This window comes from Myodes glareolus, chromosome 11 (assembly GCF_982192425.1).
Source record: "Myodes glareolus chromosome 11, mMyoGla1.1, whole genome shotgun sequence".
NCBI lineage: Eukaryota > Metazoa > Chordata > Mammalia > Rodentia > Cricetidae > Myodes > Myodes glareolus.
In genome coordinates this window covers 9108721-9252899 of record NC_142036.1, presented here as the reverse complement: position 1 = coordinate 9252899, position 144179 = coordinate 9108721, and the positions used below count along the sequence as shown (strand labels likewise).

Here is a 144179-nt window from a genome sequence, read left to right as displayed (position 1 = left end):
CTGTTTATGCTTGCAATTGTGGTTGATGATCATTATTCATATTTTTCATTTCAAGAACTCCTTCATTTTACATTCACTTGAATGCACATGAATAGCACAGACACTGAGAGCAACAGTTAAAAAATGGGACCTCCAAAAACTGAGAAGATTCTTTAAAGCAAAGGACATGTTCAACAGACAAAAGAGCAAACTATAGAATGGGAAAAAATCTTTACCAACCCCACAGTGGACAGAAGACTGAAAAAGAAGTTTGAGATCAAAAGAACAAATATTCCAATAAAACTTTGGGTACAGACCTAAACAAAGAACTTACAACAAACGGATCTCAAATAGTTCAAAGTCATTTAAGGAAATGTTAAACATCCTTAGCCATCAGAGAAAGAAAAAATCAAAAAAAAAACCCAACTCTATGATTCCCTCCTACATCTGTAAAAATGATCAAGAACAAAAACACTGATGACAGAATCTGCTGAACAGAATGTGGTAAAGGGAACACTCCTCTATTCCTGGTGGGAGCGCAAACTTGTATAACTTCTTTTCCAAAGAACAGTATAGTGATTGTTCAGAAATATAGGAAACAATATACCTCAACACCCAACAATACCGCTTTTGCTTATATACCCAAATGATGCACAATAATAACAAAAGGACATGTGGTCAACTATGTACATTGTAGCATTATTTGAAATAGCCAGAACCTGGAAAAGAGCTACCTGCCACTTAAGTGAAGAATAGATAAAGAAAATATGTTGCACATTTTGGTAAAAATTAACAAGATCTTGAAATTTGCATACACATGAATGGATCAGGAAAAAAATCATATTGAGTAACATAACCCAGACACAGAAAGACAAATATATTATATTCTTAGTCATACACGGCTTATATATATATATATATATATATATATATATATATATATATATATATAAAACAAAAAAAACAACTCATAGTTCAGTAATCCAGAAAACCTAGACAACAAAGAAAACCCTATATGAGATATTGATGCGGGAGAATTGTCTGTATTCTGTCAATCATATTTTAATAAAACGCTGATTGGCCAGGCAGGCAGTATAGGTGGGAAAACCAGACAGGAAGTAGAGGTGATGCAATGAGAACAGGAGAATTCTGGGAAGCAAGGAGGTTCCTCTGCCATTCCTGTGCAGACCACGGAAGAAGCAACATGTAAGCTGTCACACTGAGAAAGGTAATGAGCCCATGTGGCTAACGTAGATAAGAATAATGGGGTAACATAAGTTATAAGAGCTAATAAGTAGCCTGACCTAATGAGCCAATCAGTTTATAACCTTATGGAGTCTTGTGCGTGATTTTTCCTTGGGACTTGCTGGCTTGTTGGGGTACTGGGTGGGACAGAAACCCCAACAAGCCAGCCCTCATACTACATATGGCGCCAACGTGTGGACAACTGTATCCACATAAAGCTTGAGACAGCTTGGGAAGTAATTCTAGAACAAAATAACAGCATTGCATGGTTTCTTGGTGGCAGCAATTTCTCGGGTCTGTTCTGCTTGCTAGAGGCAAGCAAATGCTCTCATCTAAGAGAGGCTTCCTAACTCAGCTTTAGCTGCAAAACTTTGTAGCTCCTTTAAGAGGTCCTGCCGCGAAACACTTAAATGGTATTGATGAAAAGCTGAACGCATGCTTTTCGGTTTTCAGTCGTAGCAGGAAAAACGCTGCGCTGTTTTAAAATGCCGGCTTTCTGGGCTGTCCTGCCAGGGCAATCTCTGACTCTTTCAGGCAGGCAGTCCGACTGAGTGTGGTCTGTGAGCAGAATGCTGCAGCTTGCTTGCTAGCAAGGACCTTGAAACGCCATAGAGTTGTGGCAGTAAACATAGCTCTGGCTGGTACCTCAGCCACGAGGATTTAGCCGTCAAAGCCACTGCTCTCCATATTGCTTAGTAAATTAAAGGCTCATGTGGTCAGAAAAAGAGAGATATACAGTAAAGAGAGATTCAAAGAGGAAGAAAACCTCTAAATATTTTACAGTGTGTTAAAAATATATGCAGGCTAAAAGTTAGTTCTTAATGTAAAAAAAGGAAAGAGAGTAGTTGTGTGTGGTGGTACACACCTTAAATCCCAATGCCTGTGAGGCAGAGGCATATTGACCTCTGTGACTTCAAGGGACAGAGGTAGAGATTGACCTCTGTGACTTCAAGGTGTGGTAGCACACGCCTTTAATCCCAATGCCTGGGAGGCAGAGACAGATCTCTGTGAGTTCAAGGTGTGGTAGCATACACCTTTAATCCCAGCACTGGGGAGGCAGAGACAGGAGGATCTCTGTGAGTTCAAAGACAGCCTGGTCTACAGTGTTATTCCAGGACAAAGATATACAAAGATCCTGTCTCAAAAAGTAAAAGTAAAAATAAAAGAAATAGAGGTTAAAATAAAGCCACATAAAGATGGAAAATGCACAGAGAATCTTCATACTGTATGCTATTATGCTCTCTTTAAATTGTTTGATTGCTGAGGAAGGAGCAATAACTGCTAAAAGACTTTTGTTTATAAATGCTGCTGAACTAACCCAAGATAGGAATTTTGAAAATACCTTGGCTTCAAAACTGAAGTCAAAAGGTATGTTACTTTGGAGAAGAGATTTTGCTTTTGTTTCCACAGAAAACGAGAGACTCTGGATTTATTCAGAGTTAAGAATAATCACCTTTGACCAAGGGAGGCCACCTGAAAAATCTCCGATAGGAACAGATGGCCCAGATGTCTGAGTTCTACATCCAGAACAGATTCAAGACTACTGCCTGAGATGATCGAGACTCACAGGATACTCCAGTCATGACTTGATTATAACTCTAAATTTTCTTTAGGTTCCCATAAGATCATCAGCGCCCCCAACCAGCAGGAAGTAGCCTGAAATACTACGCCCACATTCCCAACAAATGGACTATGGGTATTTTCCTTTGTTAAAAAAAAAAAAAAAGGAGGGAAATGATGCGGGAGAATTGTCTGTATTCTGTCAATCATATTTTAATAAAACGCTGATTGGCCAGGCAGGCAGTATAGGTGGGAAAACCAGACAGGAAGTAGAGGTGATGCAATGAGAACAGGAGAATTCTGGGAAGCAAGGAGGTTCCTCTGCCACTCCTGCGCAGATTACTGAAGAAGCAACATGTAAGCTGCCCCCGCTGGAAAAGGTACTGAGCCATTATGGCTAACATAGATAATGATAATGGATTAATATAAGTTACAAGGACTAATAAGAAGCCTGACCCAATGGGCCAATCAGTTTATAACCTTATGGAGTCCTGTGTGTGATTTTCTTTGTTGCTTGCCGGCTGTTGGGGTACTGGGAGGGACAGAAACCCCAACAAGCTGGCCCTCATATTACAAGATATGCATGGATTTACATAGGAAGGAGAAAAAAGACATTATCTTCTGAATAAATTGGGAGTATGCATGTCATTGGAAAGGATAGATGGGGAGGGGGAGGAAGGAATTGGAGTAGAGAAAAATATATAACTCAATAGCAACAATAAAAAGATATGTATGTTGGAAGATAACATATAAAGTAAACCATCAGGCTAGAGAGGTGGATTAGAAGAAAAGAGCACTGGTTGCTTTTTTAGAGACCTTCAGCTCAATTTCTAACAACCACATGGTACCCTCTTCTGACCTGCAGGAAGAACACTCTACAGTAAAAAAAAAGTTACAATGGTTAGCTATAATCTTTTTAGAACCATTCCAGAGCAAGGTAAAAGGTCTAATAAATTATAAAGAGCACAAATTCAACAGTTGTCTTAAACTGCTAAACAAAGCAAAAGTAAAAACCATTTGGAAAACATAAAATTATCCTTGGTCCTATTTGCCTAATCCTAAAAGGATGTCTCACTTGTCACTCAACTTATTATCCTTTGAATAAACAAATTGGGAAAGAATCATTAATTTTATTTCATTACTAAGGTAAGGACTATAAGCTAATTACACAACTTAAAAGTAGTGTGGAAATAAAAAAATCCATAATGAATAGTAAGTTTTTGAATTATGTAAAAACTGTGAAAGAATTCTATGTTTTGAAAACGTCTCTGTAAAAATGTTCATCATAAATGGAACTATGAATTATTTTAGTCTTCTTAGTATTACTTAGTATAACACAAATGGACTTTTATCAAAAATAAGGAAATTCTTTTGTAAAATGGCCCAAATTTTGCAAAAAATAAACATTCTTACATTTTTAAAGTAATGGCTTTATATTATACAAACAAATTTTAAATATGAGAATTACATTGCTGTAATATCTTTTTTAAGTCTCATAGTCTCAGTTTAGATTAAAACTGAAATGTATTTTACAAAGAAACCCAAAGGTGTCATCTAGTGTAGAAGTTTATAATCTTAAAATGTTGCATAACAAGTTGCAAAGAAATATGTCTAAATGCAATGCACACATGTAAAGAAAGTGTGTCTTTTTTAATATCTTCTGTTCTTGTCTCCTTGAATTTGCTATTGGCAAATAGAATTTTACACCCACTTTCAGTTTCTCATAGCTCAGCCGTTCTGTGAAGTTGCCCCTATTCAATGTAGAGACTTCTGTGTTTGATTCAGCATTATAAATCCTAGACAACTTTCATGAGAAATTAGTGTATTTCTCCTGCATCCTGTCTGCTTCTCTGGCCTTGTACACCCACTCTTTGCCCCAAGCAATCTTGCATGAAGGTTTGTGTCTGGGCTCACACTGAAGGCCCTTCACTGTGTTTCTTGTACAGTAGTAAGTAGCAGTGTCCTCGGCTCTCAGGCTGTTCATTTGAAGGTAGAGGGTGTTTTTGGAATCATCTCTGGAGATGGTGAAGCGGCCCTTCACAGACGCACTGTACTCTGTTGTGTAACTATTAGCTTTGTTTCTAATAACGGCAACCCACTCCAGTCCCTTTCCTGGAGCCTGGCGGACCCAGTCCATGTAATAATCACTGAAGGTGAATCCAGAGGCTGCACAGGAGAGTTTCAGGGAACCACCAGGCTTCACCAAGCCTCCTCCAGATTCCACAAGATGCACCTCACACTGGATACCTTCAATAATAGAGAATTCAAGTGAGGAAAATGTAACATACACCCGTCATCCCTCTTACTCATGCCCTCTTCTTGCTCATGCTCCCACACACTCAGCGTATCTTCTTCCCATATATTACCTTTTAAAAGATTTACAAGGAAAATGCAGTTTAGCCACAACTTCATGATGAGAGGTCTGTGTTCAGTGTTGAACTCAGGACTGGGCTCCCCTGCAAGAGTGACAGAGTCAGGACTGGGCTGGTTTTCATGAGGAGAGGGAAGCACAATTTGCATTTCTTCCTTCCTGCTTAATAGTCAGCTCTAGGATTGAAACAATAGAGGGTGCAGTTTTAGTTCATAACACTAAAATTTCTATATGAGTTAGATATCAGTAACGGTGTTACAATGTTTTATTTTATCTTTTGCAGTTGTGTTAACTCTTTAAATTTTATGATTTAACCATGTCTAAAACTCTAATTCACTGATATAATAAAATATTATTTTGAATATTTTTAAAGAATTGATATAAAGATGAATTACTGTTGAATAGAATTATTAAAATCTAAAATCTTCTTTAAAATCTTAGCTCACTAGTGTAGCATGCACAAATTGCTAGACTTGATCCTCTCTCCTGACAAACATGCATTGAAGAAATATGCCTGCTCTCCAGAATTACCCTTTGGTATGTGACAAAGCATACTAAAATCCCGTTATACCCTTGTTTGACTATTTTAACATTTTGGTATTATGTATTTATCATACTTCTGAATAAAATTACCTTTAATTTTCAGATCCTTTAAGAGGCAACTTTTCCACATCTGGGACAATCAACAAGTCTCCTGTCTGGACTTCAAGCTACATACAGATGCCCTTCCATTTATCTTCACTCCTTGAATATATGACATTCTATGGTGTTTGGTCAATAATTAACAGAATGAGGAATCTTGAAATCATGACATACTACATTAGCAGAGAATGTTTGAATCATAATTTTCACGTGTTGAATTTATTTTCTTTGAAAGAAACCAACTTCATGTGACTTTTGTATGCTATGGATTGTGGCACTACTCTTTCTATTGTTTTCCCAGGATAGCAAATAAGGTTCAAAGAAATAACTACAGGTCTGTATCCATTTTGCTTTGGAAACTTCAGTGAAAAACATGACAAATCCATAGTGTGTCTGGCTTGTTTTCTGCATTTAATGGCAAAACATGTTAAGTAGAGAAAAACAAGAACAAAAAATGACCCTGCTGTCCACTTCCTGTACCTGTTCCTTGGATTTCTGCAATTAGTGAGGCATGAATAAAATGTGGTAACTTTCATAGCCTTTCAATAGTTTTACTAGTAGTGGTATAATAGAATACATTGTTTTATTTCTAATTTTTAAGAACTTCTCTATTGAGTTCTACAATTTCTGTACCAATGTACAGACACTATAAATGTTAATTTCTTGTAACTTCACCACTATTTTATATTTATTTTCTTGATGAAAAACATTCTGCTTTGAGTGAAATAAATTAAAGACACACATGGTATTTTTTTGCTCTCTGATGTCTACAGATATTGAACATTGTTATATATATATCATTCATATTTCATAATCAGAGAATCATCTGTGATTAATTGTTCTATATGTTGATTTTTTATTTGTTTTTTATTGGTTAACGCTTTGGTTTATTATATATTCTAGCTACTAATGTCCATCAAACATACATATGACAAATATTTTCCCCTGTTTTCTAGCAAACACTTAAAAACTTTCAATACTTTAAGAGAATTTCTAGGCTGCACCAAGTCTGCCCTGGACGCCAATAGCTGCACCTCACACTGGACACCTGAAAACAGCAAACTCTGTCATTAAACTGTCACAAATGTGTACTGTCACTCTCGCTCACATCCATTCGTACACTGAGTATCCCTCCTTACCTGTAGATTACTCTTTAAAAGAGTAACGAGGAATACCCAGCTCAATCTCAGCTCCATGTAGGATGTTCTATGTTCAGTAATGTCCACTGAACAGGAGGACTTATGAGTGCAGAGCTTGGTGTATCATTTTCACCATCTTCATCAATAACAACAAAATGAGGAGTTGAATGAAATTAAGAAGAAATTAAAGTTATAAGAAGATTAAAATAAGTTTAAAAATTGTTGAATATAAAACTAAAATAATTATGAAAATTAAAATATTAATAATTTAAAAACCCATGGAATGACAAAATTAGAATGGGTCATGTAAAAATACTAAGAATCATAACTGGAATATAATGTCATGCTATTGTGTCACTCAGTAAAGACAAGTAGAAAATATTAAAGTGTATATGAGTAGATTATGGGAATATATGAGGACAGCATGAAGAGATGTAAGTATTCTTTGGATTAGTGGAGTTAGACAAGGCAAAATGTATGATAGCGAAGGCATAAATAATATGTTCAGTATGAACATAGACAAAATGTCCTAATCATCTATAAAAAGATGCCTATCTAGGCTACAGTGGACTACAGGTAGGACACAAAACTGGAAGAGGAAAGACCTAACCATGATATATTACAGCTAGGATATTAAAATCACAAAATAAGTAAAGGGCATTGAAAGTTACAGGAGAGGTCAACTCACTTTAAAGGCATGTTTATCAGAATAATGCCTAAAAAGTTGATTGAAACTCTCAAGCCAGAAAGTCCTGAAAAAAATGTATACCATGTTTTTACAAACACAACTCTCAGTCCTCACATTTCTATATAATAAAGAATATGTCAAAATTAACAGAAAAAAAATTTCCAAAATAAAATGGTTTTAATAAAAAGTTAAAATCACTAATTTAGTTCCTCAGAGATTAATGAAAAATCACAGGAAATAAGTAAATTATTACAGAATTCCTAATCCAGAGTTCCAAGAAAATATCATAAACAACAAATGTCAGGAAATAGTTACTCCTACCAGTAATATCTCTTAGTACTCATGGTCTCAGTGTCACAATAAAATGATTTATACAACAGATTGGATTAGAAAACAGAACCATTCTTGTTGCTGCCTCTGAGAAACAGGCCTCACGATCATGCCACAGCACCTCAGGTTAAAGTTGTAAACAGGAACTCCAAGCCAAAAGAGCTAAGAAGCAAACAAATGAGCTATTTTAGTATATGACATAAATAATGCTAAACCAAAATAGTTAGAAGAGATGAAAATTTCTTCAAACACACTAAAGAAAATATTCAGCGAAAGAGTAATACAATTTAATTATATATGCAGCAAAAGGTGCACCAAATTTTTTAAAAAGATATACTATTAGTTCTAAAAGCATAGATTATTACCAACGTTGTTACTGTTATCAAATGATGTGTAACACAAAGATGTCCACCAAGAATTCCACCAAAACACTAAAGAAAAGTTGTCCATTATGCTGCCTATATTTGCTGTCAACTTGAAGCAGGATAGCATCATTTTGAAAGAGTAAATCTCAACTGAGAAAATAGTATAACCATACTACCTGTGGGCAAATTCAGTGGCAAATTCAGTGTGTGTGTGTGTGTGTGTGTGTGTGTGTGTGTGTGTGTGTGTTTTATTTATTTATTACTTTAAAATATACCAATCCAAATTCCCCCTCCGTCCCCTCCTCCCATGCTATCCACACAGACTTCCACTCCACTCCCCTCTAATCTTAAGAGAGAGTAAGGAACTTTTCCTTGTGGAAGCTCCAAGGCCCTCCCCACTACATCTGGGCTGATCAAGGCATACATCTAAAAAGAATAGGATCCCAAAAATCCAGTACATGCAGTAGAGAAAAATCCCAGTGCCTTTTTCAGTGCCTTCTCAGTCTGCCCCAACTGTCAACCACATTCAGAGGGACTAGTTCCATCCTATGCTTGTTCATTTCCAGTTCTTTTGAGAGTTTTCCTGTTGATGATTAATGTAGGTGTGCCCATTTCATCAGGTGGTGCTATTGATGGGTTCGGAGTACTGGAAGTCATTAAAGCAAGCTCCATAAGTTATGCAACAACAAAATATAACAAAGATACAAAAAACATTACACCACATTATAGAATTTTTCCCCTTGAGGGTTTCTTTAGAATGAATGGATTCCTGTCCTCTCTGTATTTGATATCTGGAGTTCTCTTACTTGGTGAGGCGTGAGCTCCACCTGATGGTCAGTACTCCCACTACAGCAGCAGTAATGTGTTGGGACACTTCTGTCACTCTAGAATCTGGCTTCTGACTGGAGTGGCAAAGTTTAAGGGGAATTTCCTCGTGTATCTTCACTTTTCTCGTAGACTGTCCTACACATGAAAATGTGATCATTTAAAATGGCTTTTTCTTTTCAGAACAGCTATAGAAAATTGATGCAAACCTGTACATACTTTAACTACAAGTTTTAGATCCCTGTTTTAGGTATGGGACAGACTGACAGGAGAACATCTTCACATAAAATCTAGTAAATCAAAGTTTAAAGCACATTCATGTACATATCTACAATTTGAATCCATATAAATAATTGTCAAAAGCAGTAAAATATGTTCTTCATATTTATGATTATCATAACTGATCCTAACTTCAGTACAAGTAGCCTCTCTTCAAATAACCCAGTGAATATGGTGAAGAACTCAGTCAGAACCAAAAAGCAGATGCCTGAGGTGATGAGTGAAGAGGCTTCTACAAGTCCGATGCTATGAGATTCAGGATGAGACGGGAGAGATCATAAAAGAGGGTGGGAACAAGAATAAAAAATATCTATCTGAGTCCCAGGCCAAGGTAGCAGCAAGAGTCCGTGGTAGAAGGTGTTACTGGATATTGTCTACTTATACAAATGAATGGAGATGGAATAGAAAGGAAGATTGAGGGGTTGCAAGGGAAAAAGTTAATCTGGCTCTCCATTTAAAAGAAGTTTTTGATGAATTCAGGCATCCCATGTAATAGAACAGAAATTAGCTTTCGATAATTTGTGTTTCATTTTCATCAAAACAAAATTTGATATTACAGTTTCAAAGACATGCTCTTCCTATACACCTTTCCCACCCTTTACCTATGCCTGATGACCCACTGGTACAAGCACCTCCTTTACCTATGCATGCTAACTTATGAACTACTTTCCTCTTTTACCTATACATGATAATCACACACCACCTTTACCTATGTATGCTTCTACACTCATACACACTTCCATAACTCTGACCAACTTACACCCTGCCTCAAATCCAGCCTTGAAAGTTTTACCAGGCTCACCTGTCCTTATCTAGGGGGCATATAACAACAGAGGATCAACATATATTTCTAGAAAAGAAAGCACAGATAGTAATCATTCCATTTCTGTATTTGTTGACAATATGAATAAAATAAATTAAAAAGATAACTAAGTGGAAGAGGATTAATACAGCTAATGAATCTCGAAAGTACATTTATGGCTCATTAATGGCACTGTTATCATTGGAGGATTTGTGCAGTTATTGAATGTCATCTTTAAAAATGCCCTTTTTAGCACAGGGCTCTGGCAATAAAACTAATATTTTCTTGAGGACACTGCTCAAGCAGGAAGTGAGAATCAAAATAATATATATGGATGACCAACCAATGCCACTGACCAACATTGTGAGCACAATCTACATAAGAGAAGAAAGAGATGATGGTAAAACTTAGTTTTTAAAGAGTTGGTGCTATATGTGTAGACAGAAAGTAGGAAGTTCACAGCAAGTCCTCAAACGGAAGCTGAGAATCATCTCATTCTGATTTTCCACAGTGTTTTTCAGAGAACCATTCAGTCAATGTACAGGGTAAAAGGGACATGTGCTTCCATACCTAAGTTTTTACTCCTCCTTTCTTCAATACATATTTGAAATCTATGCTCTGAGCTCTTCTGGAGAAGGGATCTCCTTCAGAATACTGAGGGAAAGCAACGAAATAGGTGTTTTTACCTTTAAGGAGGACATAGCAGTGGGTACTGAGTGGTTCAATGATTTAAGAATCATAAGTGTCTCAAGGGGCAGGGCAGTGATCATGTCCTGTAATAGTGTTTTGAGGAAATTTGTCTTATGTTTTAGTCTACTAAGATTTCTAAGCATGTCTTCACAGCATTGGTAGTGTAATGAGTAGAACAATTTCCTTTCAGCCTGTTTAATATTTGTATATAGGATGACTACTTATTTTTATAGTTAAACTTGCATCCACCACGTTGCTGAAGGTAGTTATCAGATGTGGTAGTTCCCTTGTGGAACTTATGTATCATATGATCTGTGAATTATAATGCTTTGACATTTTCTCTTTTAAATTTGCATTGTCTTAATATCCTTTGATTTTTACTATAGCTAGAACTTTTAGTAAATATTGAATAGATAGAGTGGACATCCTTGTCTTGTTCCTTATTTTAGTGGAATTATTTTATTTTTCTTTCCATTTAATTTGATGTTGGCTGTAGGCTCACTGTATATTGATTTTATTATGTTTTGGTATGTTGTATTCCTGATCTTTCCAAGTCATTTAACATGAATGGGTGTTGCAATTTTCAAAGGTTTTATCAGTATATAATGAGATGATCATGTGACTTTTTCATTCAGTTTGTTTCTAGTTGTGGATTGCATTGATAGATTATCATGTGTAGAACCAAACCTGCACAAACCTGAAGTGGTGAAGCTCACTTCAATACGGTTGATGATATTTTTGATGTATTCTTAGATTCAACTTTCCAGTATTTCTACATCAATGTTTTTGGTCTGTAGTGCTCTTTCTTTGCTGATTCCTTGTGTGATTTGGGTGTCAGAATGACTGAAGTCTCATAAAAAGAATTTGACAGCATTTCTTCTGTTTCTATTGTTTAGAATAGTTTGAAAAGTATTGGTAGAACAATACTAAAATTCATATGGAAAAAGAGAAACACAGAAAAACTAAAACAGTTCTATGTAATAAAGGAAAATCCAAAGGTATCATGATTCCTGATTTAATGCTCAACTGCAGAGCTTCAGTAATATAAGCAATGTGATATTGACATAAAAATATACAAGTGGATTAATGGATTTGAATCGAAGACCCTGATTTGAATTCACACAACCATGCACACTTGAGTTTTACAATAAAACCAAGAGTATACAATGGAAAAACAACAAGATATCTTCAACAAATGGTGCAGGCATAACTGGATGTTAGCATGGGGAAGAATGCAGAATCTTTCATTTACATCACTTTGCACAAAGCTCATGCTCAACTGAATCAGAGACCTGAATATAAATCCAGTTACATTGAACCTTAAAGAGAAGAAAGTGACAAAGAGGTTTGTTCACATTAGCACAGGAGAAAACTTCCTGAATAGAACCTGAGTCCAACAGAAAATGAGACCAAAAATTAATAAATGGGACCTCATGAAACTGAAAGGCTTCCATAAGGTAAAGGAAACTATCAATAAAACACAATGACAGTATACTGAATGGTGAACAATCTTTACCATTCTTCCATCTGACAGAGGACTGATCTCCAAAATGTATAAATAACTCAAGAAAGTAGACATCAAAATATCAAATAATATAATTTAAAAATAAGGCACATGTCTAAAAAGAGAATTCTCATCAGAAGACTCTCAAATCACAGAGACACACTTAAAGAAGTTTTCAAAGTTCTTAATGATCAGGGAAATTCCAATCAAAACAACTCAAAGAGATCATCTTAAACCAGCTAGAATGGCTAAGATTAAAAAAAAAACACTCTAATGACAATTAATAGTGGAGAGGTTGTGGAGCAATTGACATACTCCTTCACTGCAGGTGGGAATGTAAACTTGTACAGTCACTTTGGAAATCAATAAGGAAGTTTCCTCAGAAAACTAGGAATAAATCTACCTTAAAATCCACCCATATAACTCTTGGGCATATGCCCAAAATTTGCTCAATAATTCCACAAGAACACTTGCTCAACTATGTTTATAGCAACATTACTCATAATAGACACAACCTGGGAACAACCAAGATGCCCATCACCCAAAAAATGAAAAAAAGAAAATCTGGTACATTTACACAACAGAGTATTTCTCAGCTGGTTAAAACAATGTTATCAAGAAATTTGAAGGCAATGGGATAGAACTGGAAAAGAGTTCTGAGTGTGTAACCAAGACCCAGGAAAACAGACACGCTATGTCCTCACTCATAAATAAATATTGGCTATAAAGTAATGGATAACCATGCTATAATCCACAGCCCCAGAGAGGCTAAGAAACAAGCAGGTTTCAAAGGGTGATGGTTATGCATGGATTTTACTGGGAAGGGGATCAAGAAGAGATCTCCTTTTTGGATTGGAGATGATGAGATTGGAACTGGAGATTTGTTATAGTGTAAATGGAGGGGTAGAGTAATGAAAGAAATGTCTTGAGGATCATATTTTGGGTAAAGTAAAAATCTGATCTAAAGAAAAACCCCTGAATATACAAGAATGACACAAGTTAAGACTCCTAGAAATAGTGGATATGCAGCATGAATTGTTCATTACATATAAACAGTCTGGTAACTACCTTAACTGTCTTCAGAGAACCTTATGGAAAGAAACGTATCCAGTGACTTAAAAAAAATTCAAAGATTCACAGTCAAGCACCATGCAGTGTTTGAAGAATCCTGTTTAGGTGAGGGAAGTATTGTATGATTCAGGGGTTCATGGTCATCAAAAGACAACCCACAGAAACAATTCACCTGGGATCATAGGAGTTCACAGACTCTGTACTGACAGCTAGAGAGACTGCATGGGACAGACCTAAGTCCCCTGTATTTGTGTGACTGTTGTGTAGCTTGATCTTCTTGTGAGACACCTAGTGGTGGGAATAGGGCCTGCCCTTAAAGCTTTTGCTGGCTTGCAGGAACCTCTTTCTTGTTCTGCATTGCCTTATCCAGCCATAATACAAAGGGAAGAGCTTAGTCTTCCTTTAGCCTAATATACCATGCTTTGTTGACAGCCATGGGAGGTTTACTCTTTCTGAACAGGAAGAGAGGATGCTGACACCCATGGGAGCTTTGCTCCTTTCTGAACAGGAACAGAGGAGGAGAGGAATGGAAAAAGTGAGGGAAAAGGGGGGAGAGAATGGGAGGAAATGAGGGAGGGGAAACTGCAGTTGGAATGTAAAATGAATGAATATATTTAATTAATGAGAAAATTTTTACTGCCTTTACTTTATTGCCTGTAAAAGATATGTGAAAACAAAACCATAAAGCAAAGAAATAATGTGCCTAGGAGACTGCTGAAATTTTGATGGAAGAAGCAATTCTCAGCTAATAGGAAGTGGTTGGTCCCTTTTCACTGTACATGTTTCTGGAATGAGACCCAGGACTGGGTGAGCACTCATTGTCTACTGCCACAGAGGCACTCTGTCCCCTAGAGGAAAGTTTGTTTGTTTGAACTCATAGTGAAGATCCATCACTGCGCTTCTTACACAGTAATACACAGCTGTGTCTTCAGTGGTCACAGAGCTCAGGCTCAGGGAAAACTGATTCTCCGATGTGTCTACTGTCATAGTTATTCAGCTCTTGAGAGAGAGGTTGTCCCTTGTGTGTCTATCACTATAAATTCTAACCATTCAAACCAGCCCTTTCTCTGGATGCTGACGAATCCAGTTACCTTTAATGGAGTCACCAGTGAAAATACAGATGAGGAACAGTGACAGAGAGGACTTCAGCAGACCGGGCCCTGACTCCTGCACCGTGGACAGGACACCTTTGAACAAAGAACAACAGTAACTTTGGTGCTCAGAATCAGCAGACCATTGTTTTCTACTGGGTACCTATAGAACTCACAGCTGGAAACCATCAGTAGGAAAACAAAGACCTAAAAGTATTTTGTGTTCCAAGGAATAAATTCAATGCCTCCCAGAAAATATTCTCCTGGATGAAGAAGACTCGGAATTTAAGCAGATGCTTAGCTTCTGGTAACAGCACTTTGAATTTGGATATAGAATATTTCTACAAATAATTGTATGGAGCAAGTAGGAGGTCCCACATTTACAACCCATGATAAAAGGCTGCAAATTAGTGACAGAGAGCACAGCTCTCTCTTATTCAGTTAGTCTCAAAGGCTCTTGATATGCAAGGTGGAATGTGCATAGTGCAGAGCCAGAGAGGTCATGTACACACACAATGAATGAATGAATGAATGAATGAATGAGTAATAGATGAATAAATAAATGTCAATAAATGTTGAATTTTACCCTTCAAACAAGTTGCTCCAGACTGGCCACTGTGTAACCGTATTTGAAGAACCTATTGAACTGCTCATGTTATTATGCCTCCTGGAAAATAGCAGGAAATTGAGCAGCAAGTCTGAGTGTACAGTACAGGGATACACAAAGCCACTTCTGTTCATGACATAACCAATTAAAAGGCTGGTGTCATCACATACCATTATCCCAGAGTCCTCCCTACTACACTAAATATCTATAAACAGTTTTCTGTAGTGTTATTTCCCCTGTTACTACATGTTTCTATCCTTTACAGTGCAGCCAGTCTGTAAATAGAGGAGAGAAAGCACCTGTGTGTGTAGACCTAATCTGATCATGAGAAGTAGAGACTGAAATGGTCATCAGCATAATTCAGGGAAATAAAGTACTCATGTGGGATATCCTCAAAAATTAAATAAAATAAAGAGAATGAATTGGTTTTCTGGTTAAAGCAGAAGAGGATGAGGGAGGGAAGAGGGGTGTAGGAGGAAGTGGAAGAGGGAGATGATAATGAATACAAGGATTACTCTGAGGAGGATTAGGAGGAGAAAGGTCAAAGGAGAATATGAGGAAGTGAAGAAGGAGGGAAAAGGCAATAACACATTAAGTACAACTCCAAATCCTAAGAGATCACTGTGGAAGGGAGTGGGGAAAGATTATAAGATACAGAGAAAAAGGGAAATCACCGTGAGAATATGTATCTAATGAATGCCAGGAACTACACACATAAGGTCTCATGAGCATAAATGCATAACTAGAAGATGAACAATGTTTAAAACTTCATAGACAAATTTTTGCACTTCATCAATGTGGAAATTTGATCCAATATATTTTTTCTTCTGGACATTATTATATACATTATTTGTTGGTAGAAATTATCAGGACAATAAATATTAGCCAAACATGATCTCAAACATTCTAAACTATTTTCATGCACTACTGAATGCCCTTAAGTGAAAGTGTGTAGCCCAGCTGTAGTACAGTGTAGCCACCTATCTCACAGTAAGGTACATCACATACACAATCACAGTAGTTACAGATGGTATAAAACATGCTCACCAAAATTCAAGGTTGTGAATACATCTAAAGGTGAAGAATATGTCCAATTAGTGTTGAACCATTTGATATCAAAGGCTGACAGTTTTAAACAACTTCAGTTACAAATACATTTTTATGGAAAAATATTATTGTGAAATCTGATTGTGCTCCATGGGTAGAAACAGAGAAATGTGATGTCATAAAACCATAATATTGCATGATCAGAGTGAGAAAAGATGTTTAAATTTCTATTCCTGAGTTCAGTAGAAAGAGGAGAACGAAGGAAGTAGAAAACCTTACAGTTTATTTTTTTAAATTAGTATCAGTTTTAAGAATTTCATACAAAAACACTGCAATAGCATTATTTCTGTTGCTGCTCCCATTCCCAAATTTATTGTCTTCTGAAAATCATTATTGTTATTCAGGTGGTGGTGGCACACACTTTTAGTACCAGAAGTTGGGAGGCAGAGACAGGCAGGTTTTTGTGAGTTTGAGGCCAGCCTGTTGTATAAGAGCCAGTTCCAGGACAAACTCCAAAGCTACAAAGAGAAACTTTGTCTCAAAAAATATTGTCATATGTCTATAAATATGCTCATGTATATAAAACCTATTGATTCCATTTAGCTTTGCTAATGTTTGTGTATGTGCAAGACTGAACACTTGAGATGGGGCAACCTAAGTGAAGTTCATTCATGAAGGCAAATAATTCTCCAATCTGAGTGGAAGATAGTAATTCACTGATACTGGAGATGTTGTTAGCTTATACATGGCTAACATTATAAGAAAATGTTACAAGAAAATAAGAACATTTCTCTTAACATTTTCACAACAAATGGCATTATCTCTTTAAAAAACATATTTATAGTGACTAGTACAGCAATGAATATGACTGAGTAAGTGTCTGTGAAATAGGATATAGGTGACGTTTGTGCAAATGAAAAGTAATGTTACAGCAGACTCATATAGTAGGTATACTGTATGCTTTTTGAGGATTCTCCACACTAATTTTTAGAGTGGTTACACTAGCTTGTAATCTCACCAAGAGTGTATGAGTGCTTTCCATTCCCCAATCCTCAGAAACATTTGTTTTCAGATGTTTTCATTATCTGTCATTGTGACTGGGGTAAGATCAAATATCAGTGCCATCATTTCAATCACAAGTATTCTGAAACTGAGTTCCACCACTTAATGTGTTTTGAGTGCTCCCTGATGGTCATGTGTCCATTGCAGGAAGGTTTGTCTTTTATGCACTGGAGGCCCCTCCCAAATATTTTGTTACAATGAGTCAGCACTGGGGATTTTTTTATGTGTTGATTGATGACGGGAAAATGTAAATATAATCTGGGTTAATGGGTCACAGACCTTTCAATTCTTTCTCTGTTTCCAGAAGTATCTCTAGCACTGCTCTAGCCAAAGAAAGTCAGTGAAAGTCTGTACTGTGTATTGGGTAACATACTCTATATAGTTCATGATCATCTTCAGAAACTGATCCTGGAGCTCAGACTTACATCTAGCAAGTGAGATGCTCTGAGTCTTCTTTAGATGTTAGTGCAGCTTCTATTTGAATAGAAACTTCACAGAAGAAAAGACATTTTTAAGTATTCAGGTATTTTGGAGTGGCAGATCAGACACAAAAGATTGTTTCCCTTCATGTCCCTGAACTCCTGCCCTGTAGTGACAATGAATTTAATGTTTTCTGTGATTCCCCAACTGTCCTTACCATACTGTAGGAAGTTTTGAATCAGAGTTCATAGAAACATCCATACTTTGTGTTTCTTACACAGTTATGCATGGGTATATGCTCAGATCATGGGTTGTTTCTTACAGGTATGTCTGTTCTTCAAACTGTGTATTGTTCCTTCATGAAATCTTTGTAGTTTGTAAAGCCACTAGTGTAAAATACTCCAATATATTCCATGCCATTCCCATAAACATCATGAACTCAATTCCTATCATGGATAGTTAAGGTGTGTCCAGAAGACACACAAGGAAGCCTCAATGACACTTTGGGCTTAATCAAACCCACCCCAGACCCCAACTGCTACAGTCCATAGTGGACATCCAACAATACAGAGAAACCATGTGAGTAAACTGCCATGCATTCCCAATGTTCCTCTAACTTATGTCTGTCTATTTATATAATTACCATCACTTCTTCATAAATTGCCTTTCAGGAGAACAACAAGGAAAAGTCAGCTGAGCGCCAGCTTCACGTTGAGAGTTCTGTGTTCAGTGCTGACCACACATACATAACACTGTATCCAAACACAGAAGAATATACCTTCTTCTCTGCAGCTTATGAAACCTTCTCCAAAATTGACCATACACTTGGTAACAAAGCAAACCTTCACAGACACAAAAAATTTGAGAAACCCTCTTATTTTATTAGATCACCATGGCTTGAAATTAGAATTTAAAAGCATCACAAATTTTGAAAGCCCCAAAACACAGGGAAATCAAACAGCACTTTATTGAACCATCCCTGTAAAAAGACGTAATAAAGAAAGAAATTGAAGACTTAGAATTCAATAAAATGAAGGTATTAGGTACCTAAACCTATGGGACACTATGAAGGCAGTGCTAAGAGGTAAGTACATAACACTAAATTCCTACATAAAGAAAGTGGAGAAAGTTTACACCAGTGACTTAACATCACACCTGAAAGCTCTAAACAAAAGAAGCAGACTCACCAAGGGATAGAAGACAGGAAATAATTAAATTGAGGGCTGAAATCAATAAAATAGTTACAAAGATAACAATGCAAAGAATCAATGAAACAAAGACCTGATTCTTTGATTAAATCAACAAGATAGACAAAACTCTACCCAATTAATCAAAATGGTGAGAGAGAACACCCAAACTAACAAAATCAGTAACGAAAATGGAGACTGAGGAACTCCAGAGAATCACCAGGTGGTACTACTAAATCCTGTTATCCACAACATTGGAAAAAGTAAAAGAAATGAAAAATTTTCTGAATAGTTACCATATACCAAAATTAAATCAAGACCAGGAGAACAGTTTTAAAAGACCTATAACATGCAAGGAAATAGAAGTTGTCATCAAAGGTCTCTCAATCAAAAAAGTCCCAGAACTGGATGATTTCAGTGCAGATTTCAAGCATAAATTCAATGAGCTAATACCTATAGTCCTCGAATTGTTCCACATAATAGAAACAGAAGGAAAATTGCCAAACATTTTTCATGATACCAAAATCGCACAAAGGCTCAACCAAGAAAGAAAATTTCAGACTAGTGTCACTCATGAACTTAGATACAAAAATATTCAATGAAATACTGGCAAACCAAATCCAAGAACACATCAAAAAATTATTACCATAATCAAGCCAGCTTCATTTCAGAAATTCAGGGATGGTTCAATATAAAACATCTATAAATATAATCCACCATATAAATAAACTGAAAAAAAATGATCATTTCATTAGAAGCTAAGAAAGTATTCAATCAAATCCAACACCCCTTCATGATAAAGGTCTTGGAGAGATCAGGTATAAAAGAAACATATTTGAACACAATAAAAGCAATATACAGCAAGTCAACAACCAATATCAAACTAAGTGGAGAGAAACTGAAAGTGATCTCATTAAAAGTAGTATCAAGACAAGGCTGTCTACTCTCTCCATATCTATTGAACATAGTTCTTGAAGTTCTGGCAAGAGCAATGAGACAATAAAAGAAGACCAAGTTGGGTTGTCTTGGAAAGGAAGAAATCAAGCTTTCATTATTTGCAAATGATATGATAGTATACATAAGTGGCCCAAACATTCTACTAGAGAACTTTTACAGCTGGTAAATACCTTCAGTAATACGGCAGGATACAAAATCAACTCAAAAAATTCAGTAACACTCGTATATACAAATCATAAAGAAACTGAGAATAAAATCAGAGAAACATCACCTTTTACAACAACCACAAATAACATAAAATATCTTGGAGTAACACAAATCAAAGTTTTGAAAGACCTGTTCAATGAGAACTTCAAGTCTTTGAAAAAGGAAGTAGAAAAAGATGCCAGAAAATGGAATGATCTCTCATGTTCTTGAATAGGTAGGATTAACACGATAAAAATGGCATTCTTACCTAAAGCAATCTATAGATTAAATCCAATCCCCATCTCAAAACAATTCTTCAGGAACTTGAAAGAACAATAATCAACTCCATATAGTAAATCAAAAAACCCAGGATATTTAAAACGATTCTGTAAAATAAAGGAAATTCTAGAGCAATCAAAATCCCTGACTTCAGACTCTATTATGTAGCTATAATAATGAAAACAGCCACCCACTGAGACTGGGTGACTGATCTAATGGGATCTCACCAAAGACAGCTGTACTGGGACTGAACAAGCATGTGATCAAACCGGACTTTCTGAATGTGGCTGACAATGGGGGGCTGACTGAGAAACCAATGAAAATGGCAATAGGATGTGATTCTACTGCATGCACTGGCTTTTTGGGACCCTATTCTGTTTGGATGCACACCTTCCTAGACCTGGATGGAGGGGGGAGGGGATTCGACTTCCCACAGGGCAGGGTACTCTGACTTTTCTTAGGAATGGAGAGGAAGCAGGGAGGGGGAGTGGGAGGGAAATAGGAGGAGGTGGAAATTTTTAATTAAAAATATCAAAAAAGAGAAAGATCCCCCCAAAAAAGAATATGGGAATCATTTTCAAAGTGAGAGAAGCAGTTTGACAGATGGCTACATAGTTAAGCTGCCTCACTGCCTGCGCTTACAGAGGACCTGGGTTTGGTTGCCAGCATCCACATCGGGGGCCCACAGACACGTGTAACTCCAGCACCCAGATATCTAATGCCCTCTTTTGACTTCCATGGGCACAGAGAATCAAAAGAAGATTAAAGAAATAGAAATCAGTATATGTAAGAAAAATGGATAGAAGCATAATTATTCAACCTAAAGCGATATTTGAAAGGGTCAGTTATACTATTATGATGAAGGGAGGTAAACCAAAGTCGACTATGACTCTTTTTTTTCTTTCTTTTTTAGTAAAGGTAAAATAGAAGAGAAAAGGTTATGGAGATCAAAACCTTAACAAAACTAGAAATATTTTACCTATTCCATACTACGTCAACATTAAATAACCTACATACCTAAAAAATAATGAAAACAGCTTGGTATTTGTATAAAAACACAGAAGATGAACAATGGAATTGAATCAAAGACCTAGGCATTAATCCACATTCTATAAATACCTATTTTTTTTACAAAGAAGCTAAAATTACATAATGGAAAAAGTAAGTGTCTTCAACAAATGGTGTTGGCATAACTGGATATTATCAAGAAGACTGAAAATATATCCATGGATATCCCCATGTTAAAAAAAAAACCTCGAATCCAAATAGATTAAGATTGCAATATAATTATGAACATACTGAACCTGGTAGAAGATAAAGAAGCCTTCAATGCATGGACACAGAACACCAATTCCTAAATTACTCTCACTGAGAGCAACTATTATTACATGGGACCTTCTGAAACTGTGAAGCTCCTGCAAAGGCCATGGTAAACAAGACAACACTGTAACCTGCAGAATGAGAAAAGATCTTCAACAACCCCACATCAGACATAAGACTGACCACCAAATTATAAAAGGAACTCAAGAAACTTGACATCAAAACAACATTTAATCCAGCAAAAATGAATACAGACCTAAACAGAGACCTCTCAACAGGTGACTCTCAAATGACTGAAGGACACTTAATGAAACACTAAACATTTTTAGCCATCAGAAAAATGAATATAAAAACAATTATGAGATTCTATCTTATTCCTATCAGAATGGTTAAAATAAAAAACACTGGTAAAAACTTATACTGGAGAGGATGTGTTGTACAGGGAACACTCCTCCATTGCTGATGAGAATGCAAACTGGTACAAACATGTTGGTAATCAGTATCATGGTGTCTCAGAAAATTGGCAATGAATTTATCTCAGGACTCAGAAATATCACTCTTGGGCATATGCCCAAAAGATGCTCAAACATACTACAAGCACATTTGTTCAACTATGTTCATAGTTGCATTATTTGTAATAGTCAGAACCTGGAAACAACCTAGATGCCACTCAACCAAAGAGCAAATAAAGAAAATATGACCCATTTAAACATTAGTGTACTACTGAACAGAAAAAATGGCATATTGAAATTTGCATGCTAATGGATGGAACTAGAAAAAAATGTCCTGAGTTATGTAACCCAGACCCAGAAAAATGAACATGGTATGTGCTCACTTATATGTGGATACTAGATGTAAAGCACAGGATATTGAGTCTGTAGTTAATAATACTAGAGAAGCCAAGTAACAATGTGAACCCTAAGAAAAACACACATAGATCCACCTGGTATGGGAAAATAGAGAAGATCAACTGACAAAATTGGGAGTGTGGGTGTGGGGGAAGTAGGGAGGGCATAAGTGGAAAACAAGGGGAGAGGGGATGGGGAAGGAGAACTTCAGGGAACAGGAAAGTCAAGAAGGAGGAAGGATAGAGAAGAGAGCCAGGAAAGTGATATTTTGATAGACGGAGCCATTATGGTAATTACAAGAAAACTGGCAATAAAGGCATCCCCAGGAATCCAAAAGGCTGACCCCAGCTAAGACACTAAGCAGTAGAGGAGTGGGTTCCCAACCTGCTCCCTCCCTAGAAGATGGCACTTCAATACTGATTAGGAATAAAACCCAACATAAAGGCCTTCGAACCTAATTTTATGAGAATGAATTTGTCAGGTCCTTGGTTTCCTATCAAGGAATTCATTCTACTATAAGGTGAACTGTCCGTATGCTGACTGGTAGGAACTTTGAATTGTGTCATTTCTGTTTTTCTAGCATTCCCATGAGAATTACACATTCTAGAAAATAACAGAAACTATCTCTCATGTCAACTCAATTCCTGGGCTTATATATGGTTAACTGAGAGGAAAAAACATGGGATAGAGTCAGGAAACACCCTTGATGGGCACTCTGCCCATCACAGTGTTGGATAAGTGTATGTAGGCTTGGGAGAGTGAGGAAAAATAGCATAGAACATCATAAAGAGGGGCTGGAGAGATGGCTTAGAGGTTAAGAGCATTGCTGCTCTTCCAAATGTCCTGAGTTCAATTCCCAGCAACCACATGGTGACTCACAACCATCTGTAACGGGGTCTGGTGCCCTCTTCTGTCCTGCATGTATACACACAGGCAGAATATTGTATACATAATAAAAAAATAAATATTTTTTTAAAAAAAGAAAATCATAAAGGGAAGTAAATTATTTTTAAAAATAAAACTAAGTCTTTTAAGGACTGAGTACAGATAGTTATAGACTAAAGGAGTAAAGATAGTAAAATAAATATTAAAAAGTAAAAGAGTTAAAATAAGCTACATACAGATGAAATATGCACATAGAGTCTGGATTATGTATATTATTGTTTTTTTCTTTGAATATTATTGTCTGTGGAGGAACTAAGTACAGAAAGACATTTCTTTGCATTGACTGCCAAGATAAATGAGTGTGTATATTGTAAAGGTATCTTGACTTCAGAATTTTAGTCTAAGAATATATTGCTTTGGAAAAGAGGTTCTTGTTTTGTATCCACAGGGGGAAAAAAACCTTTCTAATTTTTTCAGACTAATGTAGTTTGATAAACCAAAACACCCTGAAAGGTTGCCTTGAAGAGCCCTTAAAAAATTACTTCACCTAATAAAAAGCATAAAGCAGTTTGGAAAGAACTACACTGAAATTCCCAAATATTGTTTATAAATGTTCCCTTACATTTAACAGGGGATATTCTATAGAGATTCTCATTGGTATGACTTTTGATTTGCTGAGAAAAATTTAAGCTCAATTTTTAATATGCATATTTATGATCTTTATTAAGGGATTGAGTTTGTGTAGCTCAATTAAAAATGTAAGATGTACTCATGAAATATAAGTTAATGCACAATCATCTATAGTAATCAAGCTTCTAGTCATATTAGTTAGATTTTTCTATATGGACAGATATGTATTTCAGATGGATAGGTAATCTTCAAATCATTCAGAATATGGCATTTAAAGTGTTTTAATAACATAGATATTTTCATGACAATGAGACTCATCTGCTCCTGGCAGCACCAATCTACTTCAAGAGGAAGATGGGTACCAAAAAGGTTCCAGATGGACATTGTGAAGAATTTGGGTAAGAAATTGCTCTTGCCTGTACTGCTTCATGGTATTCTGTAAAACTGGACGTGCAGGGCCCAAAGAAAAATGATTGATGAACTTGCATATAGGTGAGATGGTCCTTCTGGGTTTCTGATACATGAAGGTATCTGCCAGATATTTTGCAGAAATAGAAAAAAATGACAAACTGCAAATATAGGCAGAAGAGTCTTTGAAATTTCCTGCTTTGTCAAAAAGTCTGTTGCATAATATGGCTGAATATGGATGCCCAAATGGTACAGAAAATCTTTGGGTGACTATCCAGGCAGTGAAATGTCTCTGTCAATTCTAGACTTTTGTAAGCTGCTTACAATGTACTTCCTGTTTACTTAGATAATATTATAAGCTTCTGGATTCTTTGATGGAGTTGAAGAAAAGATTGTTGTGCTTATAATTTTCCTTAGTTATGATCAAAATAAAGTAAATATAAATATTGTAACAGTAATTCTTAATTATTAATCCTGTAATAGCTGTTTTCTTATATGCAATTTTATTCTGTTAAAGTTAAAAACTTCAGTTTTATTTAAACAATAAAGGGGAGGTGATGGGGGATTCACTTCTTTATGCTGTGATTACCATTAGAGAATAATGAAACTGTTTTGTACTTATAGCAGGGCAGAACTTAGTTAGGTGGGGCAAACTAATCTGATTCCTGGAAGAAAGGAGGCAGAGTCTGAAATAATCCATGTAACACTGCCAGAGGTGGAGGAAACTTTACTCAGTAAACAACACTTACATGGTGGTAGATTAATAGAAATGGGTTAAATTAAGATGTAAGAGTTAGCCAATAAGAAGCTAGAATTAATGGGCCAAGCAGTGATTTAATTAGTACAGTTTCTGTTTGGTAATTTAGGTTCTGGAAGGCCAGCATGAAGAAACAGTGATTACAACACTACAACATATAAAAGCACATGGATAGGAATTGAAACCATGGGGAATGAGAATGAGGCCAATAGGAATTGTAAAAGGAGAAAAGAGTGCAATGTAAGGTGAATATGTTTGCAATTCTTTCAATTTAAAGTATTAGCGACAATGCCAAAGTGAGCAGATATCTTAAAGGCTATTGACTGAAGAGTTTCCACAGCACCTCCTCCATTTATCTAAATAATAGAGTTCTAGGCCTAATACAAAACTATATGCAATATAAACAAATATCAAGTATAAAAAATAGAATTACAACCAGCATAAACAATATCAAGTCAGAAACACATGGAAAATGTTTCAATAATTATCCTATACAAATAAGTGTAAGTCTTAAAATAGAAATGATTTGTCTTAGATATAAGAGGAAAATAACAACTATTTAATCTTTAACCCCAACCTGAGAAGGGAAATATTACTTGAGTAAACAAGAAGTGCTTCGAGAGACTTCCAATTTGTTCAATAAATAACAGTGATAACTGGCTACCTGGGAAAATACTCATTTGCAATGTTGAAGCAATCAATTTCAGCTAAGGCCTAGAGTAACTCACAGTTCATTTTCACAGGCAGAAAGATTTTCATCTTACCCTGTCTTGGCAATGTTTCGCAGTGTTTTTTCTTGTATAATGCATGTCCAGTCCAGACACCATGAATTTTTTAGTGGTTGAGGTATGGGCAGTTCTTTACCAAAAGAACTTTTGTCAAGAAGAAAACAAATTCCTGTGGAGTATATTTGGAACAAAACATTCTCTCAGGAATAGATCGGGGCTTCCAGAGGCAATCATGTTTTAAATCACCAGAACCCTAAGTCATTTAATTGCCATATTCTACAGTACTTTGAAATGGTTGAAGATTATCTATCTATGTAGAATACAGTCTCTAAATATTTAAAGAACCTGATTAGACTAAGCATAAGTGTCACAAACATGTATGACTATTGACATATAATTCTTAATACCTTTATTTCTTAAAGAGTCAGGCCTTGCCAGGCAATGGTGTCACACACCTTTAATCCTAGCACTAGAGAGGCAGAGACAGGTGGATCTCTGTGAGTTCAAGGCCAACCTGGTTTACAAGAACTAGTTCCAGGGCAGTTTCCAAAGCTACAAAGAAACCCCATCTCAAAAAAACAAAAAAAAAGAAAAGAAAAAAGACTCATATTTGAATATTAAATCATCTTTAAACAACTATAAGGAAAATAAGAACAATTCCCTCAAAATGTAAACAGTATATAAGTATCTTGATTGGACATAGCAAAGAAAATTGCCATATGATAAATATATCCTAAAATTATAACAATATACAAAATGTCTTAAGCAGAGGTAGAAGCATACATGCATACAATATGACAAAATAATTTTACATAGATATACAAATATTATGAACAGAAATAGGAGCAATTTAAATGTGTATCAGTATTTAAGAGTTTATATCAATGTAAACTGTCTATAAATAATAGCTCATAAATATTCATTCTATGATTCACTATTATTAGTAGTATGAGTAATCTCACAATAATCTACCTATCATACCATCCAATTACCTTTTTTTTCAAAGAGATCTTTGAGCCTACATAATTTCCAGCCCAACCCCAACCCAATACCTCTTATAATAAATCTGTAATTTATGTCCCTTAATGCTGAAGACAATCTTTGTTTGGAGAGGGAACGTCATCTTCTAGAATAAGAATTGCCTCTAGCAGACATGCAGGTAAACTTCTTTCCATGGGATCCTGTAAAACTAAAATGATGTTTACAATTCAAGACTACTGTCTGGTATAATTGCAAATAGTCTCTGAGTGGTAAGTAGGGTTTTTCTGTAGTTCTTATTTGAAGTTTTGTCCAGAATGTTATAAGAAAGTGCACCATTTCAAGTAACAAAGTTGGAATCATTTTGAGCATTTTGTATCCAAAATCAATCTTAAAGTAGCTCTATCAGCATCATAACATCATAGCAGCCAGGTGGAATCACTGTTACAGAGGCCATTTTCTTCCTATAAACTTCAAAAATTAGTGCAGGAAAATTGATTGTTCATTGTGAAAAACTTAAACACTATTCATATAGACATCAATTCAATAAAGCTATGTTAGAAACATAAGTATGTATGGAAAAAAATAAAATCTTTCCTAAATACTTTCTTCTTTCTGTCCCATACCAGAAGGCTTCTGATATGGGACAAAAACTCTGAATTATTTTTTTAATAACACACTTAGATTTTTTTTTAAAGATTTATTTATTTATTATGTATACAACATTCTGCCTCCATGTATGCCCACATGCCAGAAGAGGGCACCAGATCTCATTACAGATGGTTGTGAGCCACCATGTGGTTGCTGGGAATTGAACTCAGGACCTCTGGAAGAGCAGTGAGTGCTCTTAACCACTGAGCCACCTCTCCAGCCCAACACACTTAGATTTAAAGAAGCATAACCATTGTCCAACTTTAAAAACAGCTTTAATTTTTTAAATTAAATATATATATATATATATATATATATATATATATATATATATATATATATATATATATATATTCTTCTACTGAAGAAACAAGAGCTAAACCCCTTCTCCAATGATAACTCCTGGTTTCCATTGGGAAGTCAACAAGTCTTTAAAATACAGTGACATATTTAATTCAAACTTTTTTCTAATACTCAATGTCTCTCTTCTGCTGCTGTTCCTTTCTCATTAGTGGTAAGAAAATTCAAGGTAATAAAAAATGTGCAATCTATTTTTGGGGTATTTTCCATTCTTTTCTATTTGTTTAACATATCCTTTGTAGACAAACTTGACATTTCTATAAATGCCTCACCTGTAGAAGAGTTTGATATATCTTTAATATGCTTTATATTATAGTAAATAAAAAATTCATTTTCTTAGAGACATATGGTGGAACATTTTCTGTTTTTATTTGTTCAGGTATAACCATGATGGTCATACTTCTAATAAATGCATGATCATTAAATCAGCCTTTTCTGAGCTCTATACAGATGCCCAATGAAAACCAAGGATAAGTTTCAATGCTGTGGTGTACGCATTTTATTTTATTTTATTTTTTTCAGCAAATTTTTATTATTTATTAAAGATTTCCACCTCCTCCAATTTCCCTCCCCCTCTTCCCACCCCTTCCTCTTTCTCTCCAGTCCAAAGAGCAGTCAGGGTTCCCTGCCCTGTGAGAAGTCCAAGGTCCTCCCCACTCCATCCAGGTCTAGGAAAGTGTAGGGAAATTCTGGAAGGTAATGCACTAGAATGCAGTTAAAATTTGTATCTACCCAATTCACATGTATCTTGTCCAATTTCTTTTCAATCAGAGTTAATTCATTCTCAGCCTCAGCTGTTAATTTCTTTGAACTGTTTAAGAATTTGTCAACATCTAATATTTTGTTTCAACCTGTTATTAGATCAGGTGTTATCCCAACAGAAAGTCACACAATGGGCATGTCTTCTAGCAATCTTTTAAAGTCATTAGTAGTCTAAAATTGATCTCTCCTAATTTAAACTTTTTGCAATCCAATTTTTTGTAAAGCTGTTGTATAATATCTTGTTTGTAATTTTTCAGGAGAAATTTGTAATCCCCATTTGGGCAATACATTCTTTACTTCTTCACACAATCTGTCTAGGGTATCTGCATTTGAATTAGGTAGCAAAATGTCATCCACGTAATGGTAAATTACAGATTTAGAAAATTGGTTATATATTATTTCAAATTGTCAACTTACAAAGTGTTGACACAGGGTGGGGTGATTAAGCACTCTCTATGGGATGATGGTCCATTGGATATCTCCTAGTAGGTGGAGAGTTATTATAAGTAGGCACTGTGAAGGCAAATTTTTCCCCATCCTTTTTTGTAACGCTCTAGTGAAGAAATGGTCTTTTAAATTTACAAGAGGTCATCCTACAGGCAGTAGGGAAAGCAAAGGAATTCAGGATTGTAGAGGGACCATGGGTTGGATTACCTTGTTGAGAGATCTTAGATATGTCACCATTCTCCAATTTCCATATTTCTTTTTAACAACAAATTACAAGAGAATTCCAAAGACTGGTTAATACATCAATGAGGTGAGCATCTACTTGCTCCTGTACCAGATGCTCTAAAATCTGCAGCTTCTCTTCTGTTAATGTCCACTGCTTATCCTATATTGATTTCTAAGTTAACCACTTTAAAGATATTTTTGTTGGTACCTGTGAAGGTTTCCTAGTTGTTTTGTGTTCTTCTACAGCCTTAATGGATGATGATCCTTTTTCATACTACCTGATAATATCTGTCCCATCAGGTGATGACCCCATAAATTCCCTGCAATATTTGCCACATATGGCCTCAGCCTTCACCTCTGTCCTTCTGGCCCTATTCATTTAACCCATTTCATGCTTTTCTTCACCTGAGATAGGGTTTTGATCCCTAGAAATTGGACATATGATTCTTGAAGAAGCAAACTTGAATGACAAAATTCTGAGATAATTGTAGTCACATGTGCACCCATGTTCAGTAATCCCTCCATTATAATGTTATTATATGCACTCATAGCTTTGGTCTTTGATTATTTATAGAAGTCTGTAAAAATACACATTTCTTATTTCCTATTGAAATTTTTGATTCATCCTTCATCTTTATTACATCATCCAGAACAGTTTAATTTTTGCAAAAGGCAGTAGATATTTTTGTTTTCCTGGGAAGACATATCTTTCACAGTGACTGTGAATGACTGGACCACGTTTGACTTGTGGTCCTATGAGAGGACCCCCAGGGAGTTTCTTGATAGTATCAAGTTCCATTGTTTGTGTTTTGTTGATTTACAATCATTGGTCCAAAGTTGGCCTTTGAAACATCTTCTACATAACCCAAAAGTTTGAGAACTTACTTCTATTTTTGTAATTTCCAAAGGAGACCTTATGTCTAGGAACATGTTTCTTAAAATCCCTTCTCAAATATCCTTTTCTACCACAATTAAAACATTTGGCATTTTGATATCTCCTCATATCTTTGGAAATTGTTTCTCCTACCCAAGCCTTAGTATTATAGTCAAATAACTCAACTTTCATTGTATGCAAAATTCATTCATCCATAGGTACTGATCTAACCTTTACAGTCCCAAGAATCATTTTGTATTCTAAGCTGCCATTTTCAAAAGCCAGAGATTCAATAAATACTCATCTAGCTTCTGGGTCTATTTCTCCTATTTGTACAGCCTTTGTTAATCTTTATAAGAAATCACTAAAGTGTTCTCTTTGACCTTGTTTAACCCTAGTATATTTTTCAATTCATTTTCTTCGTTCTTAAATACTATCAGAAGGCTGCTGTGTCTCAGAGAGATAAGATTTGTCCCTCGTAAACAGTTTGATTCTATAGGTCAGCATAAGTGCCCTCACCAAGAATTTGACCTTTGGACACCTCAAATCCATTTGCTTTTCCCTGTTGTTCTAAAATTTTTGCCTCTTCTAGCTAATAGCATTTCCACAACAGTTGTACCACATCTTCCAGAACTGCTGAAACTAATTGAAGCCAATCTTTTGAGGTAACCTTCTTGCTAGAAGCACAAGTCTTTCCCCTCTCCCAAACAAATGGTGAATGCATGCCATAAGATACTCCTGCTTGCTTAATTTTTTTAGATCATTTATGCCTATAAGTATTAATCTACATTCTTTGGATCCTTTTGGACATTTAGAACTTGATGTGTTTTTCAGAGATAATTACAGGATAGAAAGCTAAAACATTAGGTATCTTGTCATCTCTGACAGGACTGGTGAAATTAAATCCTGTCCTTGTACATTCTATTCCTGCTAATCAGCCCCATTAATTTCCTCAATCATTTCAAATCATTTTATTACTATCATTTGTAATCCCCGAGTATTTTAACCTGTATATATTTTTAGTGATTTCATTGAGGCACCTAGCCTCTGGTCCTCATTAGACACACTTGATTCCAACGTATGAAGTTTTTCGTTTAAAGATAACATATCATCCTTGAGCATTTTTTGGATAGTGTGCAAATTGCCTTCCTGGAGACATATTCTATCTGCTAATTATCATAACTTTCTGATTTTGATTGTCAAATTCAAAAGTATGAACTTTTTCAGATAATTCTCAGCACAATTTGACAGATTAATTTTTGTCTATCAAATTAATGCTATCCTTTTTAATGACCTTATTTATTTCAGCTGACTTTTGGTTTTCATTAGTATTAATCCTGTTAGCTAGCTGAAGACTATATTACTTCCAAAAGTTCCTCATTTTTGGCTCTGTTTTCAAACCATTTTCTGAAGGCGTAAGTCACAGACAATCCCACACCAGTTTGGAATTATGATTAATAGAATGGTTATTTATTCAAAGGGGGAAAAACTTACAGATTACCGTCCCAGACAACAGCCCCTCCGCGCGAACAGGAAAGGAGTCCAGGGGCCGGAAACGGAGCCGGAAGACAAAGAAAAAGTGGAGGACAGCCGCTGCTTTTTTTTAAAGGGAGAGACCACGCCCCAATGGGCTGGTAACTCAGCGGCGATTGGCTGAAGGAGCTGAAGGAACTCCCACAGCATCTCCCCCTTTTGTTTAAGTAAGAGAGTTCTAAGCCTACTATGCAATTATATACAATAAGTACAAACCTACGAAATTATATACAATAAATACAAATATCCTATTCTAACTAGCTTAAGTCTTGTATAACAAATAACTTGGCCAAGTCATGAAAGGAAAGTAACTACATTTATATAATCTTCAATCCCATCGAAGATCTGAGAAGGGAAATAATGTTATCTGAGTAATTAGGAAGTGCAATCAAACAACTTCCAGAACATGTAACAAATCGCAGAGACAACTGGCTACCTGGACAAACACCCAAAGTCACATTTGCAGCGTTGAAGCAACCAACTTTGGCTAAGGCCTGATGTAACTGACATACCATTTTCAAAGGCAAGAAACTTCAAAACTATCTTACCCTGTCTTGGCAGGATATGACAGTCTTGTTTTATCCATTTACGGATATTCTGTAACTCTGTCAGTAGTTGAGGTATGAGCATTTCTTTACCCAAAGGCCAGTTCTGCCAAGAAGAAAGGCTCCAGGTGGAGTGTCTTTGGTGCTCAACATTCTCTCGGGCATAGATCAGTGTTGCCAGGAGTGATTGTGTCTCCCTATCATAGAACTCTGAATTAGATTAAAGGCCATTTTCTACAGCTCTTTGAAGAGGTTGAAGATTATCTATCTATACTGAATATAATCTCTATATATCTAAAGAACCTGATTAGTCTAATTATAAATGACAAACTTAGATGACTGTTGATCTATATAATTCTCAATATCTATCTAACTTAAAGACTGAGATAATAAACAAGTGTGCAATAAATGAGGACAATGAGACCTCCAAATATAAACAATGTGCAAGTATACATTGCAATATGGTAAATATATATCAATACATAAACAATATATAAGTATCTTAATCAGAGGTAGAAGTGTACAATGCAATATGGTAAATATACATATATCAATACAATATATATATACAAATACATAAAAATGTTTTAAACAGAGGTAGAAGCATGAAGCATGCATGCATAAAATAGTCAACATAATTTAACTTTGTATCAATATATAAGAATCGATACCAATATGTTTGTCTAAAAGCAATAACTCACAAGTACAAATCTATTTATCCCATAATCCAATTATCCCTCTTTTTTTTTTTTTAAGATTCCTGTGCTTATAAAATTCCTCCCCCAACCCTCAACCGTATACTAATTATAACCAACCCCTAAATGATGTCCCTAAACCCAAGGACAAACTTTATTGGGAGAGGGGACGTCGTTCTCTAGAATTACTTCCAGCTGTCATGGGGGCGACGTTCTTTCTGGGGGATCCTGTGAAAGTAAAATGATGGTTAAATTTCAAGATCAATGTCTTTTAAAATTGCAAATAGTCTCTGAGTATTTTGTGGAGGTCTGGCCAGAATGTTGTACAAGATGTGCACCATTTCAGCACGTTGGAACCGTCTTCTGCAGCTGGTACCCAAAACAGGTCTTGTAGTAGTGCTATCAGTATCATGACGTCTTATCAACCAGGTGGAGTTGTTGTTATGGGGCCCCATCTTCTTCCTGGAAACTTCAAATGTCACTGTAGGAAAAACTCATTGTTCATTGTGGAAAACTTAAACATTAATTATATAGACATATACATGAATACCTATATTCAATGAGAGACATGATAGATATATTTAATGAAGGTATGATAGATATGAAGAAAAGTAAAGATGTTTTCTAAACTCATATTTCTTTCTGTCCCATATCATGGCTCTTGACATGAGACAGAAACTCCAGAAACTCTGGGTTTTTCTTTAAACAACAGGCTTGAAATTAGAGAGGGACTGAGCCAGAGTCCAACTCTAAAACCAGCTCTATAAATTTAGAAATATGATTTAGTATATGGTACTTACAGAACCTATTCAGTTTTCTTGATAGTCCCTATTGGGCCGTTATTTTCCATCTGTCAGTATTCAAATATCCAGGGTCCCTTGAACTTTTCAAAGATCAGTGTTTTCCTGTGGAGATAAGAACAGAACCCTGCCCCCATTCTATATGCTTTTCTTACCACCTGTATGGTTATCATCATTGTAGATGCTGTCATTTCTCCTTTCCAAGAGGTTTCTCCTCTTCAAATCGAACCTTTATTAATTTTGATGGTATCCACAATTTTTCATCTCCTGTGGAAACAAGAGCAAAACCCCTTCCCCAACGTAGCACATCTCCTGGCTTCCATTGAGAGGTCAGCACGTCTTTGAAATAAACAGGTTGGTTTAGTTCAGAAGTTTTTTCCATTATCCAATGCCTCTCTGCTGCTGTTGTTCCTTTCTCATTAGCATTAAGAAAATTCAAGGTTAATAAAGCATTATGCAATCTATTTCTGGGGGTATCTTTCGTCCCTTTCTGTTTGTTTAGCATATCCTTTATAGTACGATTTGATCTTTCTATAACTGCCTGACCTGTAGGATTATTTGGTATACCTGTAACGTGTTTTATATTATAATAAGCAAAGAAGCGTTTCATTTTCTTAGATACATATGCTGGACCATTGTCTGTCTTTATTTGTGCAGGTATACCCATGATGGCCATAACTTCCAATAAATGTGTGATTACCGAATCAGCCTTTTCTGAGCTCAGGGCAGTTGCCCATTGAAAACCTGAATACGTGTCTATGGTGTGGTGTACATATTTTAATTTACCAAATTCCATAAAGTGGAACACATCCATCTGCCAGATTTCATTCCTTTGAGTACCCTTTGGGTTACTCCCTGCAGGCAACGGTGTTTGATTATAGAAAGAACAAGTAGGACATCTCTTTATAATGTCCTTAGCTTGTTGCCATGTAATGGAAAACTCTTTCTTTAAGCCTTTACTATTGACATGATGTTTTTTATGAAATTCTGAGGCCTGCAGAACGCTTCCAATCAATAATTGGTCAATTTCAGCGTTACCTTGTGCTAGAGGCCCAGGCAGACCGGTATGGGACCGGATGTGTGTTATGTACATTGGACAAAGCCTATTCCTAATTATGTCCTGTACCTCGATAAACAATGAAGTCAACTCTGTGTCATCTGGTATGAATTCAGCGGTTTCAATATGCAAGATAACTCTTTCTGCATATTGTGAATCTGAAACTATATTAAGAGGTTCTTTAAAATCCCTTAGCACCATAAGAATGGCATATAATTCTGCCTTGTGGACAGAATTATAAGGGCTTTGTTCCACCTTACTCAATTCTTCCGATTTATAACCTGCTTTCCCTGATTTATTTGCATCGGTATAAAATGTCCGAGCTCCAGTTATTGGAGCATCAAGTACAATTCTAGGAAGAATCCAAGAAGTTCTCTTTATGAGGTTAAGTCTATCACTTTTGGGATAGTTGCTGCTAATTTCTCCCAAAAAATTAGCACAAGCTCTTTGCCATGGTTCATTATCTTCCCATAACTTTCTTATTTCCTCAGTAGTAAAAGGCACTATAATTTCTGCTGGGTCTATACCTGCTAGTTGACGAAGTCTCAGTTTACCTTTTATAATTAATTCTGAAACCTTTTCTACATAAGTTTTTAATTTTTTACTTGGTTTATGAGGTATAAATATCCACTCTAAAATAATATCTTCCCTCTGCATTAAAATCCCTGTAGGAGAAATTCTGGAAGGCAGTATGACTAGGATGGAACTAAGATTCGGGTTGACCCTATCCACATGTGCCTCCTGTAATTTTTCCTCAATCATTGTCAGTTCCTTTTCTGCTTCAACTGTCAATTTTCTGGGACTATTCAAATCCTTATCACCATCTAAGGTTTTGTTTAAATGAACTATTAGATCAGGTGTTATCCCAACAGCTGGTCGTAGACTGGAAATATCTCCTAACAATCTTTGGAAGTCATTAAGAGTCCGTAACCGGTCTCTCCTAATTTGTGCCTTTTGTGTTCGAATTTTCTCTAACCCTATTCTGTAGCCTAGGTAATTAATAGAATCTCCTCTTTGAATCTTTTCAGGGGCAATTTGTAATCCCCACCTAGGCAAAGCTTTCTTTACTTCTTCAAACATACTTTCCAAAATATCTTTATTTGAATCAGATAATAAAATGTCATCCATGTAATGATAAATTATGGACTTGGGAAATTGCTTACGAATTATTTCCAGTGGCTTATTAACAAAATATTGACACAATGTGGGACTATTGAGCATCCCCTGTGGGAGGACAGTCCATTGATATCTCCTAGTAGGCTGAGAATTATTATAAGTAGGCACTGTGAAGGCAAATTTTTCTCTATCCTTTTTTTGCAAAGGTATAGTGAAAAAACAATCTTTCAAATCAATAACTATAAGAGGCCATCCTCTTGGTAATAGAGAAGGCAAAGGAATTCCAGATTGTAGCGGACCCATAGGCTGAATTACCTTGTTGACAGCTCTTAGATCTGTCACCATTCTCCATTTACCAGATTTCTTTTTTACAACAAACACAGGAGAATTCCAAGGGCTGGTTGATTCTTCAATATGGTTAGCATCTAGTTGCTCTTGTACCAGCTGTTCCAAAGCCTGTAACTTATCTTCAGCTAGAGGCCACTGCTTGATCCATATTGGCTTCTCAGTTAGCCATTTTAAAGGTAGGGCTGTTGGTACCTCTAAAGGTTTGCTATTGGCTGTGTGTTCTTGTACAGCCTGAATGGCTGGTGACCTTTTTCCATAATACCTCATTATATCCTTCCCAGAATTGTGAGTTCCTGGAACTACAGGAATGTTAATCTGGGTATTCCATTGCTGTAGCAGGTCACGGCCCCATAAATTTATTGCAATATTTGCTATATATGGCCTTAATCTTCCTATTTGCCCTTCAGGCCCTATGCATTCCACCCATCTTGTGCTTTGTTTTACACGAGATAGGGTTCCAATTCCCAGGAACTGAACATCTACCTCATGAAGAGGCCAATTCGGATGCCAGGATTCTGGAGTAATTATACTTACATCCGCACCTGTGTCTAATAAGCCTTCAATAAAAATGCCATTTATACAGACTCTTAGCTTTGGTCTTTGATCGTTAATATACGTTTGCCAAAATATACGTTTACTCTGTCCTCCTGAATTTTTTGACTCATTCTCCACATGTAATTCATCGTTTAGACCAGTATTACTTTTTACGGCAGACATTGGAGTTTTTAATTTTCTTGGTGAGACACATTTTCGACTGTAACTGGGAATGACTGGGCCACTTTTGGCTTGGGGGCCTGCGAGAGGCCCCTCAAGGAGTTTCCCGATGGTATCGGGTTGCCTTGTCTGTCTGTTGTTGACCTGCATTCGTTGGACCAATGTCGGCCTTTACCGCATCTTCTGCATATACCTGAAGGCTGAGATCTCCTACTTTTGTCATTCCCAGAGGAGATATTATTCCTAGGATTTCTTTGCCTACAATCCCTTTTCAGATGTCCTAATTTACCACAATTAAAACACCTGGTAGTTTGATGTCTCCTCATAGCTTTGGAAATCGCTTCTCCTACCCAGGATTCATCGTTATAGCTAAACATCTCAACATTCATTGTATGCTGTATCCATTCTTCCATTGGTGCTGATCTAGATCTTAAAGGCCCAATTATCTTTTTACATTCAGTATTTGCATTTTCAAAAGCTAGAGATTCAAGAAGTATTCGTCTAGCTTCTGGGTCTGTTACCCCTATGTCCAGAGTCTTAATTAATCTTTGCACAAAGTCAGTAAAGGGTTCTCTCTGTCCCTGCCTAACCCTGGTATATGATTCGACCCTTTTTGCTGGATCTTGTATTCTATTCAAAGCATTCAAGGCTGCTTTGTGACATAAGGACAGCACTTCTTCATCATAAAGAGCTTGGACCTGTGGATCAGCATATGCTCCTACACCAAGAATTTGATCTTGGGAAACCTCCACACCTTTTGCTCTTCCTTGCTGTTCCATATGTTTGGATTCTTCTCTGAAATAAATTCCAAACATCAAGGAAGGCCCATCATCTAAAACTGCAGACACTAGCTGAGAGAAATCATGGGGGGTAGCTCTGACATTAGAAGCCCAAGTCCTTATCATTTCCTTAACAAATGCAGAGTGCAAGCCAAAGTTAACGACAGCTTGCTTAATTTCTTTTAAATCATTCATTGCTATTGGTGTCCATCTAGCTTCTTTAACTCCCTTTGAGCCTTTGGAAGTTAACCCTTTGTCAGAATAAATTACAGGGTATGTTGTTAGGACCCTGGGTAAGCCAGTTCTAACAGCTGGTGGTGGCATTGTATCCTGTCCTTGTGCCTTCTTACTCTGTTCACCAGCTCCAATAGTTTCTTCAATCATTTCTAATCTTTTTATCATTGTATCCCTTAAATCCTGAATCTCCTGACCTACCCGTGTTTCTAGTAATTTCACTAAGGTATCAGTTTTTTGGTTCCCATTCTGGAGGTTCATTCTATCTGTTACCTTATCAAAACTTTGTGGTAACATCTGAACGTCAAATTCAACAGCCTGTACCCTTTCAGGTAACTTCCTAGTACCCTTGGACATGGAGTCAATTTTGTCTATCATAGTATCCACTTGTTCAGATAACCCCTGATTTTCAATAATTTTAATCCTTTCAACTAGTTGTTCAATATTAGTCCGTAAAAATCGTATCTTTCTTAATGATAAAATATTGAAAAGAAAACTGAAACCTAGTAACAAGTAAATTAATATATTCCCATAGTCATATAAACCTTGCATGACATAATCCATTGTATTAATAAAGAAAACAGTAAAATTGGCGCTGGAAACAAAAACTGCCATATTACCTCTTGTCTAGTTGGTGGCGCTGTTGCCAAGTTGCGACTAGAACCACTGCAAAGGTGACTTAAACAGGTCCTGTTTCAGTGTCTGCCTTAGTATTTGTTAAAAACTAGGAAATATAAGTTGCTCAAGAAAGAAAGTTTAATTAAATCAATTCCATACACGGAACCAGAAACCCAGAATCCAGGGGTAGAAAAGAGCAACCCGGAATCCGCGTATGCCTCCACGTGACCGAGTCGTTCTGATTCACGCCACTAAAGCGCCGCACTTACAAGGGAAATTTGAAAACAACTCAGAAAAGAGCAAACCAGGCAGGCAGAGACTGTCCCGAGCCTGTGGAGCTTGGGAGGCATGGGGTTTAACTGAACTGCTGGCTCCACACACAGGGCACAGGCCGCAGCTGAGGGAGGTCTCGTGACTAGCCGAGCTGGTAGCAAGCAGTTGAGTGGGGGGGGAAGGGGGGGTTCTACAACCAAACGTGGGGCGCCAGATGAAGGCGTAAGTCACAGACAATCCCACACCAGTTTGGAATTATGATTAATAGAATGGTTATTTATTCAAAGGGGGAAAAACTTACAGATTACCGTCCCAGACAACAGCCCCTCCGCGCGAACAGGAAAGGAGTCCAGGGGCCGGAAACGGAGTCGGAAGACAAAGAAAAAGTGGAGGACAGCCGCTGCTTTTTTTAAAGGGAGAGACCACGCCCCAATGGGCTGGTAACTCAGCGGCGATTGGCTGAAGGAGCTGAAGGAACTCCCACAGCAATTTTCTTAAGAATATTATATAAAAAACAAAGTCCCAAAATCAAATAAATGAATATATCTGAAAAACCATATAAGTCATTTAGTATAACATCCATAGTATAATCATAAAAGTTATTAAATTTCTGGATGTGATATTGCCTGCAATTAAATAACTTTCAAATTTATTGTTTTTTTGTTAATCAAATAAACTAACCTTCATTATGAGATTTCAATAAATTGTTGTATGTGTATCTTTATTGGCCAGCAGGTGTTGTGGTTATAGCCACATGTCAGAGAGACATGATCATCATCAGCAGAACAATCCTACTCTCAGTTCCATGTTGGCACCTTCTTAAATTCTGTCAAACATGCTTTTCTTGATAAATTAAGAACAATTAAATTGATTCCTTACGTGGAGAGAGTGTTTGGTGGCAAGAATATGAAGGAACCCTGAAATCACAAGCCAGAAACTCCACATGTCACTGCACTGCAAGGAAATTGGCAGTAATGGGAGGAAGCATGCGCATGCTGGGGAAGTTTCCAAGATGTTACGTGGAAGGCCCACCAAGGGGTAGCTCTACTCCGGTGGGGTTTTTGCAAAACATGGCTTATTAGGTAAAATTGATCCAGGTGGTGGGGGGAAGCAGACTGTCTGGGCTATGGATGTGATGTCAGGGTTCATTTGGGGGCACCAGATGTTAATGCATACTATAAAGTAGTCATACACTGTAAAATCCCAGGTAGCTTACCCCTGAAATAATGGAAACTGTATTCTTTTAAACTCTGCCTGTCCCATTAGTTTCAGCCTCTCACAATTGTGAGAATCAAAGCAAGATTCTCACATCTTGCTTTAACCCATATTTAGTAATCTGTGTAGCACCATGAAGTGGTGACTTACCAGGAAAGATCCTAACCTGCATCTGTCTCGGAGAGGAGAGTCATGGTGACTGCCTCACTGCCTGCTTCCTCCCAACATTCTGTTTTGTCTACTCCATCCACCTATGTTCTGATCTATCAGGCCAAGCAGTTTCCTTATTAATTAACCAATGGAAGCAACAGAAATACAGAAGACTCTCCTACATCAACACCCTAGCTCAGAACTGAGTATAATAGAGTTCTTTACTTAGAGGTAGACCTGCAGATCACAGTCCTCTGCATGAGTAGGAAACAGAAAGTGAATCCAGCAACTGAGAGAGAAAGTGTGCACACAAGCTTTACAAGAAATGCCTGTAAGTAACAAGCTTTCACTAGTCTCTGGAGGGGTCAGGATCTTTCTTGCTATTCTCAGTCCCTCCATGATCTCACAAGTCACTAAACACAATGTGACTTTTTCACATATGTGACTTAAGCTACACTGATTGCAAAGCACATCAAGTAGAGCTTAGATTCAAACATGTCAAATATTTTTCGACTGTAAATGAGGATATTTCTAACTTTTCATCCTAAGTAAAGAGTTACTCAATGATGAATGTACACAGCTAATTAATGATCTTCCATAATGTCCAAACAATCATGTAAGAAAGTATGTAGATGTTAAACAATATGTTTTTTGAATTGAAGTTTTTATCACACAAATGCTGTTCAGGAAAAATGTGTTTTTGCACTGATAATGAGGCAATGAAGGGAAAGAAAGAAGTTATTTCTCCTTTGCTCACAGTTATTGTTAGTGGAGCACTATTGGATAGATAACACCTAGGACAGGACTTTTCTAAAGCAAGATTTAGTTGTTGGCAGGTAATTATTATGAAGAGGAATAGCATGGCTCACAGGGACCTAGGCACTGCTCTTAGAGTTCTCTGCTCAGCAGGAGACCCACCTGTCAACAGCCAAAAAGTGACCCAAGATGGTGTAACAGAACATGGTAAGTCCTTTGTCTACAGAATATCAATATTTTGACTTAGCAGATATATTCCTAGGTTACTTATGTCTTTTTTTTAAAAATTTTCTAAGAGTCTATGAAAAGAGGTAGAAGAAAGAGTCAGACAAACTGGGACAGACTATTTCCCAAAGACTCTCTCCAAATTCCCACAGGAGTGATTGCCTAAATCTCAGCTGAGTTTGATATGTCTCCTGTCAATATTGAGAACAAAGGTCAGAGTTTGTTCTAGATGATCAAACTATAGTAAGATTGATGATGGAGTTGATGATGAAAAGTATACATTAAGCATCAGAAAATGGATCAGGTTTGTTAATGAGGTGCACAGTTCTCTCAAAAAGCAGAAATATTTGAGACCTTCTAGAGTGATCAGATCATACAGTGTGCATGCTCCTACCTCCCTGGATCCTACAAACTGCTTCAATCAAAATACCTTAGGCTTTGCCCTGAATCTCATGAGAGATAAGCCTCACCAATACTTCTAACTTTCACTAACATTTTATCCAAGTCATCTCAAGAGTCATATCTACAATCAGAGGCAGAGGTGATTCTTAACATTTAGTTCACTTAGGTCATAATTGTGTGTGGTTGTGTGTTTCTCTCTCTGTGTGTGTGTGTTTGTGTGCGCATGTGTGTCTCTGTGTGTATATTAATTGAGAAAAAACAAGGCTCTATTTTTGCAGACCATCCAGACCACAAGTGCAAAGAACATCGTGAGAATTAGAGTACCAGCTGAGACTGAGCAACCAGAAATAACACTCAATTACATCTGCACTTGTTACTGCAATGTGCTTGTTTTCCATGTGCACTCTGAATTCCCTGCTGGTTCAGAGCACTCCTGCAGGGAGGTATGTGTCAGGGTTCATACTGAAGTCTTTTCACTGTTTATTTAAGACAGTAATAAATGACTGTTTCGTCCACTCTTAAACTGCTCATTTGCAGATAGACACTGTCTTTATAATCGTCTCTTGAGATGGTGAATCTACCTTTCACAGACTCTAAATAATATATTTCAAAATTACTAGCTTTGGTTTTAATTCTAGCAACCCATTCCAGTTCCCTTTATGGAGATAACTTGCAATTCCACCCAGGAAGTGGTTTTCCTACAGAGTGTTTTAGTCTAGGGTATAAGCCTGACTTGTTTTGTTAAAGTAACAGAAGGAGGGAGAACATGAAAAAGGAAATCAGGACGGCGAGGGGTGCGTTCACCCTCTGATTCAAGGGGACTGATCGAATGAGAGCTCACCAAAGCCAGCTGGACTGGGACTGAACAAACATGTGATCAAACCAGAGTCTCTGAATGTGGGTAACATGGGGGCTGTCTGAGATGCCATTGATAATGGCACTGGGACTTTTTTCTTCTGCATGTACTGGCTTTTTGGTATCCTAGACTGTTTGGATGCTCACCTTCCTAGACCTGGAGGGAGGGTGGAGAAACTTGAACTTCCCACAGTGCAGGAAGCCCTGAATGCTCTTAGGACTGGAGAGGGAGGAAGAGATGGAATGGGGGGAGTGGGAGGGTATTGGGAGGAGGGGAGGAAATGGAAATTTTTATAAATTAATAAAAATAAAAAAGAGAATTCATGATAGTGTTGACATTTTATAATGCTCAGAGAACAGCTGGAGGACTCTGGGTCTTGGAGGACAAGAAATATCTTTCTACCCTTGCCTGGTGCAAGAGGCACTTTCTGATTAACTTATTATCTGCTGAATAAGGCACAGCGGATACTGAAGGAAAATGAACTGTGAGAATAATCTCCAAGAAGGAAGAAATAATCAACTCTCAACATGAGGGTGCTCATATATGTGTGTATATGAATAAAATTAGGATTTTTAGTCACAGTGTCTTGTTTACCTAATTTGTTGTCTTTGGTCTGAGATTGTAAAATCTTTAAACCAGAGAATTTCAAAAGTTGTTCTTGTTATTGCCATTTTAAAGAAGTTAGTCAGATTGTAGCCATGCTATCAATGGCAGAGTTATTTGTTTCTGACATTTTTCTTTCATATATCCCAAGTTTGTGTTCTCATAAATATAAAACAAAACAAACCAAAAACATAAAAGCATACTCAGACAGAAATATTTGGATTTATTAATGTCAATGACAGAGCTGAGAACCAAAGGAAGTCCCCAGTAGTCTGTGATGCGACTAAGAGAAAAAGTGTGTATGTGTGTGTGTCTGTGTGTGTGTGTGTGTGTGTGTGTGTGTGTGTGTGTCTGTGTGTGTCCACATGATAGGGATATTATACACCATACATTTATATCAAGTCAATGTCAACCAATATCAATATTGATATGTGACAGAGACAATTCAATTTCAGGAAACGGGGATGAGTACTCTGGGCTCCTGATGACCTGGATAGTCCTCTTACATTCTCAGTTTAGAACTCCAGTGCTCTGCCCCAACTGTTATCTGAGTGAAAGCCTGAAGTATCTAAAAACACACCATGAGGACTACACAGAAAGATATTCAGTTCCATTCCTTACTCTAAATCAATGCTAAGTTTGATTACCAAATGGCAAATATAATTCAATAGATTAATTTGTAAATAAATAAAATTAGATTTATGAGGAAAGATAATATGACTCCCCACAAATCTATGGTTACAATTTCCAACAAAATAGCTGATGTTTTATTAGGCACATTGACCTAGATTTTGAGAGGAGCTTCTGTTTGGCCTGATAGTGTTGATCTGTATTTTACTGTGCAAATTCAAAGAATAATTTATTACATGTTACACAAGCAAAGCTTCCAGTATTTTAGACTTAAAGGATATTTATACCATAATATATTGGCTCAGATTGTCTTTTTTCTCTATTAAAGAAGCATGTAAATAGATGTGGTCACTGATAAAAACCAAGGCAAGGTATGGTGTACAGCAGGAGAATCCTGAATCCGCATCCCTTCAAACTCAGGTGTTGTTTTGAATTGTTGACAAACACTCTAAAAGACTGAAGAGATGGCTGACAAATATACACTCAGAATAATTTCTGAGAATGTATACAGGGTAAAATTCTGTGTCATTCCAAGCCCAGGACAACTTTCTGATGCTCCAGAGTTTCAGGCAAGCTCAGTATATGGTTACAACACTGTGTCTTTCAAAGTAAAAGACCACATTCTTCAAATGTCAGGCTGCTGGTCTCTAGATGGCCACTGCTGGAAGACGTGTCTGCAGTCATTACAACCTTATCTTGGAATTTCCATGCAGAATAAGTGTACTATTTCTAGAGTAAATATATCCAATCCACTCCAGGCCGTGACCTGGTTTATCCTTCACCCAGCTCATATAATAGTCAATGCAGCTGTATCCAGAAGCCTTCAAGGACCTCTTCCCTGTTGAACCAGTACTAATCAGCTCATCCCCAGAGTGCAGTTCAGTGAACACCTGTGGAGAGAAAGGTAGTGCATATGTCACTGTCACCACGGTGTATGGCCTCTCTTCAATTCTGGTACGTGAGAACCTCTTAGCTGTATCTGCTGCCAGTAACAAGGAGATGATCTAGTTTCATTCACAGTGAGAACCTTGTGTTCTCAGTGACTTTGGGGAGGGCATGTATCATATGCTGTTGTTTGGTGTAGACATCCCTGTATTTACCACCATGAACTTACAACATTTACGTATTAATGAGGCAGGTTCTTTTGTCAATGGGGACCTAATTGAGATGGAGAAGACAGAGGTAGAGCAGAATACTGTAGTCCAAATTCTAATATTTTCTGAAGACCTAGCCATTCTTGAGACTTGTGCATACCTGATGGATATAGCATCAAGTCATAATCACGCCATTTAAAAATGGAATCCCAACCTGAGATATTTGGTCCTATTGGTGACAAAATTGTGCCACAGGTGATGGTAATAATTGTGACAGGAATTATCAAATACTCCTAAATTAAGAGCATTTGTAATCTTGTTTCATGTACAAGCAATTAATACTTCATTCTCCGGCATGTTGCCAAAGGTGTGTGTGTGCTTCATCCTTTTCTCTTTGTCTATTTGTTTACTTTTTGTAGAGTTAAAGAAGGGTTGTGAAGTTGAATGATAAGGAGGTAGGAAAGATCAGGGAGGAATTGGGCAGTGAAACTGTGATCTGAAAAAATTGTACAAGAATATGTTTCAGTCAGGCAGTGGTGCTGCACACATTTAATCCCAACACTCAAGATGCAGAGACAGGACAATCTCTGTGATTTCAAGGCCACCCTCACCTACAAGAGCTAGTTCAAGGGCAAGCACCAAAACTACACAAAGAAATCCTGTCTTTGAAGAAAAAAAAACAAGGTTTTTTCAAATATCATAAATAAATAAGTATTAATAAAACAAACAAGAAAATAAAAATATGTGCAATATTTAACAATGAATTTTAACTGTTTTAAATGTGGAGAGTTTACATATCAAATGCAATAGTTAAGCCTTTTAAAGACATCCACAGAGGATACTTCCTGTATCCATAACTTATTTTTGTTCTGCTGATTTTTGGCTCCACCGTGACCCCTGCTGGTATTGAGATTCCTTGCAAGTTGTTATATTTTGGCTTATAATCAAGTTTAACTGTGTACCTTGAGCTATAACTTATGCAAGCTAACTCAGGGTTTACAGAGGTCAGTTGCAGTGATAAAAGGCTCATGTTTTTCTTGAGATACTGAATAGATGAGCCAGAGCTTGATTCTAAGTTCTGTCTCTATTATCATTTATATTCCTCTCAACACAGGGTCTTTCCTGGTATCAGGTGGATACAGCCCTTTTTAAACCCACTGGTACTACAGAGTCACTACCAATTATTATGGCTTGCTAAATCATTCTACATAAGAAAATTAATCATCCAGTTTGTAATATACCCATCATGTTTGGCAGAGAACTATGAAGCTGACCTTGTCTAGCTATCTTGAGAGGCATTTTACCTTAGAGGCTATGGCTCCTGATGCATTATGTGCCTTCCAGTTCCTGATAAAACAGGGCACTTCCTCAGGCAGTGAAGCATTCAAGACACATCTTTTTCTCTATGTGTCAACGTCTAGAGTGTCTGGGGTCCCTGGGAAAGAGTGTCAAACAAACCAGGACACAGGGGATGCAGTGCAGAAAACAGCATTTGCAACTGCATGCTGCATGTTTATTAAGTAATCCTTTTATACGCTTTGGAAACAATTGCTTCAGTCAACAGTTTAAAGAGGAACTATAGATCATGAGTCAACCAAGGACTTATTTAGATTATGCACACAATGCAGCTTAAGGTAGCAAGGGTGGTCTGAGGGTTTGCAAGGCATCCTAGCCTATTGTAAACAAGGGTCTCCAGAGACATTAGCTCACTGTCCCAATCTATTCTAAGACTTCCTTCAGTGAGCAGAACAGCTGCTTCAAGCTGAGACTGCGGCCTCACCTCAGGGCAGCCACTTCTGCAAACCACAGGGTATGTGACACTTGCTCTCAGAAGTAAAAGTCAGAGGACTTGTTACTCTGAAATGTCCCATAGCATTCCATGGAACTTCTCTTAGATTCCAATGCAGTATTCAACACCTCCCCTGTCACGGGTGGCATGATCCCTGCATTTTATAACACACTCTCCAAATCTCCACATCTATGCTCCTTCAAAGTCTACAAAGCACCTATAGAAGCTCTAAACCACAATTGTTCTTAGCCATTAATAATTTAAACACGTATAACTTGCAAACTTCAGTATATCCTGGCAATTACCATTGTAATTATCCTGGAAAGTACCCTTGTATTCTGTTTCTGATAAGAATACAAAAAGTCAGATTGCTGAAAATCCAACTTCTCCTCAACATGTGAGAAAAAAAATGTTTTTCTCATTTAGAATTTCCTGAGATTTCTAAATGAACTAATTTCCATCACCAGCGCTTAGTATTACAAAGATTGGTCAAAAAAATTTTAACATTTATCCTTATGTTAATTACATTGGATACAAAGTAGAAAATTGATCTCCTAGATAATTCATAGGGAAATAATGATATGTTTATTAGAAATTAAATGAATAGTAATTGTCATAAAGTATGACATAACAAAAGGTCTCTAGATGATTACTTGAGCAGGAAGGGGAAACCACATGTTCTAACATTTAACCAGCAATAGACATGTTTGTCAGGAAGCACCTGGATCAGTCCTCAGCCTCCTATGATATAAGTCATGACTACTAGTTCTAAGCAGCCTTAGGGTTTCTTAATTGTCTCTTTTGTTCCTGTGTTTCTCTGCAGGCAGCTTTATGTGTGAGTTCACACTGAAGTATCCTTCCCATTTTTTTGGCACAGTAATAAAAGGCATGTTGTTCAGATTTTAAACAATTCATTATTATATATATTCTAATTGATACTAACTCTGGATTTGAGGTTCCAATTTAAAACTTTGTGTTCATAAAGTGGCTGTATAACACCAGCATGTTCTTATCCTAGATTAGATGCTATTAGACCCAGTTAAAATGATAGTTTTTTTCTTTGAAGAGAATCTACAAAGAGTACATTTGAAGGATAGGACCTATGAGCATTTTATTAAGACAAACCAGACTCCTATAGTTATCTATACCTAGTACAGAGCAACTGAAAACTGTGAACCTAACAAGTTACACATACTTTCAGCCACATGTCCAGTTCCCTTTCCTCAAACCCAATGACACTCACTTCATTGAACAGACACCAGGCAGAGAAGCAGTACCAGGACATACAATCTTTGATGGAAACTCCTTTGAGAAAGAGATTTGTACTCATCTGTCAAGGCTGATACTCAGAGAGGGTTGTTTTAAATAAGGGAGCCTTTATAGGAGATAAGGGAAGAACAGAGATCACAACAAGCCCCTGCCCCTAGTGGTTTCGACTGAGTTTCCTAGAGTAGCTAGAGGCACAGAACTCACAGATATTTGTGTCATCCCAACCTTGTTTACCTACTCTTAGACAAATGAGCAATGATATAAGTAATACCATCCAGACATTTATCTGTGAAATAGAAGTTAGCCTCCTCTTTGTTCATTCCCCAAGCTGTGGACCCTGATGATCTGAATTGAAAGATAATCCTTCTCTTTAGAGCAACACTGAGGCAAGTCTGGGATTTCTGTTTCTGTTTATGCCACATATAATACAAAATTTATCTTTAGATACAATACCAAAGAAATATTGCTGGGAGAAATAGTTTCAATAAAAAACAACATATAACAGTCTTAACATGATCTATACCAAAAAGTCATTTAAATTTCTGCTTACACAAATTCGGTAGCCAGAGCTCAGAGATTTATTCTTAAGTCAGGCCCATAAATATAGCCAAAACAGTGATGGGTGTCAGAGCAAAAATAACCAAATCATTTCTGTCTCAGCTCCATGCTTGCAAGAACACTTAAATACAATGACTATATACAATATATACAGGCAACAAAATTATTTTTTGTCAAGTCCATTTGATTTGACAAATTAAAATACTCCACACCTATGCTATTTTTATGGGTTCTAAATTTTATAACTAACTTTCTTTCTACCACAACTTATATTACCCTCCAAATCTATCTTTTGATTTCTCTCAACATTATACACTTTACATTACTTTAGTGAATTTCTTTTCTTGGTCTTGTAAATAAGGGAGATATAACTATGACTATCTACTCTTCAACTACCTCAAAGACTTGAGAAGGTATTTCCTAAAGTAATCTTGTTTAGAATAAATGAGCAAGCAGGAGGTGTATGCAAGAGACTTCCAAAATATGTGAGGAATGACTGAAACAGTTGGCTATCTGTACAGTGAAACAAACTTCTACTGCAAAGTTGGGAAATCAATCTATGGTCTGCAAGCCTACCTTATTCTATAGACTTTTCCATGGAGAATGATATTCTGAAGAGCTAACTCTCCATGTCTTGATAATGTTTGACAGTCACTTTCTTTTCTGCACTTGTCCAGTTAGGAAAGGATACAGGCACCAGTCAAACCAAAGACATTTTCTTGCCCAGCAGGAAACTTTTTCAACAAAGAAAGTAAACTCCACGTGGAGTTTCTTAGATGCCCATTATCTTCTCTGAAGTAGATACGTGCTGCATACATGTATCACTGTCATAAAAGGAAGATCCTATTTAGTTAAAACATCTTAAATGTCATATTCTGTTGATCTCTGAAGTGTTGAAAACATACCTAGTGTGACTACAAGTTTGAATATATTAGGTGACTAACTCCTAAAATGCACTACCTTATTATTCTAAGCAGTTGGTAATAATAATTTTTAAGGACTAGAAAATTTTAACATTGTTATATGATCTACAAAATTATAATACTTTGGACAAGTGTAGAAATGTATGTACAACATGTTCTTACAAAATAGATCTCAATATACAAAATTAGTATAAAATATACAAAATCCAATTCAATGCAAATCATTTATAACTAGTATATACCATTTTAATACTAAAATAAATATTCTACCTTTTTATCTTATCACATCTATATCCTTCCTTTTTTCTTTTCTTTTCTTTTCTTTTCTTTTCAGAGTAGCATCCCTAAAGAGTAGCAAATATCAATGATCTATTCAATGAACAAAAGCCACCCAAACCATCTTTTCAGAATATGGTCATGGTATTCCTAAATTTACTTCTTGCTGTCTGGAATTGATGTAATCTTTAGAGAACTCTGAAAAGAAAACAATGATTATTTGTCAAGTGCTGGGAGAGGTACCTATATCAGTTTTTTATTTGTTCTATGGAAAATGGGCAAGATCAGGGCTTGTCTAAATTTTTGGATAGAGTAGTCTGTTCCTCTGTATCATCTGAGCTAGGGATTTCAAAATTATTCTGAGCAGTTTGTAGTCCAAAGATAATTCTTTTGTGGTGTTTTCAGTTTAGTGGTGTTATTATAGTGCTGAAGGAGTTGTCATTGCAGAAACTCATTCTCTTTATGACTTCAAAAGTTGCTGTTAGGCATCATCATGGTTCACTGCAAAAAAAATGATAGAGAATTAAACCTGAAATCATGTACAGTAAAGAAGATGAAAACTTTTTCTAGAACTGGTTGCAACATTATATGACCAATAATATCATTCATATATATATATAACAAATTTTATACCTTAAGAAAAGCTTTGTAGCATGTGATCAAGCCGAATTCTTTGACTGTGGCTCATGGTGAAGGCTGACTGAGGAGCCAAGGACAATGGTTCTGGGCTTTGATTCTACTGCATGGACGGGCTTTGTTGGGGCCTTGTCTGTTTGTGTGCTCACCTTTCTGGACCTGGGGGGAACGGGGAGGACCTTGGACTTCCCATAGGGTAGGAAACCCTGACTGCTCCTAGGCCTGGAGAAGGAGTGGGAGGAGGAGTAGGGGGAGGGGAAAGGAGGGGGGGAGAAAAGTGGGAGGAGAGGGGGAGGTAGAAATTTTTAATAAAAATATCATAAAAAAATAAAGTGAAAAAAACCAAAAGATTATAGAAAAAAGCAGCAGTAAAATAGTCCTTAAATTTCTGTGTTTTCTTCTGTTCAATACCAGATTCTGACATGATTCAAAGATTTTTTTTTTGATTCAAAGATTTTAAATTTCACTTTAATGAGAATCACTGGGTTTAGAGTAGGTGATAGCCATACACCAACTCCAGAGGCTATATTAATCTTCAATTGTAATGGAAATACAAAATGACCATTTGTATTATGTCTGTAGAGAACAGCAGAAACAAGCATTTGGAATATTTATTAAAGTTTACTATGTTGCAAATATGGTATACCATTAGGCCAATGTAGTCTTTCCCTTAAGACTTTTTTTATGGGTAATTAGTTTTTTTTTGTATATTTTAGAGATCAGACCTTTGTCTGATGAGGGGTTGGTGAAGATCTTCTCCCAATCAGTAGGTTGCCTTTTTGTCTTAATGACAGTGTTCTTTGCTTTACAGAAGCTTCTCAGTATCAGGAGATCCCATTTATTCATTGTAGCACTAATTGTCAGTGCTACAGGGGTTCCATGTAAAAAGTGGTCTCCTGTGCCCATGTGTTGTAGCCATGCTGAAAGAGGCTGTTTGTCTGTATGGTGATTTTGTGTTTCCTTAGACCTGCTGGGGCTTCCCTTCCAGGGGTCACCTCAGAGGTCACCTGTCATCTGCTTAGCAACATCTTTTCTTGTTTACCCCAAGGGCAGAATTTTGGGAAGACTGCGATGCAATCACCAACTTTACAACTCCAACATAGAAAGTATGTTATATACTTAGACAAAGCTAGCATTCTTTAGTTAAATTGGTCTTGAGGCATTTATCACCTGGAAGGTTTTAAAAACAAAGATCCTTAAAAGGTGTTGACTATATGAAGATATATATACATATATATATATGTGTATGTATATACACATATGTATATATATATATATATATATATGTGTATGTATATACACATACACTTTTTGTTAGAAGGGGACATGAGTCATCATGCTTGAATCTATCCCAGTCTGTTGACTGAGGTGACTCTCCTACCCGGTCCTACAGCCATTCAGCCCCAAAGAAATACAGAGATATCTACATTAGTTATAAATTGACTGGCCCATTAGCTAAAGATTGTTGTTAACAAATTCTGACATCTTAAATTGGCCCATTATTCTTGTCTATGTTAGCCATGTGACTTGGTACCGTTTTTGGTGAGGCAGTCACATCTTCTTTCCTCTGTGTCTGCATCATGACTGCTGACTGCAGAATTCTCTTTCCACAATTCTCCTGTTCTCATTGACCCACCTCTACATCCTGCCTGGTTGCTCCACCTATTCTTCCTACCTGGTTATTGGCCAATCAGCATTTTTATTAAAAATAATACAAGTGACAGGATAAAAAAAACATTGTCCCACAGCAATTCCCCCTTTAAAAAACCCTCAATCTAATAAGTTTTGTTTAGCTTTTCTCCTTACCATTCTCCATAACAATCTCCAAGAAGAGCTAAAACCTGTACTCCTCAAAGTGTTCCACATAATAGAAACAGAAGGAAGATTGCCAAACTCTTTATATGAGGCTACAGTTACCCAGATATTAAAACCACACAAAGTCACAAACAAAAAAAGAGAATTATAGACCAATTTTTATCATGAACATAGTAGCACATTTACTCAATAAAATACTGGCAAATTGAATCCAAGAAAACATCAAAAAAAAAGTATCCACCTTGTTCAAGTTGTCTTAATCCTAGAGATGGCAATGTTGTTTCAACTTCCAAAAAAATGTAACATATCCTAACAAATAAACTAAAAAATATAATCATACCAGTAGATTCTGAAAAACCTTTCAACAAAATCCAATATACCTTCATATTGAAGGTCTTGGAGAGATCATAGGTACAAAGAACATATATAAACATAATAAAAAGCAATATACAGCAAGCAAACAGACAACAGAAAATTAAAAAGAAAGAAATTAAAAGTGATTCCACTAAAACCAGGAACATGACAAGGCTGTCCACTCTCTCCATATCTCTTCCACATATTTCTTGAAATATTGGCTACAGCAATAAGGCAAAAAATAAGATCAAGTGGATTCAAATTGGAAAGGAAGAAGTCAAACTTTTGTTATTTGCAGATGATATATTATTATAATAAGTGACCCCGAAATCCCTACCAGGGAACACATGCAGCTGATAAATACTTTCAATAATATGGCAGGAAACAAGATCAACTCAAAAAATTCAGCATCTCTTCTACATATAAATGATAAAGGTGCTGAGAAAAAAATCAGAGGAACATCACCTGTCACGATAGCCACAAAAATCATAAAATATCTTTGGGAAACATTAAACAAAGAAATGAAAAACATTGACAAGAAGTTTAACTCTTTGAAAAAAGAAATTGAAGACAATCCACGAAAATGGAAAGATCTCCCATGGTCTTGGATGTGGAGGATTAACATAATAAAAATGGATAAAATAAAAAATACCAATGATGGCTTATGCTGGAGAAGATGTGGATTAAGGGGAATACCCATCCATTTCAGGTGGAATGCAAACTTGTACAAGCACTTTGGAAATCAGTATACTTGTTTCTCAGAAAATTTGGTTAAACCTACCTCAGCATCCAACAATACCACTCTTGGGCATTTACCCAAAAGATAATCATATTACAAAACATATGTTCAACTATGTTCATGGAAACATTATTTGTAGTAGCCAGAACTTGGAAATATCCTAAATGCCATTCAACTAAAGAATGGATAAAGAAAATGTGGCACATATACACATTAGAGTACTCAATGGAAAAAAATAAAAAAAACCACAATGACTTCTTGAAATTTGAATGCAAATGGATGGAACTAGAAAACACCATCCTGAGTGAGATAACACAGTCTCAAAAGTATGCATATGGTGTGTCTTCACTTATAAGTGGATTTTAGCTATAAACAAAAGATATTGAGCCTATAGTTCATGATCTTTGAAAAGCTAAGTAGCAAGGTAAACCCTAATTAAAACATATATAAATCTACCTGGAATGTCAAAATACATAAGACTGCCAGACAAAATTTGGAGCATGGGGAAGGGGAGAGAAAGTAGTGTGGAAGGAGAAGAGGAGGAGAGAGGGGAGGATTGAGGAGCACTTTAGGGATTGGGATATTCAAGAAAGAGGAAGGACAGATATGAGATCAAGGCAAAAGATATGTTGATTGAGGGAGTCATTATGGAGCTAGCAAGAAATCTTAATCTAGAGAAATTTCCGGGGATATACAGGGTGATCCCTGCTAAGAACCTAAGCAATTGAGAACTTGGGAACTGATCTGACTTTGCCCTGTATCCAAACTTATTAATATCTTAAATATTAGCATAGAAGTTTCATTCAGCAACTGTTGGAAACAGACTGTGGCTTGCGTTGGAGCACAGGGCTTAGCTCCTAAAGTCCATTTGAAAAGTGGGAGGAGTGAGAATATGAGCGAAGATGTCAAGACCATGATGGGTACACCCAAAAAAATAGTCTACCTGAGCTAATGAGAGTTCACCAACATCAGTCAGACTGGGAAGGAACAATCATAGGACCAAACAAGTTCCTCTGAAGGTGGTTGACTGTAGCATGTCTGGGACAGACTGAGGGGCTATTGGCAGTGGCAACAAGATTTAACCCTACTGCTTGTAGTGGCTTTTGGGGACCTATTATCTTTGGATGGGTACCTTGCTCAGCATATATAGTTTTGGGATTGCCTTTGACCTTCCCCAAATCAACGTACCTTACCTTCTCTAAGGAGAGAGGATGGGGATTGGGATAGGGGGTACATGGAAGGGATGTGAGGAGTGGAGGGAATGGGAACTTGGATTGCTATGTATAATGAAATCAGATAGTTTTTTTTTTCTTTTAAAAAAGGAAAAAATATATGCTTACATTAAGTTAAATTTAAAAAATGTGTCTGAGGTAATGGCTCATTTGTACAGTATTAGTGTAGGAGTTCCTTCTGTTTGTATGTTGCTTCCATTCAGAGAGGTGAGTGGGTGCTATCCAGGGCAGACTGTCTCGGATGAGAGCACAGCTTCCCTCAGCTCCAGCCGCAGGGTCTTCTGTGTTTCACTGGACCCTGCCCTACCCCCATGATCGCCTTTTTTTTCTCCAGTGTCCTTGGACTGCCATCTATCTCTGCTTCAGTGCTGAGGTGTTCCATCTAGAGGGACAGGAACAGATTCTGCTCCTGCACTGAAGAGATCCACTCAGAGAGTCAGTCACAGCAAAGACTGAAACAAGACACCAAGACACTCCCGGCTCCATTTGAAGGAAGAGGTGGGCCGGCACCAATGCAAGAATTCCTCCAACAACCTGAAAGGCAGCATGACATCACCAGAATCCAGGGATCACGAAACTAGAATAATTGAGCACCCTACTCCAGAAGAAATAGAAGAAATCGACTCTAAAGGAAACTATATAAAAATAATAGAGGAACTTAAACAGGAGGTGAAAAACTGCCATAAAGAAATGGAGATAGCAAAGAAAAAAGTAGATGAAATGAATAAATCTCTCAAAGATACACAAGAAAAAGCAATCAAACAGGTAAGGGAAACAGTTCAAGACTTGAAAAATGAAATGGAGGTAATGATGAAAACACAAACCGAGGGAAGGCTGGATATGGAAAATCTGGGTAAATGAATAGCAACTGCAGAGAAAAGTATCACCAACAGAATACAAGAGATAGAAGAAAGTATCTCAAACACTGAAGATACTGTAGAGGAAATAAACTCACTGACTAAAGAACAAAACAAATCCAGCAAATTCTTAACAGAAAACATCCAGGAAATCTGGGACACCGTGAAAAGGCCAAACCTAAGAATAATAGGAGTAGAAGAAGGAGAAGATGTACAGTTCAAAGACGCAGAAAATATATTCACCAAAATTATTGAAGAAAACTTTCCCAATCTAAAGGAGGATATTCCTATGAAGGTACATGAAGCATACAGATCACCAAATAGACTGTATCAAAAAAAATCCCCTCGCCATATAATAATCAAAACACAAATCATACAGAATGAAGAACAAATATTAAGAGCTGCAAGGGAAAAAAGTCAAGTAACATATAAAGGTAATTACACTGATTTCTCAATGGAAACCATGAAAGCCAGAAGGTCTTGGATAGATGTGCTGCAAAAACTAAGAGACCAAGGATGCAAGCGCAGATTACTATACCCAGCAAAGCTTGCATTTACCATTGATGGAGAAAAAAAGATATTCCAGGACAAAAACATATTTAAACAATACATAGCCATTAACCCACCCTTACAGAAAATACTAGAAGGAAAATCACAAATCAAGGAAGCCAACAACACCCATAATAACCCAAGCATCTGACAATCTTCCACCAGCACAACTCAAAAAAGGGAAATACACAAACACTAGAAGCAGGAAAAATAACCGGAGTCAACAACCACTGGTCATTAATATCGCTTAATATCAATGGACTCAACTCACCTATAAAAAGGCACAGGTTAAGAGAATGGATGCGAAATCAGGATCCAACATTCTGCTGCCTACAAGAAACACACCTCAAGCACAAATACAGACACTACCTCAGAGTAAAGGGTTGGGAAATGGTTTTCCAATCAAATGGACCAAAGAAATAAGTGGGTGTGGCTATACTAATATCTAACAAAATAGATTTGAAACTAAAATCAATCAGAAGAGATGGAGATGGACACTTTATACTCATATCAGGAACAATCCATCAGGAGGAAGTCTCAATCCTGAATATCTATGCCCCTAACATAAAGGCACCCACTTATGTAAAAGAAACACTTCTAGGACTCAGAACAGACATCAAATCCCACACTCTACTAGTGGGTGATTTCAACTCTCCTCTCACACCAATGGACCAGTCAACCAGAGAGAAACTTAACAGAGAAATAAGATAACAGATCTAATGAACCAAATGGAACTAACAAATATCTATAGAACATTCCAACCAAACAGAAAAGAATATACCTTCTTCTCAGCATCCCATGGAACCTTCTCAAAAATTGATCACATAATTGGTAACAAAGTAAATATCTATAGATAAAAGAAATTGTAGTAATCACCTGTGTACTATCAGATCACCATGGAATAAAGTTATGATTCAACAACAGTTCTAACTTCAGAAAACATACAAACTCATGAAAAGTGAACAGTCAACTACTGAACCATCCGTGGGACAAGGAAGAAATAAAGAGAGAAATAAAAGTTTTCCTTGAATTCAATGAAAATAAAGACACAACATACCCAAACCTGTGGGACACTATGGAAGCAGTGCTAAGAGTAGAGTCCATAGCACTAAATGTTCAAATAAAGAAAATGGAGAAAGCACACATTAGAGACTTAACAGCACACCTGAAAGCTCTAGAGAAAAAAAGAAACAGACTCACCCAGGAGGAATAGAAGACTGGAAATAATCAAACTGAGGGCTGAAATCAACAAAACTGAAACACAGAAAACAATCCAAAGAATCAATAAAGAAAAAGCTGGTTCCTGGAGAAAATCAACAAGATTGACAAACCCCTATCCAAACTGATCAAATGGCAGAGAAAGAAAACGCAAATTAACGAGACCAGAAATGAAAAGGGGGACATAACCACAGACAAAGAGGAAATTCAGAGAATCATTAGATCTTACTACAAAAGTCTGTATGCCACAAAATTGGAAAATGTGGAAGAAATGGACCCTTTTAGATTAATACAATATACCAAAATTAAGTCAAGACCAGGTGTGCAGTTAAAATAGACCTACAAGTCGCGAGGAAATAGAAGCTGTCATCAGAAACCTCCCTACCGAAAAAAGCCATGGCCCAGATGGTTCCAATGCAGAATTCTATCAGAACTTCCAAGTAGAGTTAATACCTATACTCCTTAATGTGTTTCACAAAATAGAAACAGAAGAGTCATATCCTAACTCCTTTTAAGAAGCTACAGTCACCCTGATAACAAAAACACTCAAAGACTTAACCAAAAAAGAGAATTACAGACCAATCCCACTCATGAACATTGATGCAAAAATTCTCAAAAATACTGGCAAACATAATCCCAGAACACATAAAAAAATTATACATTATGATAAAGTAGACTTCATCCCAGAGAGGCAGGACTGGTTCAACATATGAAAATCTATCAACATAATCCATCATATAAATAAACTGAAGGAAAAAAAACATATGATCATTTCACTAGATGCTAAAAAAGTATTTGACAAAATTCAACACCCCTTTGGAGAGAATAGGGATACAAGGTTCATTACTAAACCTAAAGGCAATATACAGCAAGCCGACAACTTACATTAAATTAAATGGAGAGAAACTCAAATCCATTCCACTAAAATCCGGGAATAAGACAAGGCTGTCCACTCTCTCCATGCTTCTTTAATGTAGTGCTTGACGTTCTAGCAATAGCAATAAGACAGCATAAAGAGATCAAGGGGATTCGAATTGGAAAGGAAGAAGTCAAAATTTAATTATTTGCAGATGATATGATAGTGTACATAAGAGATCCCAAAAACTCTATCAGAGAACTCCTACATTTAGTACTGTGGCAGGATACAAGATCAACTCCAAAAAATCGGTAGCCCTCCTATACACAAAGAACAAAGATACAGAGTGGGAAATCAGAGAAAAATCACCTTTCATGATAGCCACAAATAGCATAAAGTATCTTGGGGTAGCTCTAACCAAGGAAGGGAAAGATCTATTTGACAAGAAATTTAAGGTTTTAAAGAAATAAATTGAAGAGGATACCAGAAAATGGAAGAATCTCCCATGCTCTTGGATTGGGAGGATCAACATAGTTAAAAAGGCAATTCTACCAAAAGCAATCTATAGATTCAATGCTATTCCCGTCAAAATCATAGCAAAATTCTTCACAGAACTTGAGAGAACATTAATCTACTTTATATGGAAAAACAAAAAACCCAGGACAGCCAAAACAATCTTATAAAATAAAAGTACTTCCGGAGGCATTACCATCCCTGATTTCAAACTCTATCACAGAGCTACAGTAATGAAAACTGCTTGGTTCTGGCACAAAAACAGAGATGTTGACCAATGGAATCAAATCAAAGACCGAGATCTTAATCCACAAACCTATGAACACCTGATTTTTGACAAAGCTAAAACTATACAATGGAAGACAGAAAGCATCTTTAACAAATGATGCTGGCAGAATGGAGCAAAAGATTCCTTGTGAGGATGGAAAAGAGTTGCATTTCCAAAGGAAGAGCCAGTCATTGCAGTCACCATCTATTATATCACAGTTGTTTTAAATCCTTATTTTGTAGAGTATAGTAGACACTTGTGTGTCTAGGAGATTTAAAGAATGGCTATCCTTTTGACTGGACGCCTTCCTCTTGCTACATAAATATAAGCTGTGTATCTTGCTAAATAAATATGAAGCTGGGTATCATAAAGTGCAGGTGACATAGAAGAGCAGTTGGGGCTACCTGATGACATTTGAGAAGCCTGAAATGGGTGAATCTCTCGCTGCTGTTCTAAAGACAGATTCAGGCAGTACATAGAGATATGCCTGAAATTCCTCCTATCTTCCCCTTACATAGTAAAAAGAATTCATATTCCAGGAGCCAAAAAGCATTGTCAAGATTGTCTAACCATGAATGTTTGATAGCCAATTGAATCAAAATGTTTTCACCATTATTTTAAAATGCCCTTCACCTAAAACCTAATTTTCAGGTTATGTTTTTTCCTCTCCTTTCATTAAAAAAATGAAGACCCCAAAGAAGGTGGCTTGCTATGTGAAATTATTAAATAAAACTAATTTAAAGGAAAAAACAACAAAAACAACAAAAAAACCAAATGGTGCTTACATAACTGGATGTCAACCAGTAGAAGAATGAAAATAGAACCATATCTATTACCATGCACAAAACTCAAGTCCAAATGGATTAAAGACCTCAATATAAATGTGACCACAGTGAACCTGATAGAAATGGAAGTGGGAAGTAGTCTACAAGACATAAGCACAGGAGACCACTTCCTAGGTAGAACCCTAGTAGCACAGACAATAAGAGCAACAATGAATAAATGGGACCTCCTAAAACTGAGAAGCTTCTGTAAAGCAAAGGACACTGTCATTAAGACAAAAAGGCAACCTACTGATTGGGAGAAGATCTTCACCAACCCCACATCAGACAAAGGTCTGATCTCTAAAATATACAAAGAACTCAAGAAACTAGACACTAAACACTTCTTTCAAATAATGCTAAAATATCACTTGGCAAAGTTCAACATACTTTCATGAAAGACATTCTGAAGAATTTAAGAATGGATCTAAAATAAAGGGCTCATAGAAAAACTCTGTAGACAAATTATATTAAATGGTGAGTAAACTTTTTCTTTAATATCAGGACTACAACAAGAATATTCAGTCTCTCTTTCCCCACTTGGCATAGTGTTTATAGTTTTAACTATAGTATTTTGGCAAGAAAAGGATGTATAATGGACCAAAATATGAAGGAATTTAGTCAAATTATCCCAATTTGAAGATGACATGATAACTGATATAATAGAAAACTCTTGTACTTAAGGAATACAGTAAGTTTCACGATACAAGTACTAATACACAAACAAATGTAAATTAAAATGCTAAGATAAAATGACCCATACATTCCTATGTTATTTAATCTATAGTAATGAACTCCAATGGAAATGACATAAGATAATTTCCAGCAAAAAAGAATTACTATAACTATGTTTATTAAACTCAAAAAAACATATGAATATTTCTCAAGACAACATCATGAAAAACAGTAGCATCAAAAAGCTAAGTGGAATGAGAAAAAAATCCAAGCTGTAAAAATTGCAAAAATTTGATGAAGAAAACAAATTCAATTGACGTTGAAAATAAAATTATAATAATCCAAAAACCAAAAAGACATGAAGTGGAATAGTTCACCAATAGAATGAATCAAGTAAAAACAAATAAGAGTCAAGACTAGAATATATTGCAAATGTAAAGAGCCATTTTGTAATAGACAAAAAGAAAAATTTAAATGTTCATTAACAGTACTTGGTAATGGTTTGGGATAGTATAAACAGACCAAGGCAAACTTTTGAAAATGGGCAGAAGTCATGGAGGAAAATAATACAGCAAATATTAAAAGAATATTTTCGATAAAACAAAGAAAAATTCCCCAAATATTGAAAGAGATACCTCTAGTCCCTGACAAACATCACACTGGCAACCTATCAAAGACCCATGGGCGGCAGACTGAAACACTGATCTTGGGAAACTGAAACAAAAATAAAATAGGCAGGAATATTATTTTCTAGACCACACCTTGTTGACTGAGATTTCTTTCTGTCCTGCCTGATTCCCACATTTGTTAAGTCCCAAGAAATCACACAGAGGTCTACATTAAATATGAACTGAGTGGCCCATTAGCTCAGTATTGCTATTAACTTTTATAACTTAAATTAGCCCATTATTCTTGTCTATGTTAGCCACATGGCTAGGTACCTTTTTCAGTGCGGCAGTCACATCTTGCTTCTTCTGTGTCTTTGCTGGGACTGCAGAGGAATTGGTTTCCTCCTACCCAGAATTATCCTGTTCTAATTGATGGGCCTCTACTTCCTGTCTGATTGCCCCACCTATAATTCCTGCCTGGCTTCTGGCAAATCAGATTTTATTTAAAATATAACTGACAGAATGTAGACAAAGGTCCCACAACATTTCACCCTGAAAAAAAAGAAAAAGAAAAACAAAACAAAACAAACAAACAAACAAACACCAAGAACATCCATAGTCCACTTTTTGGGTATTGTGGGCATAGCTTTACAGAATACATCCTGCTGATTGAGGACTCTAATAATCTTATGGGGACCTAAAGAAAATTTAGAATTATGATCAAGTCCTGACTGGAGTATCCTGCGAGGCTTGATCATCTCAGGCAGCAACTTAAATCTGTTTTGAATGTAGAACTCAGACATCTGGGTCATCTGTTTCTACCAGAGATCTTTCGGGTGGTCTTCCTTGGTCAAACCTGATTTTTCTTATCTCATAATGAATCCACAGCTTCTCATTTCCTGTGGAAACAAAAGCAAAACCTCTTCTCCAAAGTAATGTATCTTTTGACTTCAATTTTAAAGTCAAGGTATTTTCAAAATACCAATCTTGGTTTAATTCATCAGCATCTATAAACAAATACCTTTTAGCAGCTGTTTTTCCTTCCTCGGCATTCAAGCAATTCAAAGAGGGCATAATAACACACAGCATCCAGACTCTTTATGTATTTTTCATCTTTATGTGGCTTTCTTTTTTATTTTTTTATTTGTTTGTTTATAAAAATTTCCACTTCCTCCCCTCCATCCCATACCCTCCCATTCCCCCCACTCCCTTTTCTCTCCTCCCCAATCCCTCTCCTCCTCCCTCTCCAGTCCAAAGAGCAGTCAGGGTTTCCTGCCCTGTGGGAAGTTCAAGTTCCTCCCCTTTCACTCCAGGCATGGAAAGGTGAGCATTCAAACAGACTAGGATCACAAACAGCCAGTACATGCAGACTAAACAAGACCCAGTGCCATTGTCAATGGCTTCTCAGTCAGCCCCCATGTCAGCCACATTCAGAGAATCCGGTTTGATCACATGCTCGTTCAGTCCCAGTCCAGCTGGCCTTGGTGAACTCTCATTCGATCAGTCCCTTTGTATCAGTGGGTGAACACACTTCTCGCGGTCCTGATTTCCTTTTTCATGTTCTTCCTCCTTCTGCTCCTCATTTGGACCTTGCGGGGCTCAGTCCGGTGCTCCAACGTGGGTCTCCGTCTGTATCGCCATCCATCGTCAGATGAAGGTTCCCTCTGGTCCTGCCTATCTTGCTCACGTTTTCCCTCCTTCTGCTTCTCATTTGGATCTAGGGAGTTAAGTCCAGTGTTCCAATATGTGTCTCTGTCTCTAACTCCATCCATCGCCAGATGAAGGTTCTATGGTGATATGCAAAATATTCATCAGCATGGATATGGGCCAAGGCCGGTTCAGGCATCCTCTCCCCTGCTGCCCAGGGAAGAATCTGGGGACCTCTCCTTGGGCCTGAGAACCCCTCCAGAAACAAGCCTCTTTCCAACCCTAAAATGGCTCCTTATTTGAGATATATACTTGCCTGCTCCCATATCCACCCTTCCTCCCCCCTTCTCATTTCCCAACGCCATTCCCAATCCTCCCCTTCTCCCTTCTCTATAACCATCTCTCCTTACTTCCACCCCCCACCGCTGTGCACCCAAGTTTGCCTGGCAATCTTGACTACTTCCTTTATCCAGGAGGATAACTATATGATTTTCTTCAGGTTCACCTTCTTATTTAGCTTCTCTAGGATCACGAATTATAGGCTCAAAGACCTTTAACTATGGATAGAATCCACTTATGAGTGAGAACATACCATAGTCCTCTTTTTAGCTCTGGGTTACCTCACTCAGTAAAGCGTTTTCTATGTCCATCCATTTGCATGCGAAATTCAAGATATCATTGTTTTTTACTGCTGAGTAAAACTCTAATGTGTATATGTTCCACACCTTTCTTAACCATTCTTCTATTGAGGGGCACCTAGGTTGTTTCCATGTTCTGGCTATTACAAATAGCGCAGCTATGACCATAGTTGAACAAATGCTTTTGTAGTATGATTGGGCATCACTTGGGTATATTCACCATTTCCAATTGCCAAAAGTAACACAAAATATCTTGGGGTAACACTAAACAAAAAAAAAAGAATGACCTTTTTGACAAGAACTTTGATCTTTTTAGAAAGAGTTTGCAGAAGATATTAGAAAATGGGACTATCTCCCATGCTCTTAGATAGGTAGGATTAACATAGCAAAAATGACAATATTACCAAAAACTATTTACAGATTCAACATAATGTCAACAAAAACATCAGCAAAATTCATTATAGAACTCAAATGACAATACTCAACTTGATATGGAAAAGCAAAATAACAAGAATAACCACAACAGTCTTACAAAAGGAATGTCTGGAAGCAGCACCATCCCTGACATCAAGCTCTACTATAAAGCTATAGTAATGAAAACATCTTGGAAATGGCACAGAAACAGACAGGTGGATCAATATAATCATATCAAATATACTGATATCATTCCATGCAACTATGAACACCTGATTTTTGACAAAAAGCAAAAATTATGACATCAAAAGAAGAAAGCATCTTTAACAAATGGTTCTGCATAACTGGATGTTGACATGTAGAATAATGCAAGCAGATCCAAATCTGTTGCCATACATAAAACTCCAGTACAAATGTATCAAAGACCTAAACATAAAATCACCCAAACTGAACCTCACATAAGAGAAATTGGGGAGTACTATTGAATGCATTGGCACAAGAGACCACTTCCTAAATAGAACTTGAGAAGCACAATTACTAAGAATAACTGAAATGTCGATCATCCTTAGTCATCAGAAAAATACAAATCAAAACATCTCTGAGATATCATCTTACACCTGTCAGAATGACTAAGAACAAACAACTTCTGACAGCTTATTTAGGAGAGGATGTGAAACAAAGGGTACACTCCTCCGTTGCTGGTGAGAATTTACTCTTGTACGACTAGAAATGAAATGAGTATGGTGGGTTCTCAAAAAAATGCATATGAATTTTCCTTAAAACCCAGCGATATCACTTGGCTTATAGTCAAATGATGAATATTCACACCATAAGGACATTTGCTATGAATGACTATGTTCATAACAGCATTTTTCATAGTAGACAAAACCTGGAAATAAGCTAGATGTCTCTCAAATGAAGAATGGATAAGAAAAATGTGGTATATTTATACAATGGATTACTATTCAGTGGTAAGAAAAACCAATTACATCTTGAAATTTTCTGACATACGGATTGGCTTAGAAAATACAATCCTGAGTTAGGTAATCCAGACCAAGAAAAAGAAGTATAATGTATGCTGATTCATAAGTAGATAATATACATAAAACAAAGCACAATCAGCCTACAGACCACAATCACAGGAACCTAGTTTCTTGAGTTCTTTATTTATTTTGGAGATCAGTTCTGTGTCTCAGGTGGGGTAGATGAAGACTTTTTCCATTCAGTTGCCTGCCATTTTTATTATTGACTATATGTTTTGCCTTACAGAAACTTCTCAGTTTCAGGAGGTTCCATTTTTTAATTGTTGCTCTCAGTGGCTTTGCTACTAGTGTTGCACTTAGAAAGTTGTTTTCTGTGACCACACACTCAATGCTACTTCCCACTTTCTCTTCCATGAGCTTCATTGTTATGGGATTTTTGTTGAGGTCTTCCACCCATTTGAACATAAGTTTTGTGCATGGGTTATAATTACCTCATTACTGAAGTTCTTATTTTTTCAATTGTAAAGGGAGACTGTTGCTGAAAACCACACAAGGTAAACCTGCAGACAAGAAGTGACCATGATATTCTCAATCATATTTAATATAACTTCAATATTAACCCTACATAGAATGATCAGGGAAAGTCCTGAAGTGGGAACAGGAAGAGAGTAAGATCTAGAGGACTAGGATGCTACTGTGAGATGGTATCTTCTAGACAGGACAGGATAATACGAATATGAAATCTTGAAAATATTGATACCTAAATTTGAGGTCCATAGTATAGCAGGAAACCTTTTAGGTGTTCCGCCATAAATGAAGATCTGCAGATAATCAATGCTAATCATCTTTAAGAACAAGTTCCCTGATGAATTACTGAATCTAAACAGAAGTTGTGTGACACACACACACACACACACACATATATATATATATATGTATATGTATATATAAACACATATATAAACACACTTATATGTATGTTTACATATGTACATCAGAGCTCAATATGTTACAGAGTGGGGAGAGAGAGAGACAGAGACTGTGACTAAGACAAAGATAATGGAGTGACTTGTAAATTTTAAACATAGTTGAAAATGTTACTAGAGGTAATAAGAGTCGAATATGGCCAGAATTTGACTGGAGAATTGATTGTACTGTACTCAATTTAAAAAAATTCTCAAAAAAATATTTTAATTGAAAAATTTGAAAAGCAACACTGAAGTCTCCTTGCACACATAAATCCTTGATTAGCGTTTTTGTTCAGCGTGATAACTGCATGGAAGGACCTAGGAATCCCAGTCTGTGCTCCTCTGCCACAGCTACAGGATCAGTACTGGGCTGCTTTGAATGAGCACAGGAGGCCATGATTACATTTCTTGCTGCAGTTTAATAAGTTCTTCACTGAAAGCATTAGAGATTTGAATGATAAATGAAAACTGACTAGTAGAAAAAGAATTAAAGATTATCTATTATTTATTTTATATTTGTGATGTAATCCAATGTCTTAAATCATTGTGTTTGACACCACTCTGCCTTATTTGTTTCACAGAAGTCATTATAATGCAATGTTGATAATTTTAGAAGGATTAGCAAAATTATGTAATTTGAATTCATTTCTATTATTGTAGAAACAATTTTCAATGTTAGAGCTTAGCATTTAGCCTGTAAAGTGACTGGTGTGATACCCAGTATTGAAAAACAACTATTATGCAAATTCAATATATTACTATTTTTATAAATAAAAGTTGAACTTTTCAAAAATTGAACTTTTCAATTATATTTATTGCTAGTCTGGTGAAGGCTGTATTAGATGTATTACTTCTTTATATCACGTTACTAGTTTTAAACATTTTTGATCATGTCTGTCAGCTGCAAATGTTTAAGGCTAATCTACAGCTTCTACTCTAGGGATGTTCTCTGATGTCCTTCCATCTCTCCATCTCTGTGCCTAAGTAGGACATTAAACTCTACACTAATTGGGGGTAAGACTCAGCAGAAACAGCCTGCTTTCTCCAAGAGACAAGATTGATAGGTTCTAGTTTTCCAATAGAAGAATTCATTCTAGTATTATTAGTGATTGAGAAGGACTACAAAGTAGATTATTTATATTATTATAACATCCCCTAGACAGTGACATATATTCTAGGAACTAACTGAACCTCACCCTGTCAGATCTTCTGTATTTCTAAGCAAGGGTTTTTCCTGCCATAGGAGATGGTCTCCTGGGTCTTTTATGTGGTTAACTGAGAGGAATAAACTCTGACTAGAGTCAGGAAACACCTTGACTGGCCTCTTTATGCCTGCTCTTCATGCTTTGCATAACTAATTTTCTTTACTTTTTGCTGTTTCAATGTAAAAATATTTAGCAATGTTAGTGATCACTAAAACTTTATATCATTTTTAAAATCATAGTATTCAAAAGCAGACTGAGTCCCTTTCTGTTTGCTTTGACAGAGCAGTCTCCAATTATTTAAGCTCACTCCCATTTAGGGACATCTCAGATATGTTTGTAGACATATTTGTTCTCTAAGCAATCCTATGTCAATTAGGAAGATTGTTCTAGGCATCTTGTGTGACAGTGATGCATCAGTACAACCATAATTTGGGATTCTTTGGATAATGGAAGTTATAGCTCTCCTTAAGAAATCCAGCATATCCCTACAGAAGTCAGTCCTATGAATTTGGCATGAGTCCAGCCTATTCAAATCTAAGAACAACCCAGCATCTATGAAAATCTCAGGCTTTATATTGATTTTTCTCCAAAAATCATAGATAAGGCAACCATATTTCCTTTCTAATCTAACCCTGTTTAAATTTTGAAAAAGAGAGCTCATTATCATGTTGACACTTTATGTTGAACAGACAAGAATGGAAGGTACTATGCCTTATAGGACAAACAACTTCTGTCCACTTTTACCCGGCTCAAGACATACTATTGAGTATGATGTAATCTGCTGGAAAAGGTCTAGAGGATAATGAAGAATGATAATGAACTAGAGAAAATTTCCTGGAGGAAATTAAATGTACTAATAAGAAAATGGATGTTCCAATCAACTCTCAACTTGTGGGTATTCATATATGCGAAAAGAATCAGGACAGAGGGGAAACAAATAAGGTTTTCTATTCATAGGGTATAGGTTATACAACTTGTTGACTTTGATCTGAGTTAAAAAAATGTTTAAATCAGAGATTCCTACTTTGTTGTTCTTGTTAATGTTGTATTAATCAAAATAGCCTGATTATAACTATGCTATAAATGATAGAATTATTTATGTTTGTATGGTCAAGGTAAATATTCATTCTCCCAATTTAAAAAGAAATCATTCATAAACAGAAATGATTGGATTAAAACATCTCAAAAATTCTAGAAGGCAAAGAATCAAGAGACATCCTAAGTGGTCCTTGCTTCTTCTAAGAAGACAAAAACTGTGTGGGGGAAGTTTTTTGTGCCCCATATACTGATGACAATCAGTTGCAATCACTGTCAATCTAGAACTTGTGTCAAAAATAATACATTTTCCGGAAACAGGGGAATGATTATGCAGGGTGCCTGATGACATGAGCAAGCCTTTTACATGCACAGTTTGGAATCTCAGTGCTCTGGCCCCCAATGTTATTTGAGCAGGAGCCCAAAGTAGCAAATTCCATACCTTGAGTATTTCAGGGGTTGACATTCAGCTCCATTCCTAACACTAATACAATAATAAATTTGATTGCACTACCAAAAAACTATTCAATTAGATTTACCTATAACTAAATGCACAAAATTAAATTTATGATGATAGGTAAAGTGATTACCCACAAATATATGGGGTCAACACCCCACAAATTATTTGGTTTGGTAATAAGTACATTAAACTGAATTTGTAAAGGGATCATGTTTGCTCTGATATTGTTGACTAGTATTTTGCTCTCCAAATTCATATAATAGTTTATTCCCAGCTACATTATTTAAAGTTCCTTTCTCTTAGATTTGAAAGATATTTATATAATATTATATTGACATTGCTTGTCTTTTTTTGTTCATTAAGGAATCATGTCAATGGAGCTGGTCACTGATAAAGATCAATCTAGTCAATGTATAGTGTATTGTAGGGGACATTTTGGATCAGTATCACTTAATTCTCAGAAAAGTTAACAAAGGCCCTATAGGACTGTGAGGATGAGAGAAAGGCACAGTCAGAATGATTAGTTCTGAACAAGTTGCCAGGCTAATATGTTCTGTCATCTCCACCATGGGGCAAATTTCTGCTCCTTCAGGGTTTCTGACACACTCAGGATGTGGTTGCAACACTGTGTCCTTGTCTCACACAGTAATAGAGTGCAGAGTCCTCAGATGTCAGACTGCTGAGCTCCATGTAGGCGGTGCTGGAGGACTGGTCTACATTCAGTGTGGCCTTGCCCTGAAACTTCTGATTATAGTAAGTACTACCACTTCCAGCACCAATCCATCCAATCCACTCCATGTTGTGCCCAGGTCTCTGCTTAATCCAATGCATATAGTAGCTGGTGAAGGAGAAACCTGAAGCTTTGCAGGACATCTTCACTGAGGTGCCAGGCTTAACTAGCTCAGCCCCAGACTGCTGCAGTTGTTCCTGTGAGTGGATACCTGTAGAGAGAAAAGAAGAGTGGGTGCATCTGTCAGGAGAGTGCATTGTCCATCCTCATGTCTGGAACTTGGTAGTCTCTTACCTGTAGCTGCTGCCACCAGGAAGAGGAGGTTCCAGCTCCATCCCATAATGAGGATCTTGTGTACTCAGTGACTGTGGAGAGGACACTGATCATATGTTGTTGTTAGGTGTGGACATCCAAGTATTATTAGTCACCATAGATTCACATGATTTGTATATTCATGAAGCAGGGTCTTTCATTAAAAAGAACTAGTGCAACTGGAAAAGAAGGAAGTAGAGGACAACTGTATCAAACAACAGAATTCTGTAGTCAAAATTTTATCCTTTCTGAGGAAGCAGTCTTTCCTGACACATGTACAGACCCTGTAGAAACATTAAGGTCTTATGACTCAATTTAAAACTAAAATCACAACCTGAGACATTTGGTTCTCTTGGTGACAAAATTGGGTGGCAATATTCAGTAATAATTGCACCTGAAAATTTCAGAAATACAAATCAAGAGAACTTAAAATCTTTTTTCATATATAAGCAATTAATATTTGCTTATACAGCAGGTTGCAGCTGTGTGTTTCATGTATGCATGCATGGTTTATCATTTTGTTTGTCATCTACTTGTTTTATTTCTATAGAGATAAATAAATTTGTGTAGTTGAGTGGTAAGGAGGTAGGAGCAATCAGGTAGGAATTGGGCATTAAAACTCTGATTTGAAAGTATTGTATGAAAACAAATTTCAAATATCAAATGTAAATAAATCTTAATAATACAAGCCAAAAATTAGAAATATGTGCAATATTTATCATAGAATCGTTACTGTGTTTGAAAACTGGAGATCTCAAATATTATTTGCTATTGTTGTAGTAACCGTAATAGACTTTTAAAAGGAGTCCACAGAGAATATGGAAACCACTCCTCTCCTCATCTCATTTTGTCATTCTGACTTTTGGCTTCATTGTGACCCAACTTAGTAGGCATCATAAAGGTGCGGGTTGGGGCAGTAGGGAGTGTGGAAGGGGAAGGCAAGGGGAGAAGGGAAGGGGGGATTAAAACTTAAGGGGATGGGATAGTCAATATGAAGTACAGAGATAAATGAGAGCAAGGAAAAGGATATCTTGATTGAGGGAGCCATTAGGGGGTTGCAAGAAGTCTGGAACTAGTGAAATTTCCAGGAATCCACAAGGATCACCCTAGTTAAGATTCTAAGCAATAGAGGAGAGGGTGCCTGAAGTACCTTGCCCTGTAAACATATTGATGAATATCTTAATTGTCACCATAGAAACTTCTGGTAACTGATGGAAAGAGAATAAGATACTTGCATCAGAGCACCAGAGTAAACTCCCAAAGTCCAGTTGAAGAGTGGGAGAAGTGAGAATATGTGTGAAAAGGTCAAGACCATGATGGGTTCACCCACAGAAACAGTATACTTGAGCTAGTGGAAGCTCACCAACTCCAGCAAGACAGCGAAGAAAACAGCAGAGGTCCTAACTAGTCCCTTTGAATTAGTAAGACAGTTGGAAGGCTAGGGAAAACTGTGGGGCTACTGGCAGTAGCACCAGTATTCATTCCTACTGCTTGTACTGGATTTTCTGTAATCTGTTCTCTTTGGGCGGATACTTTGCTCAGTCTATATTCAGTAGGGAGAGCCTTTGATCTTCCCGAAAGCATTGTGCCTTACCCTCTTTGAGGAGTGAATGGGGTTTGGGGTGGAGGTAGGTGGAGGGAATGGGAAGAGGGGAAGGTGTGGGAACTGAGATTAGTATGTAAAATGAAGAACAATATATTGTTTTCTTTTTAAAAAATAATATAAAATCATTAAAAAAATCCTTAGCCATCAGGGAAATGCAAATCAAAATGACTCTGAGATACCACAAAGGCTAAGATCAAAAACAATTATGATATTTTTTGCTGTTTAGTATGTACAGTAGTGGGAACACTCGTCCATTGATGATGGGAATGGAAACTTATAAAGCCAGTTTGGAAATCAGTACAATGGTTTCTCAGAAAATTCAGAATCATTTTACCTCAAGACCCAGCAGTATAACTCTTTGTCATATATCCAAAGGAAATAGACCTTTAACACAAAGGACATTTGCTTAACTATGTTCATAGCAGAATTATAGGTACTAGCCAGAACCTGAAAACAACATGAATACATCTCAACTCTGTTGCAAAAAGGAGCAGAAACTGTATTCATTTAAACACTGCCTGGCCCGTTAGTTCTAACCTCTTATTGGCTAACTCTCACATCTTGACTAACCCATATCTAATAATCTGTATGCCATCACGAGGTTGTGGATTACCGGCATGAATCTAGGCAGCGTCCGTCTCAGGAATGGGAATCATGGCATCTGCCTGACTCTGCTTCTTTCTCCCAGCATTCTCTTCTGTGTACTCCACCCAACAATGTTCTTACCTGTCAGGTCAAGCAGTTTCTTTATTAATTAACCAATGAAAGCAACACATAGAAAGAAGACCCACCTACATCACAACTGGATATTGATATTTATTGGATAAAGAAAATGTGGTACATTTACACAATGGAGTACTACTAAGAGATAAAACAAAATAAAACAAAACAAAAAACAATGATATCTTGAAATTTGCAGACAAATGGATGAAACTAGAAAAAACCATCTTTACAGCAGTATTTCAGACACAAAAGTACAAACAAGGTATGTACTCACTACTCTGTAAATATTAAATGTAATGCAAAAGATAACCAGTCTATAATCCACAGTCACAGAAATGATAGGTATCTAGGAGAACTCTAAGAGATGCATATACGAATACCCCTATGAAGGAGAAATTGATAAGAACTCCTGAGAAAGTTAGGAGCTTTGGGTTGGGGGAGAAGGGAATGGAGATGATGAACATGGGGTAACAGGATGGCCAAGATAGTGGAAAGACAGACGGAGAGGCATGCAGAAAAAGATAAATCTTGATTATGGAAGCAATTATGGGACTAGCAACAAACAGGCCACTAGGGAAATTCCCTGAAATCCACAAGGATGACTCCAGAACAGACCCTAAGCTACAATGGTGAGGATACCTGAGGTGGCCTTCCCATGTAATCTGATTGAAGTTTCCTTAATTATCATCATAGGTACTTCATCCAGTAAATGATGGAAGCAGATGCAGAGATCCACAACTAACAGTGGGCCAAACTCCCAGAGTCCGAAAAGAAGGATTAGAGGAGCAATAATCTGAGAAAGGTGTCAAGACCGTGATAGGGTAATCCCAGAAATAGCTGAACTGAGCTAGTTGAAACTGACTGAATCCAGACTGACAGCAAGAAACGTGCATAGGCCCAAACTAGGCCCTCGTAAAGTGGGTGACAGTTTTGTAGTTGGGTAAGTCTGTGGGGCCACTGGCAGTGAGACCAGGATTTAAACCCAGAACTTGAAATGACTTTTTCGAGCCCATTCTCTTTGGCAGGATACATTACTCAGCTTAGGTATGAGGGGAAAGCCTTGGTCCTGCCTCAAAGTAATGTACCAAACTTTGTTAACTCCACATTTGAAGCCTCACCCTCTATAATGAGTTAATGCGGGTAGGGTGGGTGGAAGTTGTTGGAAGTGGGGATAGTGGAGGGAGAGGGTACTGGGATTGGTTTGTAAAAGGAGAAAAGATTTTTTTCAAAAACTGAAAAAGAAACACTTTTAAAACATTATAAAGAAATGAAATAAAACCAATATCAGACGATTTCCCTCCCACTCTGGGCTTTGAACCAATCAGTTTACTGCACATTTTTACAAGAATAGAAGTGACCCAGAAACATCTGCATCATGAGAAAGAACCCACTATATGGGGTCCAAATTCCTGAAAACTGCACTGATGGTGTTTGCTGAGTTATTCCTTCTACAGGCTCTTGCAACTTTTAGAATAATGGCAGCCTTACAGGATGATCTGCAGGTTGCTGTTATATAAGGAGTTATGTTGACTTCCCCCATGCACTTATATAATGTTAAATTAATGAAACTCATTTACACATTTCGTGTAGGCAGATAAGGTGATGGAGTATTGGCTGAGAGTTCTACATCTTGAATGGAACAGGAAGTTGACAGAGGCATGGAGAAGTATCCTCAGTATAGGGAACCTGGAAGCCTGAACCCACAAATGACAGAATTCCTCCCAAAATAACATACCTACTCAAAAAGTCACAACTCCTATGAGATTATGGAGTCAATTATATTCAAACAAGCACAGTTATCTAAGTCTTAGACTTTTTATATAAAATTAAAAAAATGCTTATCTCTTTCAGTGTATCAACTTGTGTTCAAATTTTACATGCCAAATGGACTCCAGATAAGTACTGTAAATAAACAACCTGCTTCACACCTGATTATTTGCCCTAATCTTCAGATTATGATATGTCTCCTTCTCACACTCTCTCTCTCATTCTCTGCCTCCCCTGGTCTTGAGTTTTCCACTCCCTCAATTACCAGGTACATGGGTCTAAATGTTCAAATTTTCATCCACATAAAGAATTCCCTAAGCATCTTATTTTACTTTTTCTCCCTAGTTTATTTGTTGTAACATATTGAAAATCAAATGCTGATTGCTCCATCAAATAGCTTCCAGGGTTCTCTCACAATTTGCATTCTTGGACCAGTATAAATTTGCTCATCCAAGTTCTTGCCTTATAAATTGCTCCAATTGAAGTCCACATGTCGCTACTCCTAGAATTTTTCTGAGATGCTGGTCAGGTAATGAGTAGCCTGCTATTTCTGGCCTAACCAGCATTCCAGTTTCCGTTGTCCCCACCAAACATGAGTGAGGCTGTGTCATCAGGAAGTAGTCATAGACAAGTTTTCACATTGCTCCTTGTCATTTATTTATTATTAACATAAGGCTGGAATCCTAGCTTTCAAACCTGAGAAAAGAGGCTGAGGAGCATATTTAAAATACCAAAGCAGAGTGTGGACACCAGATTCTTTCTGCATCCTTCAGTTCCTACCACTTACAGGATGTTTGTGGCTGGCGTTTCCTTCCACCTACCTTAAATATTTCATCCTTGGAGCTCTGCTTCTCTCTCCCAGCTGCTCTTCTGTGTATAATCCAGATATTTTAGTCACATGGGCCTTTTATCTCCCCCTTGGTTCTCTTGACTGTTTTACTTGGTTCCCTCTCTCCCGTATCTTATCCCTCCATTCACTCCTTACATTTTTCAGGGTTATATTCTCTCTGGATTCTCCCAGACACCTTGTCTCTGGTTATGCTCTCCCACATATGTATAATAAAATTTCTCCTCTACCATACTTGGTACCACTCATGTTTCTTTAGTTTTCTATATTTTTTTTCATTCAATATCAATCTTATCCACATCACTCAGAATTTCATATAGCCTACGCCTCAGCTGAACTTCAAGTAAGTGTCTCATATCTGATTAGAACAAAGGTCAGAAATTAGATAAACATAAAACAATGGAAGATATGATGATGAAAGTTCTATTTTAAGTAAATGAATGAGGTAAAAATACAAATACAAAATACATTTGTTCCTGGTGTGCAAAGATTTCAGAGAAAACAGAAGATTTGAGACCTGTGATGGTATATGGGACCCTAAGGGTTGTGTATCCTCCCTTGTGGTTACCAAGATCCCAACATTGTCCTAATCATAATACCACTGAGTCCTTGAATCTGAGGAGGGAAACCTTCTCCAATACCATAGACCTTACACAGCATTTGATCCTAGTTTATTTACCATAGTCACTTCTGTTATCAAAGGTGATTTTTTACAAGTAATTTATGTTAGACTTTGTGGTATATATACTTTAAATTGTGACAAAACAGGACTTTGTTATCACAGATTTCACAGAAGATAAATACAGAAAGCATTATGTGAAATCAGTAGATGGATCACATAAAGGAGCACTGAATTCTGTCTGCACCTGTTCCTGCACTGTCTCATGTGTGTTTTGTGCCCCCTGCTGGTTCTGGGCATTGCTGCAGGGAGGTTTGTGTCAGGGTTCACACTGAAATCTTCTCACTGTGTTTCTACTACAGTAATAAATGGCGGTGTCTTCAATTCTTAAGCTGTTCATTTGCAGGTACAGGATGCTTTTTGAATCATCTCTTGAGATGGTGAATCTGCCTTTCACAGACTCTGCATAGCTTGTTTCATAATTATCAGGTTTGTGTTTAATTCTACCAACCCACTCTAGGCCCTTCCCTGGTGCCTGGCGGACCCAGTACATCCAGTAGTCACTGAATGTGAATCCAGAGGCTGCACAGGAGAGTTTTAGAGATCCTCCAGGCTGTACCAAGTCTCCCCCATTCTCCACCAGCTGCACATCACACTGGACACCTGCAAACACAGAGAATCTTGTCAGAAAACTACAGTAAATGTTCATTGTCACTCTCACTTATATTTTCCCACATACTTAGGATCTCTCTTTATCTATACATTACCTTCGAAAAGAGCAAAAAGGAAAATCCATCTCAGCTTCAAGTCCATCTTAGATATTATGTGTTCAGGGCTGACCTCAAAATGGGAGGATTTTTGAGTGCAGACCTGGGTGCCTCTGTCAGATCTGTGGAGTCATGGCTAGTTTTCATGAGCAGAAGAGAAAATTATTTGCATATCTTCATGATATATGAGGAACTGAGTTATATCCAACTTAGAGGAGACAGTTTTTGGTACAGATGTCTCAAATAAAATAACCACAGAACTACCATTTATAGGATCAAATTATCACTTATTGTCTTAGCGATATAGCTCAGTTGGAAGAGGATGTTTTTCATGACTGAAACTCCTATGTTCATCCCCATTCCTGAATGATAGACAAGCCATTGTTTTAGGAAAATCATAGGTTTGGGTTGATAATTGTCTATATAAAATTATTTATTGAGTAAAAAGAAAATAAAAGAAAAAAAGAATATTTGCTTTGTATGAGTGTATGGCTTTGTATTTTAATATAAGTTATCAGGCTTACTTTATTATTCATTATATTTGCAAAATCCTTAACTGCCTTTGTGTGAATTATAATCAGTAGTATAGTTAGTATATCATGTTGAAATCTCTGAGATTGATTACTCCCAAAAAAGAAAGAATTACTATATACATATAAATACTATCTGAGATTACTTTTGAAAAATCATAAAAACACATCTTGAAGATATATCTTTTTCATTTAGTTCCTCCAGGTCTAATGGTTCACACTTACCACAGAGACCTTCTCTTCCCCATCACAAAGCTATACCTAGTCATTTGGTGACCTCTCAAAAACCCCCAGGAGAGCTTATTTTATTTCATGCCGCATCTTTCTACTCCCTGGTACCTCAAATATTTGCCCTTTGCACACCATAAGCTAAGTCTACTCATTCACACTACAATCCACTTGGGGCCTAAGATACTTGCCTGAGTTTCACCACTAGCTACTGCAGCTTCTTCCTCTTCTACATTGTGCTTGCTTCCTGAGACTGTATCCTACATGCCACTATATCGTTTTTGCTATTTCCTTCATCTTAGGCAGTCTTCACCATGTTCATGTTTTTCTGTACTGTTGGGTAGAAATTGTTCTTATTTAGCAGGTAGGCCTCCTACTCTTCAAAGTTCTTGCTTCTTAGTGCTCACAGGTAGGGCTTGTATTTTCAGATTTTTTCTTCTCCATGCCTTCTATAGTAGAATAGTAGTATTTGTTTTTCTCCTGCATTTTCAAACATCACACTTATACCCTCAAATAAAAGTTCTAACACCTTCATTAAAAAGATTTTGCTTTTTAGTTCAGGTGGAAACATAACAATTTACAAAGAACAAGTGACCCTGTCATGCACAAGTAACGTTAATACATCCTAAATGAAAACCCTACACCTCAGGCTCAGGAAATGTCTTGAAAATGGGACAGAAAGATTGTAATATGTTCAGGACCAGGATTTTGCTATGAGATCATATTTTCTACACATGACTGGAATGCCAAATCCATAAAATCTTGCCAATACCTATGTCTAAAGTATTTTTCCAAGACACAAAAGGAAATCTCTAGGGTCTCCAATTTTAAGGGAAGAACTACAAGTTTTAAATATATGCTGAGAGTGAGAGAATAATTTTTATTCAAGAATAAACTCTTTGATAGGTAATTGAATCCCAGGTGACTGCATTAGACTCATTTTCATATATGTAAATATGATGAAGCTCAATATGCTAAGCATAAACAGAAAAAAAGATACAGAGACAGTGAGAAAGAGCAATACTGGTAAAGGATACTTTAAATTGAAGAATTAATGAATTTTAGAGAAAGTGAATTTTGAATATGAGAAGAAAATGTGTGAGGATATTGATGTGTACATAAATTAGATTAAGAAATTAACAAACATATTTTAATTAAAAAATGTACAAGAGCCCTCTCTTTCTCCCTTCCCCCTGGGGCCACAAGATCTCCCCACAGCTGCTCCCTGGCACTCTGAGCCTGGGCTGTGGGCTCAGCCTGGCAGGGGCAGTTCCTGTGCTCAGAGAGCCTGCCTGACAGGCAGGCCCTGAATCACCTCAGCCACATTCCTGGCCAGCAAGAGACAGTGATCTTCTAGCAGACATCCATTGGAGGAGGGATGAGTTGCTCCTGGCCTGAGGACTTAGGCTAGGAGGAATTCAGACTTTCCCCACCCCCCTCGACTTTCTGGTTGCCCTGCAGTGGTGGCTATACCCTGCTGAGCTCTCCCGAATCCCATCCCAGCCCTCATCCAGGTACACCTCCCTTTCTTTCTCCCCTCCCCCTGGGGCCACAAGATCTCCCACAGCTGCTCCCTTGCGTGCTGGGACGGGGCTGTGAGTGCAACCCAGCATGAGGGAGTGCCTGTGTTTCAATAGACTGCCTGAAGAAAGGTAGACATTCTGCCAGTGAAGTCCCTGCTCAACAAGGGATCCTGACCTGGTACCAGAAGATCCAATATAGGGCAGTTGAAGGAAAAGATGGGCAGACACCAAGGCAAGAACTCCTCCAACAATCTAAAAAACAACATGAAATCACCAGATCCCAACGACCGTACAATAGAAGGACTTGAACCTCTTAATTCAGAAGAATTGGAAAAAAATGCCATGATGAAAGCAATAGAGTCCCTTAAACAGGATATGAATAATTCCCTTAAAGAACTGGATGAGAAGTACAACAAAAGGATTGAAGAAATGAGTAAAGAAATGGATGAGAAATATAACAAAAAGTTTGAAGAAATGAGTAAATCCGTGAATGATACACTGGGAAACCAAGAAAAGACAATCAAACAGGTAAGGGAAACAGTTCAAGAATTGAAAACTGAAATGGAGGCAATGAAGAAAACACAAAACGAGGGCCGGATGGATATGGAAAATCTAGGTAAACGAACAGAGACTACAGAATCAAGCATAACCAATAGAATCTCAGAGTCTGAAGATACCATAGAGAAAATAAATGCTCAGATCAAAGAAATCAGCAAATCCAACAAATTCTCATCACAAAACATTCAAGAAATATGGGACACAATAAAAAAACCAAATCTAAGAATAGGCTTGATCAAAAAAAAAACATCCCCTCGCCATATAATAATCAAAACACAAAACATACAGATTAAAGAAAGAATATTAAGAGCTGCAAAGGAAAAAGGGCAAGTAACTTATAAAGGTAAACCGATCATAGTTACATTAGACTTCTCTATGGAAACCATGAAAGCCAGAAGGTCCTGGATAGAGGTACTGCAGAAACTAAGAGACCATGGATGCAAACCCAGACTACTATACCCAGCCAAGCTATCATTCACTGTCAATGGAGAAAACAAAATATTCCAGGATAGGATCCAATTTAAACAATTCGTAGCCACAAAACCAGCGTTACAGAAAGTAATAGAAGGAAAATCGCAACCCAAGGAATCCAACATCGCCAACACTGCCTACAATAACTCAGACATCTAGCGACCCTTCACAAGCTTAACTCAAAGAAGGGACACATACAAACTCTATTAAACAAACAAACAAAAAATCATAATAACCGGAGTCAACAACCACTGGTCATTAATATCACTTAATATTAATGGACTCAATTCACCTATAAAAAGGCACAGACTAAGAGATTGGATACGAAAACAGGATACAACATTCTGCTGTTTACAAGAAACACACCTCAACCACAAAGACAGACATCTACTCAGAGTAAAGGGTTGGGAAAAGGTTTTCCAAGCAAACGGACCTAAGAAACAAGCAGGTGTAGCCATTCTAATTTCCAACAAAATTGACTTCAAACTAAAATCAATCAGAAGAGATGGAGACGGACATTTTATACTCATAACAGAAACAATTCACCAGGAGGAAGTCTCAATCCTGAATATCTATGCCCCTAATATAAAGCCTCCTACTTATGTAAAAGAAACACTTCTAGAACTCAAGGCAGTCATCAATCCACAGACACAAATAGTAGGAGACTTCAACACTCCTCTCTCACCAATGGACAGGTGAGACAGAAACCCAGCAGAGAATTAAGAGAATTATTAGAGGTATTGAATCAAATGGACTTAACAGACATCCATAGAACATTCCACCCAAATAGGAAAGAATATACCTTCTTCTCTGCAGCTCATGGAACCTTCTCGAAAATTGACCACATATTCGGGAACAAAGTAAACTTCCACAGATACAAAAAAAATATTAGTAACCACCTGTGTCTTATCAGACCACCATGGATTAAAGTTAGAATTCAACAACAGTGCTACCCCCAGGATGCCAACAAATTCATGGAAGTTGAACAGTCAACTACTAAATCACCCCTGGGTCAAAGAAGAAATAAAGAAAGAAATTAAAGTCTTCCTTGAATTTAATGAAAATAAAGACACAACATACTCAAACCTGTGGGACACTATGAAAGCAGTGCTAAGAGGAAAGTTCATAGCACTAAGTGCCCAATTAAAGAAAGCAGACAAAACACACATTGGAGACTTAACAGCACACATGAAAGCTCTAGAAAAAAAAGAAGCTGATACACCCAGGAGGTCTAGAAGACTGGAAATAATCAAACTGAGGGCTGAAATCAACAAAATAGAAACAGAGAAAACAATCCAAAGAATCAATGAATCAAAAAGCTGGTTCTTGGAGAAAATCAACAAGATTGACAAACCCCTAGCCAAATTAATCAAACTGCAGAGAGAGAACATGCAAATTAATAAGATCAGAAATGAAAAGGGGGACAAAACCACAGACACAGAGGAAATTCAGAGAATCATTAGATCTTACTACGAAAATTTATATGCCACAAAGTTGGAAAATGTAAAAGAAATGGACATTTTTTTAGATAAGTACCATATACCAAAGTTGAACCAAGACCAGGTGAACAATCTATTTAGACCTGTCAGTCGTGAAGAATTAGAAGCTGTTATCAAAAATCTCCCTACCAAAAAAAGCCCAGGACCAGATGGTTTCAATGCAGAATTCTACCAGAACTTCCAGGAAGAGCTAATCCCTATACTCCTTAATGTATTTCACAATATAGAAACAGAAGAGTCAATGCCAAACTCTTTTTATGAAGCTACAGTTACCCTGATACCAAAACCACACAAAGTCAAAACCAAGAAAGAGAATTACAGGCCAATCTCACTCATGAACATTGACGCAAAAATACTCAATAAAATACTGGCAAACCGAATCCAAGAATACATTAAAAAATCATCCATTATGATCAAGTGGGCTTCATCCCAGAGATGCAGGGTTGGTTCAACATATGCAAATCTATCAATGTAATCCATCATATAAATAAACTGAAAGAAAATAAACATATGATCATTTCATTGAATGCTGAGAAAGCATTTGACAAAATTCAACACCCCTTTATGATAAGGGTGTTGGAGAGATTGGGTTTACGAGGATCATACCTGAATATAATGAAAGCAATATATAGCAAACCGACAGCTACCATCAAATTGAACGGAGTGAAACTCAAAGCCATTCCGCTAAAATCAGGAACACGACAAGGCTGTCCACTCTCTCCATACCTCTTCAATATAGTGCTTGAAGTTCTAGCAATAGCAATAAGACAACATAAGGGAATCAAGGGGATTCGAATTGGAAAGGATGAAGTGAAACTTTCGTTATTTGCAGATGATATGATAGTGTACATAAGCGACCCCAAAAACTCTACCAAAGAACTCCTACAGTTGATAAACACCTTTAGTAATGTGGCAGGATACAAGATCAACTCCAAAAAATCGGTGGCCCTCCTATACACAAAGGACAAAGAAGCAGAGAGGGAAATCAGAGAAACATCACCTTTCATGATAGCCACAAATAGCATAAAATATCTTGGGATAACTCTAACCAAGGAAGTGAAAGACCTATTTGACAAGAACTTTAAGTCCTTGAAGAAAGAAATTGAGGAGGATACCAGAAAATGGAAAGACCTCCCCTGCTCTTGGATTGGGAGAATCAACATAGTAAAAATGGCAATTCTACCAAAAGCAATCTATAGATTCAATGCAATTCCCATCAAAATCCCACAAATCTTCTTCACAGACCTTTAGAGAACAATAATCAAGTTTATATGGCAAAACAAAAAACCCAGGGTAGCCAAAACAATCTTATACAATAAAGGAACTTCTGGAGGCATTACCATCCCTGACTTCAAACTCTATTACAGAGCAACAGTGTTGAAAACAGCTTGGTATTGGCATAAGAACAGAGAAGTCGACCTATGGAATCGAATAGAAGACCCGGATACTAATCCACAAACTTATGAGCACCTGATTTTTGACAAGGGAGGTAAAGGTATACAATGGAAGAAGGATAGCATCTTTAACAAATGGTGCTGGCATAACTGGATGTCAACCTGTAGAAAAATGGAAATAGATCCATATCTATCACCATGCACAAAACTCAGGTCCAAATGGATTAAAGACATCAACATTAATCCGACCACTTTGAACCTGATAGAAGAGAAAGTAGGAAGTAGTCTACAAGATATAGGCACAGGAGACCACTTCCTAAGCAGAACCCCAGGAGTGCAGACAATAAGAGAAACAATGAATAAATGGGACCTACTGAAACTGAGAAGCTTCTGTAAAGCAAAGGACACTGTCAGTAAGACAAAAAGGCTACCTCCGACTGGGAGAAGATCTTCACAAACCCTTCATCAGACAAAGGTCTGATCTCCAAAATATACAAAGAATTCAAGAAACTAGATACTAAAACCCTAATTAACCCAATTAAAAAATGGGGTACTGATCTGAACAGAGAATTCACAACAGATGAATATCGAATGGCCAAAAGACACTTAAGGTCATGCTCAGCCTCCTTAGCGATCAGGGAAATGCAAATCAAAACAACTTTGAGATATCATCTTACACCTGTCAGAATAGCCAAACTCAAAAACACCACTGATAGCCTATGCTGGAGAGGATGTGGAATGAGGGGAACACTCATCCATTGTTGGTGGGAATGCAAACTTGTGCAGCCACTGTGGAAATCAGTGTGGCGGTTTCTCAGGAAACTGGGAGTCAACATCCCTCAGGACCCAGCAATTCCACTCTTGGGAATATACCCTAGAGATTCCCTAACATACTGCAAAAGCATTTGTTGAACTATGTTCATAGCAGCACTATTTGTAATAGCCAGAACCTGGAAGCAGCCTAGGTGCCCCTCAATAGAAGAATGGTTAAAAAAGGTGTGGAACATATGCACATTAGAGTTTTACTCAGCGGTAAAAAACAATGACATCTTGAATTTTGCATGCAAATGGATGGAAATAGAAAACGCTTTACTGAGTGAGGTAAGCCAAACCCAAAATGAGGAACACGGTATGTATTCACTCATAAGTGGATTCTAACCATAATTAAAGGTCTTTGAGCCTGTTATTCATGATCCTAGAGAAGCTAAACAAGAAGATGAACCTGATGAAGATTATTTAGCTACCCGCCAGGAGGTAGGAAATAGACAAGAGTCCCAGGTAACCTCGGGTGCATGGGGGGGTGGGGTGGGAGGGTTGTTGGAAGGGGAGACGGTTAGAAAGAAGGGAGTAGGGGAGGAATGGAGAAAGCTCGGTTGACCGGGATGGGGGGAAGGGAGGAAGGATGAATATGGGATCAGGGAACAATATATTTCAACTAAGGGAGTCATTTTAGAGTTTACAGGAAACTTGATTATATATGGGATCCCAGGTCCAAGGAGAGATCCCCAGATTGTTCTCTGGACAGAGGAGAGGGTGCCTGAACCGGCCTTGACCCATAACCATACTGATGAATATTTTGCTTATCACCATAGATCCTTCATCTGGAGATGGACGAGGATACAGACGGAGACCCACATTGGAGCACCGGACTGAGCCCCCCAAGGTCCAAATGAGGATCAGAAGGACGAAGAAAATGAAAAAAGAAATAAGGACTGCGAGGGATGCTATCACCCACTGATACAAGGGGACTGATCTAATGAGAGCTTACCAAAGCCAGTTGGACTGGGACTGAATGAGCACGTGATCCAACCAGATTCTCTGAATGTGGCTGGATTCTCTGAATGTGGCTAGCCCGATGTCTTTCTGAAAAGCCATTGACAATGACACTGGGACTTGTTTCCTCTGCATGTACTGGATTTTGGGGATCCAGTCTGTTTGGATTCTCACCTTCCTGGACCTGGAGGGAGGGGGAAGGAAATTGAACTTCCCACAGGGCAGGAAACCCTGTCTGCCCTTAGGGACGAAGATGGAGGAGGAGAGGGAGTGGGGGGAGTGGGAGGGTGTTGGGAGGTGGGGCGCAAATGGAAACTTTTATAATTTAATAAAATTACAAAAAAAATGTACAAGAAACAATGAAATTTCTCAAACACTACTCATTGGTTAGTAAGATTTGATTAGTGAAATCACTGAATGGGAAGGCATGAGAATCTGGGATTAGGTTTATGAGCCAGAGTTGCATGGTCAGGTCTGGGCTTTTTCATGAACACAAGGAGGCCTTGTTTTTATTTCCTACTGCAGTATAATGAGTTTTGTGGTAGAAATATTAAAAATATGAATGCCTATAGCAAAGGAGAGCGACAAAACTGAATAGAGAACAAATAAGAATTGTTCAATATTTATTATATATTTGGGATATAATTCAAAGTATTATTTTAATATGTTTTTGAGCAGAGACAAGAGTTCACCTTATTTGGTACACTGAGGATATTATAATATAGTGCTGTAAATTTTAGAAGGATTAGCAAAATTTTACAAATGTAGAACCCAGGTATGATGTTGAAGAAAGAATGTTCAGGGGTTTAGGTTATTGTTGATTCATGCAAAATGACCAGTATGTGATTCCCAGTGCTGAAATTAATGATATGTAAATCCATAAAATATTATTTTTCCATAAATAACTTCTAAAATTTGGACCTTTAAGATTGTATTTATTAGTAGTCTGGAGTGGGATTTGTTGAATTTAGAAATGCTATAAATGAGGTCACAATTTTTAAACATGCATAAAACTCAAAGTTAGGTCATTAAAAAAATCAATCTTAATTAAAGAACTATAAATGCTCTCTAAGATTATAATAATAATAATATAATAAAAAGACATTGTATACATGTGTTTGCCCCTTAGCTCATCTAGAGCTAGCTCCCCCAAAAATGGAGACCTGATTCTCCCCATCAAAAACACACTCTCAGCTCTCTGTATCTTCACTAAGTTACATGGTATTTCTATTTAATTTTATGCTATATCCTATTGTCACATAGATCTTCATTGACATGCCTATCTCTCTTCATTTAGTCAGGTTGACCCTTTCTTACAAAACAAACCCCACCAGATCCTTTAAATACCCACCAACTTACGTGAACCACCAGATAGTCCAGTTCCTCTATTTCCCCAATCCTACTCTTTTTCTATGACATCTTTACTAATAATAAGGCCTTTGCTCCTTCCTGTGAGTTAGGCAATCAGTGCCTTGGTCCTGCTTCTCTGAACTGATGAGTACTCATTGATATTACCTACCAATAGAATTCAGCTCCTCGAGGTTCTTGCTTCCATGTGCACCTAGATTCTTGGCTTTTTACAGAATCATTCATGCCCATGCCTCCAATTGTACTTGCAACAACCCTTGCTATAAAATGTCTTCTCCTCATGATCTCACAGACCCTGTACCTATTGATCCAATATGACTATAGAGTTAACAGAACTTACCAAAAGTAGAAACTCCAACTTAGGGAGACACATATAAAAGACAAATCAGGAGAGGACAATCAATGGGCTTTTGTGATCCTGGGATAGTGTCATTTCACATAAAAAGTAGTCCTTGAAACCAGTTGAATAAAAGTAAATATGTCGCAACCTTCTCAAGAATCAGTCCCCTACTGAAAATTGTGCATACCAACATTCTAAAAATAAAGATGATTTGAACAAGAACTGCTCAACAAACAATATCAAATTTAAGAGTCTCAGACCAAAAGGGAATCATTTCAGCTGACTCCATTGTAATTCAGAACAACATTAGAAATTACAATGAAAAGTTATACCCTGAAAAAGTGGATACCCTGGCACAAATAGAAGCTCATATCTGAGTTCATATCATCTACCATAATTAATCCTCAAAGATATAAACAATGTTAACAGATATATTGTCAATAAATTGGTATGGTTCTTAAAAACTTCATCTTAAAAAAATATCAGGAGCAGAGAAAGTCACTGTTAAATTGTCTCAATTACAATGAAGACTTAATAACATTTCTTCTTAACTGATGTAAGATATTAAATGACTGAATACTTCCAAGTTCACTTGATGATTTTTGTATTATCTTGCTACCAAAAAAGGGAGAAGGGACTACAAAAATAATGAATGCTTATCTTGATAAATATAGATTCAAAATTTCTTGAAAAATAATTGTAAATCAAATTCAGTAATGCATTAGGGTGTTTCAGTAATGCAAACAAGCAGACACCTTCCTCAAATGCAAGGTTGGTTCAAGCTACATTTATCTATCAATAACATATCCTACACGAATTACTACAAAAGTTGAAATAAAATAATTATTTCATATGATGCTGAAAGCTCACTTAACAAAGTTAACAGACTCTCATAAAATAAGTTCTGGAGTCTTTAGAAATAGATGGTATGTATTTAAAAATAAAAGCTACATCAAAGAAACCAATAGACAAAATTATATTAAATTGAGACAAACTGAGAGCATACTCTTTAAAATTAGGAACAGAAGAATGATATTCAGTTTTTTCTTCTCCATTTGGTATTGCGTTTTTAGCCTTAGCTATAGTTTTGGCAAAAATAAGATATTAAATGTATCATAATATGAAAGGAATAAGTCAAATTATCCAAATCTGGAAATGGCATGATGACTTGCTTAAAGGACCCAACAGTGTATGATAGAAAACTGTTGGTTGTAATGAATACAGCAAAGTTTCAGAATACAAGTATTAGTGCAGAAACAAATGCAAAATAAATTCCCAAATCACCATGTCCTATCCTCTCCTGTGTTATTTATTGCAAAGAACTGCACTCCAATGTCAATTACATGAATGATTTTCCAGGCAAAAATACAAAAGAATGATTATGCTTATGTTTGTTGAACCCAAAAATCATATGAATATTTCTCAATGCAAGAAAAACATGAAAAAATAATATCAAAAAATGCTGAATGAAATGAGAAAGAAATTTAAGCTATAAAAGAAGACAAAGACATCCCAGCTGGTGTGGGCGCTGGGACAGGGTGGTGAGTGCAATCGGGCAGGAGGGAGTTCCTTTGTTTTAATAGCCTGCCTGCAGCAAGGTAGGCCTTCAGTCATGTAACTTTCTGGCCAGCAAGGGACATTGATCCTGCAGCAGAAGATCCAACGGAGAGGTAAGTGTGCTCCTGAACCACGGCAGAAGTCCAGCAAGGGAACACAGAATTCCCCCACCACCCTTATCTCCCTAGTCATTCTTCAGGGGCGGCTTCACCCTGCTAAACCATCCCTCCTCCTATCCCATCCCAGCTTTCACCCAGGAACCCCTTCCCTTCCTCCTTCCCTTTTTTGGGACCATAAAATCCCCCAGTCGAACCTGTGTGGGTGGCAGGACAGGATACTGATTGTAACTGGGCAGGAGGGAGTTCCTTGGTTTTAATAGCCTGCCTGCAGCAAAATAGACATTCAGTCAGGAAGATTTCTGGCCAGCAAGGGGCACTGATCCCATAGCAGAAGATCCAGCAGAAGGAAGATCCATCAGAGGGCAAGGTCCCTGGACAACAAAGGAACCTAACCCTGTACCAGAAGATCCATTGGAGAGGATCTGAAGGAAGAGATGGGCAGGTGACAAGGCAAGAATTCCTCCAACAATCTGAAAAACAACAAGAAAACACCAGATCCCAGTGATCTTACAAGAGAAGGACTTGAACACCCTATTCTGGAAGAAGTGGAAAACAGTGTCATTATGAAAGCAGTAGAATCCCATAAAAAGGGTATGAATAACTCACTTAAAGAAATGGAAGAGAAGTATAAAAAAAGTTTGAAGAAATGAGTAAATCTGTAAATGACACCCAGGAAACCAAGAAAAAAAAACAATCAAACAGGTAATGGAAACAATTCAAGAATAGAAAACTGAAATGGAAGCAATGAAGAAATCACAAACTGAGGGCCGGCTGGATATGAAAAATCTAGGTAAACAAACAGAGACTTCAGAAACAAGCATAACCAATAGAATACAAGAGAGAGAAGAACAAATCTCAGATTCTGAAGACACCATAGAGAAAATAAACGCTCTGTTCAAAGAAAACAGCAAATTCTCATCACAAAACAGTTAGGGAATCTGTAACACAACAAAAAAACCAAATCTAAGAAGAATAGGGGTAGAAGAAGGAGAAGAATTGCAGATCAAAGGCCCAGAAAGTATATTCAACAAAATTATAGAAGAAAATTTTTCTTACCTAAAGAACGATATTCCTATGAAGATTCAAGAAGCATACAGAACATCAAATAGACTGGATCCAAAAAAAAAATCACCTCGCCATATAATAATCAAAACACAAAACCTTCAGATTAAAGAACAATATTATGAGCTGCAAAGAAAAAAGGTCAAGTAATTTATAAAGGTAAACCTATCAGACTTATACCGGACTTCTCTATGGAAACCATGAAAGCCAGAAGGTCCTGGATAGAGGTACTGCAGAAACTAAGAGACCATGGATGCAAGCCCAGACTACTATACCCGTCCAAAGTATTGTTCACTATCAACGGAGAAAACAAAATAATCCAGGATAAAAACAAATTTAAACAATATGTAGCCACAAATTCAGCCTTACAGAAAGTATTAGAAGGAAAATCACAACCCAAGGAAACCAAAATTTCCAACACTGCCTACAATAACTCAGACATCTAGTGACCCTTCACAAGCACAACTCAAAGAAGGTTGTTCTCTACTACTCCCCCAAAAGAAAATAACCAAAGACAACAACCACTGGTCATTAATATCACTTAACATCAAATGACTCAATTCACCTATTAAAAGGCACAGACTTAGAGATTGTATATGAAAACAGGATCCAACAATATGCTGTTTACAAGAAACACATCTCAACCACAAGGACACACACCTACTCAGAGTAAAGGGTTAGGAATAGGTTTTCCAAGCATATGTACCTAAGAAACAAGTGGGTGTGGCCATTCTAATTTCTAAAAAAATTGACTTCAAATTAAATCAATCAGAAGAGATGGAGATTGAAATTTTATACTCATAACAGAAACAATTCATCAGGAGGAAGTCTCAATCCTGAATATCTATGCCCCTAATATAAAGGCACCCACTTATGTAAAAGATACACTTCTAGAACTCAAGACAGCCATCAAACCACACACACTAATAGTAGGAGACTTCACCACACCTCTCTCACAAAAGGACAGGTCAATCAGACAGAAACCTAACAGAGAAATAAGAAAATTAATAGAGATAAAGAATTAAATGGACTTAACAGACATCTATAGAACATTCCACCCAAATAGGAAAGAATATACCTTCTTCTCCGCAGCTCATGGAACCTTCTCAAAAATTGACCACATACTCGGTAACAAAGCAAACTTGCACAGATACAAAAAAAATATTAGTAACCACCAGTGTCTTATCAGATCACCATGGATTAAAGTTACAATTCAACAACAATGCTACCCTCAGAGAGGCTACAAACTCATGGAAGCTGAACAGTCATCTATTGAGTCACCCCTGGGTCATGGAAAAAATAAAGAAAGAAGTTAAAGTCTTCCTTGAATTTAATGAAAATAAAGACACAACATACTTAAACCTATGGGACACTATGAAAGCAGTGCTAAGAGGAAAGTTCATAGCACTAAGTGCCCAATTAAAGAAAACGTAGAAAGCACACATTGGAGACATAACAGCACACTTGAAAGCTCTACAAAAAAAAAGAAGCTGATTCACCCAGGAGGAGTAGAAGACTGGAAATAATCAAACTGAGGGCTGAAATCAACAAAATTGAAACACAGAAAACAATCCAAAGAATCAATGAAAGAAAAAGCTGGTTTTTGGAGAAAATCAGCAAGATTGATAAACCCCTATCCAAACTAATCAAACGGCAGAGAGGGAACATTCAAATCAGTAAGATCAGAAATGAAAAGGGGGGCATAACCTAAGACACAGAGGAAATTCAGAAAATCATTAGATCTTTCTACAAAAGCTTATTTGCCAGAAAATTGGAAAATGTAAAAGAAATGGACATTTTTTAATAAGTACCATATACCAAAGTTGAACCAAGACCAGGTGAACAATCTAAATAGATCTGTTAGTAGCAAAGAACTAGAAGCTGTTATCAAAAACATCCCTACCAAAAAAACCCAGGGCCAGATGGTTTCAATGCAGAATTCTACCAGAACTTCCAGGAAGATCTAATACCTATATTCCTTAATGTATTTCACAATATAGAAACAGAAGAGTCATTGCCAAACTCTTTTTATGAAGCTACAGTTACCCTGATCCCAAAATCACACAAAGACTTATCCAAGAAAGAGAATTACAGGCCAATCTCACTCATGAACATCGACGCAAAAATTCTCAATAAAATACTGGCAAACCGAATCCAAGAACACATTAGAAAAAATATCCATTATGATCAAATAGGCTTCATCGCAGAGATGTAGGGCTGATTCAACATATGCAAATCTATCAATGTAATCCATCATATAAATAAACGGAAAGAAAGAAACCATATGATCATTTCATTGGATGCTAAAAACGCATTTGACAAAATTCAACACCCCTTTATGATAAAGGTGTTGAAGCAATTGGGGGTACAAGGATCATATCTAAATATAATAAAAGCTATTTACAGCAAGCCGGCAGCTAACATCAAATTGAATGGAGACAAACTCAAAGATATTCCACTAAAATCAGGAACACGACAGACAAGGCTGTCTACTCTCTCCATACCTCTTCAATATAGTGCTTGAAATTCTAGCAATAGCAATAAGACAACATAAGGGAATCAAGGGGATTCGAATTGGAAAGGAAGAAGTTAAACTTTCATTATTTGCAGATGATATGATAGTGTACATAGGTGACCCAAAAACTCTACCAAAGAACTCCTACAGATAATAAACACCTTTTGTAATGTGGTAGGATACAAGATCAAATCCAAAAAATCAGTTGCCCTCCTATACACTAAGGATAAAGAAGCAGAGAGGGAAATCAGAGAAACATCACCTGTCACGATAGCCACAAATAGCATAAAATACCTTGGGGTAACTCTAACCAAGGAAGTGAAAGACCTATTTGACAAGAACTTTAAGTCTTTGAAGAAAGAAATTGAGGAGGATACCAGAAAATGGGAAGATCTCTCTTGCTCTTGGATTGGGAGAATCAACATAGTAAAAATGGCAATTCTATCAAAAGCAATTTATAGATTCAGTGCAATCACAAACAAAATTCTTCTTCATAGCCACTGAGAGAACAACAATCAATTCTTATGGAAAAATAAAAAACCCAGGATAGCCAAAACAATCTTATACAATAAAGGAACTTCTGGAGGCATTACCATCCCTGACTTCAAACTCTATTACTTAGCCAGAGTATTGAAAACAGCTTGGTATTAGCATAAGAACAGAGTTGCCAGCATATGGAAGCAAATAGAAAACCCAGATATTAACCCGCAAACCTATGAACATCTTATTTTCAACAAGGGAGCTAAAGGTATACAATGGAAGAAGAAAAGCATTTTTACCAAATGGTGCTGGCATAACTGGATGTCAACTTGTAGAAGAATGAATGTAGAAGCATATCTATCACCATGCACAAAACTCAAGTCCAAATGGATTAAAGACCTTAATCTTAATCTGACCACTTTGAACCTGATAGAAGAGAAAGTGGGAAGTAGTCTACAAGATATAGACACAGGAGACCACTTCCTAGGTAGAGCTCTAGTAGCAGAGACAATAAGAGAATCAATGAATAAATGAGACCTCCTGAAACTGAGAAGCTTCTGTAAAGTAAAGGACACTGTCAGTAAGACAAAATGACCAACTGGACTAGGAGTGATGGATCATGTGATCAAACTGGACACTCTGAACGTGGCTGGCAATGAAGGCTGACTGAGAAGCCAAGGACAATGACCCTGGGTTTTGATTCTGCAACCTGGACTGACTTTGTGGGAGCCTGGTTTGTTTGGATGCTCAGCTTTATAGACCTCTATGGAGGCGGGGCACCCTGACTGCTCTTAAGACTTGAGAGGGAGGGGCTGATAGATAGGGGGAGGGAAAAGGAAGGTGGAGAGGAGGTGGAAATTTTTAATAAATAAATAAATAAATAAATAAATAAATAAATTTTAAGAAAGAATGTTAGTTTACAAATTAAAAAAAATAATTCTGGTAGGTTCTTTTTCAACTTGTATTACAAGGAAGAAGCAGTGCTTTCTGTTGAGCCAGACCACACCTCTGTCTTCTCACATTGGATATCAAATACATCTCATTATTAGGATTCTCTCTCCCTAAAACTCCTTCATGTGTATAGAAGATCAAAAGCTTACTTTAATAAACTGGAGCCAAAGTGTCTTTAAGATTAACACCAACAACGAACTATCACTAAGACCCATGCATGAAATTCTTACACTGGAACTCAATCAGAATCTTGGTGTGAAGGGAATCAGTGACTAATTGTTTTGCTAAAAAGACCTATTAAACTGAATCATTTAGGGAATTTAAACAGTCTTACCTAATGAAAAGAAAATAGCACAAATGTGTCTTTTTATTGATCATCTTGCTTATTCTCTGCATGATTTCCTGTCATATGTTAATTTCTTACATGATCAGCATTCATTGTACCACCTTTAAAAATCTTCTAATGGAGAAACGTTAAATATTAAATAATATTAAATATTAAAAAGAAAATCAAAATCCTTCCTTTGAAAACTCCATATTCACCATGTCTAATGATCTCAGAAAATTGTTGCAGATAGGAGTTGAGAGTATTTTCACTACAGAAATAATAGATACAAGGCAAATATGAATGATAGAATACCTTTTGCCTTGCAAGCAAGTAATTCTCAACTCCCATCACTTTAGTCTGTGGCTTCAATACATTATGAACAAATGCCTGTTCTTCTGTGTTTATAGCCAATTGCAGGGATCCCCATAATCATTTCTTTTCATCAATTTATAGGCTAAGGAAACCTCCAAACAATTGTGCAGTAGTTTTGTCAGCCCTCTTGTGGTTAACAGTCTAAGCACCCAACCTGCTATTAAAGGGTTAAAATAACATTCCTTATACTAATAATCCCACATGCATCTCTTCCACTATAGACAGAAATCTATAGAACTGTTTATAGGTTTCTTTATCATCTACAGTAAGATATATACTGGCAGAAAGAAAACAAAGTTATTTTTTCTTTGTATCTTTTGCCAGTTTAAAAATGAAAATTTTAATTATTAAAAGCTCCATTCTGTACTTGATAATTCTTCTCATACCATTACTCATTTGACAAAATCATGGCAAAGTGTGACACAGAGGAACATAAGACTCAGATTCTGACAGTAACTTTTTGTTTTCCTCTGTGTGTCAAAAGTGTGTGTTTGTTTAGAGGGAATTGACCATTTCAAAATTCAATGTAAACAAAATTTGCTACTCAAAATCAAGGCTAAAAAAACCTTCCCTCTCAAACACCTGTAAAATATAAAACTCCTTTTCACTGTTCTAGTTGATATCCATCTATAATTGGTGAAAAACACAATCCTTTTTCAGAAAACTGGGCAATGTGTGCAACCCACTGCTGCTGAGGACAGAATCATTACTCTTACATTTATTCTCAGCTTGGCATCCCACTAATCATTCACCAATGCCATATGAGCATGAAGAGCCCAGCACACTGTCAAACCAGCTGTCCTTCCAACAAGTGATTCTATAATACCAGCACGTCCAAGTACTTTTTTAAATGTTGATAAGCCCAGTTAGTATTATAGTTGAATACAGATAATCTGAAGAAAGCACATTTGAAGGTCACAGCTTCTGAGTGTTTCATCAAGACAAGTATGAATCCTGTAGCTACATGTGAACAGAAAATTTGAGAACAGTGAACATCATCATTGGTCATACACACTATGAGTCACATGCCCAGTATCTTTTTTCTTAAACCAAGAAAGTCTCACTTCATAGAACAGCCTGGAATAGAGAAGCACTGACAGAACATACAAACTTTGATTGAGGCTCGTGTGAAAAGGAGATTGGGACTCAAGGGTCAGAACTGGACTTTCAGTCTGAGACTGGGACAGCTTTGAATTGTTGAGTCTGTAGAGGAAACAAGAAAGGAGCAGAATACAGGGCAACTGTCCCTCTTAGATTGTGCAATTCATTGTGAGTTTTCTGAAGGAAATAGATGCAGAGACCTACAGAATAATTTCTTGATTCCAACCTTGTTTACCTATTCCTAGACAAATGTGAAATGATGAGGATCATGAAATCCAAACAATGGTGGGTGTACATGAAGATAAATTCCTCCCCTCTGCTCATATACAATACTATACCTGTCTCCCATGTCCTCTTTGCAATATTGAGTACGCCATATGGCTGTCATTTAGGAATCCTAGAAACTAAGAATAGTCTGTAAGTTTTTCTGACCTGACTGGATATCCACCTACGTCTTCATCCTTAGAAATCTCATTTTTGAGTCCTTGATCCATTATAAATGATGTTTAGGATACGATTTTCCATGTTGGTGACAGATATTTTCAATGGAGGGGTAGCTGTTCAGTACAGGTTCAGAGAGACTTCACCAGCTATACATGCTGTGTCACCTTGTTTGTGAAACTATGATAATTTGGGGGATATTTAGAGATATTCATTTCAGATATTATGTATCATCCTTTGTTCTTTCAAATTTTTCTAATGTTCAGACAGAATTTGACAAAAATATCACAGAGTTTAATATAGGTCTTGTTAAATAAACGGGGATTTGTTAACTGACACAGGGGTATGGTAAGAGTTCATTTACACTGTTGATTTGTTTTAACTACATGGGTGAGTCACTGGTTCAGGGTCTGTATTATGGTTGTATTTACATTCCTGAGACAGTCTATGGAAGAGATCACAAATCACTTAACAAAACTTTAATGAGGAATGTCCAAGTATATCTGAAGACACAATTTTCAAACATTTTTCTTTGTCATAGGTGGACCCTTCTCTGTCACATTTAAAAATATCACTAATCAGTGTGAACACTTGAGTATTTATTTAATATGATGCTTTAAATTCTATTATCAACTGATGTGTTTTTCTGCTCAAAAGAGTCTATCTTTGGAAGGCATTAAACATTGCTAGCAGAGTTTTATTTTTTTATTTTTTTTAATAAACTTTTTTTTCAAAGTTTATTAAATTATGAAAGTTTCCATTTCTGCCCCTCCTCCCAACACCCTCCCACTCCCTCGTCCCCCTCCTCCTCCCTATTCATCCCAAAGAGCAGTCATTGCTTCAAGCCCTGTGGGAAGATCAAGTTCCTCGCTCCTCCCTCCAGGTCCAGGAAGGTGAGTATCCAAACAGACTGGATCCCAAAAATCCAGTATATGCAGAGGAAACAAGTCCCAGTGTCATTGTCAATGGATTTTCAGAAAGACTCCGGGTCAGCGACATTCAGAGAATTCGGCCACATTCAGAAAATCTGGTTGGATCACGTGCTCATTCATTCCCAGTCCAACTGGCCTTGGTGAACTCTCATTAGATCAGTCCCCTTGTATCAGTGGGTGATCGCACCCTTCGCGGTCCTGAGTTTTTTTTTTTTTTCATGTTCTTCCTCCTTCTGTCCCTCATTTGGACCATGGGGGGCTCAGTCCGGTGCTCCAATGTGGGTCTCCATCTGTATTGCCATCCATCGTCGGATGAAGGATCTATGGTGATAAGCAAAATATTCATCAGTATGGTTATAGGCCAAGGCTGGTTCAGGCACCCTCTCCTCTGTCCAGAGAAGAATCTGGGGATCTCTCCTTGGACCTGGGATCCCATTTATAATCAAGTCTCTTGTAAACCCTAAAATGACTCCCTTAGTTGAGATATATTCTTCCCTGATCCCATATCCATCCTTCCTCCCTCCCCCCATCTCAGTCCCCCGAGTTTTCCCCATTCCTCCCCTACTCCCTTCTCTCTAACCCTCTCCCCTTCCAGCAACCCTTCCACTCCCCCCCCCATGCACCCGAGGTTACCTGGGACTCTTGCCTATTTCCAATCTCCAGGAGGATAAGTACATGATTTTCTTCAGATTAACCTTCTTATTTAGCTTCTCTAGGATCTCGAATAATAGGCTGAAAGACCTTTAATTATGGCTAGAATCCACTTATGAGTGAATACATACCATATTTCTCTTTTTGGGTCTGGCTTACCTCACTCAGTAAAGCGTTTTCTATGTCCATCCATTTGTATGCAAAATTCAAGATGTCATTGTTTTTTACCACTGAGTAAAACTCTAGTGTATATATGTTCCACACCTTCTTTAACCATTCTTCTATTGAGGGGCACCTAGGTTGTTTTCAGGTGCTGGCTATTACAAATAGTGCTGTTATGAACATAGTTGAACAAATGCTTTTGTGGTATGATAGGGCATCTCTTGGGTATATTCCCAAGAGTGGAATTGCTGGGTCTTGAGGGAGGTTGACTCCCACTTTCCTGAGAAACCACCACACTGATTTCCACAGTGACTGCACAAGTTTGCATTCCCACCAACAATGGATGAGAGTTCCCCTCTCTCCACATCCTCTCCAGCATAGGCTAACATTGGTGTTTTTGACTTTAGCTAATCTGACCGGTGAAAAATGCTATCTCATAGTTGTTTTGATTTGCATTTCCCTGATTGCTAAGGAGGTTGAGCACGACCTTAAGTGTCTTTTGGCCATTTGGAGTTCTTCTGTTGAGAATTCTCTGTTCAGATCAGCACCCCATTTTTTAATTGGGTTAATTAGAGTTTTATTGTCTAGTTTCGTGAGTTCTTTGTATATTTTGGAAATCAGGCCTTTATCTGATGAGGGGTTGGTGAAGATCTTCTCCCAGTCAGAAGGTAGCCTTTTTGTCTTACTGAAGGTGTCCTTTGCTTTACAGAAGCTTCTCAGTTTCAGGAGGTCCCACTTATTCATTGTTGCTCTTATTGTCTGTGCTACTGGGGATCTACCCAGGAAGTGGTCTCCTGTGTCTATGTCTTGTAGATTACTTCCCACTTTCTCTTCTATCTGGTTCAAAGTGGTCAGATTAATGTTGAGGTCTTTAATCCATTTGGACTTGATTTTTGTGCATGGTGATAGATATGGATCTACTTTCATTCTTCTACAGGTTGACATCCAGTTATGCCAGCACCATTTGTTAAAGATGTTTTCCTTCTTCCATTGCATACCTTTAGCCCCCTTGTCGAAAATCAAGTGTTCATAGGTTTGTGGCTTAATATCTGGGTCTTCTATTCGATTCCATAGGTCGACTTCTCTGTTCTTATGCCAATACCAAGCTGTTTTCAATACTGTAGCTCTGTAATAGAGTTTGAAGTCAGGGATGGTTATACCTCCAGACGTTCTGTTATTATATAAGATTGTTTTGGCTATCCTGGGTTTTTTGTTTTTCCATATATAATTAATAATTATTCTTTCAAGGTCTGTGAAGAAGTTTGATGGGATTTTCATGGGGATTGCATTGAATCTATAGATTGCTCTTGGTAGAATTGTCATTTTTACTATGTTGATCCTCCCAATCCAAGAGCAAGGGAGATCTTTCCATTTTCTGGTATCATCCTCAATTTCTTTCTTCAAGGACTTAAAGTTCTTATCAAATAGGTCTTTCACTTCCTTGGTCAGAGTTATCCCAAGATATTTTATGTTATTTGTGGCTATTGTGAATGGTGAAGTTTCTCTGATTTCCCTCTCTCCTTCTTTATCCTTTGTGTACATGAGGGCCACTGATTTTTTGGAGTTGATCTTGTATCCTGCCACATTACTAATGGTGTTTATCAGCTGTAGGAGTTCTTCGGTAGAGTTTTTGTGGTCGCTCATGTATACTATCATATCGTCTGCAAATAATGAGAGTTTAATTTTTTCCTTTCCAATTAGAATCCCTTTGATCCACTTATGTTGTCGTATTGCTATTGCTAGAACTTCTAGCACTATATTGAAGAGGTATGAAGAGAGTGGACAGCCTTGTCTTGTTCCTGACTTCAATGGAGTGGCTTTGAGTTTCTCTCCCTTCAGTTTGATGTTGGCTGTCGGCTTGCTGTAAATAACTTTGATTATATTTAGGTATGATCCTTGTATCCCCAATCTCTCCAAGACCTTTATCATAAAGGGATGTTGGATTTTGTCAAATGCTTTTTCAGCATCTAATGAGATAATCATATGGTCTTTTTCTTTCAGTTTATTTATATGATGGATTACATTGATGGATTTGTGTATGTTGAACCAGCCCTGCATCTCTGGAATGAAGCCTACTTGATCATAATGGATAATTTTTCTAATGTGTTCTTGTAATCGGTTTGCCAGGATTTTGTTGAGAATTTTTGCGTCCATGTTCATGAGTGAGATTGGCCTGTAATTCTCTTTCTTGGTTGTATCTTTATGTGGTTTTGGTATCAGGGTAACTGTAGCTTCATAAAAAGAGTTTGGCAATGACTCTTCTGTTTCTATGTTGTGAAATACCTTAAGGAGTATAGGTATCAGCTCTTCTTGAAAGTTCTGGTAGAATTCTGCATTGAAACCATCTGGCCCTGGGCTTTTTTTGTTTGGGAGGTTTTTGATAACTGCTTCTAATTCTTTGTGACTAACAGCTCTATTTAGATTGTTCACCTGGTCTTGATTTAACTTTGGTATATGGTATTTATCTAAAAACCAATCCATTTCTTGTACATTTCCCAACTTTGTGGCATATAAACTTTCGTAGTAAGATCTAATGATTCTCTGAATTTTCTCTATGTCTGTTGTTATGTCCCCCTTTTCATTTCTGACCTTATTAATTTGCAAGTTCTCTCTCTGTCGTTTGATTAGTTTGGCTAGGGGTTTGTCAATCTTGTTGATTTTCTCCAAGAACCAACTTTTTGTTTCGTTGATTTTTTTGATTGTTTTCTGTGTTTATATTTTGTTGATTTCAGCCCTCAGTTTTATTATTTCCAATCTTCTACTCCTCCTGGGAGAGTCTGATTCTTTTTTTTTCCAGAGCTTTGAGATGTGCTTTTAAGTCTCCAATATATGCTTTCTCCGTTTTCTTTAATTGGGCACTTAGTGCTATGAACTTTCCTCTTAGCACTGCTTTCATTGTGTCCCATAGATTTGAGTATGTTGTGTCTTATTTTCATTAAATTCAAGGAAGACTTTAACTGCTTTCTTTATTTCTTCCTTGACCCAGGGATGATTCATTAGTTGACTGTTAAACTTCCACACATTTGTAGGCTTTCTGGTGTTAGAATTGTTATTGAATTCTAACTTTATTCCGTGGTGATCCGACAAGACACAGGTGGTTACTAATATTTTTTGTATCTATGGAAATTTGCTTTGTTTCCGAGTATGTGGTCAACTTTTGAGAAGGTTCCATGAGCTGCAGAGAAGAAGGTATATTCCTTCCTGTTTTGGTGGAATGTTCTATAGATATCTGTTAAGTCCATTCGATTCATTACCTGTAGTAATTCTCTTATTTCTCTGTTGAGTTTCTGTCTGATTGACCTGTCCTTTTGTGAGAGAGGTGTGTTGAAGTCTCCTACTATTAGTGTGTGTGGTTTGATGACTGCCTTGAGTTCTAAAAGTTTTTCTTTTATATAAGTGGGTGCTTTTATATTAGGGGCATAGATATTCAGGGTTGAGACTTCCTCCTGATGAATTGTTCCTGTTATGAGTATAAAATGTCCTTCTCCATCTCTTCTGATTGATTTTAGTTTGAAGTCAGCTTTGTTGGATATTAGAATGGCCATGCCTGCTTGTTTCTTAGGTCTGTTTGCTTGGAAAACCTTTTCCCAACCCTTTACTCTGAGTTGATGTCTATCTTTGTGGTTGAGGTGTGTTTCTTGTAAACAGCAGAATGTAGGATCCTGTTTTCGTATCCAATCTCTTAGTCTGTGCCTTTTTATAGGTGAATTGAGACCATTAATATTAAGTGATATTAATGACCAGTGGTTGTTGATTCCAGTTATTATTTTTTTTGTGTGTGTGTGTAGTAGAGTTTGTGTATTTCTCTTCTTTGAGTTGTGGTTCGAAGGATCACTAAATGTCTGGGTTATTGTAGGCAGTGATGGCAATGTTGGATTCCTTGGGTTGTGATTTTCCTTCTATTACTTTCTGTAAGGCTGGATTTGTGGCTACGAATTGTTTAAATTTATTTTTATCCTGGAATATTTTGTTTTCTCTGTTGATAGTGAACGATAGCTTGGCTGGGTATAGTAGTCTGGGTTTGCATCCATGGTCTCTTAGTTTCTGCAGTACCTCTATTCAGGATCTTCTGGCTTTCATGGTTTCCATAGAGAAGTCAGGTGTAAGACTGATAGGTTTACCTTTATATGTTACTTGACCTTTTTCCTTTGCAGCTCTTAAAATTCTTTCTTTAATATGTATGTTTTGTGTTTTGATTATTATATGGCGAGGGGATGTTTTTTTCTGATCCAGTCTATTTGGTGTTCTGTATGCTTCTTGAACCTTCATAGGAATATCATTCTTTAGGTTGGGAAAGTTTTCTTCTATAATTTTGTTGAATATATTTTCTGGGCCTTTGATCTGCAGTTCTTCTCCTTCTTCAATCCCTATTCTTCTTAGATTTGGTTTTTTTATTGTGTCCCATATTTCCTGAATGTTTTGTGAAGAGAATTTGTTGCATTTACCGTTTTCTTTGACCAGAGCATTTATTTTCTCTATGATATCTTCAGAATCTGAGATTCGTTCTTCTATCTCTTGTATTCTATTGGTTATGCTTGATTCTGTAGTCTCTGTTCGTTTACCTATGTTTTCCATATCCAGCCGGTTCTCGGTTTGTGTTTTCTTCATTGCATCCATTTCAGTTTTCAGTTCTTGAACTGTTTCCTTTACCTCTTTGATTGTTTTTTCTTGGTTTCTCAGGGTCTCATTTACGGATTTACTTATTTCTTCAAACTTTTCGTTATATTTCTCAACTATTTCTATACTCATTTATTCAAATTTTTTGTTATATTTCCAGCCAGGGTGTGCCTACAGCCCTGCTAGCAGAGTTTTAAATGTAGTCATCTGTACACACTTGACACCAGGGAATCCCCTCTTTTGCATAATAAAACTGCAGTAATGTGACCACATTATCACAATATATCTCATTCCCTATTCATCCCAGAAATTGGTTTGTGTGAACAGATTAGGAAGAAGTGAATATACAGATGTTTGAGAGTGGAGTTTGTGAACAATCAAAAGTGGAATCACAATTATTGTTAATACTAATGTCATGCGAGATCAGCTGAGTTCCAAAAAACCATTTTTATTAGAACATATTCTAAAAGCCAGAGAAATGTTTCAGTTGGTAAAGGCTTCATCCACATCCCAAATGACATGAAATTCGGCTTTGTACCCTATCTTAAGAGACACAGTTAGAAACAAATAAATTTGACTTTACAAACACAAAATATTTGTGATTAGAGAAAGGAAAGACCCCTATGTTCTTTGTCTTTGGGAAGTTCGAAGCAAAGACAGAAAACCAGAGTTCCTGAGATTGATTAGACCTGAGTGCCCCCTGCTGGTTCAGGGTTCTCTTCAGGGAGGTGTGTGTCTGTCCTTGGTACTGCAATTTCCTCATTTGTACCATAGTTTGTGGCTTTGTCTTTACTGGTCAGAAAGTTAAGCTGCAAGAAGGACATGTTTTTGAGTATTTTTTTTTAGTGATGGAGATGTGACTCTTGAGGGATAGGTTGTATATACTTGTTGCTATCATCATAAGTTATATGCCCCATCCATTCAAACTTCCTTCCTGGGAACTGTCTGTTTCAGTTCTAATTGTAACCACTGCTAATGGAATAGCCAGGCACAAAGCAAGTAAGGCACATTGACTGTGAAGGCATCACCAGCCCAGATCCTTACTCCTGAAATTGTATCTGGGACAGGATTTCTGTAAATTACAGGTTGTCAAAACCAACATGGACGCATGTATGAAATATTAACAATCACGAGGTACAGAAGTCCCAACAGTCTCATCTTCTGAGATAACCTCCTGTTCTTCAGAGGCCAGTCTTCTGTGGGAGAGATGAGAGCTCCCACCCCCATACTGGGATTTAATTTAGATCTAGAAAATGTATTTGCACGCAGGGTATCAGTCTTCATGTTAAAAATGGGGGAGGCGGTTACTACTCTGTTTGGTTATTAGAATATGACCACCAGTACCTCTGAATTCCTACAGTGTGTGTCTAAATTCAGAAAACAATCTAACAAATGAAGCAAACAAATCAAGACTTGAACACTGAAATGGAGGCAATAAAGAAAACACAGATTGAGGGAATTAAGGAAATGGAAATTCTGAACAGGAACTACAGAGGCAAGTATAACCAAAAATATACAATAGATTGATGAATCTTAGATGTTGAAGACACTATAAAAATCAATTTACTTGTCAAAGAAAATGATAAAACCAACAAATTATTAACACAAACAATCCAGGAGATCTGGGACACCATAAAAAGGCCAAACCTAAGAATAACAGGAATAGAAGAAGAAGAACTCCAGCTCAAAGACACAGAAAATATATTCAACAAAATCAAAGAGAAAAAAATCCCAAACTAAAAGAGAATATTCCCATGAAGAGAGAAGCTTACAGAACAACAAATACAATGGATCAAAAAAATGTCTCCTCCCCTTAATATAAAAGGGTAGACATCAGAATTATACTTGATTCTCAATGGAAACTATGAAAGCCAGAAGGTACTGAGCAAATGTGTTGCAGACATAAAGAGACAATGAACGCAGGCCCAGACGACTATACCCACCAAAGATTTAAATTACTGTCAATGGAGAAAACAAGTTATTCCGTGGAAAACAAAGGATTTAAACAACACCTTTTCACAAACACAGAAAGTACTAGAATGAAAACACCAACCAAAGGAAGCTAACTGCACCCATAAAAACACTGGCAACAGATATCTACTCACCAGCAAAACCCAAAGAAGGAAAATACATAACCAATACCACCAAAAAATAACAGGAATTAACAAACACTGGTCATCAATATCTTCACATATCAACATATTCAATCCACGTATAAGAATACACAGGCTAAGGGAAAGTATATGAAAACTAGCCTTCTGCTGTATAGAAGAATCACACCTCAATCTCAAAGACAATCACTGTGTCATAAAAAGGGTTGTACTCAAATAGACTTAAGAAATAAGTGGGTGTAGCTATCCTAATATCTAATAAAATTGATTACAAACTAAAATCTATCAGCAGAGATGGAAAAAGGATACCTTATACTAATAAGAGGAACAATCCACCAAGAAGTAATCACAATCTTAAACAATTATGCCCCTAATAAAAGAACACCCATATATGTAAAAGAATCATTTCTAAAGCTTAAATCACACATCAAACCGCACACAATCATTTCTGTCACTAACATTCTACTCTCACCAATAGACAGGTCAAACATACAGAAATTTAACCAATACATAATATAAATAACATGTCATGATACAAATGGACTTAACACACAGCTATAGAACATTCCACCCAAACACAAAAGAATATACCTTTTTCTCAGCACCTCAAAGAAATTTCTCTAAAATAGACCACATACTTGATAGCAAAGCAAATCTCCACAGGTACAAAACAAAATGGAGTAAACCCCTGTATTCTTATCAGATCACCACAGTTTAAACTTAAAATTTAACAATGTTCTCAGAAATCCTACAAACTCATGGAAATTGACCAATGAACTATTGAACCATCCCTGAGCCAAGGAAGATATCTAGAAAGAAATTAAAGACTTCCTAGAATTAAATGAAATTTAAGGTACAATGTAGCCAAACCCATGGGAAACTATGAAAGCAGTGCTAAGAGGAAAGTACATAGCACTAAGTACACATATAAAGTACGTGGAAAAATCTTAGACCAGTGACTTAAAAGCACACCTGAAAGTTCTAGAACAAAAAGAAGCAGAATCCCTCAGGATAATGAGAAGGCAGGAAATAATCAAATTGAGGCCTGAAACCAATAAAATTGAAAAAAGGACACAGTACAAAGAATCAATGAGACAAATAGTTGGTAATTTGTGAGAATTAACAGGATAGACAAACTCTTATCCAAACTATTCAAAAGACAGAGAGAGAACATCCACATTAACAAAATCATAAATGAAATGGGGACATAACAACAGACACTGAGGAAATCCAGAGAATAATTAGGTCACGTTACAAAAACATATAATCAACAAAATTGGAAAATGCAATAAAAAAATTGACGATTTTCTGAATAGAGACCACATACCAAAATTAAATTAAGACATGGTAAACAATTTAAACAGACCTATAAATTGCACGAAAGTAGAAGCAGTCAACAAAAACAACCCAACCAAAAAATAAAGCCCCAAACTATATGGATTCAGTGCAGAATGATACAAGAGCTTCAAAGAAGAGCTAATACCTATATCCCTCAAAGGTGGGAACATTGCCAATCATACTTATAAGATTATCTTGATGCTGAAACCACACAAAGTCTCCACAACGCAATTGAATTACAGACCAATCTCACTCATGAACATAGAAGCAACAATACTCAATAAAATGCTGGCAAACCAAATCCAAGAACACATCAAAATATATCTTCCTCCATGATCAAGTGTGATTCATCCCATAGAGGTAGAGATGGTTCAACACATGAAAATCTAACAATGCAATGCATCATATAAATAAACTGTAAGAAAAAATACATCATTAGATATTGAAAAGCATTCAGCAAAGTCCAATACCTCTTCATGATAAAGGCCTTGGAGAGATCAGGGACAAAACAAATATCCAAACATAATAAAAACAATGTACAACAATCTGACAGCCAGCATCAAATTAAGTGGAGAGAAACTCAAAATGATTTCCTAGAATAAGGAAAAACACAAAGCTGCACACTCTCTGTATCTCTTCAATATAGTTCTTGAAGTTCTGATTAGAGCAATATGATAACAAAAGGAGATCAGGGGATTCACATTAGAAAGGTGGAAGTCAAACAACCACACAACAGACAAAGGTCTCATCTCCAAAATATATAAGTAACTCCAGAAACAAACCACTAAAATTCTAAATATCCTATTTATAAAAGGGGTACTGAACCGAACAAAATTTCTCAACAGAAGAATTTCAAATGGCCAAAAGATAATTAAGAATAAATTCATCTTCCTTAGCTATCAATGAAATGCAAATCAAAACAATTTCGAGATACCATCTTACATCTGTCAGAATGGCTAAAATTAAAAGCCCCAAAGATTGCTTATGCTGAAGAGGATGTGGATTAAGGTTGAACACTCATAAATTTCTAGTGGGAATGAAAACTTGTGCAACAACTTTGGAAAACTGTGGTGGTTTCTTGGAGAATCAGGAGTCAACCTATCTCAGGATCTAGTAATGGCACTCCTGGTAATATATCGAAGAGAAGCACAATCATACCACAAAAGCATTTGTTCAACTATGTTCATAGCAGAATTATTTGTAATAGCCAGATCTTGGAAACAACCTAGATGCCCCTCAACAGAAGAATGGATAAAGAAAGTGTGATGCATCTACACATTAGAGTACTACTCAGCAGTTAAAAAAAATGATGTCTTGAATTTTGCCTGCCAATGGATGGAAGTAGAAAACATTATCCTGAGTGAGATAACCCAGACGCCCCTAAAAATGAATATGATAAGTGCTCACTCATATGTGGAAACTAACAATAAACAAAGAACTGTGAGCCTATAGTTCATGATCCTAGAGAAGCTAAGTAGTAAAGTGAACCCAAAGAAAAACATATATAGATCCACCTGGAAATTGGAAACAGACAAGATTGCTAGGCAAAAGTTGGAAGCAAGGGGTCAGGGAGTGGGGTAGAGGGAAGGAGAGAATGGGAAGGAGAGTGTTTAAGGGGAGGACTGGGAAGACCTTGGGTGAGTGGGATTGTTGAAATGGAGGAATGACAGACATGGGAGCAGGGAAGGAGATATCTTTATTGAGGGAGCCATTTTGTGTTTTGCAAGAGGTTTGGCTCTAGAGGGGTTCCCATGAGTCCACGGGGATGACCCCAGCTCGGACCCTGAGCAGTGGAGGAGAGGGTAACTGAAGTAGCCCTGTCCCATAGCCAGACAGATGACTATCTTGAACATCAACAGAGAACATTCACCGGGTGACACATGGAGACAGAGACAGAGACTTACATCGGAGCAGTGGACTGAGCTCCCAAGTCCAGTTGATGAGGAGAAGAGGTGAGAATATAATCAAGAAAGTTAGGACTACGAGGGTTGTTCACCCACTGAGACAGTGTGTCTGAGCTAATGAGAGCTCACCAACTCCAGCTTGACTGGGACTGAACGAGCTTGGGATCAAACTGGACATGCTGAGTGGTTGACAATTGGGGCAGTCTGAGGGGCTAAGGATAATGGCACTGGGATGTGTCTATATTGCATACACTGGCTTTTGGGGGATCCTATTTTTTGAATGCAATCTTCCTAAGCGTGGATATGGGATGGGGCTTGGTCCTCCCACAGGGAAGGGTACCTTGCCATCTCTTAGGACTAGAGGAGGAAAGGGTATGTGGGGGAGGGGGAAGTAAGTTAGAGGAGGGAACATAGTGTGAATTTTGATTGGTATTATTTACAATGTAATCAAAAATAAATTTTAAAAAATTAAAAAAGAAACTAGAAAAAAAGCTTCCAAAATTGATAGAGAAATTTTTCTGTCTGCACAGTCACCCAACATTCTATCGTAACATAGGGCTATCAAACTTCAACCTACAAAACCGTAGTACCAAGCTGACATTTCCATGAATCAGAAAATTTGAATATGTGTTCTGCTTTGTAATGACAAAGTTCATCAGATTCTTTCTTCTGTGTCTTTCAAAATATTTAGTAGTTCTTTCATGAAGCAGGAACTACACAGGATCATCCCACCTACTTATGGCAAGTTTGGTAGTCATATTTCTGTCAGTCCTGCTTGTACAGTTCATATAGAATGTTATCAAGCAGTACAGGTATGAATAGTTTTTTATCTAAATGGATAACAAACTCCATGAGGACCTTCTATACCCATTCTCCTCTCTGGAGAAATTGGTGCTGCTTAAAGCAGACATGTCTCATTGTAGAGAAAAGACTAATTTCTATAAAACTTTTAATTATTCAGTAGGTCTTTGGAGCACTGTTGATTGTATATTTAGCTGAAATATATCTCTATATATCTAGAAAACCCAACTAATTTGACTAGAGTATGACTATTATAAATGACTATCTATTAATGTGTATTTCCTAACAATGCATTACACTTTTAAATGACCTGCACAAACACAATACCTTAATCAAGAGCAGAAATATAACATAACAAAATATTCCTTCAATTTTTATCAGTAAACTAAAATCCATACAAATGCAAAATATTAATCTTTATAGCATATCCCATTTTTAATGTAAACAAATATTTATAAACAATCATTGAAGGCATTTGGGTGTTGTTTTCAAGACTATTTCCTGCATATTGGAGCGTGTTGTTAAGGAGATCTTTCATGGCGTATGCTCTGTGGTTGTTTCATCTTAGCCAGCAGTCCTGAAGCTGTCATGGATGTTAGATCCTCTGGGTCATTGTTTCAAGGGCCTTGTTTGATCAAAATATATTAGTCAGTAAGGAATTCACAGCTTTCTATTGTCTTCTGAAACAAAAGCAGAACCTCCTTTCTGAAGTAACATATTTTTAGTCCCAAATATTGAACTTCAGATAACTTTATGTTAGTTTAACTTAGCAGCACATACAATTAAATGTCTCTTTGTTCTTATTTCATTCACAATCAAAAAATTCAAAAAAACACAATAATATATGCAATTCCAAATCTGTGTATTTTCTTTACAGTGCTTATTTTTCTTTAGTCCTTTTATCTATGATTGTCTGTACTATGTCTCTTTAAAGATTTCATTTTTTCTTTAAAGTTATTTTTTTTACAATTTTCTAGTCTCCTTTTCTTCTCTGTCAAGCCTACATATATTTTTGAAGTTTACTGTGACCCATTCAGAGGTTTTGTTCATCTGAATCTTTATTGTCTATCTGCCTGTAATCTTTTACTGACCAGAAGCATCATTATTTTCAATAATAAGTTGTCCTGAATAAAAATAAGACTGCTTGCCCTTTTGGCTCTGCCCAGACCAACATGATGGAGGTGTTTTTGTTGCCAGCTCAATGCATGATGCTCTCCACCCTAGCTCCAGGGAAACATCTGGTCTACACTGCTATCAATCAACCTATAGCACTCTGCTCACATACCTGTTCAAATGTTCCATAGCCGACCACTCAAAATTGTCAGAGTCTTTAGTGCTAGCATGAATCAGGAAACCCTTCCATAAGGAAGCCATGTAGCTTTTGCTATCAATCCGGAATCAGGAAGCCCTCTCTTCAAACAACCAGGGCACCCCTGCTCAATACCAGCCAAAAGAGCCCATCTGGAAAAAATGTGACTACCAAGAAGCTTTACTAAATTTTATTCTTTTCTTGTCTAAAATTTGTTTTCAAGTTCTCTCAGGTTTGATGTGGATGTAGCTGTCCCTCATTGGCATGAGATTTTGTAGACAGAGATTGTTTGTTCATTTCCTGACTGCCAAGCCCTTAAATAATCACACAGAAACTATATAAATTAAAACACTGCTTGGCCTATTATATTAGGTTTCTCATTAATGAATTCTTATACCTTAAATTAACACATTTTTATTATTCTGATTATTGCGACAAACCTGTGACTTATCTAGGTTATATTCCAGGACATTTGTCTCCTTTGGTAGTTACATGGCATCTCTTTCACTCCATCTACTGTTTCTTTATATCTCGGTTCATATTTTGCACTGTCATAGGCCTATAGCAGCAACTAACTCACAGCGTACAGAGGCGAATCCCTGGTCATGTTCCAGTATTTCTAAGAAAATTAACCAGTTTTTTGTTTATTATAAAATAAAGCATATTAGAAGTATACCACAAAATACTACAGGGTAAACATATAGAAAGAATAAATAGACCTCTAAAGAATATGTAAATAAACAGAAGGGGATGATAAATACCACCATAAATAGATTGTCTATACTTCCTTAATTTTGAATTTTCTAAATGCTAATGATAAAGTGACAGCAACTACAGAGAAACATTGAAAAGAATAAAAAAAAACTACAGAAATAAATCAGTCCATATATCTTAAATATGTACTGGCCTCAGAAAGGAAACCAGGACATGGGTTATATAAGGAAGAAAACTATGCCATTGATACCATGAAAAATGATATAGATTCAATCTGAACAGGAGACACCTGTTAATTAGAAGAGATGATAGTTCCTCAAACAGCATGGCCATTTAATCAAGTTAACCTATAAAAGTAGCAAATAATTTATATTTGATCAGATATAAATTGCAAAAAGAGAATCTCCTCAAAATTAGGGTTGGGGAAGTCTTGATTCTATCCATTAAGGAGAATAAAGATATGAAGTTAAGGAATGTATGAACAATTGAGACATCTGAAGAAAAAGGATAAATAATATAGAAAAAGTATAACTAGAAAAGGAGTAAACTGATTTATTGGTTAATCATATTTTTAACAGGAAAAAAATTTCCCACATCTTAGCAAAAGTTTGTTTCTGCTATGTTCTATAGACTAATAATACAAATGAATATTTTGTACTCACAATTAATATAAAGATTATAGCTGGAATAGGAGTTGGAGTGTGGTCCTCTCTCTGCTTACACTGAAATCCAAAATCTATGTTTCATGTCAGAAAAACCATCTGATAAGTGCCAGAAGATAAATAAATAATTATGGACTATTTTTGCTGTGGGACAATGGTCTGTATACTGTCAATTATATTTTAAATATACGCTGAGTGACCAGTAGCCAGGCAAGAAGGATAGGCAGGACAACAAGACAGGAAGTAAATGCAGGTCAATGAGTAAAGGAGAATATTTGAATGAGGGAAGCTTTTTCCCCAGTCCTGGCCCAACCACAGAAGAAACAAGATGTGACTGACCCACTGAAAAAGGTACCAATCCACGTGGCTAACATAGACAAGAATAGTGGGATAATATATGTTATAAGAGTTAATAAGAAACATGAGATAATGGGGCAATCAGTTTATAACTAATGTAGACCTCTGTAGGATTTCTTTGGGACTTAACAACTGTAGGAACCAGGCAGAACAGAAACCCCTACCATATATTTTATTGCCACTAATCTCATTATTCTTTGATTTTATATTGAGTCTTTACCTGCTGTGGGGTTTTTCTCTGTATGCTATGGCTAATAAAGAATCTGTTTTGAGCCTATAGCAGAGCAGGGTAGAAATGAGCTTGGCAAGGAAAACTGAATTAAATCCTGGGAGAGTGAAGGTGGAGTCAGGTAGAATCCATGTAGCCCCACAAGAGATGGACACTAAAAAATTTGCTGGAAATACACAGATTAATGGAGATGAGTTAGTTTAAGATATAAAAGTTAGCCAGAAATATGGTTAATCTATTGTAAATAATATAGTTTTAATAATTTGAAGAGCCAGGAACAAAGAAGTGGCCCTCTATGATATTAACTACTATATATATATATATATATATATATATATATATATATATATATATATATATAATTGTCATGTTATTTATAATCATATAGAATACTAATTTTTGACAAAGGTTCAATCTACCTTCCTATATATGAGTTCAGGTTTAACCCTCAATCAGTTTTCTGCAGTGAACCATGAGCATGTATAACAGCAAATTTTGAAGTCTCCACAAGGTTAAGGTGACCCACAATATTGATTCCTCCAGGACTCTGACAACACCACTAAGTGGAAAGCACCACCTTTAGCTCAATTATGAACTTCAAGCTGCTTGAAACAATATTGAGGTGGGTTATCTGAAATGGTCCAGCCAAACACATTCTTCTAGCTGGAACTTGAAATAAGTCATGCAGTTTCTCATTATGTAGAAACTTGAAAACAATAATACAGGCACCTCTGCCAAAACTTGACAATTAATCCAAATTTTTCGTTTCAAGCTATGCTAAAGACACTATTGCCTCCAGACAGCAGGAAGTAATTGTACGAATATTACGTCTAGATTTCCATGAGGTGTGATGAGTGGTCTTTGATTTTCAATGGGTTATGGATATCTGCCATTCTTTAATGGGATTGGTTAAAGTTGTTATTGGTATTGGTCAGAAAAAAAGCTAAACAAAGAAAATTATATTCAAGTTTCCTTTTTGAAGAGAAAAATGGGAGACATAGATATGATAGGATAAAGGGTAGACTACTGAATCAAAATTTGAAATGTCAATACTACTTTAAATATTTTACATGGATTAGATGTTTACATAATGTATACACATTTTATATATTGATACAAATTTGAGATTAATTTTACTAAAATACTCTGTACATATATATCTAATTTTGTTTAAGGTATTGTACCTATACCACTAACTTAATAATGTAAAACAAATTTCTAATTCTTGAAAGTTATTATTACCAAATGTTTAGGATAATAATTAGCTGAAAGGTATTAATTAGTAACGTATTACAATTGAACTAGTAGTAAATTAGGTAGTTTTCAATGTCAAATAGAGATATATTTTAGACAGGTTGCTTTTCACATATTTCAGAAATCTACAGAATATGTCATTTAAGAAATTTTAATAACATCAGTTCTTATTTTTATGGCAATGAGACATGTCTATTGCCAGCAACACCAATCTCTTTTTTAAGGAGATGATTGTGGCAAAATAAGTCACTGGGCAAGAAATTGCCCTACCTCAGTGACTGTTATTTTGGTAATTGTATAAGAAAGACACCAAAGAGTGGGACTGCCAATAATTGCCAAGACTAAGCAGGATATTACTTCAAAAACCCTGCTTTATAGAAAGGAATGTCATATATTTGAGAAGTTTAGGTTGAAGATGAATCCTCAATATTGGAGAAAATCTTTGGGTGAATATCCAGGCAACTAGCTATTTCTATAATTTCTCACAACGTTTGAAATTTACTTGCTTGTAATTCTTATTTCCTCAACTAATATTATTTTGTTTTTGAGTCTCTGAAAGAGTTGAAGACTGCATAACTATAGTAATAGCTTTTCTTGTTCACAGAAAATAGAAATTGAATTACTATAGAAAGTATATTAGATAGAAGACATTGAACTCAAATGTTAGATAATGAAGTATTTTCTCTGAATTTCTCAGATAAAAAAACCAAACACTGTTGATATATTTATTGTCTTTATATATTGTATACAGTTTATTTATTTTAAATTTAAGTTATAATGGAAAAATAGTGGTAGATTATTTGTGTTTGAATAAATAAATCTTACCCCAAGGTCAGTGCAAAGCAGCCACACTATTCAGTCATATTGGCCAAGCAGTTGATGCACACACATTAAATCTTAGCAGTCACATTAGGTAGCCATAGAACCTGGGTGTTGTTGGTAAACACCTCTAATCCCTGCACTAGAGAGGAATTTAGGACAGGATGAGACAGGACAATACTTTAGTCTCTGGGATTCTATTATTAATGCTAAAAGCAAAAACCATCAAAAGTCTAACAACCAAAAAAAGTTTAGGATCAGATGGTCTCAGCACAGAATTTGAACAGAACTACAAAGTGCTAGTATCTATATTCCTCATACTCGTTCACACAATAGAAATAGAAGGAACATTGCCAAACTCTTTTTCACAAGGCTACAATTACCCTGATACACAAATCACAAGAAGATTCAACTAAGAAAGAAAATTAAAGATCAATCTCCCTCATGAACTTTTATTCAAAATTACTCAATAAAATATTGTTAAACTGAATCCACGAGAATATAACAAACTGAAAGAAAAAAGTTATCTCATTTAATTTTAAAAATCTTTTGACAAAAGTCAATATCCCTTCATGATAAAGGTCTTGGAGATATCAGGGATACAAGAATGCATTTCACATAGTAAGAGTAACATAGAGCAAACCAACATCAAATTAAATGTAAAGGAACTCAAAGTGATTGCACTAAATTTAGGAAGAAGGCAAGGCTGTCCATTCTTTCCAAATTATCATAGTACTCAAATTTCAACCTAGAACAATAGAAAAACAAAAGGAGATCAACAAGATACAAATCGGAAAGAAAAATTTCAAACATTTTCTCTTTGCAGTGGTATGATACTATAAACAATTGACTCCAAAAATTCTGCCGGGTAATTCTTACAATGATAAACACCTAAGAAATGTGGCAGGATTCAAGGTCATTTAAAAAATCATTAGCCCTACTATATACAAATGATAAAAATGCTGAAAAAGAAATCAGAAAAGTATGAGCCTTTGCAAAGGCTATAAACAACATGAAATATCCTGGGGTAACACTAACAAAATAAGTGAAAATTATGTATTACAAGAACTTTAAGACTTTGAAAAAGAAATTAAGGAAAGTATCAAAATGGAAATAGATCCATGTATTTTGATAAGTAGAAGTAAAAGAAATATAATAAAAATAGCAGTATACCAAAATAATCTACAGATTAACTACAACTCCCATAGAAATTCACACACAATTCTTCACAAATCAGGAATGAGCAATATTCAAATTCATATGGAAGAAAAACCAGAATAGCCAAAAAGGCTTATAGATTCCAGAGGCATCATCATCCCTGACATCAAGCTTTGTTAGAGCCACAGTAATTAAAACAGCTTGGTGTTAGCATAGTTTTGTGTATGTGGATAGATATGAATCTATTTTCATTTTTCTACATGTTGATAATTATGCCAGCACTATTTGTTAAAGATGCTTGCTTTTTTACATTGTATACTTTTAGCTTCTTTCTCAAAAAATCAGGTGTTCATAAGTGAATTGATTAATATCTGAGACTTTGATTCAATTCAATTCAATTGATTAACTTCACTGTTTTTGTATCAATCACACTCTTTTAAATAGAGCTTGATGTCAGGAATGGTGATGCCTCTGAAAGTTTCTTAATTGTACAAGAATTTTTGCCTATCCTGTACTTTTGTTTTATCATATAAAGTTGATTATTGTTCTTTCAAGGTCTTTGAAGAATTGTGTTGAAATTTTGATGATGATTGCATTGAATCTATAGAATGCTTACAGTAGGGTTGTCTTTTTTAATATGTTGATCCTACCTAATCAAAAGCATCTTTCCATTTTCTCATATCTTCTTCAATATTTTCTTCAAATTCTTAATATTCTATTGAAACAGGTCTTTTACTTCTTTGGTAAGTGTAACTCCAATGTATTTTGTTATTTGTGGCTATAATGAAGTGTGATGTTTCTCTGATTTCTTTCTTACCTTCTTTATCATTTGTATATTGAACAGTTACTGATATTTTTGGGTTGATCTTGTATAGTTCCACATTACTACAGATATTTATCAGCTATAGAAGTTCTCCACTAGAGTTTTTGGCATCACCTACATATATTTTTATATAATCTGCAAATAACAAAAGTTCTAATCCCCTTAATAACATTTAGTTGTATTAATTGCTCTAGGCAGAACTTCAAGAACTATGTTTAAGAAGTAGAAAAAACTGGCAGTTTTGTCTTCTTCCTGATATAAGTCAAATTGTTTAAGGCTTCGCTCCATTTAATATTTTGTTGGGATTATGCTTCCTCTGTATTGTCTTTATTACATTTATATATGTCCCTTGCATCACTGATCTCTCCAAGACTTTTTTACAAAGTGTGTTGTATTTTGTCAAATGCTTTTTCAGCATTTTATGAGATACTCAATGCTTTTATTCTTTTTAGTTTATATATATGGTGAATTATACTGATAGAATCTCATATGTTAATTCATTCTTGAGTCTCTGGTATAAGACTGAGTTGATCATGGTGGATGGTGACAATTTTGATGTGTTCTGGGATTCAACTTGCCAATAATTTATTGAGCAGTTTCGCATCTATGTACATAAGTGAGATTGGAATATGATTCTCTCTCTTGGCTGAGATTTTTGTGGCTTTAGTATGAGTGTAAAAGTAGCCACATAAGAAGAATTTGGCAGTGTTCCATCTGTTTCTGTTACATGTAACACTTTGAGGAGTATAGTTATTGGCTCTTCTTTGATGTTCTGGTATAATTCTGCACTCCAACATACGGTCCTGGGCACTTTTTTTGGTCAGGATGCTTTATATGACATCTCTTTACTTGCTGTTTATAGGTATATTTAAATTGTTCCCTGGTCTTGATTTAATTTTGATATATGCTACATATCTAAAAATTGTTCATTTCTTTTATATTTTCCAATTTGGTGGAGTACAAGTTTTTGTACTAATGATTCTCTAGATCTCCTCAGTGCCCATTGTTATGTCGCTCTTTTCATTTATTATTTTGTTAATTTGGAAATTCTTTCTCTGCCTTTTTATTAGTTGAAATAAGGATTTTTTCTATCTTGTTTATTTTCTCAAAGAACCAGCTCTATGTTTCATTGATTCTTTGCACTGTTTCCTTTTTTTCTGTTTTACCCATTTCAGGCCTCAATTAGATTATTTCCTGTCTTCTACTCTTTGTAGTAGGAGAGTACTTCTTTGTTCCTGGCTGCTCAGTCCAAAAATATCAGCACAGATCCTATGTTAATTAAAATACTGTTAGGTTTATTAGCTCTAGCTCATTATTGGCTAGCTCTTACTTCACATTTTAACCCATATCTTATAATCTGTGCATCACCATGTGACTGTTGTTCACTGTCAAGGTTTTTTTTTCCTTATTTATTTATTTATTTATTTAATTTTTTTTAAAGTTTATTAAAATATAAAAGTTTCCATTTTCGCCCCTCCTCCCAACACCCTCCCACTCCCCCTACTCCCTCTCCTCTTCCCTCTCCATCCCTAAGAGCAGTCAGGGTTTCCTGCCCTGTGGGTAGTTCAAGTTCCTCCCTGCTCCCTCCAGGACCAGGAAGGTGAGTATCCAATCAGACTGGATCCCCAAAAATCCAGAATATGCAGAGGAAACAAGTCCCAGAGTCATTTTCAATGGCTTTTTAGAAAGACTTAGGGCCAGCCACATTCAGAGAATCCAGCCTCCTCCAGAGAATCTGGTTGGATCAAGCGCTCCTTCAGTCCCAGTCAACTGGCATTGGTGAACTCTCATTAGATCAGTCGCCTTGTATCAGTGGGTGATCGCTCCCCTTGCGGTTCTGATTTCCTTTTTCATGTTCTTCCTCCTTCTGTTCCTCCTTTGGACCTTGGGGGGCTCATTCCGGTGCTCCAATGTGGGTCTCTGTCTGCATCTCCATCCATCACCGGATGAAGGTTCCCTCTGATCTTGCCCTCCCTGCTCACGTTCTTCTTCCTTCTGCTTCTCGCTTGAACCTAGGGAGTTAAGTCCAGTGTTCCAACGTGGGTCCCTGTCTCTATCTCCATCTATTGCCAGTTGAAAGATCTATGGTGATAAGCAAAATATTCATCAGTATGGTTATGAGCCAAGGCCAGTTCAGGCACCCTCTCCTCTGTCCAGAGAACAATCTGGGAATCTCTCCTTGGACCTGGGATCCCATTTACAGTCAAGTCTCTAGTAAACCCTAAACTGACTTCCATAGTTGAGATATATTCTTCCCTGAACCCATATCTATCCTTCCTCCCTCCGCCCCTCCCAGTGCCCTGAGCATTTCCCATTCATCCCCTGCTCCCTTCTCTCTAACCTCCTTCCCTTCCAACTAACCTCCCAACCACCCTTGGTTACCTGGAACTCTTGTCTATTTCCAATCTCCAGGAGGAAAACTACCTGAATTTTCTTCAGGTTCACCTTCTTATTTAGCTTCTCTAGGATCACGAATAATAGGCTCAAAGACCTTTAATTATGGCTAGAATCCACTTATGAGTGAATACATACCTTATTCCTCTTTTTGGGTCTGGCTTACCTGACTCAGTAAAGCGTTTTCATTGGATGCTGAAAAAGCATTTGACAAAATTCAACACCCATTTATGATAAAGGTGTTGGAGAGACTGGGGATACTAGGATCATACCTAAATATAATAAAAGCAATATACAGCAAGCCTACAGCTAACATCAAATTGAATGGAGAGAAACTCAAAGCCTTTCCACTAAAATCAGGAACATGACAAGGCTGTCCACTCTCTCCATACCTCTTCAATATAGTGCTTGAAGTTCTAGTAATAGCAATAGGACAACATAAGGAGATCAAGGGGATTCGAATTGGAAAGGATGAAGTTAAACTTTCGTTATTTGCTGACGATATGATAGTGTACATAAGTGACCCCAAAAACTCTACCAAAGAACTCCTACAGCTGATAAACACCTTTTCCTTATTTATTTATTTAAAGAATTTCCACTTCCTCCCCTCCTCCCAATACCCTCTCGCTCCCCCCCTCCCTCTCCACCTCCTCACCATTCCCAAGAGCAATCAGGGTTTCCTGCCCTATGGGAAATTCAAGTTCCTCTCTCCTCCCTCCAGGTCCAGGAAGGTGAGCATCCAAATAGACCCGGATCCCAAAAAGCCAGTACATGCAGACAAAAGAAGGCCCAGTGCCATTGTCAATGGTTTCTCAGTCAGCCCCCATGTCAGCCACATTCAGAGAATCTGGTTTGATTACATGCTCGTTCAGTCCAGTCTAGCTGGCCTTGGTGAGCTCTCATTCGATCAGTCCCCTTGTATCAGTGGGTGAATGCACCCTTCGTGGACCTGACTTCCTTTTTCACGTTCTCCTTCCTTATGCTCTTCATATGGACCTTGGGGGCTGAGTCCAGTGCTCCAATGTGGGTCTCTGTCTCTATCTACATCCATCGTCGGATGAAGGTTCCCTCTGGTTCTGCCTTCCTTGCTCACGTTCTCCCTCCCTCTGCTTCTCATTTGGACCTAGGGAGTTAAGTCCAGTGTTCCAATATGTGTCTCTGTCTCTATCTCCATCCTTTGCCATATGAAGGTTCTGTGGTGGCATGAAAAATATTCATCAGTATGGTTATGGGCCAAGGCCAGTTCAGGCACCCTCTCCTCTGCTGCCCAGGGAACAATCTGGGAACCTATCCTTGGGCCTGGGAACCCCTCCAGAATCAAGTCTCTTGCAAACCCTAAAATGGCTCCCTTAGTTGATATATAAACTTCCCTGCTCCCATAGCCATCCTTCCTCCCTCCCCCTCCCATTCCCCCAAGCCATCTCCAATCCTCCCCCTCTCCCTAACCATCTCTCCTTAATTCCCCCCCCCATTACCTGGCAATCTTGTCTACTGTCCAAGGTAGCGGCTACATGGCTTCTCTCTATACTTACTTCTTTTTCCCAGCTTTCAGGTTATTTTCCCTACTTAGCTCTGTTGTTCCTTGCTTTCTTTTCGAAGGAGTTTTCTTTATTTATTAATCAATAAAAGCCATACATATACAGAAGGACTTCCCACATCAACTCCTCTTGTGTGAATCTGCTTCTTTTCATTCTAGAGCATTCAGGTGTGCTTTTAAACCACTAGGGTGAGCTTTTGCCACTTTCAAATGTGGGCACTAAGTGTTATGAACTTTTCTTTTAGCATGCTTTCATAGTGTCCCATGGGTTTGGGTACAATGTACCTTCATTTTATTGAATTCTATTAATACTATAATTTGTTTCTTTATTCCTTGAAACAGTGGTGGTTTCATAGAATACTATTTAATTTATATCTGTGTGTGAGCTTTCTGAACTTAGTGTTGCTTTTGAAATCTAATTTTATACTATGATAATCTGATAAGATAAAGGGGGTTACTCCATTTTTTTGTATCTGTTCATGTTTACTTTGTTATTGAGAGTAAGTGTTCAATTTTAGAGATGGTTCCATGAGATGCTGAGAAGAAGGTTTATTCTTTTGTGTTTGGGTGAAATTTTCTGTAGATGTCTGTTAATTCCATATGATTCATGACCTCTGTTAGTTCTCTTATTTCTTTGTTAGGTTTCTGGCTGGTTGACTCTCTATTTTGTTTGGGAAAATTTTTCTTCTATGAATACAATTTCTCTGCTTTGAGCTGGAGATCTTCACCTTCTCCTTGCCCTAGTATTCTTAGTTTTGGTCTTTTCGTGGTGTCCCAAATTTCATGGATGTTTTGTGGTAAGAATTTGTTGAATTGAATGTTTTCTTTGAACAATGAATCTGTTTCTTCTATAACATCTTCAACCCCTGAAGTCTTTCTTCCTCTTGTATTCTGTTGACTATACTTGCCTCTGTAGTTCCCATTCATTTGCTCATAATATTAGGCAAAGAATTTAGATAAAAAGAAATGGATAAAATTAGGTAAAACAGAGAAGATCTTCAACAAACAGAGTGGCATAAATGGATGTCAACATGTAGAACAATGGAAATAGCTTCATTTCTATTCCAATGCACAAAACTCAAATTCCTGTGGGTTAAAGACCTCATTATAATTCTGACCGCACTGAACCTGATAGAAGAGAAAGTAGAAATAGCCTTCAATACATGGGTATAGGAGACCACTTTGTACATATAACAATGATAGCATAGACATTGAAAACAGCCATAAATAAATGGAACCTTTTGAAACTGAGAAGATTCTGTAAAGTAAAGGACAGTGTCAATAAGAAAAAAAATGAAGCTTACTGAATTGGAAAATATCTATACTATAACCTCATCAGACAGAAGATTCCAAGATATGTAAAGAACTAATAAAATTAGATATCAAAATTCCAAATAACCAAATTAAAATGGGATATAGAATTAAGTAGAGAATTCTCAGCAGAAGACACTCAGATGGGCAAAAGACACGTAAAGAAATGCACATTATCTTTAGTCATCTGGGAAATGTGATTCAAAACACCTCTGAAATAGTTTATTTGAGCTAAATGGAGCTCAACAACTCGAGGAAGACAGGGAAGAAAACAGCATAGTCTAAACTAGTCACTCTGAATTTGGGTGACAGCTATAGCACTGGGGAAGTCTGTGGGGACATTATCAGTTGCAACAGTATTCATCACTACTGCTTGTCCCGTTTATTTTCTGGAGCATATTTTCTTTCAGTGGATACTGTACTCAGCCTAGATACAGTAGAGAGGACCTTGGACCTTCCCAAAAGCATTGTACCTTACCTTCTCTGAGGAGTAATAGAGGTTGGGGTGGAGGCAGGTGGAGGGAATGTGAGGATTGGAGGGAGTGGGAATTAAGGTTAGTATGTAAAATGAAGAAAAATATTTTGTTTTCTTTTTTAAAAAAACATAATAAAAACAATAAAAATCCTTAGCCATCAAGGAAATGTAAATCAAAATGACTCTTAGATACCATCTTACACTTCTCACAATAGCTAAGATAAAAAACACTGATAATATCTTTTGCTGTTTAGGATGCAGAGTAAGGGGAACACTCCTCCATTGCTGGTGGGAGTTCAAACTTATAAAGTCAGTTTGAAAATCAGTACAGTCGTTTCTCAGAAAACTTGGAATCATTTTACCTCAAGGCTCAGCACTATATCTCTTTAGCTTATATCCAAAGGATGCAGAACCTTAACACAAGAACATTTGCTCCACTATGTTCATCGCAGCTTTATTGCTGAATTATTGGTAATAGCCAAAATCTGAAAAAAACATAGATACATCTCAACTGAAGATTGAATAGAGAACATGTGGTATATTTACACAAAGGAGAACTACTAAGAGGTAAAATTCAATGACATCTTGAAATTTAAATACAAATGGATGGAACTAAAAAAACCATCCTGAGTGAGGTAATCCAGACACAGTAATAAAAAAAGGTATGTACTCACACTTAAGTGGATATTTGATGTAAAGCTAAAGATAACCTGTCTAGAATCCACAGACACAGAAAAGCTAAATATCTAGGAGAACTCTAAAAGAGTCATACATGGATACCCCTGGGAAAGAGAAATAAACAGGAACTCCTAAAAAAATTAGGAGCTTTGGGTGGGGGTAGAAGGAAATGGAGTAAATGAACATGGGGTAAAAGAATTGCCAAGTTCGTAGAAAGACAAAGAGAAAGGGCAGAAAACTATAACTTTTGATTTTGTGAGCAATTATGGGACTAGCAACAAACAGGGCACTAGAGAAATTCCCTGGAATCCACAAGGATGACCATAATCTATATTGGAGAGAGACCTTAATTGTCATCATAGGAACGTCATTCAGGAACTGATGAAAATAGAGGCAGAGATCCAAAGCTAACAGTGAACCAAACTCCCAGAGTCCAAACCAAGAGAGGGAGGAGCACTAATCCAAGTAAAGGGGTCAAGACCATGAAGGGGTACACCCAGAAACAGGTGAACCGAGCTTGTTGGAATTGACTGAATCCAGATTGACAGCAGGAAACATGCATAGGCCCAAACTAGGCCCTCTCAAAGTGGATGACAGTTTTGTGGTTCAGGAAATCTGTGGGGCCACTGGCAGTGAGACCAGGATTTAACCCTATTGCTTGAAATGTCTTTTGGAGGCCCATTCTCTTTTTTTGGATACATTACTCAGTTTAGATGGGTGTGAACCTTGGTCCTGCCTCAAAGTGATGTGCCAGACTTTGTTGACTCCACAATTGAAGTCTCTTCCTTTTTGATGAATTGATGGGAGTAGGGTGGGTAGAAATTTGTGGAATTGAAAGAAGTGGAGGGAGAGGGAACTGGGATTGGTATGTAAAATGAGCAAGGATGTTTACAAAAAATGAAAAAGTAATACTTCAAAAAAATGAAATAAACCAATATCATACTATCTACATCCCACTCTGGGTTTTAAAACAATCAGTTTGCTGCACAATTTTACAAGAATAGAAGAGACCAGAAACAGTGGCATCATGAGAAAGACACTTACTCTAGGGGTTCCAACTTCATGAAAACTGCACTAATGATATTCACTCAGTTACTCCTACAGGCTCTTGCCACTTTCAGAATAACAGCAGCCTTACAGGATGATCTGCAGTTTGTTGTTATATAAGAGGAAGTTCTGATGACTCCCCATATGCACTTATAAAATGTTTAATTAAGGTAACACATTTACACATTGAGTAGTTCAGTCCATTATCATAATGTCCGGGAGTATCTTGGTATGTAGGCAGATAAGGTGTTGATGTAGTGGCCGAGAGTCCTACATCTTGAATGGATCAGGAAGTTGACTGAAACACAGAGATGTATCCTCCATATAGGGAACCTGGAAGTCTGATCCCAAAATGACACAATTTCTCCCAAAAGGACACCCCAACCAAAAATTCACATCCCCTTATAGTGTCCTATGAGATTGAGATTATGTGGTCAATTATATTCAAAGAAGCATAGCTAAATTATCTCAATCTTAGTCTGCTTTTTAAATTTTTTTTGCTTTATAAATAATACCATTCAATATTTCCACTTCCTTCCCTCCTTCCATTTCCCTCCTACTCCCCCCACTCATCCTTCCACCTCCCCTGCCAGTCCTAAGATAGGGCAGGGTACCCTGCTTTGTGGGAAATTCACACATCCATCCAGGCCAAGGAAGGTGTGCAACCAGACACACTGGGAACCCAAAAGGCCAGTAATGCAGTAGAATCAAATACCAGTGCCATTATTATCAGTCAGCCCCCATTATCAGCCACATTCAGAGAATACGGATTGATCACGTGCTTGTGCAATTCCAGTCCAGCTGGCCTTGGTGAGCACCTCTTAGATCAGTCACACGATCTCAGTGGGTGGAAGAACCCCTCACTGTCCTGATTTCCTTGCTCAACTTCTCCCTCTTTCTGCTCTTCAATAGGACCTTGAGAGCTCAGTCCATTCTCCACTGTGGGTGTCTGTCTCTATCTCCATCCATCACCAGACAAAGGTTCTATGGTAATATTCAAGATAATCATCAGTGCGGCTATGGGACAAGGCCAGTGCAGGCACCCTTTCTTCTACTGCCCAAGACTTAGCTGAGGACATCTCCTTGGACACCTGGGAACCCCAATAGAGCAAAGTCTCTTGCCAACCCTAAAATGGCTCCCTTAATTAAGATATCTTCTTCCCTGCACCCATATCTGCCCTTCCTCCATCTCATCATCCTATTCCCCCCAAGCTCTCCTTAATCCTCCCCTTCTCCCTTCTCTCTCCTCTTCTCTCCTTCCCCCATCCCACATCACCCCCATGCTTCCAACTTTTGCCCAGCGATCATGACTGCTTCCAATTTTCAGGGAGGTCTGTATATGTTTTTTTTGTGGGGGGTTCACTTTATAATTTATCTTCTCTAGGATCATGACCTATAGGCTTAATGTCCTTTGTTTATGGTTAAAATCCACTTATGAGGGTGTACATACCATATTCATTTTTTTGGGTCTGGGTTATCTCATTCAGTATAGTATTTTCTATTGCCATCCATTTGCATCCAGAATTCAAGATGTCATTTTTTTTTTACCGCTGAGTAGAATTCTAATGTCTATATGTGCCACACTTTCTTTATCCATTCTTCCATTGAGGGGCACCTAGGTTGTTTTCAGGTTTTGGCTATTAAAAATAGTGCTGCTATGAACATATTTCAAAAACACTTTTGTAGTATGCTTTGGCATTTCTTGGGTATATTCCCAAGAGTGGAATTGCTGGATTATGTGATAGGTTCACTACCAGTTTCCTGAGAAACCACCACACTGATTTACAAAGTGGTTGCAACAAGTATTCATTTCCACCAACAATGGATGAGTGTTCTCCTTACACCACATTCTTTCTGTGTTGATTTAGCCATTTTGACAGGTGTAAGATGATATCTCAAAGTTGTTTTGATTTGCATTTCACTGATTGTTAAGGAAGTTGAACATGGCGTTAAGTATCTTTTGGCCATTTGATCTTCTTTTTTGTATTCTCTGTTCAGTTCAGTATCCCATTTTAATTGGGTTAGAGTTTTAGTGTCTAGTGTCTTGAGATCTTCATATATTTTGGAGATCAGTCGTTTGTCTGATGCGGGGTTGGTGAAGATCATCTCACATTCAGTAGGTTGCCTTTTTTATCTTAATAACAGTTTTCTTTGCTTTACAGAAGCTTCTCAGTTTCAGGAGGTCCCATTTATTCATTGTTGCTCTTAATGTCTGTGCTACTGGGGTTATAGGTAGGAAGTGGTCTCCTGTACCCATGTGTTGCAGATTACTTTCCACTTTCTCTTCTATCAGGTTCAATGTGGACAGGCTTTTATTGAGGTCTTTAATCTATTTGGACATGAGTTTTGTGCATGGTGATAGATATGGATCTATTTTCATTCTTCTACAGTATGATATCCAGTTATGCCAGCACCACTTGTTAAAGAGGCTTTCTTTCTTCCATTGTATAATTTTAGCTCCTTTGTCAAAAATCAAGTGTTCATAGATTTGTGGATTAAAACCATGTCTTCAATTTGATTCCATTGATCAATGTCTCTGTTTTTATGTCAATGCCAAGACTATTTTCATTACTGTAGCTCTGTAATAGAGTTTTAAGCCAGGGATGGTAATGCTTTCAGAAGTATTTTTTTGCATATAATTGTTTGGCTATCCTGGGTTTATTGTTTTTCCATATAATGTTGATTATTGTTATCTCAAGTTCTGTAAAGAATTTTTTGGGGAGATTTCGGTGGGGATTGCATTGAATCTATAGATTGCCTTTCGTACAATTGTCATTTTGACTAAGGTGATCCTACCAATACAGGAGCATGGGGAATACTTCTATTTTCTGGTATCCTCTTCAATTTCTTTCTTCAAAGACTTAGTCTATAGCAACACCTGAACACACCCAATATCATCTTAGTCTGTTTTTATAAAATAAAATACTGCTATTGCTAGAACTTAAAACACAATGTTTAAGAGATATGATAAGAGTGAACAGCCTTGTCTTCTTCCTGATTTTAGTGGAATGGCTTTGAGTTTCTCTCTATTTAATTTGATATTAGCTGTTGGCTTGCTGTATAATGCGTATTTTTTGTATTTAGATATGATCCTTGTATCCCAACCCTCTCCAAGACCTCTATCGTAAAAGCATGTTGAATTTTGTCAAATACTTTTTCAGCATCTAATAAAATGATCATATTATTTCCTTTAGTTTATTTATATGATGGATTACATTGATAGATTTTCATATGTTGAACCAGCCCTGCATCTCTGGGATGAAGCCTACTTGTTCTTAATTGGATTCAGTTTGCCAGTATTTTATTGAGAATATTTGTATCGATATTCTTGTCCATAACTGTTTTCTAATTCTCTTTCTTGGTTGAGTCTTTGTGTGGTTTTGATGTCAGGATAACTGTAGCTTTATAAAAAGAGTTTGACAATGACTCTTCCATTTGCATTATGTGAAACACATTAAGGAATATAGGTATCAGCTCTTCTTTGAAGTTCTGGTAAAATTCTGTATTAAAACCATCTGGTTCTGGGCTTGCTTTTTTTTTGCTGGGAGGTTTTTTTATGACAGCTTCTATTTCCTCACGACTTATATGTTTATTTAAATTGTTCACCTTGTTTTGATTTAATTTTGGTGTGTGGTATTTATTTAGAAACAAGTCAATTTCTTTTACATTTTCCAATCTTGTGGCATATATGCTTTTGTAGTAAGGCATAATGATTCTCTGAATTTCCTCCATGTTTGTTGTTATGTCCCCCTTTTCATTTCTGATCTTGTTAATTTGTGTGTTTTCTCTCTGCCTTTTGATTAGTTTGGATGGGGGTTTGTCACTATTGTTGATTTTCTCAACGAACCAGATCCTTGTTTCATTCATTTTTTGGATTGTTTTCTGTGTTTCTATTTTGTTGAGTTTAGCCCTCAGTTTGATTATTTCCAGTCTTCTACTCCCCCTGTGTGAGTCTCCTTCTTTTTTTCTAGAGCTTTCAGCTGTGCTGTTAAGTCTCTAATGTGAGCTTTCTCATTTTTTTTCCTTTTTCTTTTTTTTTTAATGTGGGCATTTAGTGCTATGGACTTTCCTCTTAGCACTGATTTCATAGTGTCCTATAGGTTTGGGTATGTTTTGTCTTTATTTTTGTTGAATTCAAGGAAGACTTTAATTTCTTTCTTTATTTCTTCACTGATCCAGGGATGTTTCAGTAGTTGACTGTTCAGTTTTCATGAGTTCATAGGCTTTATGGGGTCAGACTTGTTGTTAAATCCTAACTTTATTCCATGGTGATCCAATAAGACAGCGGTGGTCTCTAATTTTTTTTTTTTGGATCTGTGGAAGTTTGCTTTGTTACTGAGTATGTGATCAATTTTCAAGAGGGTTCTATGAGATGCTGAGAAGAAGGTATATTCTTTTGCTATTTGGGTAGAATGTTCTATAGATGTCTGTTAGTTCCATTTGATTCATTAGCTCCCTTAGTTCTCTTATTTCTGTGTTAGATTTCTGTCTGGTTGACCTGTCCATTGATGAGAGAGGAGTGTTGAAGTCTCCTACTATTAGACTGTGGGATTGATGTGTGCTTTGAGTTCTAGTAATGTTTCTTTTACATATGTCGGTGCCTATTTATTAGGAGCATAGATGTTCAGGATCGAGACTTCATCCTTATGAATTGTTCCTGTTATGAGTATAAACTGTGCATCTCCATCTCTTCTGATTGATTATAGTTTTAATTCAAGTTTGATAGATATTAGTATAGCCACACCCACTTGTTTCTTAGTTCCGTTCGATTGAAAAACCTATTAGCAACCCTTTACTCTGAGGTAATGTCTGTCTTTGTGGTTGAGGTGATTTCATGTAAACATCAGAATGTTTGATCCTCTTTTCATATCCATTCTCTTAACTTGTGCCTTTTTATAGGTGAATTGAGTTCATTGATATTAAATGATTTTAATGACCAGTGGTTGTTAATTCTGGTTATTTTGGGGGGGGAGTGGTAGAGTTTGTGTGTTTTCTTTCTTTGAGGTGTGCTGGTGGAGGGTTTTTAGATGTTTGAGTTATTGTGGGGGTTGTTGGCTTCCTTGTGTTGTGATTTACCTTCTAGTACTTTCTATAAGGCTGTGGTTTGTTTTTATCCCGGAGTATCTTATTTTCTCCATTGATGGTGAAATAAAGTTTGGCTGGGTATAGATGTCTGGGCTTGCACCCATGGTCTCTTAGTCTCTGCAGCACATCTATCCAAGACTTTATGGTTTTCATGGTTTCCATAGAAGTCAGGTGTACTTCTAATAGTTTTATTTTATATGTTACTTGAACTTTTTCCTTTGCAGCTCTTAATATTTTTCTTTATTCTGTATGTTTTGTGTTTTGATTATTTTATGGTATGGGAATGGTATTTTTTTTTTTTTGAATCCAGTCTATTCGGCGTTCTCTATGCTTTTTGTAACTTCATAGGAATATCCTTCTTTAGGTTGGGATAGCTTTCTTCTATAATTTTGTTGAATATATTTTCTCGGCTTTTGAGCTATAATTCTTCTACCCCTATTATTCGTAGGTTTTATTCTTTTCATGGTGTCTCAGGTTTCCTGGATGTTTTGTGTTAAGAATTTGTTGGATTTGCTGTTGTCTTTGATCAGTGTGTTTATTTGCTCTATAGTATCTTCAGCAACTGAGATTCTTTCTTCTATCTCTTGTATTCTGTTGGTTATACTTGTCTCTGTAGTTTCTGTTCATTTATCTAGATTTTTTCATATCCTGGCATCTCTTGGTTTGTGTTTTCTTCATTGCCTCCTTTTCAGTTTTCAAGTGTTGAACTGTTTCCATTACCTGTTTGATTGTTTTATATTGGTTTTCATGGGTATCTTTAAGGGATTTACACATTTCTTCTAACTTTTTATTAGTCTACTCATCCATTTTTTTAAGGGAGTTTTTCACATCCCATTTAATGGTCTCTAACATTTTCATAATGTTACATTTAATGTCTATTTCTTCTACTTCTTCTGGATTAGAGTGTTCCAGCCTTCCTGTAGCATATTCGCTGGATTCTTGTGTTTTCATGTTGCTTTTCAGATTGTTGGAGGATTCTTGCATTGGCACCTGCCCATATTTTCCTTCAAATGCTTTTAGGAGAGTCTTGGAAGCTGGGTCCAAACTTTGCTGTGGCCAACTGTGTACTTGGGGTTTTTATTAGTCTGCCCTTATTTAGAGCCCCTCAACACTGGTGTTGGCTCTCAGATACTCTCCACCCTGAAGTAGGCTGTGGAGGTGGTTCTAAGGACCCTGCATATGGAAAGAAGTATTTGGGGGGGGGCAAACTGGGATGGGATAAGTAGAGAAAGGCAGTAGCCAGGAAGAAGCCCCACTGAATGGCCATAAAGTTTAGGGGATTGGAGGGTGTCTGTGTTCTGTTCCTGGGTGTCCGTTTGGCCAAGCGGGTACACACTTCCCCCTCCAGATGAATCTTCTGGTATGGAATCAGGACCACTTGCTGGCCAGGGACCTTGATGACAAAAGGGCACGTTTGCTAGGTGTAGGCTCAATGGAACAAAGAAACTCCTGCAGCAGTTGCACTCAACACTTTGTCCCCAGGCCCTCAGCCATGAAGTAGGGTGAGTTGGGGTATCCTGTGTCCCCACAGATGGAAAAGGGTGCTTGGGGTCAAGCTGGGATGGGATAAGTAGAGAAAGGCAGTAGCAGGAGAGAAGCCCTGCTGCATGTCCAGAAAGTTTAGAGGATTAGAGAGTGCTTGTGCTCCATTCCTGGGGCATCAACTGTCCACTCTCACCTTATCTCTTCAACATAGTGCTTGAAGTTGGAGCAATAACAATTAGACATCATAAGAAGATCAGCATTTGAATTGGAAAGGAAGAATTCAAATTTTGTTATTTGCAGATGATACGATAGTGTACTTCAGTGACCCCAAAAATTTTATCAAAGAACTACTACAACTGATAAATACCTTCAGGGTTGTGTCAGGATACAAGATCAACACACACACACACACACACACACACACACACACACACACACACACACAAAAGATCTCCCATGCTCGTGGATGGGTAGGATCAACAGAGTAAAAATGGCAATTCTACCAAAGACAATCTTTAAATTCAATGCAATCCCCAAATAAAATAAAATGCTTATATGCTTCAGTGTATTATACAGGTGGCGTTCACCTCTTACAGGCCAAAAAGACTCCAAATAAGTACTGTAAAAAAACAACCTTCTTCAAACCTTCTTATTTGTCCTAGTCTTCATATTGAGATCTGTCTCTTTCTCCCAAACTCTTTCTCTCATTCTCTTCCTCCCTTGGTATTGGTTCCACAATCACCAGGGTTCCTCAATTACCAGGTACATGGGCCTAAATGTTCAAATTTTTATCCACATAAAGAATTCTCTAATCATCTTATTTTACTTTTTCTCCCTAGTTTACTTGTTGTATCATATTGAAAATCAAATATAGACTGCTCCATCAAATAGCTTCTAGTGTTCCCTCAAAATTTGCATCCTTGAACCAGTTCTAATTTGCTCAAACAACTAGCGCTGACTCAGAAATTGCTCCCAGTGAAGTCCACATGTCCCTACAGCTAGACTTTTTTCTCAGAACCTGACCAGGTAATGAACAGCATGCTCTTTCTGGCCTAAACCAGTTTTCCAGTTTCCTTTGTCCCCACCCAACGCGAGTGAAGTTCAGTGTCATCAAGAAGTAATCATAGACATGCTTGCAAATTGCTCCTTTCATTTATTTATTATTAACATAAGTCTGGGACCCTAGCTTTAAAACCTGGGAAAAGTTGCTGAGGTGCCTATTAAAATACCAAAGAAGAATGTGACCAAGAGAGTGTCCCTGCATCCTTCAGTTACCACCTGTTACAGGATGATTGCAAATGGCATTTCCGTACACATACCTTAAATATTCCATCCTTGGGGCTCTGCTTCCCTCTTCCAGTTGTTCTGTGTATAATCCAACTATTTTAGTCACATTGGCCTTTTATCTCCCCTTTGGGTCTCTTGATTGATTTATTTGGTGTCTTCTCTCCCATATCTTATCCCTTCATTCACTTGTCACATTACTCCAGGTAATATTCACTCTGGACACCCCCAGACATCTTGCCTCTGGTAATACTCACCCACATATTTATAATAAACTTTCTCCTCCAACATATCTGGTACCAGTAATATTCCTTTAACTTTTGTTTCTTTTTCTTTAGATTAACTTTAAACCTTCTCCATGTTACACAGAGTTTCATATAACCTAGGCCTCAGCTGAACTTCCAGTAAATGTCTCATATCTGTTTAGAACAAAGGCCTGAAGTTAGATGAACAAAAAACAATGGAAGATATGATGATGAAAGTTCTATTTTAAGTACATGAATGAGGTGAAAATACAATTACAAAATACATTTCTTCCTGGTATGCACAGATTTCAAGGAAAAGAGAAGATCTGAGACCTGTGATGGTATGTGGGTGCCTAGGGGTTGTATTCCATTGCCTGGGGTTAACAATATCTCAACATTGTCCTAATCATAACAACACTGAGGCTTTGCCCTTAATCTCATGAGGGAAAATCTTCCCCAGTACCGTAGACCTTACACAGAATTTGATCCTAGTGTCCACACCATAGTCATTTCTATTATCAAAGGTGATTTTTTACAAGTAATTTATGTTAGACTGGTGTATATACTTTAAATTGTGCCAAAACAGGACTTTGTTAACACAGATTTCACAGAACATAAATACAGAAAGCATTATATGAAATCAGTAGATTTGCCATATAAAGGAGCACTGAATTCTCTCCACACCTGTTCCTGCACTGTCTCATGTGTGCTCTGTGCCCCCTGCTGGTTCTGGGCATTGCTGCAGGAAGGTTTGTGTCAGGGTTCACACTGGAATCCTCTCACTGTGCTGTCAGTACAGTAATAAATGGCAGTGTCTTCAACTCTTAAGCTGTTCATTTGCAAGTACAGGATGCTTTTCGAATCATCTCTTGAGATGGTGAATCTGCCTTTCACAGACTCTGCATAGCTTGTTTCATAATTATTAGTTGTGTCTTTAATTACACCAAGCCACTCTAGGCCCTTCCTTGGTGCCTGGTGGACCCAGTGCATCCAGGAGTCACTGAATGTGAATCCAGAGGCTGTGCAGGAGAGTTTTATGGACCCTCCAGGCTGTACCAAGCCTCCCCCAGTCTCCACCAGCTGCACATCACACTGGACACCTGCAAACAGAGAGAATTTTGTCAGAAAACTATAATAAATGTCCATTGTCACTCTCACTTATATTTGCCCAAATACTTAGAATCTCTCTTTATCTATACATTACCTTTGAAAAGAGCACAAAGGAAAATCCAGCTCAGACTCAAGTCCATCTTAGATGTTTTTTGCTCAGGGCTGACCACAAAATGGGAGGATTTGTGAGTGCAGACCTGGATGCCTCTGTCAGAACTGTAGGGCCAGGGCTAGCTTTAATGTGAAGAAGAGGAAATTATTTGCATATCTTCTTGTTATATGAGGAACTTAATGATATCTAACTTAGAAGAGACAGCTACTGATACAGATGTTCAAAATACGCACTAAACTAGCATTTATAAGATCAAATTATCACTTATTGCCTTAGAGATGTACCTCAGTTTGTAGAGGATATTTTCCATGCTTGAAACTCCTGTCTTAATTCCCATCCCTGCATGATAGGCAAGCCAATGGGTCAGGAGAAACATAGGTTTAGGTTGATAATTGATAGAAATTATCAGTCTTAATGTATTATTCATTATATTTTTAAACCCCTTAACTGCCTTTGTGTGAATTATGATCATTGGCATATAAGTATATTATGCTGAAATCTCTAAGATTGATTACTCCTTAAATGAAAGAACTACTATATACATATAAGTACTATCTGAGATTAGTTTTGAAAAATCATAAAAACACATCCTGAAGATACCTGTTTTGCATCTAGTTCCTCCAGGTCTAATGGTTCACAACAACCACAGAGGCTTGCTCTACTCCATCACAAAGCTATTCAACAGTCCTTTGGTGAAATCTCAGAAACGCATGGTGGGCTTATTTATACAGGTCATATCTTTCTACTCTCTGATACCTCAAATATGTTCTTGTTCACACGATCAGCAAAGTCTACTCATTCATATTCAATGATCCACTTAGAGACTTGCCTGAGTTCCAACAGCAGCTAGTCCAGCTTCTTCCTCTTCAACAGGGTACTTTCTTCGTGAGAACCTTTCCTACATGCCATCATATCATTTCTGCCATTCCCCCCATCTTAGGCAATCTTCACCATGTTCATGTTTCTCTGTATTGTTGGGTAGACATTTTTCTTATTTAGCAGGTAGGCCTCCTGTTTTTCAAAGTTCTTCCTTCTTAGTGCTCCGAGGCAGGCTTTTTTATTCAGATCTTTTCTTTCCCATGTCTTATATAACAGAAAAGTAGTATTTGTTTTTCTCCTGCATTCTCAAACATCATACATATACCCTCAAATAAAGGTTCTAACACCTTCATTTACAAAGTTTTTGCTTTTTAGTTCCAGGTGGAAACATAAAAATTTACAAAGAACACGGGACAATGGATGCCCAAGTACAGTTTCTACATCCTCAATGAAACCCTTCATCTAAGGCTCAAGAAATGTCCTGAAGATTGGACAAAAAGATACTAATATATTCAGGACCAGGATTTTGCTTTGAGATCATATTTTCTACACATGACAGGGGTGCTTAACCTATAAAATCTTAACAATATCTATGTCTAAAGTAGATTTCAAAGGCATAAAAGGTCGACCCTTTCTTACAAAACAAAACTCACCTGTTCCTTTAAATACCCACCAATTTACATGAAGCACCTGATAATCCAGTTCCTCTGTTTCCCCCATCCTCCTCTTTTCATAAGACATCTTTCCTCTTTCCATAATGATGTCTTTGCTCCTTCCTGCAAGTTAGGCAGTCAGCTTCATGGTCTTTCTACTCTGAACTTATGATTGGTCATTGATATTACCTACCAATAGGCTTCAGCTCCTCTATGTTCTTGCTTCCATGTGCTCCTAGATTTCTTGGTTTTTTACAGAATTTTTCATGCTCATTCCTCAAATTGTATTTGCACTATCCCATGCAATAAAATGTCTTCTCCTCATGAACTCACAGTCCATGTACCTATTGATCCAAAAGTCTGATGACTATAGAGTCAACAGAGCTTACCAAAAGAAGAAACTCTAGACTTTTAGAGATACACAAAAAAGACAACTCATGAGAGGACAATCAGTGGGGTGTTTTGATCCTGAGATCATGTCAGTTCACATAAACAATTGTCCTGGATACCAGCTAAATGAAAGAAAATATGACTCAACCTTCTCAAGAATCAGTACCTTACTGAAAATTGTACAAACAAACACTGTATAATAAAGGTAATATGAACAAAAAGAAGTGTTCAACAAATAATTTCAAATTTAAGAATCTAAGACCAAAAGGGAATCATTTCAGCTGTAATTTGAAGAACATTAAAAATTTCAATGGAAATGTATACCCTGAAAAAATGGATACCCTGGAACAAATAGAAATTCTGAGTTTATATTTTCTAACAAATCCTCAAAGATATAAACAATGTTAACAGACCCATGATCAATAAATTGGTATTGTTCTTAAAAGCGTCATCTTAAAGAAAAGACCAGGTACAGAGAAAGTCACTGGTGAATTTTCTCAATTTCAAGGAAGACTCAATAATACTTCTTCTTAACTATTGTAAGTTAAAGAGTGACTAAACACTTCCATGTTCACTTGATGATTCCTGTATTATCTTGGTACCAAAAGAGGGTGAAGGAACTATAAAAATAATGAATGTTTTCCTTGAAAAACATAGATTCAAAAATTCTTAATAAAATACTTGTAAATCAAATTCAGTAATGCATTAGGGAGCTTCAATAATACAAACAAGTGGACACCTTCTTCAAATGCAAGGTTGGTCCAAACTACATTTTTCTATCAATAACATATCCTACAAGAATTACTACAAACCTTGAAATAAAATAATTATTTCAAGAGATGTTGAATGGTCACTTAACAAAGTTAACAAAGTTTAATAAAATAAGTTCTGGAATCTTTATAAATACATGCAATGTATCTAAAAATAAAAGCTACATTGAAGAAATCTATAGACAGAATTATATTAAATTGAGACAAACTGGGAGCATTTTCTTTAAAATCAGGAACAGAAGAAGGATATTTAATTTTTCCTTCTCCATTTGCTATAGTGTTTATAGACTTAGCTATAGTGTGGCAAGAAAACAACATGAAATGTATCAGAATATGAATCAAATAGTCAAATTATCCAAATTTGCAGATGACATGATGATTTTCTTACAAGACCCAACAGTGTCTAATAGAAAACTGTTGGATCTAATGAATACAGCAAAGTTTCAGAATACAAGTACTAGTGAAGAAACAAATGCAAAATAAATTCCCAAATCACACTCCTGTGTTACTTATTGCATAGTAATGAACTCCAATGACAATTACATGAATGATTTTCAAGGCAAAAATACAAAAGAATGATCATGCCTATGTTTGTTGAACCCTAAGATTATATGAATATTTCTCAAAACAACATCATCAAAAAACATCGAAAAGTGCTGAATGAAATGAGAAAGAAATCCAACCCATAAAAAATGACAAAGAATTGCTGAAAAAAATAAACTCAACTGATGCTGGAAATGAACAAAATCTCAATTCAAAAATCAAAAAGACCCACAGTGTATAGATTCACTAATAGAATGAATTATATAAAAATGAGAATAAAGAATTAAAGATTTTTAAAAGGTAAAGAATCATTTAGTAAAGACAATGAGAACATTTTTTTATTCTTTTAAATTTTTTTAGAACATTTTAAATGTGTATGAAGAGAACATAGGAATGCTTTAAAACAGCATGAAGGGACCAAAGTAAACTTTTGATAATGGGCAATAATCATGGAGAATAATATTGCAAAAGCATAGAGAATATATATCGGTAAAAACATAGAAAAATATAAAATTTAGAAAGAGTTACCTCTATTTCCTAACAATGTCCACACTGTTAACTGAGCAATGACCTATGGGTGGCAGGCAGAAATGCTGATCTTGTAAAGCAGAAACAGAAAAACTGACAGTATTATTATCTTCTAGAACATACTTGTCCTTTTCCCTGTTTTCCACTGAAGAGATTACAAGTCTTTTCCCTTGGTTTAGGTTAACTTTCCCTGGAGATTAGAAGAATATTTGAGTTTTTACTCATACATGATGAGACTGTCAAGGTATTTGGTTCCCTTGAATAGTATAGAAAGTCTGTTAGTAATTTTCTCTTAATTTCACAAGATTGCAAGTCATGATGGAATATCATTTCCTATGACCTACATAAAATACATTGTTTAATATGAGATAGTGCAACTGATAAGCAAAATTTATTAAATGAAAGAATGAAAAGATAATTCTTATATCAACTAATAAGTTTACCTTATTGCTTAAAACACACAAGAAAATTAAGTTTTTTAGTTCTTCCTTGAAATAATAAATATACACATATATATCACATATACTTTTAGGCAATATTGTGATTTAGAGAGCACCTATGGATGGTAACTTTGCCATATTAGCTCTTAAAGCCTCATCATCACAGAGGAATATGATATTTATTTTCTCTTGGCAGGAGGAAAGGTACAAGCTATGATTTAGGAGAAACTACTCTGTAGCAATCCTTTCACAGAATTCCTTTCTCAGTGATTCAGGTCTTCAAGACCCTCTCAGAATATCTTTCCCACATGCAATTTGCAGTTCCTCCACACTTCAAAATTTCTTCTCCAGCAGGTATCAGACATTTCTTTGAACCACATTCTTGTAGACACTTGATGGATGCCTTCCCACTACCTTAGAGAGTCCCTTCAATTTGGAGACTTGAAATTGAGTGTTTGTCTTCCCTCTAATAAGTCTCTACTATACAGTTGAAGTATATAAGCGGGTGCTTTTTAAGGTTGTTGATACTTGAGACAGCATTTCAATTTCAACATAACTTTGCATAACTTCTTACATAAACTTGTCCCATGGGATTCAAGCATTCCACAATGTATTCCCCACATGATAGCATACCTATTAATCACATTACATTCATATTTGTAAAAGGGATGAGATATCTGCTACTGGAACATGAGTTATAATTGTTCTGAGCTAAAGACATTTGTCACTTACATCAAACCCAATAACTATTGTTTTATTCAATATTTAATGCTATTTAGAATAAACATGAACAAAATGAACTGAGAAAGATGATGCTGTATCAGTAAAGGTCCTTGTTCTGTAAAGGCTAAAGTTTGTAGTTCAAAATACTGGGAATGGAATAGAGCCATAAACTGGGGCCATAAAATAATGTATGATATAATAACTCTCCCCAGTTAAAATGTACATACTTTGAACCAATATATGAGTTCTTTGAAAAATAAAATTATAGCATCTTTAACCAAATTACAGCAATTACGTCTATGGGGGAAAAAGGTCAATGAAAAACAGCCTGTCTCTGACTTGGGGGATATAGATATGATAGAATAAAAGTGTAGAATATTGAATCAACTTTTGAAAAGTCAATACTACTTTAAATATTGTACATTGGAAAATATATGTTTGCATATTTTATACACATTTTATATATTGATACAAATTTGAAATTAATTTTATTAAAATACTCTATTCATATGTATCTTATTTTGTTTAAGGTATTATAACTATATATCATATATATTACACTATATATTAATAATGTAATACATATTTCTAATCCTTGAAAGTGATTATTACCAAATATTTGGGATAATAATTAACTGAAAGTTGGTAACTAGTAACCTATTACAATCGAACTAGTAGTAAATAAGGTAGTTTTCAAGGTCAAACAGACGTATATTTTAAATAGTCAAGTTGTTTTTTACACACTAAAGTAATCTTCAGAATATGACATTTGAGAATTTATAATAACATCAGTTCTTATTTTTATGGCAATGAGGCATGTCTGCTCCCAGAGCACCAATATCTTTTAGAGGAGATGATTGTGGCAAAAGTGAGTCACTGGGCAAGAAATTTCCTTTGCCTCAGTGGCTGTAAGTATGATAATTGGATAAGAAAAACACTTTCTCCAATAGAATCACAATAGTACTCATATTTCAACCTAGATAAACAGGAAAACAAAAGGATATCAAGGAGAAACAAATTGAAAAGGAAAAATTCAAACTTTTTCTCTTTGCAGATGATGTAATACTATACACAATTGACTTCAACAATTCTACCAGGAAACTGCTACAGTGATACAAGGTCAACTAAAAAATCATTTGTCTTCTTTTATATGAATGATAAAAAGGCTGAAATAAAAATCAGAGAAGTATGAGCCTTTACAATAGCTACAAACAATATAAAATATCTTGCGGTAACACTTTCCAAAGAAATGAAAATTCTGTATGATAAGAACTTTAAGAATTTGAAAAAAGAAATTGAGGAAAGTATGAAAAACTGGAAAGAGCTCTATGCACTTTGATAAATAGAAGAAGTAGAAGAAACATGAAAAAATAGCAGTCTTACCAAAAGCAATTTACAGATTCATTGCAAACACCATAGAAATTCACACACAATTCTTCACAAATCAAGAAAGAGCACTATTTAACTTAATATGAAAAATAAAAACAGAATAACCAAAAATTTCTGTATATTTCAAAAGCATCACCATCTCTGACACCAAGCTTTGTTAGAGCTAAAATAATTAAAACAGTTTGGTTTTAGCATAAAATCGTACAGGTGGGCAAATGACATTGAATCAAATACCCCAATACTAATCCACACACCTATTAACATTTTAATAATGTTAATAATGTTAATTAATTTCTTATTAAATTAATAATTTAATAAGAAGCTAACATTATACAATGGAGAAAAGAAAGTATCTTCAACAAATTATGCCTGTAGAAGAATGAAAATAGTTCCATATCTATTTCCATGCATAAAACTTATGTCCAAATGGATCAAAGAAACCAACATAAATCTAGCCACACTAAAGCTCATAGAACAAAAACTGCAAAGGAACATTAAACAAATGGGTACATAAAATAACTTATAGCACCAGTAGCACAGGCTCAGAGAGCAACAAAGATTAAATGAGACCTCCTGAAACTGAAATATTTCTGTAAGGCAAAGAAACAGTCAATAAGAAAGAACAATCTACAGAATGGGAAAAGGTCTTCATCAAGTGCACATCTGACAGAGCACTGAATCCCCATTTTTTTAAAAAATTATTTATTTATTTATTTATTATGTATACAATATTCTGTCTGTGTGTCTGCCTGCAGGCCAGAAGAGGGCATCAGATCTCATTTCATATGGTTGTGAGCAACCATGTGGTTGTTGGGAATTGAACTCAGGACTTTTGGAAGAGGGGGCAGTGCTCTTAAACACTGAGCCATCTCTCAAGCCCTCCCAAAATTATTTGAAGAAAACAAGAAACTAAACATCAAAATACCAAACAATCTAATTAAAATTAGAATACAGATCTCAATAGAATAATTTTCAACAGATGAATCTGAAATGGCCAAAAATACTTAAGGAATTGATCAACATTCTTAGCCATCTATCAATTTCAGTGTGTTGTGATTTATATTGAGGTCTTTAATGCATCTGGATTTGAATTTGTGCATGTGTAAAGATATGTATCTATTTTTCATTCTTCAAAATGATGATAGTTAGGCTAGCACTATTTGTTGAAAATCTTTTCTTTATTGCATTGTATAATTTTAAGTTCTTTGGAGAAAATCAGGTGTGCATAGGTGTATGATTAATATTTGAGACTTTGATTCATTTTCATTGGTTATCTTCTCCATTTTTGTATCAATACCATGCTGTTTTTGTTAATGTAACTCTATAATGGAGCTTGATGTTAGGGATAGTGATGCCTCTGGAACTGTCTTTATTGTGCATGATTGTTTTGGCTATGCTGTGATTTTTGTATTTTCAGATACAGCTGATTATTGTTCTTTCATGGTATTTGAAGAATTGTGTTAAAATTTGGATGAAATGGATTGAATCTGTAGACTTCTTTTTTTTGAGAGTAATTTTATTAAATTATAAAAGTTTCCATTTACGACCCTCTTCCCAACACCCTCCCACTCCCCCCTCCCTCTCCTCCTCTCTCTTTGTCCCTAAGGGCAGTCAGGGTTTCCTGCCCTGTGGGAAGTCCAAGTTCCTCCCCCCTCCCTCCAGGTCCAGGAAGGTGAGCATCCAAACAGACTGGATCCCAAAAATCCAGTATATGCAGAGGAAACTAGTCCCAGTGTCATTGTCAATGGCTTCTCAGAAAGACTCCAGGCCAGCCACACTCAGAGAATCCGGCCACATTCAGAGAATCTGGTTGGATCACGTGCTTGTTCAGTCGCAGTCCAACTGGCCTTGGTAAACTCTCATTAGATCCGACCCCTTGTATCAGTGGGTGATAGCATCCCTCGCAGTCCTTCATCATTTTCTTCATCCTTCTGCTCCTCATTTGGATCTTGGGGGGCTCAGTCCGGTGCTCCAATGTGGGTCTCCGTCTGTATCAACATCCCACGCCAGATGAAGGATCTATGGTGATAAGCAAAATATTCATCAGTATGGTTATGGGCCAAGGCCGGTTCAGGCACCCTCTCCTCTGTCTAGAGAACAATCATGGGATCTCTCCTTGGACCTGGGATCCCATATATAATCAAGTTTCCTGTAAACCCTCAAATGACTCCCTTAGTTGAAATATATTCTTCCCTGATTCCATATTCATCCTTCCTCCCTTCCCCCCATCCCGGTCAAACGAGCTTTCTCCATTCCTCCCCTACTCCCTTCTCTCTAACCCTCTCCCCTTCCAACAACCCTCCCACCACCCCCCCATGCACCCAAGGTTACCTGGGACTCTTGACTATTTCCTACCTCCTGGCGGATAGCTAAATAATCTTCATCAGGTTCGTCTTCTTATTTAGCTTCTCTATAATAATAGGCTCAAAGACCTTTAATTATGGTTAGAATCCACTTATGAGTGAATACATACCGTGTTCCTCTTTTTGGGTCTGGCTTACCTCACTCAGTAAAGCATTTTCTATGTCCATCCATTTGCATGCAAAATTCAAGATGTCATTATTTTTTACCGCTGACTAAAACTATAATGTGTATATGTTCCACACCTTTTTAAACCATTCTTCTATTGAGGCTGTTTCCAGGTTCTGGCTATTACAAATAGTGCTGCTATGAACATAGTTGAACAAACGCTTTTGTAGTATGTTCGGGAATCTCAAGGGTATATTCCCAAGAGAGAAATTGCTGGGTCCTGAGGGAGGTTGACTCCCAGTTTCCTGAGAAACCGCCACACTGATTTCCACAGTGGCTGCACGAGTTTGCATTCCCACCAACAATGGATGAGTGTTCCCCTCATTCCACATCCTCTCCAGCATAGGCTATCATTGGTGTTTTTGACTTTAGCTATTCTGACAGTTGTAAGATGATATCTCAAAGTGGTTTTGATTTGCATTTCCCTGATCGCTAAGGAGGTTGAGCATGACCTTAAGTGTCTTCTGGCCATTCGAAGTTCATCTGTTGTGAATTCTCTGTTCAGATCAGTACCCCATTTTTTAATTGGGTTAATTAGAGTTTTAGTGTCTAGTTTCTTGAGTTCTTTGTATATTTTGGAGATCAGACCTTTGTCTGATGAGGGGTTGGTGAAGATCTTCTCCCAGTCAGAAGGCAGCCTTTTTGTCTTACTGACAGTGTCCTTTGCTTTACAGAAGCTTCTCAGTTTCAGCAGGTCCCATTTATTCATTGTTTCTCTTATTGTCTGTGCTACTGGAGTCCTACTTAGGAAGTGGCCTCCTGTGCCTATATCTTGTAGACTACTTCCCACTTTCTCTTCTATCAGGTTCAAAGAGGACAGATTGATGTTGATGTCTTTAATCCATTTGGACCTGAGTTTTGTGCATGGTGATAGATATGGATCTATTTTCATTCTTCTACAGGTTGGCATCCAGTTATGCCAGAACCATTTGTTAAAGACGCTTTCCTTCTTCCATTGTATACCTTTAGCTCCCTTGTCAAAAATTAGGTGTTCATAGGTTTGAGGGTTAGTATCTGGGTCTTCTATTCGATTCCATAGGTCGACTTCTCTGTTCTTATGCCAATACCAAGCTGTTTTCAATACTGTAGCTCTGTAATAGAGTTTGAAGTTAGGGATAGTAATGCCTCCAGAAGTTCCTTTATTGTATAAGATTGTTTTGGTTATCCTGGGTTTTTTGTTTTTCCATATAAACTTGATTATTGTTCTCTCAAGGTCTGTGAAGAATGGTAGTGTTTTCATTTTTAATATGTAAATCCTACCAAACTTAACCATCTTTGTGTTTTCTCATGTCTTCTTCAATTTTTTTCAAAGACTTAAATTTCTAATCAAACAGGTCTTTGACTTCTTTGGTAAGTGTTACCTCAAGATATTTTGTCATTTGTGGCTATAGTAAAGTGTGATGTTTCTCGGATTCCTTTCTTAGCTTCTTTATCATTTGTATAATGGTATCCTCTTCAATTTCTTTCTACAAAACCTTAAAGATCTTGTCAAATAGATCTTTCACTTCCTTGGTTAGAGTTACCCCCAAGATACTTTATGCTATTTGTGGCTATTGTGAAAGGTGATGTTTCTCTGATTTCCCTCTCTGTATCTTTGTTCTTTGAGTATAGGAGGGTAACTGATTTTTTTTTTTGGAGTTGATCTTGTATCCTGCCACGTTACTAAAGTTGTTTATCAGCTGTAGGAGTTCTTTGGTAGAGTTTTTGGGTCGCTTATGTACACTAGCATATCATCTGCAAATAATGAAAGTTTAACTTCATCCTTTCCAATTCTAATCCCCTTGATCTCCTTATGTTGCCTTATTGCTATTGCTAGAACTTCAAGCACTATATTGAAGAGGTATGGAGAGAGTGGACAGCCTTGTCGTGTTCCTGATTTTAGATGAATGTCTTCGAGTTTCTCTCCATTCAATTTGATGTTCACTGTTGGCTTGCTGTAAATAGCTTTTATTATATTTAGGTATGATCCTTGTATGCCCAATCGCTCCAACACCTTCATCATAAAGGGGTGTTAAATTTTATCAAATGCTTTTTCAGCATCCAGTGAAATGATCATGTGTTTTTTTTTTCTTTCAGTTTATTTATATGATGGATTACATTGAAGGATTTGTGTATGTTGAACCAGCCCTTCATCTCTTGGATGAAGCCTGCCTGATCATAATGGATAATTTTTCTAATGTGTTCTTGGATTCGGTTTGCCAGTATTTTATTGAGATTATTTTGCCACAATGGTCATTAGTGAGATTGGTCTGTAATTCTTTTTCTTGGTTGTGTCTTTGTGTGGTTTTGGTATCAGGGTAACTGCAGCTTCATAAAAATAATTTGGCAATGACTCTTCTATTCCTATATTGTGAAATACATTAAGGAGTATAGGTATTAGCTCTTCTTGGAAGTTGTGGTAGAATTCTGCATTGAAACAATCTGGTCCTGAGCTTTTTTGGTAAGGAGATTTTTGATAACATCTTCTAATTCTTCACAACTAACAGGTCTATTTAGATTGTTTACGTGGTCTTGGTTCAAATTCTCTATGGAAACCATGAAAGCCAGAAGGTCCTGGATAGAGGTACTGCAGAAACTAAGAGACCATGGATGCAATCCCAGACTACTATACTCAGCCAAGCTCTTGTTCACTATAACTGGAAAAAAAATATTCCAGGATAAAAACAAATTTAAACATTATGTAGCCACAAATCCAGCCTTACAGAAAGTAATAGAACGAAAATCACAACCCAAGGAATCCAACATTGCCAACACTGCCAACAAACACTCAGACATCTAGCGACCCTTTACAAGCACAACTCAAAGAAGGGAAACACACAAACGCTACTATCCCCCCCCCAAAAAAAATAACCGGAGTCAACAACCACTGGTCATTAATGTCACTTAATAGCAATGGACTGAATTCACCAATTAAAAGACAGATACTAAGAGATTGGATACAAAAACAGGATCCAACATTCTGCTGTTTACAAGAAACACATCTCAACCACAAAGAGAGACATCTACTCAGAGTAAAGTGTTGAGAGAAGTTTTTTTCAAGCAAAGGGACCTAAGAAACAAGTGGGTGTGGCCATTCTAATATCTAACAAAATTGATTTCAAACTAAAATCAATCAGAAGAGATGGAGATGGACATTTCATACGATAACAGGAGCAATTCATCAGGATGATGTCTCAGTCTTGAATATCTATGCCCCTAATATAAAAGCACCCACTTATGTAAAAGAAACACTTCTAGAACTCAAAGCAGTTGTCAGAGCAAACACACTAATAGTAGGAGACTTCAACACACCAATGGACAGGTCAATCAGACAGAAACCTAACAGAGAAATAAGAGAATTAATGGAGGTAATAAATCAAGGGGACCTAACAGGCATCTATAGAACATTCCACCCAAATAGGAAAGAATATACTTTCTTTTCTACAGCTCATGGAACCTTCTCAAAAATTGACCACATGAGCAAACTTGCACAGATACAAAAAAAAATATTAGTAACCACCTGTGTCTTGCTAGATCACCATGGATTAAAGTTAGAAAACAAAAACAATGCTAACCCCAGGAAGCCAACAATTCATGGAAGCTGAACACTCAACTTCTGAATCACCCCTGGGTAAAGGAAGAAATAAAGAAAAAAATTAAAGTCATCCTTGAATTTAATGAAAATAAAGACAGAACATACTCAAATCTATGGGACATTATGAATCAGTGCTAATAGGAAAGTTCATAGCACTAAGTGCCCAATTAAAGAAAACGGAGAAAGCACACATTGAAGACTTAACAGCACACCTGAAAGCTCTAGAAAAAAACAAGCTGCTTCCCCCAGGAGGAGTAGAAGACTGGAAATAGTCAAACTGAGGGCTGAAATCAACAAAATAGAAACACAGAAAACAATCCAAAGAATCAATGAAACAAAAAGCTGGTTCTTGGAGAAAATCAATAAGATTGACCAGCCCCCATCCAAACTAATCAAATAGCAGAGAGAACATGCAAATTAATAAGATCAGAAATGAAAAGGGGGATATAACCACAGACACAGAGGAAATTCAGAGAATCATTAGATCTTACTACAAAAGTTTATTGTCTGTTTTTATAAAATAAAAAATGCTTATATGCATCAGTGTATTAACTTGAGTGTGATTTTTATAGGCTAAAAGGACTACAGAAAAGTGGTATGGGAGAATTGTCTGCATTCTGTCATTCATGTTTTAAATAAGTGCTGATTGGTCAGGCAGGAGGTGTAGGTGGGAAACCCAGACAGGAAGTGGAAATGATGCAAGGAGAGCAGGAGAATTCTGGGAAGGAGGAAACTGATTCCTCCCATTCCTGCCCAGATCACAGAAGCAGCAGGATGTGAGCTGCCCCACTGAAAAAGGTCCAGAGCCTCATGGCTAACATAGATCAGAAAAATGGGTTAATCAAGATATGAGAGTTAACCAGTAAGAAGCCTGATCTAATGGGCCAATCAACATTATAACTTACAGAGATCCGTGTGTGATTTTTCTCTGTGACTAAACAGCTGGGGGGGGTGCGGGGCAGAACAGAAAACCCAAATAACAAACAGGCTCCCTCATGTTATAGAATGGCGCCCACGTGGAAAACTGCATCCACAGAAAGCCTGAGAAAGCTTGGGAAAGACTAGAGTAAAGCATTTTGGTTTTCAGC

General features: G+C 36.8%; 1 gene segment (V, D, J or C); it reads right to left on the bottom strand.

Annotated features, from left to right (window-relative positions):
* Positions 1-4262: 4262 nt before the first annotated feature.
* On the bottom strand, positions 4263-5306 carry LOC125411236 (immunoglobulin heavy variable 3-72-like). The segment is given in 2 exon segments: positions 4263-5031; positions 5151-5306. Coding segments are annotated over 2 exon segments (594 nt in total).
* Positions 5307-144179: the final 138873 nt, after the last annotated feature.